The sequence below is a fragment of the Numenius arquata genome, chromosome 16 (assembly GCF_964106895.1).
Source record: "Numenius arquata chromosome 16, bNumArq3.hap1.1, whole genome shotgun sequence".
Classification (NCBI taxonomy): domain Eukaryota; kingdom Metazoa; phylum Chordata; class Aves; order Charadriiformes; family Scolopacidae; genus Numenius; species Numenius arquata.
This window is the reverse complement of record NC_133591.1, coordinates 12,283,473-12,425,811: the sequence shown is the minus strand read 5'-3', so window position 1 is coordinate 12,425,811 and position 142,339 is coordinate 12,283,473. Positions and strand designations below refer to the sequence as shown.

General features: G+C 41.2%; 3 protein-coding genes across 5 annotated transcripts; 2 read left to right on the top strand and 1 right to left on the bottom strand.

The window, feature by feature from the left end:
• Positions 1-13,241: 13,241 nt before the first annotated feature.
• Positions 13,242-30,143, top strand: TMEM233 (transmembrane protein 233). Its single transcript, XM_074159863.1, has 3 exons — positions 13,242-13,503; positions 21,203-21,337; positions 28,292-30,143. The coding sequence occupies exons 1-3, from the start codon at positions 13,315-13,317 to the stop codon at positions 28,301-28,303; spliced, it is 336 nt and encodes a 111-aa protein (XP_074015964.1). The 5' UTR covers positions 13,242-13,314; the 3' UTR covers positions 28,304-30,143.
• Positions 30,144-37,298: 7,155 nt separating this feature from the next.
• PRKAB1 (protein kinase AMP-activated non-catalytic subunit beta 1) lies at positions 37,299-45,861 on the top strand. Of its 2 annotated transcripts, XM_074159859.1 has the most exons (8): positions 37,299-37,326; positions 38,540-38,714; positions 39,473-39,639; positions 41,374-41,467; positions 42,131-42,245; positions 43,507-43,640; positions 44,124-44,192; positions 44,271-45,861. In XM_074159859.1, exons 2-8 carry the CDS (start codon positions 38,550-38,552, stop codon positions 44,346-44,348), a joined length of 822 nt encoding a protein of 273 aa, XP_074015960.1. In that variant the 5' UTR covers positions 37,299-37,326; positions 38,540-38,549; the 3' UTR covers positions 44,349-45,861. The 2 variants fall into 2 exon arrangements, with proteins under 2 accessions (XP_074015960.1, XP_074015958.1); XM_074159857.1 differs by lacking the exon at positions 37,299-37,326 and having other exon boundaries at positions 38,550-38,714; positions 42,131-42,251.
• Positions 45,862-51,022: 5,161 nt separating this feature from the next.
• On the bottom strand, positions 51,023-122,478 carry CIT (citron rho-interacting serine/threonine kinase). 2 transcript variants are annotated; one of them, XM_074159841.1, is made up of 47 exons: positions 122,386-122,478; positions 121,510-121,651; positions 120,042-120,217; positions 118,600-118,701; positions 118,243-118,385; positions 117,178-117,271; positions 115,598-115,801; positions 114,793-114,946; positions 107,274-107,454; positions 99,925-100,030; positions 98,911-99,054; positions 97,490-97,609; positions 93,855-94,025; positions 93,546-93,599; positions 93,073-93,126; positions 91,780-91,920; positions 91,283-91,408; positions 88,252-88,347; positions 86,406-86,522; positions 85,863-85,972; positions 82,778-82,952; positions 81,164-81,361; positions 78,933-78,986; positions 70,470-70,667; positions 69,796-69,989; positions 69,151-69,286; positions 68,621-68,725; positions 67,079-67,219; positions 66,797-66,904; positions 65,936-66,098; positions 65,525-65,689; positions 64,218-64,355; positions 63,761-63,941; positions 62,993-63,084; positions 62,760-62,864; positions 61,718-61,887; positions 60,655-60,735; positions 60,309-60,444; positions 58,980-59,119; positions 58,033-58,125; positions 55,650-55,758; positions 55,395-55,523; positions 54,450-54,530; positions 53,750-53,828; positions 53,452-53,634; positions 52,271-52,574; positions 51,023-51,504 (listed from the first exon to the last, which is right to left on the bottom strand). In XM_074159841.1, the coding sequence occupies exons 1-47, from the start codon at positions 122,476-122,478 to the stop codon at positions 51,481-51,483; spliced, it is 6,210 nt and encodes a 2,069-aa protein (XP_074015942.1). In that variant the 3' UTR covers positions 51,023-51,480. The 2 variants fall into 2 exon arrangements, with proteins under 2 accessions (XP_074015942.1, XP_074015943.1); XM_074159842.1 differs by lacking the exon at positions 91,283-91,408.
• Positions 122,479-142,339: the final 19,861 nt, after the last annotated feature.

The window sequence follows — 142,339 nt, the reverse complement described above, 5'->3', positions numbered from 1 at the left end:
CGGTATAACAAGCATCTACTCAGTACGGATATAGTGATTGCCATAAATAAGTAACATTGTCTCTGTTAGCTCTTCATTTTAGCGCTCCTTTATAAAAAATATCCCAAGCACAGGGTAGTTGTGACCTTTAAGACAATTGAGGTTTTTTGCCATTAATTCCTTTTTTTTAAATTTAGCTCTTTTATTTTTCCAATTATTTTATTCTGTAGCTATTCTGTGATTATGGATTAATTCTTGCCTTATTAAAACCAATATTAAAAAACCAAGCATCCTTAGATGCATTTCCCAGATTTTCACCTGAAGATACATTTTCCCCTGATTACCTTAGCATATGTTTGCCATCTCTCTGCTGGGTAAGACAGTAGAATGACACCCTTGAACTCGCAAACAGTGATAAATACATGAACTTTGTGAACCTGTCTGGGCTTAACTGTGTGTTTCATGGTGGGTCACAACTGCTGGGTGATGGAGTCAGTGACCCAGTGACCTTTTAAACTGATGATCTTAATGAGCTGCTTACCTGCCTTTCAAAGCTTCCAGAGAACCCACTGGGGTGAAATGCTGTTGATTCTTCAGCTGCAATAAGGGGAAACAGGGCCAACTTAGGGTCCAGGTGAGTACAGTGACCACTGATATGCAATATATTATTGATTAATGGCCTTATTTTGTCCCCTCTTCATTATCAAGAGAGAAATGTTTTTCAGGAAAAGAGCCAAGAACACAGATTTCTTTGACTTAGAGCCATCAGAGAAAAGTAAGCTGAGGTACATGAGCCATCCTGCCAAAATCAAAACTTTATACCAGCCGACTATGTGACCTAACGTGTCTGCCTGCATGTAAGATGAGATGATTGTGCCAAGTGTAATTAGCTAATGTCTGAACAGCTCTTTGAGGTCTCAAAGCAGGATGCCAATGCTGAACACTAGGGTCTCTGATGTTTTTGTGGGATTATGAAATATGTTATATATGACTCTGACAATGGCGCTCTCTCTGCTATTGCCACCAGGTAACAAAAGGGACTCCTCCTGTAGAGAGAAAATAGATTCTCTTTTCTCCTCCTCCAGCACCAGCCTAATGAAAACTGTTCTGCTTCTTTTACTCTGAGGTGGAGAAGAGCTGCTCTGGAGCAAAATTGCAGCTTCTCTTTTCCTGCTTCCTGACAAAGTTACAGCTTCCTCAGGCAAGATCCTCAGCCCTATTCGAGTCTTTGTCTGCCAATATAAAGGACAAACAATACAAAGAGGTTAGAAGGCCACACCCAGGTAAGAGTAGACTTGGGCTCTTTAAACTTTTGGGGTTTTTTTCCTGCAGACAACTTGGATTCTTCCAAATAAGTCCATGAACATCTCACAATCTTTGACTCACTGCTTCAGTAGACCCTTGTAAGGTAGGTTCAAAATAACCCATTTAACACATTGGAGATGGAGGTACCAAGAGTCCAAGCAATTTGCTAAAGGTCAACAGAGTGTGTGGTAGAGCTGCTGGATTAGTGTTCTGTCTGCTCATTCTTCCTCCCATTCTGTTCTGGTATTTTACAATTTCAGCTCATGGGCCAGTCATTCACAAATTCCATTAGCCAAAAAAAACCTTGCAAGCTTGGGTTGGTCACTTGCTTCGCACGCTGGAGGGATGTTTGGGGGATTCAGACACCAAACTCACGGACAGAGAATCTTAATCTTGTTTCCTGCTGCCTGATGTTTTCCCAGTGTCATCCAAACCCCACCCTCCTCAGATTACACCCCCGTGAAACTGAAATAAGAACATTTTCCTGGGTTTCACTAGTAGCAGGGCAGGAAGTTATTGTTGCATGAGAATTGCTTGGATATTAGGCTGACAAGTGTTACAGGAAAACTCATCAATTGAAGTAATAAGTAATGCCTCTTTGACCATTTAACCTTCCCTTCCACTTCATTATGGTTCTGAAATTGTCATTTCTACTCTCTTTTCATAGGAAAGATTTCATCATGGTAGAAAAGAAGCCAACTATCCTATTATATTAACAACAATACTCCTGCTGTGTTTTATATTGGACATAAAAAGCAGCATCTTATAAGTAGAGATTATAAAATAAACATCTCTTTCTTTCTTGGAGACAGGCTGTTTTATTCTAAATAAATGTCTCAATCTTTGTATGGGCATTCAGAAATCGGGGTACATCTTTCTAATTGGAATTTCATCTTTGTGTATCACCACTCTATTCTGCTGTCCTGTAAATTGATTGCACTATGTCAGCATGTTAAAGAGATGCAACTGTATTTGGCCTCGCACATTAATAACAGCAATTCACTTTGCTAAGTTTTAATAAATATCATTGTTGTAGCACTGCAGAAGATAAAAGCTCAGGCTAACAAACCTCAGGATATTTGGGACCAGCTCAGCTCCTATTAAGGTCAATGGAAAGGTTCTTATTGACCCTGTTGAGTAATGATTACTGTAAAATCAGAATAGGTAGTTGTGACAAGTGCAAAGGCTGATCTTGTAACTAGTAGCTCAGTCTGTTTTCAAGGCACTGACTGTTCCTAGCCATACTTTTTTGCAATGCAGCAAACCTACACAAAGCAAAATAAAATCGCACTTCCCAGTAGAAAAGCTGACCAACTACCAAAAGAAAGTGATCAAGGAGAAAAAAAGATGTGATGGAATGGAGTTGGGATGGATTCTCAGATAGTCCAAATTTAATTTCCTATCTCTGGTGAGATTTGTTCTCATATGCCTAAGAGCAGCTTCCAAAGAAGGACAAGTGCTGGACTTGTACCAAGGGCATGAGGTCATTGGTCTGGACAAATCCTTCAGTTGCTCAATGGAAGAGAGGTTTCTGCACAGACCCATTCTTCTTGCTGAAGTCCCCATCCTACTTCTCAATCTACAGACATTTCTCTTTCTGGATGCTAAAAGCTTAGAGGTGCCTTCAAGTGGCATTTTACTGGGAAGCATGTCCGTGTAAGGATTTAGTACTATTAAGGGCTGGTTTGACTCATCAGAGTAGAAATAATGACACCGAATGTAGATGTAGATAGGACTGTTCTTCATCCACTGGCTGGAGTAATGAGCGGAAGTAAAGCTTAATCTTTTCCACTTTGACTGGAACTGAATGGCACTTTTGAAAGTCATAGCAGGCTCTGTATCAGGGAAGGTTACCTTAACCAGCTCACCAGGCTCATCATCTAGACGACCTGAAAGAACAGGTTTTTGGAAGCAGATATTTTCCCTTCTCCATTTCTGTTATAACCCACACAAGGGTTGGCATGGCTTGTTCCATCCCTCAGTTCTTCTGGGAAGGAAATGTAATTTCTTCCTATTTTTAAATTTGCAGCCCTGTTTTGGGGTGTTTGTTTTTCTTTAACAAAACCTTGGCTTGCTAGATTTAACTGGCTACCGGCTGAAAGAAATCAATGTCTAACCTGCTCCTGAAAAGATAATAAACAGCTGATCATGAGAAGCTGGGAGGATATACCAGGGCCTGAAACACCCTGAAATTGCCCTGTTTCTTGTACTCTTCTTAATCATCTCTCATTGGCCAATGTCAAAGATGGGATGTAGGTGCATTTTGGTCTACCTGAGGCTTGTATTTTATGACAAAATTGGAGAGAGAGGGAAAAATTGAAACTGTTGGGTAATAGTCCAACAAACCAGTGTCACTGTAGCATGTTTGAAGTTGTGTTTCTCTATTCAAGGTAACAGGAAGCAGGAAGGATATTCATTCAGGAGCCCTTTCAACAGTGAGAAGCGAGAAATACTCTTTTGCTGCTATGCCAGAAGGGCAGGGAAACAGCAGCATTCATCCCATTGAACCAGCCGCTGTTTTGAGGATGCCACCACAGCTGTGACTCTCTTCCGCTTTGCAGTAAGTGGCCATTTCCATACTAAAGCAAGGTAAAGAAGTAAAAAGCACATCCTAGACTATTCTGCAGTTGAGAAGGGAAATAAAGGGTGCATTCCACTGGAAGGGAAAGAATTTGCTCTTGCACAAAGCAGAGCAACCTCAAAGCTGACTGTTTCCCATCAGAATACACCTTCCCAAAGAGCTGGCATGCTGTAGCCACACAAACCTCCTACAGGTTTTAGACTCTTTACTGTATCAGCCCTACACAATTCATTATTTTCAACGGTGTCAGTCCTGATTAACAATGTTGGTTTTCAAGATTCTGATTTTCTGTTGTTGAACTGGACTTTTGCAGTGCACTTCACAGGGGCAGGATCAGACCTTTAAAGTAGGGAAAGGCTGAAAAAGAAAGCCTTTTCTCTTTGTTGACAGGTCCTTCTTTTTTTTCTTTTTCTTTTTTTTTTTTCTGGCTAATGGTTGTTTCTTTTCTAAATGATTTATATAGCTTTTTATTAGGGTGACTATATTTTACTACATTACATTGTAAATTGCACCCAACTATATATAATAGATTTAGTCATTGTGTTATAAATTGTAGTGGATTTTTAAAAGAACCCATCATGGTTGACAACTGGGGCATCTAATTTATTTCTAGTGCCAGACTACTATAACAGTCATCAAAACATTGTCTTGCACAGATAGCTTATTGGAGCATTTCTCAGAATATTCTAACAAATATTTGAATTTCAGAGGCTGTTTCCTACCTATGGTTCTTCAAACCATGTTTACAAAGTAGGACAGGTTACAGCTATGGGAAATATGTGTGGTCTATAATGAAAACTTTGCACAAACAGTGTGGAGGGAAGATTATAATGTCCAACTGTTCCCATTTGTTGTAGGAAAAGAGGAAGAATTGTGACCCATATAATCTAAGTGGCTGAGATAAAAATGACAAAAAAGCAAGCTTTTGCTAAATAATAGACTTGGATTACATGTAAAAAGAATCCAGGACATGAGCAAGGACTGACTATCGTTCAACTTTGTTAAAAGCCTTCTCCAAATTCCACAAGAGAATTGCCAGATTTTCTCATGCACGAAGTGTAAAAAGAAAATACTGGAATTATTAAACAAAACAATCATTTAGTATGTGAGGGATTATCAATGGGCAGTCAGACTTTTCCATCATAGGCAAGGAACATTAGCTTGCTAGTCTTTCTCTACAGTCACAGCCCTCTCTAGCTAAAGGGGACAAGACACCATTCGCCCACACAGAAATCCAGAATCCAGAAGTACAGCCACGCAAGTTCGTGTATGTGCTCTGGATTTTAGTCATTTCTGAGCAGCAGTCTCTTGCTGTTAGCTGTAGAGGGGGCTAAAAGAAATCACCTGGCTAGAGGTCCATGGCTACCTCAGTTTTCCGAGTAGCCCTCCAAGGAGCATTTTTTCTGTGATAGTATTGCATCTGGATTTTTGACAGCAATGGAGCATAGCATGGCAATTCTGTCCCAAAATAGAATTTTTGCATATTTATCAGTCTGATGTACTGGTGTCTACCCAGTCAGGAGCTTTATCTTTCGTGCAACTTGACTTGACGTCACAGGAAAAAAGTGAACACTCAGTTTCTACGTTTGAAGAGGTTTTTTTGAATTGTGATAAATTTCATGTATAGATTAGGAAAAAGAATCATGTCCTGTTCTGTCTACATTCAGGTTATTTCCTGGTGGGTTTTGTATCCCAGAAATGGTGTCTCAGTTGCTTTTTTCCCATAAAATGATCTCCTGATTTAATAGTTAAATGAGTTCTGGGCCATGTTCACCAGTATGCTCTAGGCTACTGCAATTCCATTGAAATAAAGGTGGAGTGGCATTGATCAGTCAGATCCAAATTTGATAACTGTTCTAATTACTGTATTTGGGAATCCTTAATGAAAGAAGAGTACTTGTGTACACATGTGAGAGGAGGAGAGATGGTTCCTATGGGATGCTGCACAATGGAAAAGTGCTAAGTATATTAATTATTTATAGAACAATTAGTATTCAGCTTATCCCACAAGTTCAGATCTGAGTCCGGATCCAAACTGTCCCTAATGGGTGCGTTTAGCCTTTTGGCTCAAGCCCTACCCTACTTGTAAGTAACATCACTGACCTAGTCCAGCCACAGAATGATACCCATAGCCCTGCCCATGTTTTGTTCGTGTTTTTATTGTGTGAAGCTGGAGCTGATCCAGAGAAGAGCATCTAGGAAGAGATTCCAGACTGACTGTGGGGTGAGTGAGAACTAATTAAATTAATTGTCTGAATCAAATGCCTTAATAGAACATGAAGTAATATTAAATAATCCTGAAACACTTTCATAAACATTAGAATTTATGAAAATTATTCCAAAAAAGCAGTGTTCAGTTATTTGCTACTACAAATTAGATTGAAATTTCTCTGATAATCTCCAAATTGAACAGTGGCAAAATTGTTCACATTCTTAAACTAACAGATCTGTTATAAATGTTCTTTTTGCAAGGGCTCTCAGCCTCTGCAACTGCTTCTATTCAGCACAGCCTAAATTTTCTAGCTTTTCAGGTGTGGTACAGAAGGTAGCTGCTAAGAAGACTTCTTAGCATGGTAATGGACTCAAAATGTGCTTTAGAAGTGACTTATAAGCAAAATTTCTGTCTGGGATTCATCTCCCCTAATTTTTAATGCTAAGGCATGCAAGCTTACTTCAAGTGCGTTCTTCTCCACATGGGTTGTAAAGGAAATTTGACTTGGCTGAGCGGTGATGCTCTCTTTTCAGATGGTTAAAGTGAGGTAAAATAAATCCTGCCATTTCAGTGCTGCAAAAGAACTGCTACAACAGACTGTCTTGTCACTCATAAGGTGAAAAACTTCCAAGAACATGAACTCATTTGCAGGGAAATGGAACGCTGAGATAAAACAAGGGCTTCTCACAGCACAACACAAGTCACCCACAGCACGGAGCAGATGCCCATTGCTGGCTGAGCTGGCGTAACAGATCCTTTAATGTTGATATGTGCCTAAATCGGACAGGTCAGGAGACAGAATGGAAAAGGACACATTGTGAAAAACTTATAAAGATGTCTTCACGTGTGTTTAAGTGCTAGCAGGTTTGCACTTACTTATTGGCTTCAAATTATGATAGTACTTCAGAAGGTTATCAGTGAATGAAAAAGCTATCTGAGACTGAAGGAAATGTTCATTTTTATCTGAACATTTCCCTGTTTACATAGTTATTTACCATGAATAATTTACCAAAGTTAACAGCTCATCGTGGACCTTTGATGTTTGCAAAACCGCAGCCCACAGTTACAGTCCCAAAAAGAAAAATTAGAGTATAGAGCTGCAAGGGTAAAATTGCAAAGTTATGTTTAAACTAAGAAAGGCATTTCTCTCACAATTACAGCATCAGCATACACTAATCCCAGTGGCAGAATAATGCACCAGCCCCACAGACACTGCTGACTCAGTAACACCACAGAAATACAACAGCAAAAAGAGGCCTGATCCACCATTTTTAAGGAAGGGAACATGCATCCTTCCAGCCATTACGCTTTCTGCTATTTAATATGCCACATATTAAACTCTGTCCACTTCAAAAGCAGGAAAAAATGAGACATGCCCCTGTTGTGCCCGAACCGGTTATATACTAGAAGAAATAATGACAGTGATATGAACAGACTTAGGGAAAGATCTAAATTAATTCTTGAAGTGCAATATAATGCAAATATATGCAAGTTGGCAAACAAAAAAAAAGGCAACAGGAATTTAGCCTTTGATTGTTCTCATTTATTTACGGCAGAGAGTTAAAGGGCAGATAGACCTCTTGATTCAACATCTGTGCTATGCACAGATATTGACTCTTACCTGTTTTCAGACAAGTTGTCTCTGTTGTCTTTAGTAGTCCACCCACTACTGTGCCTTCCATCAGAAATCATCATCAAAATTATCCTTATAACTCCTTGATGACAGCATTCACTTAAATAATACAGCAGCTCCCTGTCGTAGGAAAAGTCTAATTGTGTATATTTCACATGTATGGCTTAGTCATTTGCTGTATCTGTTTTAGTCATTAACATAATCTCCATTTTATCCAAATTTTCTGTTGGTTAATAGTAGTATATTCACTAGGCCACTAAAGAAGTAGCCTCATACTTCTTTATTCCTTATTCTGAGTTACTTCATTCCTTGTTCTGAGTTCAGGACACAATGTTTACACTCACATAAACTTTCTGCGTTTGTAGTAAGAAGTTTCCTAGGAGCCAAGCAAATAAAATTAGAAAGGATTATCTGAAGATCAGTAACAACCAGGGCAGGTCTTCTCTTACATCTCACCCCATTCAGGATTCTCTGTAACTTTTGTTAAACTCTAAATGAATAGAATCAAAAATATGGCTTCTCTCTTAATGCTAAGAACCAGGCAGGGAGTTCTGGTGCAAAACTTACCTCCACAGTTTGGGGTTTTTATTTGGTTTCAAGGCCTAAAAAAGAAAAAAAAAGAATCTTTTCTGCAGCTGAAGTTCAGGCAGAAGAGAAGTTAAAAAGACAGCTCACCTCAGTTCACTATAAATAGCGGCTTCTAAGCAAAGACCTATCAGTACAAAGCAAATTTGGACGCTGAAATGTACAAGATGTACAGAAGAAAGGACTGATTTAGCAGTAAGCCTGCAAAGAGGAAAAGCTGGAGACCCTGGAGACACTGGTTTGTTTGGCGTTGCTGACTGGGAACAGACAGGGAGTCATTTCTCTCCAATAGCTGCTTGGGTGACAGATTTCTTTATAACTTACTAGCAAGAAAACCCAATAATGTGGTTCTGTCTTTGTTCCTTCAAAGCCACCGTCTCTGATTCTGTGAAGTGTTGCTAAATGGCCTGACAGTCATGCGAACAGCCAGCAAGCAGAGAAGGGATGTTCCCACATACTTGTCAAGACCAGAATGACCAGATACAGAATTGTCTTTAAAACAAAAGGGTGGATTAGTTTTGCCTGCATCCCTGAAGAAGAATACGTATGTACGAGCAGTTATTATAATAAGCTGAAATGTTACTTTTCAGAATATGGGAGACCTCCATCCAATGTCATGTGTCCCATCTCCAGGTGATCCCCCTTTTTGGGGAGGAGGAGAATCAGAGCATTGAGCTACATGACAGAAGTACCAGCCCTGCTGTGGGTACGTAGCTTGAATCCCTGTGGACTTCCTTGTTCTATTTGTAAAACAGACATGGTTTTTTACTATCATGAGATATTGTGATGAAGTATATAAAGAATTTTAAATTACTGTGCATGCATGATACAGTATGAGAACTTAGACATTGAATTACTTAATTTCCAGTTTATAGTTTTCCTTTGGGATTACAAAGTAGCCAGGTTTACTGTTCTCTCAGGAAGGATAAAGTACGGCTAAATGTTGGAAGATGCTTGGGAGGATGTTTTCTTCAGTTAAGTAGAACTCAGCTTGGAGCCTTACCTGGCCATTGACTGTTACTGTGACCTCCTTCCCTGAAAGTGGTGTTAAAGGCTGGGTGGAGAAAGGTTCCTGCAAACATCTTGTCTGCTGTATTTGGAAAGGCCTGAGTCCATGATCTACAGTTCTTTGGAAAATCATAAAAGTGTTGCTCACAGGTCTCCTTTATTTCTATAGTCCTTTTTTCTGCTTAATAACCCAGAAGGGTTGGAAGCAGAGGCAATGATAGGCAGCTGTGTGACCATACTGAGAAATAACAGTTTGTTTTAGAAAGACATTGTTTGCATGACTGTCAGGTTACTATTCCTCCGTTGGACACGTTGCACTCTTAAAAATTTTCAGTTACTCTCTTTTTTTCTAAAAGTAGTTGGGAAAGAGCAATGTGCTCATTTTGCCATATAAGAGCAGAGAGCGTAATCTGAAATTAGGTTTGTTGAACGTCACCAACTTTGCCCAGGGATTGAGTGTGCCAATCAAACAGTAAGGCCAGTTTGGTGACACATGCCACATAATTCCAGCAAGAACTGTGATCTGGGAAGCCTACCCCATCTGACCAGTCTCTCCGCCCAGTGCAAGGTCCTACCGGCTCCTTCTACACTTGAGAAGAGTTCACAGTGCTCAGGATTTGCAGAGACTCTTCTCTCTTAGTGCTGTGTAGTTCCTTGTACCATGTTGTCTGGATATGTGTTAGTCCCAAACAACCTCTGAGCCTTAAACTACCATTTTTCATCTTTATGTGGACTTTGACTTGTGTGTGCAGACACTGGAACTTTCCAGAACCACCACGAGCCATGAGCATGCCTTTGAGGAGAGTCCTACCAGCCAGTAATACAGCAAAGTGTGGTGGAGACCATATTCTGCCTTACAACAAATCCTGCTGTCAAGCTATAGCACCCTCTGAAATCAGGGTAAGACGACCTTTAAAAAAAAAATAAATCTTGAAACTGTCACGTCTGTAGCCCATCTGCTTTGCCCATCATGATAAGCAATTTATCCGGCATCTTCCCTTACTCATATCACTGGAAAAAATCTCTGCTCTGTGCAGTGATCAGATTCTTTTTCAAGACTCGGCTTGAAGTGTGAGGCTGTAAGCACAAATATTGGGTATTCTGACTCATTCTTTTGGAGGGCTAGTTTTATGATTGTTCTCCATGGAACTACATCTTAAAACTCTCAGTTAATGATCTTAAATAATTTTCGCAGCTTTCTGCTGAGCCATCTCAGCACAGTGGTTCTTCCCTCTGAGGTAAGAACTTTTCCCAGGTTCTCGGGCTTATAACTACCTTCCATCACTGCAGTCTGTGAAACCAAACTGTTGGCTGAATATCTCCTTTTTTTTTTTTTTTTTTTTACTTCAGTAAGTGGCTACAAGTCAGTGTCATTTAAAATTTAATCAGTCTTGTCCTAACAGGATATACTTCTTGGATTTTAACCCATCTTCTACATAAAACAAACCACTAAATTCAGCTACAATAACTGCCTCATGACAGAACCCTTGTCTCAAGAACCTCTTAATGAGCTCTCATTATCACAAATTGCCCATGAATATCTATAATATCTTTTGTAGCTCCACATATCTCACCACTTCCTGTCTCTTGCTCTCTTCACAATCCATTAGCATCCCTTAGCAGCCTTGTTTGAACAATTAACTTTACTGTTTCTAGAAACACACAAGGAACCCCAGGTTCTACTATTAGGTCTGTGTCTTTGAGAGACCTCGGAAGGTATTCACATGGTCCAACTTAACAGAGGATGTAGATTCTCACTGTCTAACATCAGACATTTAGTTTAAGTGCCTTTACGGGGACCTTCAATAGGGTGATTCAGAGACTGGTGGAGTTACCAGTCACATCAGGCCAACAACCTGCAGTAAAGCTTTCTCTGAGGACCATGAACTGTAGGAGGAATCTGATCAACACCTATGAACACTTAAAGGGTGGGTGTCAGGAGGAAGGGGCCAGTCTTTTTTCAGTGGTGCCCAGTGAGAGGACAAGAGGAAATGGGCACAAACTGGAACATGGGAAGTTCCATCTAAACATGAGGAGGAACTTCTTCACTTTGAAGGTGGCAGAGCCCTGGAACAGGCTGCCCAGGGAGGTGGTGGAGTCTCCTTCTCTGGAGACATTCAAAACCCGCCTGGACACATTCCTGTGCAACCTGCTCTAGTGGACCTGCTTTGGCAGGGGGGGTTGGATTAGGTGATCTCCAGAGGTCCCTTCCAACCCCATATCATTCTGTGAATCGTGTTCAATATTAATGGCTCAATCTGCCCAGTGTGAGCTGGATGTTCTTGTTCACATGCCTGATAGCAGGTTCCTATTTACCTGTGGGTGTTTCAACTACAAGCAGACAAATTCAAACTCATTAAGCCATTACAACGTTGCCCTGAGTGTTCTTATGGATTAAAGGCTTGAGTGGCGCTGGAAGATGTTGATCCCTTGCAGAGGGTACATCCATGGTCTCCATCCCTATTGAAATCAATCCTAAAAGTAATTGCGTGGTGTGATGTGAACTGGGATCTCTGAGCTTGTCTGGTGACTGCTTAAAGTCCCCAGAGAACAAACATATCAGAGATTTTACAGCTACAGAGAACTTGTGCCTGAGCGCTAATGAGTACGTTGGCAAGCAGATCTAACTTTGGCATTTCTTGCTGTTTCCTAAAGATGTAGAATCTTTTCTTTTGACATTTTGATAGATCAGCAGATTATCATTGCACGTTATATTCTAGGCATGCAACTGAGAGATGATTAACGTCTATGGAAGTGAAAATGCTGCACTTATATTTTTTATGTCTTTACTGTGTTGACTGCATTTTATCTTGTAGGATGGCATCCAGGAATGGGAAGCCATGGCTCCATTCAAGTCAATTGCAAAACTCCCAGTGACAAAAGTAGCTCATTCATAAAGCTCTAAACACACCTTACTGTTTTCTGTAACTTTAATTAATGAAACGCTCTCAGGAGGAGCCAGATAGAGCAAAATCTCAGCTCCAACCTTCATCTGATCAGAAGTGTCTCCTTTTTGCTGAAGCTCCATACAGGTATAAAGTGGTTTTTTTTCTTGTATCATGTGGCAGAAACAGAACCTATTCCTTTTGGGATGCAGGCTGTTATACTTTTCCCTACCAGCTCCAAAACTATGATGGAAGCATATCTTTATTTACTTGTTTTGCAGTTTGGTTGGGTTGTTGGGTTTGGGGTTTTTTTTCCCATACGGTAGGTTTTGGAAATAATAAAGATTCGTTTCCTTGCTTTCCCCCTCCTCCATCCCCCAAAGTGGATTTCAAGTTATGTTCAGTAAAGACTGAATCACTTGCTAAAAATTGGCCAAAATACTGTGGGTCTGAGCCACCCAAATGCTTTAAATTGGTTATTTTCTGCCAATCTTTCATGGTTTTGTTAAGTTTAGCAAGTCAGTGGGGTTAGGAGATGACAATTTCAGCACAGATCAGAGGAGATGCCTTGGTAGACTTTATGCCACTTGCTGATGGGACTCGCTGACGCTAGAAATGAGGATGTAAGAACACAGTGAAGTTCTCCCCGGGGTAACGCAAACTTAGTTATAAGTCGTTTAACTCCAGACAGTTTAAAAGTTTCGGAAAAGACTGGAACTGGAGCGGCTCGTGTGGCTGCGGACCCCTCGGTGCCGGCGGCGGGGGTGGCTCCTGGGGACGGGATGGGGTAGCCCGGGGAACCCCCGCCCGCCTGCGTCGCGGCGCAGCCGGTACTCGGGGCTGCAAAAACCCTCGACGGCTTCTGTTTCGTTTACTTTTTTTTTTTTTTTTTTTTTTTTTTTTGCATTTCAAAGATTTCTTGCCAGAGGAGCTGTCGGCGGGCACCTCCCCACCCCACCCTACCCCGCCCCGCAGCGCTGCCGGTGCCCGTCCCGGGGAGGCGCCGCTCCGCTCCGTGCCGTGCGGCGGCGGGCGGCTCCCTTGGCTGGGCGCCGCGGCGGGGTCACGCCTGCCCGGTGCGCGGCGCTGGGCTTTCCCAGCCGCCCGCCCGCCGCGTCGCAGCCCCATGTCCGCGCTCCCCGCCGGTGTCGACATCAAGAGGGCTCTGGAGAACAGCCCCGAGACCAACATCGAGGATGAGCTGCCCGACGGGCCGCCGCAGCCGCGGCCCAAGAACTACCTGCTCCTCAGCATCCTCGCCTGCTTCTGTCCCGCCTATCCCGTCAACATCGTCGCCTTCGTCTTCGCCGTCATGGTGAGTAGCACCCCACCGGCTGCCCAAGCCACCTACGGCTTGGGGATGGGTGTTCAGCGGGGCAATCTCCGGCTTTCTGCACTGGCCCAGCCGCGGCTCTCCCGGCCGGCCCGGCCGGGACCTGCAGAAGCAAAGCGGGGCTGGAGGAGCCGTCAGGGTAATGGGCATCGCGACGCCTTTGTAACCACTTGTCCCTGCTGCGTGTGGACAAAGTTAGGTGAGGCAGCAAGTCTGAGAGCATCAGTGGCTCAGTCAGCTGTCCTAGCAGCAGATAGAAAATGTGGAGTAAAAGGCAGTTCAAATCGAGTTTGCAGTATCAGGCTATATGAGGGAGGGAGTTTTATATCTCATTTAACGGGATTTGTTACATCAACTAACTTGCACACTGAATTGGACACAGTATCTGCATGTCAAAGTGGCGACTGGGGAACAGAAATCAGATTTGGAAAGGACCAGACATGATTTCTGCTTCAGCTAATCAAATATGATAGAAGCGCCCTTTTTTTTTCCAGTAAACGGGTTCTTTAGCCTGCTGCTAACTATTTGCTAGAATAAAACACACAAGAGTAGTGATTGTACATTGTTAGCGAAAACCCTTAAAATTGAGTATCGACTACACTGAAAGAACAGTCTTACTCTTATAAGCCATGATTGGTTTGCATAGTCCTTAATAATGCAGCAATCTTGTTAACTTCAAAGGGATTGTTAGAACAGAATCTTCTTTGAGTTAAAAGTTGCCGAGTCAGATCCAGACTTTTCTAATAGGATACATGAGCAGTGTAATCAGTAATACTGCAATGTATTTCTGTTGCTTAGGAGCTGAAGAGGGCTTAAAACATTGTGTATTTTCATCCTTTTCTCTGATAGCCCGGCTGAAAAGGTAAGTAAAAATAGTTATTTCTTTTTGCAATTAAGTATAAGAATAATTACTTATATCTAAAATATACTAAAGCACACTTTTTTAAAACTGGAAAGATTGATCAGAAATCACACCTAAAGATTGGGATGCACGCATAAGCTTGATATTTACTTAAAGGAGCTATTCTAAACCCATCTTCACAACCTTTTTTGTCCAGATAAGTATTAGCCATCACTTTATTTTTTTCTATGTGTCTGGTTTTTTTTTTGTCGTTAACTTAACTATACAATATGCTCTTTTCCTTGATTTGCGATTTGGTCCTGCTGGTACCGAGCATCCTTTCTGTCTGTGGACACTTTGGGTGCTATATAAAGTAATGAGAGTTGATGAGCTGGGGCTGTGAGCATCTGTTCACCCTGACAGTACTTTTACCAAAGCACTAGGGCTGCACAGAAGTTAACTGTCAAGGACAGAATTTGGCCTCTAAAGATTTTTGCACCCCATATGGAGAAATCTCCACCCACGTGCTAGTTGAAGTTCATGCAGGCTTTTGGAGTCAGGCTTAAGTAACTGTCACCAGGGGATATGCAGAAACCAGGGTGGGAAGAGAACTTCCTGAATGCTAAACGCTCTGTGCAGGTCTCAGCTGCCCACTCCCTTAAAGGGGAGGGGGGGGGGAAACAAAAACCAAACCAATAATCTCTACTGCATGTGAATGCCTTCTGTTTCAACATCATTCTTACCTAAAACCTCTTCTTTTCGATGAAAATAATGTGCCCATCTTCTTTGTCACAGCTTGTTCCCCTGCCTTTTAGAGCTGCAACCTGTAACTGCTCCATTAACCTCCACTCCAGGTTCTGCATTTTGACCTGTGCTGGTTTTATTTCCACTTCTGTTGGGATCTACATCCTCTCTCTCTTTCTCAGCTTGTTTCCTAGAGATGCCAAGGCTTAACATTGAGATACAAGAGTGGGTTATTTTCTTTTCTTACAGAAGATACCTTTATAGTCTGCAGAGCTTGCCTGAGATCTTGTGTCAGAAGAGATAAAAATTTGTAAAAGTGGAGGTCTTCGTAAATTTCTACTTCTTGGAATGGGCCTGGAAGGAAAAGTCCTGTTGGCTTCTAGAGGGGCATGGTTCAGCACCATCTTTGCCCGTGTCATGTCCTCCTTAAGTGCTCTCAATTCAGAAAGTGTTTTCACTCTAAAAGTAGAGTCTGGGCTCTAACACACCCCCAAATTAAATGACAGATTTGTCTTCAGTCTCTTCTGTCTCTTCTGCTGCCCCATTTACAACTCCAGCACTGGTTTCCTCACTTCTTTCTCACCTTTGGGGGTACAAACCTTACCATTTCAGATTTTACCTCCATGACTATATTTTTAGAATCAACCTGTCAGAAGTTCTCCTTGTTGCGATAATAAGCTTTTCTTGTTCCTTACCTCCTCTGTGAAAGCAGTCAACTTCTCATGACAGCGGTAAGAGGATAGCTAGTAGAATGGACACTTAATGGCATCAGTTGTTGATGTTGATAAATTAGCATTACAAGAGCAGCCCCTTCAAACCAGTTGCTGGTCACTTGGAGGTGTGAGGATTGCTTGGCAGTTTTAGCAAATGGGGATCTGTTTTCTCCATGGTCCTGGCCAAGACTCCTGGCTGTAGGATTACTGTTCTCCTCAGTACTCTCCCGCAGTTCCACTCAGGTGCCATCAGGTCTCCTGCTTCCTGTTGCTTCCAGCAGATGTATCGTGTTGCTGTCCGATTAGTTGACTCACTTTCCTTATTCTTTCTCACATAGGTGGGACTACAGGCATCAGGGCAGGAGTGTGGGGTACAGGTACCAAGTCAGGAGGCTCATGAGACAGAAGAGACTTCTCTGGTGAGAGGCTGAGGGTGGGCGGTGTGTCCCTGAGCTCGTGGGCTCCATATCTGCAGTTGTGTCTTTTCCCCCTATTGTGAACCCAAAGAGCACTCACTCAGTGTACTGAGTGTACTGGCAGTGAACTGGCAGCTGTATCTGAGAACTGGGTGGACTGGGTGCATCTGACTCATGGAATAAAAGCTAGAGGGAGGCTGTGGAACAACTCTGAAAAATGAATGAGTTAGGTATTTCTAATATGAGCACTGAGCCCACAAACTGGCCTTTCTCAGTACAGCACCTTCACTTGTCTTTATTCAAAGATCTGTATGTCCGACTAGTCATTGGATTCCATAAGGCCTTAGATCGGTAACAATTTCAAAACAGTCTCTCAAGCTATTTCTCCCTGATTGTTTACTCCTAACTGCCTCTTTATGTTGACACATTTCTGTTTAATCATTTGCATGTTTCAAATAACATATGTGGTCAAGCTGTGACAATCTTGGCTCATCTGCCTCTGATAGTAACAAGCTCTTTGACTGCATTTGTTATCCTTGGATTCAGACACCTTGTCTGTATATTAGTTTCCCTAAGCAGAAACAAGAGGCAAAAGGGGGTAGAAGTCATGGGACAGCAAAGATGGGACTTGCTTTCTGAGGGGGTTACCTCTTCTAATTGGGATCCTAATGAGCCATGTACAGTGTGTTGGCTTTGGTCAGGTCAGTGACTAGCAGTGACCAGTGTTCCTCTTCAGTTAGAAAGGGCGTCTAATATCATATGGGACAGCCTGTACCTACTTCAAGAGTATTAAACAAATCTCAGCAGCTGTTCTTAAGCATTTTTGCATGACCCTTATCTTCGCAAAATGGTAAGTTTTTCTTCTGCAACAACACTTTCAGCCTGTCCCCAGAGACACAGAAGTCCAGTATTTGTGTGCTGCTGTACAGGCTGCAGAGCAAACTCCCATTTCACTGTGTCCTGCTTCATTACCAAAAAAAACCAGATCAAGCCTGGTTCTGAATTGCTTACCGAGTCCCCCTCTTCTTTCTCCTTCCCTGTAGGTTGTTCAGAGTGAGGAGTCACAGTGAGCCAGCATGTCTCATTCTTCCTTTGGTCTTAACTAGAGAGTGTCTCGTTTCCAGGCACAGCCAAATAAGATTTGTTACAGCCTGGCTCACAGAAAGCATAGAAAATGTTGAGCAGAGAACTTGTGTCTGCCTGGATTTGTAAGAGATGTAGAGGAGGGTTTCTGAAGTAATTTGGTATTCTTTCTGCTTTTGCCATAAACGGTGTTCTGGGGATGTGGAACAGAAAATGCACATTAAAAGGGATTAATAGTTTGTAGCTAATTCAGTTAATTTCTGTTCATGTGAGGTTAAGTTGCTTCATTGTTGAACTGAGAATCTCTTTTATAAATAGATGTGTGTGAACCTGGTGAAGTCACTGAGATTGCTCAAGTAAATAAGCAGCTGAGGAACCGTGGCTTTAATTTAGTTTATGACTTCATAGTGAGCGAGGTAGCAGAAACCTGAGAAATCATACGGTATTAGGTTGAAAATGGCTGAAATTTGTTTTAGAAGTTGGACAGACCAAATGTCGCACACAGATGCTGTATTGTGTATATATTGCCTAGCCCTTGGAAATACACAGATGTAACATTTAAGGCTTTTATGGTTAATGTTGTCAGTGTCTAATGTTGAAAACTAGAAGCTTGATCCAAGGGCTCTTTGAAGCAGACAGAAGTAAATGAATTTCAAAGAGAAATTCATCAGACCCCAACCACTTCCCCAAACCTCTTATTTTTTTCTTGAATGCTAAATTATGCCTTTTAATTTAAACCTCTTAATAAAGAAACTTTTGTCTCCTTCCTGTCTCTCCCAAATCCTCCTCTTTATCATTAATGCTGTTTTCCTCCTCTTCATCGTAGATTTGTATTAAAATGACATTACTTATTAAAGTGCACAGGGTGAATTATTTATGCGGTACCTGCAGAAATCACATGGACATTTTCCAGACTTCCTAAGTACATTAGTAAGACTGCACAGAACTGCAAGCTGGTGCTGCCGTGTCTCGCTTACAACTCTGCCTCAGTCTTGAGACCACGTGAATGGGGAACTGAGTCTAGAGTGTTTGCAGGACCACTCTCTAGATGTCACACAAAGTGAATCCTTTGATGGTGCGGAGAACAAAGTCAGGGCTGAGGTATCAGTTATGCTTCTCCATGTTTCTCCCTGTAGACACAGTCACGTTCATAGCTGCTGACAGAGGCAGGAGAAGTCAGCCTCCTCAAGACCAAGCTAAGCCATGTTTCTTCTGATACTCCTTTCATTGACCTTCACAAATGTATTTTGAGGAAACCTAAGAAAAGTCTTCTCCTATAGACAGGATTCCTGAAAACAGTGGAGTAAGTCAGGTGAGAGGAGCTGTGCCAGCCGCTCTTTTTAACAGGAGGCCGCACTGGTGGAGAATCACAGGTGACATCATACTATTTGACTATGTGCTTGTGTCCGTCTCATTTCCGTCTTTTCTGTCTTTCCCCGCTATATCCTTTAAGTCCACTAGCCAACCTCAATGAAATTTGACAGCAGAGCAGAGGTATTAGCAATATTCTTTAGGGAAATAAAATAGAGAAATGTTTAGGCATGTAGGCTTCCAGGAAGAGATGTATCAGTGCCCTCTTTAAGGACAAGAGTGCATCAGCAGCTCAGCGTTTCTTAGACACCGGAGAATAAGTACCTGCACTTATCCTTGAGATGCAATTCTAGGAATATAGGCTTCATTGCTTTGGGACTGTCTTGGCACAAGTGATCTTACTGCAGTGCTAACACCAAGGATGCATCTAAGCCCATTAACTTCTGTGTGCTCACTAATCGACAGACATGCACAGATAATGCCCCTAATTATTTTTTGGCTTGGAGAAAAAAGGTTCTACAACAATGGTTGGTATCCTCTGAAGTTCATTCCTTTCCTGCTCACTGCAGTCTCAGATCTTTACTCTGTTGAATTGTTCTCTTTGCTACAGAAAGTGATTCATAACAAAATCACTTTTCGTAATAGGACTTTGTGATACCTCATGCAGTCATTTTCTAAAGACAATCTGAATTATTTATTCCACAGAGCAGTTCATTTGATCAGGTCCCCATATTCCTCCCCCCACACCTTCCATTTCTGGGATACTTCCTGGAACAGAATCATAGAATCACAGAATGGTTTAGATTGGAAGGGACCTTAAAGATCATCAAGTTCCACCCCCTGCCCTGAGCAGGGACACCTCCCACCAGACCAGGTTGCTCAAAGTCCCATCCAACCTGGCCTTGAACACCTCCAGGGATGGGGCAGCCACAGCTTCTCTGGGCAACCTGGGCCAGTGTCTCACCACCCTCACAGGAAAGAATTTCTTCCTAATATCTAATCTAAATCCCCCCTCTTTCAATTTAGAACTGTTCCCCCTCATCCTACTGCTACACTCTCCCTGATAAAGAGTCCCTCCCCAGTTTTCATGTAGGCTCCCTTTAGGTACTGGAAGGGGCTCTAAGGTGTCCCCGGAGCTTTCTCTTCTCCAGGCTGAACACCCCCAACTTTCTCAGCCTGTTCTCACAGCAGAGGGGCTCCAGCCCTTGGAGCATCTTCATGGCCTCTGCTGGACTCGCTCCAACAAGTCCATGTCCTTCTGATGCTGGGGGCCCCAAAGCTGGACGCAGTACTCCAGGTGGGGTCTCACCAGAGCAGAGTAGAGGGGTAGAATCCCCTCCCTCGACCTGCTGGCTACATTTCTTTTGATGCATCCCAGGATGAGGTTGGCTTTCTGGGCTGTGAGCGCATGTTGCTGGCTCATATTGAGCTTCTCATCAACCAACACCCCCAAATTCTTCTCCTCAGTGCTGCTCTCAATCCATTCTCCACCCAGCCTGTATTTGTGCTTGGGATTGCCCTGACGCACATGCAGGACCTTGCACTTAGCCTGGTTGAACTTCATGAGGTTCACAGGGGCCCACCTCTCAAGCCTGTCCAGGTCCCTCTGGATCGCATTCTTGTTCTTGCAAAAAAAGTTACTACGAACTGTGTTAGATTCATGTAGTAGAATACTTTAGTGTCCCTCACTGAATCTTTTCTTTTAAAAATATGGTCTGGCTAAAACAAAAATTAATTCAGAAAACCCTACAGTGTGTCTCAAAAAAGACTAGAAGATCAGTGGTCCTTTCATGCCTTGCAGTCTCTCTATGTAACGAATATAAAGCATCTGCTAAATTGTGGGTGGATAAACTCAAGTCTGTTGAGATAATATCCATATGTCTGATGCGTACCTCAGGATGTATATGATAATAACTATCAATGTGTTCTGAAAACGCATGGAAAACTGGACACTTTCTAGCCCATGAAGATCGCACTCCAATGTTTTGTTCGGATGATCTATATTTCTTTGTTTTGTGGGGTTTTTCCACAACTGGCAAACTACCTATTAATTCTTCAAACTTGGTTTTGAAAAGTAAAACATTGGAAAAATAGGACACTAGTAGACTTATTTTAAGAAGTTTTCCTGAGCCTTTCTGTATAAATGCAGCCTGTTTATGGTCCTTTTTATGCTTATGGTCTTGTAAAGCTTAAGAGTTTATTTTACTGCCAGTGAAGTGGCCAACTAACAGTTCACATATACTACAAAAATATATCCAGAGATAAAAGCTACCAGTTTATGCAAGTGGGTGGATTAGAGTTGATTTGGCAGCTTTTATGCTGGTGTGTACAAGAAAACTCATCATATGAATATAGCCTCACAGCTGAAAATAAGAGCTGTAATTGCAATGAAATATACTGAAAATGAGTGGAACAGAAAACTGGGCTTACCTTGGACTGTTGGTAGTGGATGTTTATTTTTACAAAGCAAATAATTTTATAAAGTCTTTTCTATAATTGGTTCAAAGTTGCATTGTTTTGTACAGATTTCTGTTTAAAAAAAAAAGTCACAAACTCTCTGTTTCTCTTTACAGGCTTTAAACAGTTATAATCAAGGAGATATAGAAGGGTCAAAAAGACTGGGTCGCAATGCACTCTGGGTTGCCGTTGCATCGATTATCATTGGCCTTGTCATCATTGGAATCTATTGCGTAGTTCATTTCACAACGGTAAGCAAAATGCTACTGGTTCCAATGCCAGCAGTTCCCTGCGCATGGTCCTCAGAACATGAAACTAAAGATTGTCAGCACCATCTGCTAATGTTAAAATTTAGGCATACATGTATGTTTTCCAAAAAAGCAATTTTTACTTATTTTGCAATTTAGAATATTCTCTTGTCTGTGGTTAAAGGCAAGCAACTGTGTCTTAGCAGCAGTGGATTTTTGTAGAAACTCTTGCAGCTCCCATAGGTTTTTCCAATTTAGACCAGTTGCTTTTTGGTTTTTCTGCCTGTTAGTTTCATCATCTGCAAGACTAAGTGTATAGAGATCCTTGGATTTCAGGTAATAGAGTCCCCAGGTGCTAATTTTCAGTCTCATAATCTGTCCAACATATCTTTTAACTTTGTAAGGAGAAGACGACAACGGTCAATTACTGTTTTATTGTTTGATATTAAAGTGACCATAACTATATCAAAAGTGACCACAAATGTAATTTTGACTTGGTTTGCTGTGAGAGAAGGTTGGTTCCTCTCAGTGCTGTGTGATTGACCTGCCTTCATGTACCTGGAATGATAGTGAAGAAGATTGACAAATGGATCTCTGTATACACGGTGTTTATCCAGATGGATTATAAGCTTATTTGGAAAAGAGGGCAAAAGTAATTAGGGTATTGATATCCTATCTTAAGGTTGTGCAACAATGTGTTCTTTTCTCCATAGTAATGTGCACTGCCCATTAAAATAACCAATTTGAATCAATTTATTATTGGCTGTTTTGGTTGGAGAGCCTTTCAGTGCACTGTACAAACTTGTGTGTGAACCATAAACAGAAATCACCTCACCGCTGAAATGCAAATATCTCTGGGGACTGGACTGGAGTAGCTGGTTAAATATGTACAACACTTTCAGACAAAAAACTTGAAGTACGCCAGGTTGAACAGCAGGGAAGTTAGCGGAGATGGGGTCCGTTTCTCTAGGATATTAGTGGATGGTCCTGCAAAACCAGAAGCTTAATGTATATTCAGTAATTCTCTATGCATTTTGCAAGCATGAATCTCTCTCAGGTTCAGCCTGTGTTCAGTTTGTTCAGCCCTCACAGATTTAAAACCAAGTCACTTCAGGCTGGGTGTGCCAAGTTTTCTAATTGACAGCAGCAGTAAATTCCTCTGTTCGCTTCTGCTACCTTACTCATCATTTCTCAGACGAGGATAGCAGCTCAGTTGGGTTTTTTTGAGTAGGAGGAGAGGAGTGGCAGACAACACTGACCTGAAGCAGTCACATTAACCAGGGCACACTACCTACACTTAGTTGTAGTCAGCAGTTCACTTCCACTACATTAAGGACCCTGCATGCTGAATGCGTGAACGCTTTCTTGTGCCCACTGCCAGATATTAGTGGTAGTTAGCGCTTTACATCTAGCTAGCATTTGTAAGCGCCTCTCTCTCTCTCCTACCTTCAAGGGAGTAAGCAGCAGTAAAGCAGGCTAATACAACTTCATGGTTTTTTTCTAATTTTTTGTCTTTTCAGGATTTTTTTAAATTGGTTTTGGGTTATTTTTTTAAGAGAAAAATCTCTTTGTTGGATGGGAGCATTGCCAAGTGCCTGGGAACTCTCATCACACTGTAGGATTTAAATTTCTGTATTGAGTGAATGGTTTCCATAGAGGTCACTTGGCCAAATGGTACCTTGAGTTTCGTGAGGACTCAAGGTTTACTGGATTGACCCTGCTCTCTGGCTTTCCAGTCTCTTTATTACTCCCTACCACCACCGCTTTGACCTGTCACCCTCCAAAGAGCCCTTGCTTTTAAGTGTTTGATGGGAACAACAAGCAACAATCTTCTTTATTCTTCCGATGTGAAAATGAGTGAACAGGAGCACCCAATTGGCCTTTCCACTCTCCATGCTTTCCTGAATCCCCTGTGCTGCCTTACTTTTGGACAGCTGTACTGCATCCAGCTCTGGAGTCCTCAGCACAGGAAGGACATGGACCTGTTGGAAAGGGTCCATTGGAGGGCCACGAAGATGATCAGAGGGATGGAGTACCTCCCCTGTGAAGACAGGCTGAGAGAGCTGGGGTTGTTCAGCCTGGAGAAGAGAAGGCTCCGGGGAGACCTCACAGCAGCCTTCCAATATCTGAAGGGAGCCTACAGGAGAGCCGGAGAAGGACTCTTTGTCAGGAAGTGTAGTGACAGTACAAGGGGTAGTGGTTTTAAATTGGAAGGGGGGAGATTTAGATTAGATATTAGGAAGAAATTCTTTACTGTGAGGGTGGTGAAGCACTGGAACAGATTGCCCAGGGAAGTTGTGGATGCCCCATTCCTGGAAGTGTTTAAAGCCAGGCTGGATGGGGCTTTGAGCAACCTGCTCTAGTGGGAGGTGTCCCTGGACCCTTCCAACTCTAACCATTCTATGATTTTATACTAAATTGTCTTCCACTGGTGTGGATGGCATTGCATGCTCCATGTAGTTATCTCACATCCATTTGTACCTTGGTCATGATTATTTACTAACAGCCACTTTGCACTCCACTAATGTGAAGTGAGTGTAAATTACTTCTATGCTAACTTTAATATATATGCTTTCTAGAAGACCAGTTCAATGAGGTCAGTACCTAACTTGCTGAATTTCAGTAGCCTCTGAGTATCAAAACCCACATTCCCTATGTAAAATTCCAACTGAAGTTATTCATTTGTTTCCTCATCTCCTCTTCTGGCTTTTCAGTGTCCAAAGCTACTATGTGTTCCATCTTGTGTTGGAAAGGGGTTAAGTCCTGTGCTTTAAGCAGAGCTGAGGAGGGCTCCCGTGGTACTCCACGTGCCTCAGCCAGGAGAAAAACATCTGGTCAAGGTATTGAGGGTAGAAATGGTAGAAGCTGCAGAGAGAGGAAGTGCAACAAAGTTCTGCTTTGAACAAACAGTGACATTATACCCCCCAAAATACTGGTAGACTTGGGAAGAGGAAGACCCTTTCGCTTTTCAGAAGCTGCAGGCTCTGAGCCCCGAGCTTCCTTGCATGTCTTCTGTGGTTTGTTCAGTGACAGAGCAATGGTAGCACAGGAATAGCAGCAGGGGAGACCTACGTCTGCATGGAAGAAACAGCCTTGACTTTGCATTTTGAAGATTTACTCGGTGCTAAGCCAACTCAGGGCTTCTACTGCTGCCTTGGAGAGCCTCACTTGTCTTTAACACTGGCATGTTATCTTTAGCAAGCATACATTAAGATACATAGTGATACATACACATATAGCCTGGAACAGGACCCACCCAGCACTTGAGAGCCATCTACCTTCTGCAGTCATGACCCTGAGTGTAGACATGGAGAAGCTGTCACTTGCATCGCTGCAGTTAACAGCCCTGCAGTAAAACTTGTCTGTCTTGATCAACGTAAACTGGTGTGTTTCTTGTTACACTGAGGAATCACTGAGTGTTAAGCTGTGGTGTGTGCTGAATGAGGGCTATCCCCCATTCCACACCAGGCCACATTTATTCTCACTCCAGCCTGTATCTTTTACCCTCTCCTGTCAGCTTCTCCTGCACTCCTGCCTTGCCAGTCCTGAATGCTGAATTACACTTCCACTGCTTGCTCAGATGTAACTTAAACCAGTATTTGTGTCACCACCGAGTCGAGCCCTGCATATGTGCCCATAGGCATGCTGTCCATCAAGAGCTGCAGTGAGAAAAGGGACATATTTGTCTTCCATAAGGAGATGTCACTACGAGCTGAAACAGCGCAGAGCTGCGTGCCATAGCCTGCGTGTGGCCTTAATCTGTTGTAAGGTGCCTGGTTAGAGAGCAGATTGCAAGATAGCTAATGACAGGCAACACTCAGCTGTGAACCACATCCTGAATCCTGCCTCTAGTTCTGATGTCCTTCTCTTAAGAAAGATGTGGTGTACACACACAACCCACAAAGAGAAGGGCTGCAAGGTATGAAAAAAACTTTATATGTGGAAAGACAAAATAGACACAATCTTTTTGGCTTGGGAAAGAAAGACTTAAGAATCAGTAGTTAAAGGCAGTGAAATAAAGAGTGGTTATTTGTTGTCTCTTATGAACGAGATGAAGGGGCATCAGAAGAAAGCAGCTTTAAACAAAGAACGAGGTACTTTTCCCAGTGACATACAATGCAGCTGTGAAATTTATTCCTTCTGGTTGCTGTGGATACAAAAAATACAAATGATTTGAAACAGCAACGAGTGAAGTTACAAAGAAAAGCTTAAATGCAAAGATGCAGATATAATCTTGGGCTCAGAAAGTTTCTAAGCTGCAGATGGCCAGAGCTGGAAGGCAATAAAGGGAGAAATATCACCCTGGACATAGCCTTTTCTTTATACAGTCCCTTTAGGCATTTGTAACATGTCACTGTCACCGATGGGATGCTGTGAAGATGGCTGTTTGCCACAACCCGGTACCACTATTCTTATGCTCCTTCATAAAGCCTGTTAGTCGCCTTCCCACTGACTTGAATGGATCTGGAGTCAGAATGCTTTTGGAGCAGATTCCAAATTCTGTTTTGTTTTGCTTTTTGATAACACAAGACATTTGGTGTCTTTAGATTTCATTTGAATGAAATGATTACGTTAGGGAAACATAATCCTGGGTTGGAACCTCCTTACTTAAGTGAAGGAGACACCAGATGTCCCAAACCCTTTTGTTAATCGAATCTCAACATGTCATATTTTACTGTGTGCTACCATGGGAATCATGTATTCTTAGTCCATTGCTGAGTTTGCAGCACAGCCTGTTAGAAGTCTGAAACAATATGCAGCTTCTTACAGCACATACTTTTAGAACGTCTTCCAGCGTCTGATGCTTGAGCATGCTGCTCGGACAACTAGAGCTCACGTGAGTTTTGCTTCCCAATTGAGCCAAGAAGCATGTCATACAAAGCCCATGTCTTCTGTGCACCTCTCTAGTGGTTCTCTGTAGTCTAGGCAAGTAGGAGCAAGTCAAGTAGAAATGTGGAGAACTAGTAAGAGATGTTAGAGCGAAGTAAAGACACAAGCTTTTCTGTAGAGCTCTGAGATAGCGACAGTTTTGGTATGAGGGAGGGTAGCCAAAGTACTGAAGGAAAGGAATGCAAGAAACTCCTTCCAATGGACCAGTGTCCAAGACTTTTAATTCACATCAGAATTCCATTGTGTTTGTTTATCTTGAACCCCAGGGCCACAGGCAGGGTAGAATTATCTTCTGGTAATAACTTATGTGAGAAGGGTAGTTGTGTGCGGTGACTTTGGAATTTCATGCAAACCATTATGATTATTTTGATGCTTTCGTAGAGGAGTGTGAACTTCTGACCCCTTCTTTAATCTCACTTGATCTAGAACTTCACCCCAAGGAAGTCACAGAAATACCACCTGTCAGCATGGCTTCGAAGGAAGACAGAGAGACAGCCAGGCTGGGCAGAAAGTACTGGCTTATACTATTTCATAATCAGTAGGTTCTTAAATCAAGCATATGTGCAGTAATGCAACATTGGTAATTAGTGGTAGAAGGAGAAGGAGTAAACATTTAGACTGTGCACCAGGGACAGATGTATACATACATTTTTCTTACTAACTTAGAAATAATTGGAAAAAGGGAAATAATTGGGAAAGGGAAAAGGCATGCAAGATTATTTTTAATCTCTGCTGTCCCCTTCCCGAGGCTCTCAAAAGCCTTTGCAGCCACTTCACTGGGTGACTGTCTCTCTTTCAGAGACAGAATAAACTGGGGTCGATAAGACGGCAGGAATTACACAGCCGGCCTCCAGATCTTTATATTGCAGTCCAGTCTCTGTACCGCACCATAGGGAAAAAAGAGTCAAGGAAGACTACTCACCTTTCGCTGCAGGGATTGACCTGCCAGTAACTGATAGAGCACAAAGGCTGAAGTCAAGGCATTCCTGTTGTCTTTTACTTACATTAATTCTCGGTGCCCACCTAGCCAGTGAGCTCATACTGCTGCTTTTCTATCAATAAGGGCATTAACTGATTCTCTTAGTATCTCAACTGATACCCTACCTTTTCTTAACTGAATTTGTAAAACATAAAAGCTTAAAGTCCTCTACCTATCACACATGTTCAGTCAGCTCGGAGGCTCTGTAGTGGGCAGACACGTGGATGCACAGAGGCAATGTGATTACATCAGCCTCATTTCCTTAGCAAAGCACATCAAAAATTCTGGTCCAGTTGTTTCATTTGTTCATGGAGGAAATAGATCCACATAACTTACTGTGGGAAGCAAATTCCACAATAGTTTCTGCCCATTAGAGTCCTGAGTAGGATCCAAGAGGCAATCAACAAAGGAGTTAGTGCTGTCTGCAGGACATATTTACTGTTTAGTGCCTCATGTCCTAGATCTCTCTTTAAGGAGCTGCTAAAAGGTAGCTGCTTGGTGGAGAAGGTATCTCGGGCACCAGCAGAGAGTCCAGCATCCAGGGACAAGCCAGTGAGATCAGTACATCCCTGGGTGATGTCCGAGACCTACCCCCAACACAAGAATTTGAGGGAACTTCTCAGATCGTTTTCTCTCCTAGGGCAGATGCACAAGCAGAAGTTACTCAGTCCTTTTAAAACGTCTGCCATATATTACTGTTATATTTCCTAAGTTGTCTACTGCTGAAAGAGCTGCTCTTGCCTGACTCTCTTATGTACCACAGGAAGCAGAGATGCTGTTGACCTCTTGAAACTTTGTCAAATAAGAGCCCATTTCCTGGCAATGAAAGATTCTAACTTGCGTTGATTCATGTAACCCAGTTTAAAAATTCAGTTCAGATTGACAGATGACCAGTGCTATTAGAAACTTAGCTCTTTGATTCAAAACTGTATTGAACCACTAATCTAGAGGGATGTTTGTTAAGAGAACAAGTGCCACTAATGTGGCATAATGTATCCATTAGATCTGTAGAATTAATAATTTAAACTCACAAGGCAAACTTTTTGTCTTTTCCTCTTTAAAAAATACATATTTCTGTGTCCTTGCAGTATGCTATCTGAAGACCAGGACTGCACTTGGAAGAAATCATCATGTAAATCTCGGGAGCGGAAAAAGAAGAAGAGAAGGAAACCCTTCATTCCAGACTGTTAGATTTGACACTGCAAGTCTGCAGAGGCATGTTACTGGCAGATGAACCGATAGTCCAGTTAGTTAATCAGCATGGCGTGACCAGGTTTTCAAAATTATTTATTTATAAGGAATCTTAGTATAAAGCAGCATTTTCTCTTCTACCCTGATGTATAATGAGATCTTGCTCTAACAACTCCCTTTTCTTTCTCATTTATGTGGAATGTATGCTGGATCCATGGTGTTCCCTGGCTGACCCTACCCAAACAAAGCCAATATATCTAGACTGTTTATAGTGCACGATGTAATATCTGATGCACAGCCCGCTGAAGCTAGTAGAAGAACTCCTGTTTCCTCCAGTGGGTTTTGGATCAGGCCATTAAGGATTTTTTTATTACTTTAAAATAGTCTCAACATAACACAATCATAACCATGGTTTGTGATTTTATCCTGCTATGTGATTTTATAATGCCGTGGGCGTACTCTGCAGCTGCAAAGCGGCTGCTTTCTTCTGTCATCCTCAGCTTTTAGGTCTTTACCTTGGATTTTTAACCACCTGGGACCGATTTGAATCACTTGATTACTAAGAGACACTCTTCTTCCATAGCATCCTTATTTTTCTTAATGATTTTTGTTTGTTTTGTTGTCTTTCATTGTTGAACTCCCTTGACTTAGCTCCAGTCCTGCATTAAAGTTGCACTGATCATATTTTCCTCTTTAAACTTCACGTATGTAAAAAGTTCATATTTTTTTATCTGACAAAAGATCTTTTTAAATAGATGTTCCTCTTCATCCCTTGTTATTGTTCCTCTAGGAAGTCACATAGTTTCATTGTGTTCTGCTTTGTTCATGTCTCTTTTGTTTAGTTCATCCTCTCATCTTGCTATGAATAGTCTATATATCAATGTGGTTAGAGATGGACAGACTTTTGTACGCGTACATAGCTACCTACACTCTTGCTGATCCTAAGATATTAGTGAACAGTTTTAGGTTACAGAATTGATAGTCTCTAAATTACTGCAGTTTCTTGATACCTTATGAAAATTTTGCATGGAACAGCTGTTTTTTATTAGCTGAAAACTGTCTGAAAGAATATATTTGTTTTGTCTCACCAATATACCATGTTAAAAGGACTGCGCTCTGGTGAGCGTTAAGACAGATGGCTGCATCTTCAGCAGTTGTTGCTCCATTTGCTTTAATTGTTACTACATCTTCAAGCAAGCTATGCCAGCTTACACTCTCCTTGTACTAACATCAATCTGGACCTACTACCCAGAAATGCATGGGAGTTCTGCAGGTGCAAGCGAGAAAAGAATCGTGCCTGGCAGGAGTACAGCTACCTATTGAAAAAAAAGTCAATCTCCCAGAAACCTTTACATGTTAAAGTATATGCCTGGAAGTAGCATGCATTTTCTGTGCCTTGATATTATACTTTTAATGTGCTTTTTCGCTTTTCTTTCTGCCAGATTCTGTTTTTCATTGAAGTCAGTGATGCATCACCTATCCTTAATTGCTCTAGTATAAAACTTCACAAACACTGGTGAAATCAGTTGATTTCTTCAGCAGTTACACTGATCAAGTGTGTACACAGGGGAATCTTGTCACTGATTTTGATGATCCCAAGAGTTGGCTGTTCTGTGAACTCCTCTTTGCTTTTTGAATACTATTTCAATGGTCTGGTATGTCTTGTGGGACTTTTAGTAGCTTGCCTTATTATCAGATATGATAGAACTGTCATTGAGAAGTGGAATAAAATTACTTTTAATTCATGTCCATTCTGGTATGTGGGAAGTGTCTTTCCTAAGTTTTGTTGCCTCTTCTATTTCAAAGAGTAACATCCCTTTTTCTAACCCCTTGGACAGTTTCAGAATCAAAGCAAAAGCAGGATTTCTGGCCTACATGATACTATACAACTACTCTGTACTGTAGCTAATACATTCAGAAGTTGCTAGAGATCAATTAATGCTCAAAATAATCAGCAAGGTAAGCTTTTTGCTTCATTTTCAAAATAATATCCAGAAAGAGTGTTGAGGCCTTTTCAAAATGGTCCCTTGGTGGTCTCTTCTCTTCGGGGCTTTCCTGCCAGGAGAGGAAAGTGGTCAAATGAGGTCATCAAAAGAGGTCTCTCAGCAGGCCACAGGGGTCAGATTTCCACCGCCTTGAACTGCTGGCATCAAAGTCAACAATATTGCATTGCTGTAGTAATAGTTTTCTACGTCAGTGTACTAAAATTCAAAGGGTGTACAAAAAGTTTCCTCCTTCTGTAAAATATTAAACTCCAGTTCTGTAAACTAAACCACATTGTGGTGTGAGAGGGGAGAAAGATTTCCAAAGGTATTTGGGCACTTGAGGATAGCAATAGGCAACTTGAAGTATTTTTTTGGAAAGTGCCTACCAAGGATTTAGATCAATAGGAGCTAAACACCTGACTTGTTCAGATGCTTTTGAAAACCATACTGGAAATCTAACTTGCATCTTGATGCTCATAAATATCTTTGAAGTCTCGCTCTTAACATAATTGAGAATTGAGCCATTGTATCTTCAGTGCTTCTGAAGATAAATGTTGCTACCTTACAGTGCTATTGATTGGTATAAAAATAAAGGCTTTATATTAAACCACTTAATGTGACAGAGAGGGGAAAATGCAGCAATTCCTTTAATGTGCTTTAGTGCTTCTATGTCATAGGTAATCTTATTTTTGCTTTACTAATGTACTGGTATCGGTTCTCTTCATTTATTTATGTTTACATAAATTTTCAACCATGTTTGAGAAATGCAGCTTGTGCTGGAAATGAATATGGTCCTTGTACAACCAAATCATTCTGTTGTAGGTGTGACAGATCCACACAAAGTTAGGTATAAAACACAGGGAAGCTAAATGACATTTTACTGCCCAAATCAGCAAGACCCCTGGTGACAGCAGTGGGTGCGGAAAGCAGAATGCAGTTGTCTGAGGAATTAGTGCCTGCTTTATATTTTGAGGGGCATATAAACAAATTCCATTATTTGTGACAAGGTCTTGAAATTACCTGTTCTTCATCATCATGCATCTAGATTTGGATTTAGCCTATTATTATTCTGCATTGCACTTACTGGGTTTTTTTAGGTGGGGAAAAAAAAAAAGACCTATCATATATGTGAACTGAATGATGTTATTTCATTAAATATGTGGGGAAAAAGTCATAAAACGCATTTCAATTCAACATCTGTGTCTTGGGCAGGTGAACAGAGTCTTCCTACCACAAAGCTACTCCAGGCTTCCAGTTTTTGGTGCAGTCTTCCTGCAGGCTGAAGGCACCAACTAATGCCTGAAGCCCAGTGCTCTTTTTCTTCCTGCGTGTGTTATGGGCAGAGACAGATGGAAACTTGAAATTGCTGGCCTCAGCTCCTGGATCATGTTAGTGTCTTTCACTTCTTACAGGGCAGCTGCATCTGCAAAAGAGCAGTGTGCACGTATCTTGATATGTAACCCTAGAAGAGGGCTTCTAAATATAAGAGGAGTTTCTTTGCTGCTGTATGAAGGGGGTCAGCCAGACCCCGTGAAACAACATGCGGTGTATGTTTCATTAGATTGCACAGCAAAAAAAAAAAAAAATCAAGGGGACGCTATGAAATTAAATTCTTAGGGTGCCTCCCTGCAGGAATACCTAGGATTTTACAGCTTATGGCTTGGAGGTTAGCAATGGCTCTTCAATTTATGTGGTTGCAACCACAATCCATGAGCAGTGTGGCTTGAAGCTCCAGTGCTTTTGTACCTGTATCTTTGGATATGTGCTCACAGTGTTATGCCTGCCACCCTAGAGATAGATTTGCTATCAGTGTCCCCCACTCTCAGAATCCGTCCAGATGCATCTGCTGGAACAGTTTGCAAGCATCTCTCTCTGGGCTCATTTCCTTACCTGGACCCGAACTTTGTCAACCAGTTACTTAAAATGGATTTTGTTACTGATTTGCATCAGTAGGGGAGAGAATGGATTGTCTTCCCAGTTAGTTTTTACTTTGTGTGTGTTGTGTGTGTACACATGCACAAGAGGATGCATTTCAAAGATGGGATTCCCCGGGACAAGTAAGATTTAAATCAGTCACTGGATTGATTTGGGGCAGTGCAGGTAAGCCATTACCTGAGAGCTGATCAGGAGTTAATAGAATGTGTTGTTTCGTGGAGGGAAGAATCCGTATCACCAAATCTTCACTCCTTATAGAGGGATGAACTAAGAGGAGGTTGAATAGATGTGGAACCTACCCTGACTTTGGAGGAGGTACCTCCAGGCAAAGTCAGAGATTCCAGAAGGCCTGTGCAGGGTAGTCTGTGTGGCTGCTGCCCAACCTGCAGCTCTTCTGAGCCTTAGCCCTCAGTCTTTCACGGGCATTACCTTCAGGCTGAAACACTATTTGAATGTTGGCTTCCTCTTACTATCCTCCAATCTCATTTTTAATTAGTAGGTCTCTGAAGGTGTGCAGTGTTATGCTGGAGTAGAGGAGAAGGGATGCAATGGTCTATGAGTGATTTTTATGCACACTCACAATTTTCCGTTTCCCAAGCACAACGGCATGTTCTGCATGCACAGCAACGGCATGTGTTCCTGAAATGTGAGTGAGCCTTCAAGGAGGCTGCCCGACTTCCTCTGCATTGCTCCCTGGCAGCCTAGAAAAATGGGCTAAATTCAGAAGTGACCTAAAGGGAGGAGGGGATTTGGAAACAGATCACTCGCCAATGTAAAGATGGAGGAACAAACTTGGGAGCCCAAGGTAGAAAGGAAGGTTATAGTAAGAAATTTAACCAGAAGGTTTCTGCAGTTAAATTTTTCCTGTCTTGAATTCTAGGGTAAGTTCTGGTGCTGCTACCACCTAACCCACTCTGCGCGGCACAGAAGTTACAAGAAGCACTTGCTCATGTGTCATTTATAATGTGATTTATGGCAAGTCTGAGTTTGATCTACCGGCTCATGACTGAAGATGGCTCTTCTGTTTTTGTCATATCTAGCTGTAGGGCTGAGTCAGCTTCCACTTCGCTTGCAATGACTTCTCTTTGGCTAAATAAGCTTACATCATGTCAAGGAAAAAGAATTTTGCCAGATATCAGTGGATTCATCAGGACTTTAAACTGTGCAGTCTGAGACTTAAGGCCACTGCATTTCTTTTTCAACTCATACTCTGGGGTAAGAGAAGGGGAAACTCCACTGAACTTAAGGGATGCCCCCCAGAGCAGGCTGTGTGCCATGGCAGCCTCCTGTACACACAGCTCAGCCAGTGTTCATGGCGGCTTAATTGCCTTTTGATATTAACCAGCTCCAGGAGATAATCCAAACAGTGAAAATGAGATTCTGGCCTAGAGCACAAGTGGTTGGTGAGTGCTATACCTTCCTTGGGGCTAGCACAAGACTTTTTGTCCCTGAAAGGTTTGTAAGGCCATTCTTCACCCCATTTAATTAAAGACATACATTTCCCTAACACAGTTCTCTCTTGAGCTGGGCTCTATCCTGCTTGGTCCTTACTTTCTTTAAAAATGAGTCAGCTGATGAAGACGATAAGTGATAATCTCCAAGAGGGTAGAATGACTCAGTAGTAAAGATGTCACTTCACTTGACCCCTCAGCCTGTACAGCCCTGAAAGTGCTCTGTCATGATTGTCAGAACTTGACAAAGTCTGCTGAGTCTCGTGATCTCATGAGCCAAGAACCAAAACGCCTTAAAATTAATTTCTGAATAAGATGCTCTGTGTGAGTTTTAGTAGTCAGGCCAGGTCTAGTTCGTGTTTATTAAAGAAGGCAGATGTGAGTAAGGGAAAAAGGAGCTGACCTTTGCTCATGTCTGGTGACATGGTAAATAACATGGAGACCATGTAGCTCTTCATATCCTGCAGGTGTTTTACAAGCATCTCGGTTTAGAACCTCACATTGCCCTATGAGGTGGTGTAGCACAGTCCTGACACCTGATAAGGCATTTAGTCAATTACTTTTATCTTGGTTTATGGGTTGTGGACAGGCTGAAAATGGACTGTTGGGTTTTTTTCAAGGGAATTTCTTATTCAAAATTACTCAGTTACATTTTCCCCTGATCCCTTTACCCTCCAGCTGCCATTTGCAATTCAAAGTGTTGTTGTGATTCAACATACAATTTCCATGATACCTCGTCTTTTTCCTGAGCAGACAACGATAAATCCTAGGACATTCACATTGTTGGTGTGATTGCTAATACCAAAATTTCCTATTTGTCTTCGTGATGTCTAAATTTAATGTCTACTTAAGGTGAATATTTGTTCCATGGAAATGTGGGTAGTGAAGACAAGCAGGGCTTGGAATACACCAGAACAAGATAATTCACAGTTCGGAATTTGTATGTAACAAATAGGTTTTTCAATATTCACTCAGCCTAGCATATAGATATTTGGCTGATGGAAAGATAATAGTTAAAGGCAAAAGTGATGAAGAGTCTTCTTGAAGGTCATGCTGGCAGTTAGTGTCAGAGGCAAGAAGGAGATTTTTACCTAATTCTTTCTCTCCTTCTCAGAGCAGATGTAAAGTTGCTATTCATGGACATCCCCCAAAATTGTAGCAACGTACCCAGCCTATGGAACAAATCATTCTGGTCCCAATGTCAGGAGTGCTTAGTGAGGGCTAAGCCTAAGTGGCCTCTTGCTGTGTGCCCTGTCTCATAGATACGAAGCTTTAGCAATGTAGAGAGAGTTGTGATAAATTATTTCAATGGCAAGTGACACCTCTGACATTCTCACTAGGGAAGTTAACCAGGAACCTCATTTGTGACGCATATGGAAGTCTTGGTGGAAGAATGTGAACCAGCTCCCCATCTGTTACACCCTCATCTGGCAGTAAGACAAAGAAGGTTAAGGAAGGTATGTAAAGGGGCAGGAGTAGAAAAGGTATTTTGTCATCTTCTTTTGGGATGTGGAGGCTGGTCCTGGATGGAGTTGGAGGAGGGGGAGGTTTTATGCCCTTCAGGTTGCAGGGCATGGAAGGAGGCAAAAAGTCACAGATGCTTTTAAAGGGAGGAGCAAACCCCCAGTGTTCCAGAAAATCAGTGGGTGGATAAGCTCTGCCAGGCCCTTGTGGCATGTCTTCAGCTAATCTCTCACTTCCCACATCCCCTGCATTAACAGCTGTAAGGGAATTGGGCTCCCACTCAAGCTGATGAGAGAAAACAATACGCCCGTGCCTGTGAGGACCACGCGTACAGGCATGGCCGTGAGGAGACAGGGTGATGATTTAGTGGGCAGCAGTGGTAAGGCCCCCACGTAAGGCTCGTTGTTCACGGTGTAATGTCATCCAGCCCTCATAATTCATGGGGACCAGGCACCTCACTGAAGGAGTTAGAGGCTGATTGCTCTAGGACTGTGCTACACCCGCCTGTCACGACTGACGGGGAGGGAAGACAAGAATCGGGGTTGAAGAGGAAGCAGTCATGGGGAAAAGAGGGAGGAGAAGGCAGCAGTGGTGAAGCCCAGCCATCAAGAGGTTGAGATGTCCACCCCCTCTGTCCAGTCCGCAGGCCGGTAGCTCCCAAAGGTTTTGTCATGTAGCACACCATGGATGGATGGTTCATCACCGTGTAGGGAGGAACCATCACATTTTGATACCAGAACTTTAAATGGGATAATGCTTGGACCTACCATAGACTAGTTACCACAGCCTCATGAGTTATTAGCAGTCCTTATCCTGTAGTTTATTACCCATCTGTGGTTCCTAGGAGTCACAAAAAACATTGCAAAGAAGTGAGGTTGGACCCCAAAGTGAAGGTACTGGTGCTTGCAGTGACTCTGGCTGGCTGTTGTACAGATGATCATGATGGTCCTACTGGGCGAGTGATGGACGAGACGTAGTAGCGTGTATCTCTATCCTGTGCTGCAGACAGATCTGCAGACATACCCAGCACACGCCAGAGGCATGTCCATTGGTGCTGGCCAAAAAAGAACTGGGGGAAACAAAACAACTGGGCTTGGAGACAGGGAATGTGGGAGTGCTAAGCTGTGTGGAATACCAAAATAACAACAGCTGTGTTTTATAGCAGGGTGACTGTTCCGCAGGGGCTGGGGAAGAGCTGCCCACACGCGTTCCCCTCACACCCCCTCTGGGCTGTCCCGTGCCAGGTATTCTCCCATGAGAGACAAACTGGGAGCAGCTGTTCCTCAAAACACACTGCAGGAGCCAGCCCTGCGCTCGCCGCTAGGCGTGGTGAATCCCTCTATCCCAGCAGAATTCTTCCCACAACGTATCAGCAGGCCACAAGGATACGCTGCGATTTGGTAGGAGCCCTTCTGTCTGTTTGCAGGTTGCTTCCGTTGGTTAAGAAAAAAACCCACCAATTTTGTTGCAAAGAGAACTGCCGCTGCAGGAACCTGCAATCCTCACAACTTCCTGCCTGTTGGAAAAGTAGAAAGACAGCGACAGCTGATGTAGAGCAGAGGGTGAAGCGAGATAGTGTAATTGGAAGTGCTTAGAGAAATCTGTTAGAGAAATACATGAGTGTAATTTAATTTGGGACACATTTATCAGTTAAGGACTTAAATTTCCATCTGGGCTTCCTCAGCGGAGAGCGAGCCGTGCGTGTGCTGGTGGTTTCACGCCCACCTTCGACCACCCAGCGTTCGGTGTCCATCCAGCTGCCTCTCGCTCCCGTTTCACGAGGAGGGGACGTGTGTGGCCCGGTTCCAGCGCCCCGGTGCTCACTCAGCTGCAGCTCGGAGCTTAGCCCAAACCTCCCGGGGGTGATGCGGAGGGACCCGCTCCCGCAGGCTTTGCACCTCGCACCTACGGCACCGGTCCAGCAGCCGCGTTAACCGGGGGTGGGACAGCCCCGGGGCCCCGCTGGCGGCTGCCCTGCCGCGGCCCGCTCGGTGCGGGGCCCGGGGCGGCCGGAACCCGCGGGCCGGGCTCGGGTTCTCCCCGGGCGGCGGCCGGGCGGAAGCGGAAGTGGAAGTGGCGGCGGCGGCGGGCTCGGAGGTGAGTTCCTATGGCCGGGCGCGGCGGTGGCTGCGGGGACGGTGCCGGGGGTGCAGCCCCTCCTGGGGGCTTGCTGGGGAGCCGTGCTGTGGGCCGGGGAGAGGGGGGCCGGGGCAGCGGCTGCCCACGAGGGGGCAGATAAAACACACGGGCGTGTTTGGGATGAGCGCTTCGGCGGCCGTTAGATTTCCTGCGGGCCTTCTCCGAACCCCCCCTCGCAGAGTCAAGTGCTTAAAGAAGATACGGAGCGCACAAAGCTGCTGTAGTTTCACATAGCTAGTTAGCATTTGCATGTACACTTATTTTTTATTGTGCCAGTTACGTTATTTATTTGTTTAGGTTTTTATTTAAGCTACGCACGCTGAGAGTGGTCGCAGGTTGTGACTGAGCTGGGATCTGTACGGTTAGAAGTTGGGCAGTGCCAGCAATTTGAGTTGATGGGAAACAGGGCAATATCCCGCACAGGTACTTGGATGTACCCTGCTGGGTGCTCTGCATAGCCTCGTGCCTGGTTCCACCTCACACCACCCCTGGCCACCTCTAAGTTGCAGCTCTTCACCTCTAAAGCAGTAGCCTCTGCATCCAGTCTCATCCCTTCTCCCTGCAGATGTGGCCACGCAGGCTGTGGAACGGGAAGAAGTGTTGTGTTTCTTGCACAGCAGGCCCCTGCCTCTCCCAGAGAAAAGCCTCCAGTGGAGCATCAGTGGGACTGTGCTGCTTGTGCTTTAGAGCCACAGCCAGCCGCTATAAGGATCTTCAGCAGGTTGCCACCTGGGACAACTTTATTTTCTAGTGAAGTCACATTTCTAGCAGGCTGGTTTTGAAGCATTCTGACAGAAAGTTCCACTGATGTGGTAGAACGTGATATGTGTGGGTATTCAGAAGACAGAAGAACAAGCACTTAGCTCAGGAAGACAGAACACTGGTGTGTTGCGGTGCCAGATACCTGCGTGGTCAACCTCTAGAGTGGCTGAGTCTTGCAGAGATGTTAGGATATTGAACTATTGCACATCTTCAAGAATAGCTAGAAGTTGTCATTTAGTGTCTTTGTTCTGAGTGTGATACAATTTTAAGATGCCAGCATTTTGTGTTGATAAAGTTTCTTACACTCTTCAACTGAGAAACAGAGCCCAGGTCTCCTGATGAGCCTGCTTTCCTGCCTACTGGTGTTCTGGCTTCAAAAGTGCTGATCTGGCTTTTCCTGCTCATTTAGGCCCTTAAAAATGGGGAACACAAGCAGCGAGCGAGCTGGACTGGAGCGTCATGGGCATAAAGCATCCCGAGGTGACAGCTCAGGAGGAGCCATCAGTACGAAAGAGGGTGATAGACCAAAAATCTTAATGGACAGTCCTGAAGATGCAGACTTGTTCCATTCAGACGAAATGAAGGTATTGCTGGTTTGTTCTTGCCTTCTGCGTTGATGTTCAAACAGATATGAGTGTAATGTCATGGTTTCCAGCAAGAATTAATTGTAGAAAAACTAAAATGTAAGTGGCTCAAAGCTCTTCCCCAGTTCTAGGTACAGTGCCCCAGCTTCCTTCGGATCCTTAATGCTCTTGCAGTTAGCGGTAGCATTTTACCTGACATTTTCTATATTGAAAGATCTTTTAACTGTTTTTTTCACTCAGTATTAGATGGATTGTTAGAAACGTCTTGCTGTGTGTCATCTTTCATAAGAATATCTAACAGAAAATGACACTTAGATTTTGACTGCTGGAACAGACCTGTCTCCTACAGACAACTGTTAATCTTTCTGCCAACTACAAATTTTGTGCCTATGATAAATGTATAATCTAAATGCTTCTTAAGCGTATTTCTTCTTAATGATATTTCTCCCTCTTCTTACATCTGTGTATTTTGAAAACTTTTGTGACCTCAAGTTATTTCTTTTTAAACTAATTTAGCTGGAGGGAGGGGGATTATTTTGCCGTCCACTCCTTCTGCAGATTTGGACGGCTTTAACATCTTTGAGGAATTTTTGCAGATGAACTTGTGAACAGCATCTAGAAATGCACAGTTTCTAATCTCTATCTGACGAAAGCTACTTGTAGACTTGTACTTGGGTGCAAGAATGCCTTCAGTAAAATACGGGTTGTCTAAGCCTGCTAGTGACAAATTCCTTTTGATTAAGACATTGTGCTCTTAGGCTCCGTTGGAGAAAGAAGAATTCCTGGCTTGGCAGCAGGATCTGGAAGTGAATGATAAAACTCCCACTCAAGCTCGACCGACAGTCTTTCGCTGGACTGGAGGAGGGAAAGAAGTTTATTTATCTGGGTCTTTCAACAACTGGAGTAAAATTCCCCTGACAAGGAGGTAATAAATTGCAGCTGCTGCTGTGTTGGTGATATTCCCATGGACTAGTAATGCTTAGTGCAGTGAGAAAGGTGGTCGGCTGATAGGTTGGTATTCTGCTTGGATTTACCACTTTCCTGCTTCTCTTCTCAAGCCCTTGATGAGAATCTGACTTTTTGATTCTGGCGTGGCACAGGAGGAAAGCTGAGCTGTGTGTCAATTTTGAAGGACTGATTTGTTCACGAGGCACCATGTGTCAATGACTTGAAACAATCCTTGTGTAGAATCTGCTACCTGGGGTAGAGTTAGGGTATGTAAGGTGAAGTTAGTTTTAAGCACGGTGTGTCTGATGGTCAATGCACTTTCTTGCCACATCATTGGCTTTTGCCCAGCTCAAAGGGTTGAAATTCTGCTTAGGAAACTCTGAGCCTGGGATACCTGCTGGTAAACTGATGAACGAGAGAATGAAACTGTTAAGGTACTGAGTGCTTTCTCCTGCCAGAGAGCTCTGAAGTTCTGCTTAATTCTGTACCCGAGTAAGTATTTAATTTAAACCAACGTTTTCTCAAAAGTTTAAAATGTAACGGATGGCAGAGAGTCTGAATTTAACTGTTGATCTGAGCCTTGTTGTCTGTCAACAGTGACATATTCATGAATGATTGGTCTCCTGCCAATTTCTGGTGTTTCTTATCTCAGTGAGTGGCTACCTGCATTGTCATCCTTGCAGAAGTGTCTTAATTTCTTAGGAAACTTGAGGGAGGAGCATGGTGACCTGAGGAAGTGGTATGGGCTGGGTGTTCCGTGTATGAACAATGTGAAATTAATTATCCAGACAGGAGCTGGAAAAAAGGACAGTGGAAGTGACCTTACTGTCATACCCTGAGTAGAAAGCCTGGGAGGTGGGAAATGGGGAAATGAATCTGGAAGAAGGACAAAAAAAAAAGGCAGGTTTGCTTCTTGTCAGATTCTGGGAAAGGAGGTATTTGGACCTCCTTAGAGGATGGATAAAATCATGTTACTGAATCAAATGTGCTCAAGTAGAGGAGTTCATTATACCAAACTGAAATTTCAAATCCAGCTCCGTGATGGTATGCTCATGCTCCTTACCTAAGAAGAAGTGAAGAGAGATTCTGGCATTACGTGGCCTGTTTGAGTTGTTCACATTGCAGCAGCTGTCTCTCAGCTTCTTTGAGGTGCTGGTAAAGACTTCTGAAGAATTGGAAGTTCACGGCACAGGAGTATCAAAATTACCAAGCAGCAGCTATTCAGACCCAAAGTAACTCAGGAGTATTGAGTTGCTGCTTTAATCTTCTAGTCATTGTTTATTTCATAGGGATTTGTGAAATGCAATTTATGATGCTAAATGCTTAAAGGCAGGGAAATGTGAGTAAGCTGATCTTGTTCCATCAACAGGAGTCTCCCAGATAAAATGAGGTCTCACGTACTAACAAGTAACATGAAGATGTGAGGATGACTTTACAAAGCTCAGTAGCAATTCCTTGATGTCAGGAATGTGGATGCTAATTTTGAATGTATTGGGACTTTTTGTCACAGAAGAAATGATCGTTAACATTAACACTAGTTTGATCCCTTACCTTTAGATTGCATCAGAGATTCTCTTAAATGTGGCACTGGCTTTTGCCAGTTTTTGCGCACTACAGAGGCCTGTATTCTGTGTGACAGTGTTTGTCACAGTTTATAGATTGATGTACATTTCAGAATATTTTGGAACTGATTGTTTGCCTTAAATTCCAGTCACAATAACTTTGTGGCAATCCTGGACCTGCCAGAAGGAGAGCACCAGTACAAGTTCTTTGTGGATGGGCAGTGGACGCATGATCCTTCAGAGGTAACGCCTTCTTCAATTTGCTGTATTTATTCATAGAGGCATCTGAGAGTGAGAAACTGGTGTTTATCGGTTAACAACAGAAACTGTTTGAGCTGGTGAGAGAGAGATTTCTCACCCCGTTTGGCCTAGGTGGTGCCACCAGACAAAGGACAGGAGATTTAATAACAAATGGGTGACGAGGTCTCTTGGGTATTGGTTTATAAGAGATGGTGAGCTTTTCTTGCCTGGTGCCAGACTGTCTTTTAAAGCACTGTAGTATTGCTGACAGCCCAAATGTCTCTGTGCCAGAGTGTTGCAGTAGCAACCACGCTCTGTCCTACATCAGGCCATGCAGGTCTTAGCCTGGCTCTGAAAGCCCTGGAGAAGCTACAAATAAAGCTTAGCTCCTTGTGTTGTCACTGTTAACTTTAGCCCAGACCTGACCCTAGCCTTATCTATAGCCCAAGAATTTATCAAGTGCTGTGGACCTACATCCCTCCCAGTTCTAAATCCTGTACTTGCCATAACCTAACACTAACTGAGCAATATCTCTTTCTATATCTGATACTAGCGTATTTTAAAAGTAATATGTCTTGTTCTTGTTAATGCTGGTTGTGGAGCGTTGAGAATCTAATAGCCCTGCAAGCTTTTTTATTCTGACTTTTGTATCTTGTTTCTTCCCAGCCAGTAGTAACCAGCCAGCTGGGTACGGTCAACAACGTCATACAGGTGAAGAAAACTGACTTTGAAGTATTTGATGCTTTGATGGTGGACTCCCAGAAATGTTCAGACATGTCGGGTATGAGCTTACTGGTAATTTTATATCACACTTTTAGAGCTGTTAAGAATTCCATCTTCCTTTTCATCTGGAGTTAAAGCTCCAGTATAGTTTAATCTCCACTTTGGTCAGGCCCTGTGGACGTGTGCGGTAATCGTAAATGCACAAAGGAGGAAGCCTCCTGTCAGAGCAACATGGGTCACTGTAGATCCGATCAGGAGGAAGTCATGGGTGCTTAACAGCTGTTTGTTTGCTTGTGCGGTGTGAAAGGGCTGGTTCTGGCGCACTCGATGGATCAGTCACTATAACATCAATCCAATGTTGACAGGCTGCGCTGCTCCTAATACCATCCTCCTGTGCTAGGGAGGGGGCCAAGGAGGTCAGAAGTTGCACATTAAGGGGCAGAAATTAGATGCATCTTAGTAGCGCTGATACAGGCTCAGGAATACGTCATATGCTCTCAGTTTAGTATAAATGATCTATATCTTAGAATAATAGAAACATGATATTTTTGCCTTAAGCTTCATATTCTAGTGTAACAGAGAGGGGAGATTTAGCTCGAGTCATCTCTGAGGTCAGCCTTGCCACCTGCTCTTTATAGACCTTTGTAGGGATGGAGGCCATGATTGAAATAGTGCCTTAAATCCTCCTGCAGAGGACCTGTCCTTCGAATCTGAGGCAGAAGGTGTGTTTGGTTGGGGTTTGCTATATGCCGCTTCCCCCTGGAGAAGGTCTTTTTGGAGAAGGGGTGTGATTTGTGAGACGTGGACAGGAGGAGATTCTAGTAGATGCTTCCCTGCCTTGTGCTGTAACAGCCTTCCCTTATATTGCTTTAGACTCTGAAGAGCTCTTCCTGTTACCCTGTCCCTGCACAGCAATAATACCTGCCTTTCACGTGTGCGTACCATGTTTTTAGTGCTTCCCTTGGAGGTAACACTGTGGAGCAATGTTTACTGTTAAGTGTTCGCTGGAGAAGTGCTGGGCAGAGATGACAGTGAAGTTCTGGGGGGCAGTGGGGCTCCCCAAACTCCGCCTCCCCCACACACACAGCTGGTCTCAACTCAGACAGATTTTGGGCATCTCAAATCGCTTCTTGGGCAGTGACCAATCCTCTGGCGCAGCATCAGCTGCTGCAGTTCTTGTACTGACATGCCATTGATTTCTTTTGGTGGCATGTTCTTGGATGTGAAAATCGACTTGGAGTACCAGTAAAGACTTACCTATAAAGAGCAGATATTCTTACAGACTATTTAAGAATAAATATTTAATATCTCTCTGGCAGAGTTGTCAAGTTCACCCCCAGGACCGTACCACCAGGAGCCCTACGTATGTAAGGCAGAGGAGCGCTTTAAATCACCTCCTATTCTTCCCCCCCACCTGCTGCAGGTCATCCTGAATAAGGACACAGGCATTTCTGTGAGTACATGACTTTGTTTTGCTGAATAATGGCCTTGAGAGTGTGAACAGATGGGGGAAAAAAATCTGAGTACAGACAGGGGACGGTTTATGAAAAACCTTAGAATAGTTGCCATGTTGGTAAATTCCGTATTATGTGTGTCCAGATGGATTCATCTGAAGTAAATTTACTTCTCTTCAAAATTGAAAAGAAAACTGTATTGGTATTTTACTCCCCAAAACCCTCATCTTCCCACTGCAACACTATTAGTAGAAATAATGGAGGTCTGTTTCACGATGGCAGTGAGGGTGCAGAGGGTTTCGCCCTGGAGAGATCTTGGGTTGTTCTGAAACTTTGGCTGTTTGTTGATGGACTGAGCGCCAGAAGCCGTGTGATGTGTTTGAGGGTATGGCTAGTTCCAGACGGTGTTTGTCACCCATCAGCTGTGACGAGTAAACTGAGTTCTGTTATTTTCACACTGTCTCACTTTTTCTTTTTTCCAGTGCGATCCTGCTCTCCTCCCTGAACCCAACCACGTCATGTTGAACCACCTCTATGCGCTTTCTATCAAGGTGAGAGGCCAGGGCATGTTCCTCACACTTGCAGCTTTCAGATAACTGTGTTTCTCACTTGTTTTCCGTCTCCTGTAGGATGGAGTGATGGTGCTTAGTGCTACGCATCGTTACAAGAAGAAATACGTGACTACTTTGCTGTACAAGCCAATATGAACATCATAGTAGTTTGTGACCAAGTGTTCTGGGCCCGTGCAGTCTCAGAAAAAAATTCTTCTCTTAACCAAATGTATTCCTGCTCTGTGCTGTAGCAAATGAACTCTGATTTCATATTGTTTCTGAGACTTCCAAGTTCCCCTATATTTGCCTTATTTTCCCAGTCCCACCTTGGAAGTTCTTGGAGATCACAGCTTTGTGGCAACTAGACAGATGGCAAAGGTGTCGGTGCCCATTGTCAGCTCAGTTAATAAACCACCAATTTAATTAGGCTGAAAAACGCGAGGGCGGCAGCAGATTGAAGCCCTTCAGCAGTGAGGCAGACTGTAAGGAATAAACAAGGCAGCCCAAAGTCTAGAAAGTTCAGGATTCTTGTGGAATCTTATTTGAGCTCAACCCTCAGCAAAAGCAAGCCCGTTACTGCTTTCATAACTCATCAAACACACAGTTATTTCGGTAGCAAGTTCCAAACTTGCACGGCTGAAATAAGTGTGAATATTGATGATCTTTTCGTAGCAGCCTTTCTAGGCTACAACCAGCAACACAATCACCTACAAGGTCAGTTTTATTTTACGGTAGACCGGGGTGCACTGTTTCTACTGTGAATAGCTCTGTAGTTTTTCTCTTCGTGAGAACTGAAATACAACTTTTCCCCTGTGGAATTTCTGGTAAAGACAATTGTTTTTAATGGCTGGGTTTTTCTGTAAATCATAAACGTGTCTTGCAGTAATCTGCTTTTTGAAACCAATTTCTCTTGCTGTCACTGATAAGGACTTCCTTAAACCCGGCTAGGTCACTGTAAGGAAATCAGTGTGTTCGGTTTAGGGGTTAGTTCTTCAGTAACAGCCTGAAGGTGACTGTAAGTCGCCTGTGTCGCAGTGGCCAAACTTGTCCCTGGGTGTCAGCGGTTGCAGGGTGCTGGGTACGGCAGCACCCGCCTTCTGTGCCCGGGGCTGGAGCTGGGCCCCCGCTCCAGGTTGCAGCGGTGACCACGGGTGTCCAATCCCTGGCGGCTCCGCAGCCAGGGCTGTGGGGATCTCTGCAACTTTTTACTCTGTTGATATTTGCTAAGTGATTACAGCAACGCCAGGCTGCCTGCACTTGGGACTCGCAGCCTGTTTTATCCCAAAACAAACGCAACGTTAATGCAAAACTGCCTGCCAGCACGCCTCGGGCCTGCCCTGGGGGAACCAGCTGGGGGGTGCCCTGCTGGGGCCTCCCTGCTGGTTGGCTTTTGGTGCCTGAGCGTGCCAGTGACTGTGCCAACGCCAGCCAGCCCCATGGCGAGTGGGGACAAGCGCCGGAGCAGCCTCAGGGGCAGGGTGGTGTCCCCTCCTCGGACCCGTTCCCGGGCCTTCCTGCAATATCTCAAGTAGCTCAGTAGGTCTGGGTCTAGTGCAATGATTTTCTCTGAAAACTCTTTCTTCATTCTGTGCTATGGATAGTATTTGATATTCTGAAATACGGAATCGCTTTTGTTTTAAGCCTCTTTAGAAACAAATAAAACATTTTCAACAAAAGTGGGTGACTCACTTTGTTACTGTCTGTCCCGTCTCCGGTACCCTCCGCTTCCCTGTTATTTGTTTATAACCTGGGATTGCCTGGTTGCGGTTTTATGGCTCGGTGGATTGTGCAAGCTTTTCATTCATAGATCACCTTGAAACACTGTTCACTTGCAGTTAATGAGTGAAGAAGATGAGGGAGGCGGTTGTGTTTGTGATGTAGACAAGGGATGGGCAGTGTGTGTTTGTGATACAAAGTTTGCAGGAAGAAGGAGAGTCCAATTGCTTAACGAGTTCCAGGGGTCGTCGGTTCCTTAGGGTTGAAAAGCCTGGTGTTGGCCTGAAGCAGCCTCTGTTCCAGCCCCTCTTCAAGCAGACCTTTGTTTGAGAGTTTTCTCCTTGACAGCGTGTGGTTGCGGGTTGGACACGCTTTGTGGTGTCACAGGCGGATGTGTGGCAGGGGGACAGCCTGCACACTCTGTATGTTACCCCCAGAGAATGCTGCCCCGTGAGGGGGGTCAGGGGGGCCTGGGGGATGTTTGTTTGATCAGGGTGAGTACCTGCAGAGCAGTGTGTGCTGCAGGGGGGCTGTGTGCTTTGCCGGGGGTTTGGGGGGTGAGCAGAGGCTCCTTTAGCTTGAGCTGGTTGTGTCAGAGCAATTAATGAAGCATCAGTTGCAGAGACAGGAGAGCGGGTTGCAACGGCTCCAGTGAACTGATGTAGGAGGTCACCTTTTGTTGAAATATAGAGAGTCAAAACACCTAGCGGTGTAAACGCAGAGGTGTACGGAGGTAGAGAAACGCGTGACCACAGCCAGTCTTTGTCTGTTCCCTGCCTGATGGTGCCATCGTTAAGCAACGGCCTTTCCTGCTGGTGGCTGATGTCTCGTAGCACAGGGAGCTACTGCAGAGGAACTGTGTGGTGAGGTCTGTTGTGATGCGGGGGGGTCCTGTAGTGATGTGTGGGGTGTCTCTAGAGCCACGCACCAGGGTCCTGCTCTGGTCCCTGAGCTGTCAGTGGCCTGGGTGAGGTGTTGGGGGTAGATCCCCAGTACCCAGCCCTGCCTGGGGCTTTTTCCCAGGTCAGGCGAGTGCGCCATGGGCTGGGCACACTTGGCAGCAGCTGTAACTGCTCCGGGGTCTCGCTGCAGGGCTGCGCCAGGCGCTGCAGGACGCCCAACACAGGTGACGTGTGACGGCACAGGAGGCGAAGGCGTTTGTGCAGCCCGGGGCCTGTTGGGCAGGACGAGCGGCAGCAGAGGAGAGGCAAGTGGTGGCACTGGTCAGCTGTGGTCAAAGAGAAGTGGCTGTGAGCGTGTACTGGCAGACAGACAGACAGACAGACAGACATCGTGCAGTGAGGCCCCTCAAATGCTTTTAGTGCCAGCAGGGAAATGATAGCACAAGTTTCTTATTCTAATGACCTAGAAGCAATTCTTTTGGCTGGAAGACGAGAGGAGCTTAGAGGTAGCTTAATAATTTTTTTCTTTTCAGTTGCAAACCAGATTTTTTTCACAAGTCAAAAGACTAAAGAAGCAGAAACTTTGACAAATGGAGAACAGAAAGGAAGGTGAAAGTGTGTGAACGGTGTTATATGGACTCAGTCTCGTTAGTGCTTGCTAAGCTTTGTGGATATATATTTTTTTGCCAATTACATATATGCATGACTCACTCCAGGCTTTTAATCAGTGGAACGGTGGAACCACAGGGCAGAACCAAATATTTTATAGAGAGGTTGGTTTTTTTCATTGTTTGGTTTGTTGTGGTTTTTTTTAAATTTGTCTGGGAGAGTGAAGCGCCCGCAGTACACGCTGTGCAGCCGGCACCGCACCGTGGGCTTCTGCAACCCCAAACCCCTTTGTTTGCCTCAGAAGCCAGGGTGAAGGGCACAAGCTCCTGTGCCCAGCGCGTGGCCCCGCGCGCCAGGGGCCTTCCACGAGCCGTCACGCTGGGATCCCTCCACCTTCTGCTGCGTGTTCGGGGTGGGCGAGCGCAGCTGCCCGAGGCAGCGCCGGGTGACAAGGTGCCCTCAACTCCCAGGAGCCACAGCCATCCCCCAGGTAAGCCACAGTCCCCCCAACCCCCCGTCTTCAGCAGGACCATCGGTGGCGGTGGATTGGTGTTGCTGTGGGGTGGGTTTGGGAGGGCAGAAATTGTGTTTTTTTTTTTTTGCCAGGTTGTTTTGTGCTTGGCAGGTGAATGAATGAGATTAATCACGCTGTGTTCCCTTGTTGTAATGGGATGAATCAAATCCCTCCAAAGGCAAAAAGCTGGATCAAGAGTTGGGTTTATTAGCTCACTTACATTCCCCACCCACAGCTCACAGGCTGTGCTGTTATGTTTATTCTGGGCTGTTGCTAGGAGAGCACTTTTTTTTTTTTTTTAAGGTAGATGCAGAGACTTTTGTTACAGTCGTTTTTGGGGACTCTTGAGTGAGCCGTTACGTCCTGTGGCTACAGCAGGAATAACCAGAGCTCCCTGCCCTCCCCGCCCCGCCCCCCCCCCCCCCCCCCCCAAATTTCAGCCCAGCGTGGGGTGGTCAAGCTGACAGGGAATTTGTGAGGGTTCTTGGTAATCAAAAGGCTCGATAAATTATTTTTTTTTTACTCCACCAGTTTCTGGATTATTTTAGTTTTGTTACAATTCTGATCATGCATCATAGGACTGCAACAATGAGCTTTAAATAAGTATTCTTTGTGCACAGTAAAATAGAAATAAAGGAACATTTAACAAGTTAGCATTTCATCAGATACATCAGATAGTAGGCACAATAGATAAATCAAGCAGCTTGGGTTTGATGTAGAGCATTTTCATGAAGAATGTCATGTAGACCAAAATGTAAAGAGGAGCTATTAGTAACCCGCCCCCACACCCTCCAACAAGGCCTTTATTGGGGGTAAGGGGGCGGGTATGTGCACAAAACCAAAAACACTGAACAGTAGGAGGACAAATTAAGTTACTGTAGGCAGCAGTGTGAATATTAAAAACCTCTTCCTGTGAAAGAATACTTCAGACCCTGTAAAAACTGGTTCAGTTAAAAATAGATGTATTTACATTTAAGTCTGATCTAGCAAGTTTTCCCAGCAGGTGTAAGTTAAGATGTACAGTAACTCTGCAGGTTGTACTCAATCTGACTCGCTTTGTGAATTTTTTTTTTTAAAAGTTGCAGCTATTTAGCCTTAAAGCACCAGCATATTACAGCAGTGGGATGAGCGACTATCTCCGTCCGCTTTGCTACCAGTACACTGCTGGGAGAAATCCCAAACCTGTCATTAGATCACACTATCCTTAATTAGATGGTGGTGGGTTTTTTTTCCAGCTGAAGATGTGGGGGTCATCTACCAGGACGAGATTGTTTTCCCAGCTCCTCACACGGGTCTCACCTCTACCCAGAGCACTGGGTACCTCTGGGAGGCCAGGGTTTAGCTGGAGGTGTTGGCAGCTGCCTGCTGCTATAGTAAAATATTTGGACAAATCCACCTGTTTTAGTTCATATGAACATGCTTGGGTTTTGTGAAGCCGCTTACGCTACTTGTTCAGGGAATAACAACTATTCGAATGCTAAATATTGTCCAGGTGAGCTCTTTGGTAAGCTTTGACGCCTATAGATTACACAGCTGGGTGCAATGGCAGGATGGCTCCGGGATGCTCTATAGAGAAGGAAGCGTTCATTTCACCATGCCAGTCAAGATAGTTATTTGTTTTATTTGGTTATTGTTCAACAACAAAGTTCAATACTTTCCAGGTGGAGCTTTGAACTGTCCCTCTGGTTCCCTCCCTTGTCAATAATAAAAAGGTAATGAAGAAAAAATCCTGTACTTTTAGAGACCTAAAACCTCATTTATGCTAACAAGCTTCAGTTGCAATTTAATGTTACAATATTTCTTCATGGGAGCGGGAGGACTAAGCTGAGGCCCCTCCAGTGTCTGAAGATGGCTGTCCACAACCACCAGTAAAACAAAAAGCTAGTGTTGAAAAACGCACAGTTTACAATAAAAAAGTAGAAACCAATTCAATTCCCTTTTGTTACGAATATAAAGTTTCTTGTAAATATGTACAGTCCTTTGAGCTATTTCTATAGCAGGAAGCATTTCACGAACAAGACACAAGAGATACACTTTCAGGACTCAACAAGCCCGTTTCTGAGGTCTTGAAGATCTTCCATGAGATGCAAAGATTTAAAGACTGATCTCAGTGACCTTTCAAAAATATTCAGACCAGGAGACAAAAACTTTCAGCAAGTTTCCTGCCAAATCAGCTGATCGAAAACAACCCAACAGACAAGAGAACGGAATACAATATTCATGAAACTCGCCAAAGGACACTGACAAGGCATTTGAATTTTGATGGGTTTCTAGAACAGGTTAGCACAGGCTTGCAAAGGGACTAGCAGAAGTTTAAGAGTGTGGCCAAGGGAAGATTGGATGCAGTTTTTGCTCTTTCCAGTTGTAAAGAACATGGTTGTTCACTTAGAATGTTGCTATCGCAGATTGAATGGTCGGAACCTGCTTTGAAAATCATTTGCTCTCTGCGTCATGTTCACAGCAAAAGAGAATAGAAAGCAATAAATGGCTCGAGGTTAGATACGCGAAGCGAAGGCGAAGGTGTGTTCCGTAACCACTACAGCTGTTCATTGTGAGTATCCTCTTGTGCCGTGACATTTGGTTCTTATTGTACGACAAGTTACAGATCACGGGAGGAGCCAGCCCTGGGGGGACTGTCAGGACTGCGGTGTCACTGCTAAAGGGACCGTGTTCGGTGCTGAGAGGAGAACACAAGCGTGACTGTAATTCTTGTCATAGAATAAGGCTTGTTAACTCTTCGTTGCCAAATTTCCAGAGTAATTAACGGTTATTTTGCAGCGTAATCTAAAGGTTTCAGTTAATTTACAAGTGAGGTACAATACACTACTCAGCAAAGCAACCTAAAAGGAGAGAGCAGCCAGTGATGGTGCAGCAGCATGCAGTGAACTGTCATGCAGAAGACCTGGATAAAGTCTTACACCCCAGTAGCTTATAGGTAATGCACTTTGTCTCGGGGCCGGGCAGGTGGGATCGTTTAAAGCAAGGGTTCTTCCCTCCCCATCAGAGCTGCTCTAGAGCAATTTCAGTGAGAACAAAATAACTTTCAGAAGTGGCAGGTGAACAGACTAATCGGAACTAATTTTTTTCTTGTGTTCTGTAGAGAATATCCAATCACAGCTTCTACCGAAAGACTCACTCACCTTGGCCCTTCTGTTTCCAGGCCACCAGGAATTCCCAGCACGTCTCAGAACTACGGTCAATTATCTGGTAAGGGGTGCTAACCACATTAAAGACCTGGGGTGGGACTCTAGTCCCCTTTAATTTCCTTGATGAACTACTAGGGACTAAAGTGAATACAAAAAGTTCATGAACTGCTTGAAAGAGAAACAGTAGTACAAAGTGCAAAAACAGGAGTGCAGGAAAGTGCAGAGAAATTAACTGAGATGCGAACAATCTTCAAAAGCGTCACGTCTCCCGATGCGGAGCGAGCTTTGGCCCAGGAATGCTGTTTTGGTAACTGGGCAGCAGACGTATGGAGTGCATATACTCAGTATATTTCCTTTTTTTTTCCTGCAGGTCAAGGTGAGTAACTTTGTTGAGCTGAGACTTACACTGAAGACTGGTCCCAGACCTGGCAGGGAAATAACACGACAGTTACAAGTTGCACGTATTTTTCTCGCACACACGCAGGTCCCAGCAGCAGCACGTCACCCAACCGAGGGGGCAGGACACCAGTCCCTAAAGGGAGTACAGGAGAGAATGGGGACAGACTCTTGATCGGGGAGGGGAGCCATGGGATGAGGGGGAATGGTTTTAAACTGGAAGAGGGGAGATGGAGATGAGATCTCAGGAAGAAATTCTTTGCTGTGAGGGTGGTGAGACCCTGGCCCAGGTTGCCCAGAGAAGCTGTGGCTGCCCCATCCCTGGAGGGGTTCAAGGCCAGGTTGGAGGGGGCTTTGAGCAACCTGGTCTGGTGGGAGGTGTCCCTGGCCAGGGCAGGGGGGTTGGAACTCGATGGTCTTTAAGGTCCCTTCCAACCCGAACCATTCTATGATTCTATGACTATCAGCATCACGCTGAACACAGCGGGCTCCCACATTCCTTTCTCCAGACATTGTCCCCCTTCAAGTCCTCAGTAACTTGATTTCTGTTGCTAAATGCACCTTTGCTTTCAGATCTGGAGGACTTTAGCCTGTTGCACAGTCAAGCTGCTGTTGCAGTTACAGAACGAGCACAAGGGAAGGTGTTCCCAGGGCCGGTGAGTTACACCGTGGGTGCTCTCACTTAATAGAAGTTGAGGGGGGTGAGATTTGATTTGCTCTTGTACTTGACAGTACCATCAGCCCTTCCATGCGTTTTTCCCGTGAACTGAAAAGTTCTCCGGGCTCCTGACTTACCTTATTGACTTGAGCAAGAGGAGTTCTGGCACCACTCACAGGAATTCGCCCTCGGCTGCTCTCTTCAAACAGTCTTCCAGGGGACCTTTCTCTGCGGGTGCTCAGAAGCCGGCCTGGAGATTTCTCCCTCTCCAGTGGTCGCCCGGGTGACTTGTCCCTCCGCAGCTCTGTCCTCCCCTCGCGGTACCGATGTGGTGTGCTTGGTTCTCGAGGGTGGCTTGGACCTTCCGGTGGTCCCGGGCTTGATGCTACCCGCTTGGTTATGTGCTCGTTGTATGTGGGCGGACCTCTCTTGTTAGGGCTGCTGTCATTCAAAAATAATGGACGCGAACAGCTGAGCGACAAAAACCTCACGTTACATTTTCTTTTAGCAAAAATGTAACTTTCCCCAAACACCCAACTGTGTTCGGGTGAAAAAGCATCAGACCTCCCTGAGCTGAGATGAAAAGTGCAGAGATATTTTGATAAGCGGAGTATCCATTGCGTTAGCAACGCTAGCAAAGTGTCTCAAGGAATCGCTAATCCAAGTCACACCTATGTATCCAGCCACAAAAAGACACATTTTCATATACTTAAGCATTATATTTTCCAGATAAAAGTACACTAAAATTTGATATATGCCTTTTCACACACAAAATCTTTAGTAACTCCAGGATGTTCAGCCCAGGTCAGGATGAGCTACAAAGCCTCAATTTCTCAGTTCCCAATGCCCAGTGGCACTATCACCCCCAGTATTTATTCCCCTGCCTGAAGGATCAGTTCTGCTGAGCAGAACGAGAGCAGGTCGCAGCTTCCCAGCGCGGTCTCCCTAAGGCTTACTCGGTATTTAAGAGGAAGGGGCTCTTGCTTTAGAGATCGTTGCAGTCAATTGATGTTTACTGTCACATCAATAGCATCTGAGGTCACCAAGCTTTGACATCACAGCTAGATCACAACACAAAAGGCCACCAGCTGAAGATCGCAAAGCATTTGTGACAGAGAAGACCCAAATATTCCTACAAAGTTGATGGTTTTTTGCCTTCTAGGTTTTAAAACATCAGTGGCTCTACAGTAACTGGCTCACACCAGCCTCTCTCTCTAAGAATAGAACAAGGGCAGCCAACATTTGGGGGGAAAAAGCCATGTGGAGCCAAGTTTTCTTACAAGGTGTACGAGGACCATAACACACAGAGTTCACTGACCTGCGCGTAGCAGAAGACCCTCTGTGGTGCTGCTCATTGTTGGTCTCCTTCACTAGATTGCCCTTACAGCAAATCACCCTTAATTTGTCTTGGTAGGAGGAGGCCAGGTAGATAGCTCCAGATGAAATTGCAGGTCCCAGATACCGCGGATTTGGTATCTCCAAGTGGGCTCGTGCGGGAGTTCTGGGGAAAATTGCAGGAAAAAGTCTTTAAAGTGCCAAGAGTGTACCTTTCCCGGGGAAGCACACACGTTCTCGCAGCACACGCTGTTCCAAGTAACGAAAAGAGAACAGCTTACCCTAGAGAAGCTCGTGCCTGGATCTCAATCACTTCAAGGGAATTGAAGTGGGTCACGAACAGATATGGCTCCCTGTAGGCTGAAGGAGCATCACAGAGGGAGGAAAAACAAAGTAAAATTCTCTATTAAAAACTTCTAAAAAGCATCAGTGAGCACAACAGAGCCTCACAGCCCCCTGGGAAAAGTAAGGGAATGTATTTTCTGTAATAAGACATAGACTCTATTACTAAATAGGGAGATACAGGCTTAAAGAACTGTTGCTTTGAAAATATCTTTATCTCAAGAATTTTCCTAACCAACGTATCACGAAAAAGGCATTACTGACTGACTATTAACTGGACAGAATCCCACTCGGGAGTGGAAAAGGCCCGAGGGAACCACACCGACATTATATATTCTTGACTATTTCAGAAACTTCCAAGCCTCACTAAAAACTCCACTGGCCAGTTCAATCACCATCAGGCTGGGAACATTAGGGAAATAGACCTTTGGGTTAGTTTTCCTCAAATTGTTTACGCTTCAGAAGGTTTGCTGTTCGGATTTTAAATGATCTTAAATCATGGGAAATCTCCATAGTTTCTGGGTGAATTGGGCGAGGGAAGAGGAAAGGGAAGCGCTGAGTGAGGAATACCTGTCCCACAAGGATGCTTACTGGTTTCAATAACTTCCATAATCCAAGTGAACATCCCTCAACACCTACCGAAAGCCAAGGGCAAGCGATTCCACTTCAGGTCATCTGTCCTACTGCGTCTTCCATAGGAATCCACAAAGACACCAAACTCTGCCAAGAAAAGTAATGTCACATCATAAGCACGTGCCTCAATTTTATTCATTTATTTCTGAAGGGACAAAAGGCAATTGTCCCTGGGCTTTTTAGGAGGGACAGGGTGCTTACGATCTTGTAGAGCCCAGAGTGGCGTGAATTACTGTAATTGGCATTGAACTGGCTTGATGTAGGAGACCTTTCAGTACTAAAAGGTACTGCAATTCCAGGTCTCTCTACACCAATTAAGGTAAGGTTATTATTTAATCTACAGTTAGGAAGACTAAGAGACTCCTACCCTAACTCACCCCAAATTACTGCTAATGGGCTTTTGAAGACTTCCTGTGCGTTTCCATGACACTATCCCAGGGGGCCAACAAAAGCAGCTATATGAAAAAATAAACACCCTCTTTTATTTTATCACAAGAAGATTAAAAGGTCTCACCTGTCTGTACAGAAACCAGACGAGAATGCCAGCATTTGAAAACCCCTTAACATTTTATCAAGATAATCAGACACCTCTTTGAATTGAACTTTGGCTACAATCCCTCCCCTTTAGGCACAGAATCCAACTTGTGGTAATCAATCCCCGGGCACGGAGAACTTTTAAGCCAGAACTGAGCTGCTCAAAGCACCTCAGCAGTCTGCATCAGTAAGTGCTATTTCGGTGCCAAAGCCCTCTGCATCTTACTGTAAACCACCAGCCACAGCTCTTCCAGGGCTTTTAGATTCACAGTCTTCATTAAAGCTTCACTACCAGGTAGTAGGAAGCCAGCTCTGTTCAGCTTTGCTCTACGCCACTGCTTAGGTGCCTTCTGACAGCTCACGTACCCAAGAGAGCAGTTGTAGAGCACCAGCTGCCCGACCACAGCACCCACTCACCATGGAAACACAGCAGATACTCCTCCCTCTGCCCTGTCGGGTTCACTTGGATGATACTGACTGGAAAACTGTTGGTGGAAGCAGCAAACACAGCAGAGGCCAAAGTGTGGTCATTTTTATCCAGAAACTCTGCAAAGAGAATGGAGAAAAACAGCTTGATCAGTGTCAACTTTTTTTTCCCAAACTGCTTTAGAAAAGCCCCACCAAAAGAATCCGCGGAGCCACTTGGTGTGTTCCTCAGGAAACGTCTCCTACCCTCCAGCGTGTACTGCTTCATCTCGATTTCATAGAACTTGTTGGTTCCGATGATGATGCTGTAAGTGGTCAAATGGATGCAGCTGCAAGGCTCAGATGTCTCGATCTCCTGGAAAAGAGGGAAGTACAGATCGATATTAGTTCCCTATAACAGTTTAGATTTTGCTTATTCTGGAAGATTATATATTGCACGTTTATTGTTATAAAAGGGAGAGATGGCAATCTCAAACTGACCAACAGTCTCTCAAAAAGCACATGGAAAAGCACTCCGGCTAGAAGAAAAAACTTCGTTTTGTTGGAAGTGATACTTGCTTGAATAAAGACCTGCCCATCAACTCAACTCCAGGTGCTGACCCTGGTAAGAACCTCTTCCTTTTGGAAGAACACACTGTTCTGGAAGATGCTCTTCTGCTCTGTAGCTCAGTTTCCTGGAGCAGTAGGGAGAGGCTCCCTCCTTACAGTAGGTGGCAGCCAAGCCAATGACCTGCACATGTCTGGAGAGGATCTAAGACCAGGACCAAGCAGTTAGGGCTAAATGACAGCCTTGTCACTAGGAATTCTGTCAACCAAAACTGTCCCAGCTCCTGAATAGCTGTGCTACAACAATCACTTCCTGACCTGGAAGGCACCAGGAATCAGGGCAGCCGCTAGAGAGGCAGACAGAAGATTCTAAGGCAACTGCAGCAGGATTGACCCCAGTCAAGTCCCAAACTCTTTACAACCCACAGAGTAAAACTCTTGTTGGCACGTCCACCACTGTGACTGCCACAGCAAGGATCAGCTCCCTAAAGCATCTCTGCTGGTAACACTTCAGAAATTTGCTTGATGGGTCCTTAAGCAAGGTCCTTCTTTCTTTCTACCACCTAATACAGACACAATGTCCACCAAGATCTGCACTGGGACTGAAGAGCTGGGAGAACCTTGCAGGTTCGCCTGACACAACCCACACATCCCTGCATCTTCCGAGGAGAAGATTCCTTGCATAATTCCTAGTTTATCTGGAAATTTAGTTGGCAGAACAGAAGAGCACATTCTGGGCTTGCTGCCATCTCGTTAGGATCTCAATTCTGTTGTCTGGATTAGTGAAGATGAGGAAAACCTGCCTTCTGAAACACACTTTTGCATGTGTTGCAGGTAAGCCCTAGTCAAGGCACGTGGCTCTCTGGAGGCGGGTGGCAGCACGAGCAGGGGACGGTGATTCTGCATCTCCAGTGTTTCCTGCTGGCTGCTGCTCCAGCATGAGCAAGAGTTGATACCAGCTACAACGCTCGTAGATGTTCCAGGTTTGCTGCCATCCACATTGTGCCAAGATCTTCTCCATCAAACATGTCTTTGCTTCCAAGGAGGCCAGCAGCTGAATTACCGTGCCGACTCTGCTCCCTTCCAGCAGCCCAAGTGAAACGCTCGGGGGATAAAAGCCTCAGTCAAGCTGAAAAGTGAACCGGTGCCTTCAAAGTAACCTGCAGGAGCTCCCTGGGGTATGTAGTTTGACCTGAACACCCCTTAACTTGTGAACTGGAGAGGACATGAGTTTCTGGGTACCAGCCCATTTTAAGGCGGGCAGTGTTTAACCTCCCTGTTCTGAGGAGAGATCCCTAATATGCTGGTTTTCCCTGGATGCGTAAGAGCATATAAAATTTATTCATGACAGTTCATTAGACTTATCTTCAAGAGAAACCGTGGGTTAGATGCTCGGAGTATTATCTGCTGGCAACTGGCTGCCTGAAGAAGACTTGTCGTGGTTCTGCTTTTCATACCCCTGCACAGCAGAAAGAAGCGACCCTTGTACCAGCACCGCATGGTACTGGTGTTGCAGGGGGATGGGGTGACGTACAGAGGAGGGGTGTACATGGTCATGGGAGATCTACGTCTCGCTGCCAGGAGAAGGTACACGTGTATCAGGGTAAGTACGGGAAAGGGCTGCCCATCCATCCTGTGACGGAATGATACCAAATGATACCAATCCCCTTCGGTTTTCACGGGGACGGTAAACAGACTGAGAGACCTGTTCCTTCCTTAACTGCGAGGAAGAGAGAAGTCATTTGTTACGGATTTCTCCAAAGACAACAGGTGAGGGAAGGCTGCTGGGTAATTAAGAAGAAAGCCTTTTTTGGGTAAATAAGTGAGGTTATGATTACAGCTGAGTCCAGCATCTCAAAAAAATCACAGTTCTGTCCCGCACCTCTCTAAATATGTCACGTCTTATTAAAGGAAATTGCTGCCTACTCCAATTTTAGTCTGTGCACCTTTCAATTTGTTGTGATTTTAGCTGACAAAAAATATTCTTATGTGTGCAAAGGTTGTTTGAGATATTGCACGAAGACTTTGCTTTGGAGCAAACATTTGAATTACTTCAACTATTTAAGGAAATCACTAAACTTACCTTTCTGATACAGAACTTGCTCAGGCTCTCGTTGTATCGCAGAACCACCACTTTATTGGGCATGGCTGCACAGATACAAAGACTGTTCTCAACCTGTAAGGAAGACGACAAGCGTAGTTCAGGACGGGAATACGGAGGTAAATTCTAATGCTGAGTGTGTGAAACGGATCTGAGAACCCCTTACAACAAAAAGAACTTTGCAGAGATAAGCAAGTACATTTTTAACAGGGTAGTTATTGTGAATTAGTGAAATAATGAAAAGCCTCTTCACATTCTCAAAAAAGAACGTGAATTTGAACTGCTTCTATGATTCCTTTTATACTTGAAAGAACTCAATAAAAAATTAGAAAGATGTTCGACAGAAAAATGTTTCATTGAAAGGGATAAGAAGGTTAGGTCTAAGTTTTAACCCCTGATACTGTTATCTCATCCATCACTTTGAAAGGAATGCTGTTCAGTTTGTTATCTGAGTAGTCTGTAGAAGTAATTGTTAATGAGAATTTTTGCTGTGGATAAATGTTCCACACTAAGACTGGGAATTAATGTAAATATCAAGAGTTATCAAGTGACGCAAACACCTAAGTAAATTTGCTATCCTGGAAATTGTTACATGACATTGAAGAACAAACAGTGGATGGAATTCACTAATTATAAATCTCAAAATTGAAGTCAGCTGCGAGGAGGCAGTTATCCTGTGCCAGGCTGCAGTTCAGGCTTTACCATCATGTCATCCTGACTGCATTTATTCATATTAGCAGTAGATCCTTCATACTGTCTCCAGCTCAGCCTCTCTTCAGCCCCTATACTCTTCTCATTTGAAGAAAAGGTATAAACCAAGAATATAGACCTTGGATTTGTTGCCAGTGAAATAAAGATGCTGATTTCATTAATATTAAACTCAGTGCAGTCTAAAGGGTGCTTTGGGGCACGAGGGAGCTGTATCCCACCTTGCCAGCAGCAAAGAGGTGACATCCTTTGACAGCCTCAAAGACATTTGGTGAGACGTCGGGCTGGGCTGGGAGGTGAGACTGGGCTAGAGATTGCTTCACTTTCTTTACATCAACAAGACACAGGGCCCTTTCTTCTCCTGGAAACAAAAATGGTTACATTTCATCAGGGGAAAACTCCCTATTCTCTACCAAAGTCTGTTCTGTTACCTAAGCAGCAGCTTATCATTACAGGCTGTTACTGTGGTAACAGTCACAGGGTACCACGTCAAATTTATTCCATATTATTCCTATTAAAAAAGAAACAAAAAACTTACAAAAACCCAACCACACAATGGGCAGTAAAACCACCGGGAGAACAACCATTCTCTCCGTGGATTATTAGTGTTGCCAAGGTCTAGTAGATCATAATAACAGTAGCCTCATTAAGACACTATTCAAAATTAGCCAGGAAGTTTTCTTTTACCCTTCAGAACTTCTTAAAGTACAAAGTGCTTTAGAGACTCCGTGCCAACAGAACCAGCAATGGATTTCCAAGAAGTGCCCAAATAAATGGCATTAGAGACCAAGCCCGACTCTTCTCAGAAGTCTGGCGACACAGTAACACAGCCTTCTCCTAATTTTGTGTGAGATTTTCTTTTTCCAATTGTTTTTTTCTCTACCACCACAAAGAAAGCATGGACAGCTTAAATCTTTACAAAGGCAAAAACATAGAACAAACAGAACAAGAGAATTTGTTTTTCATTCCCTACAAATGTCATATAGAGACTTGATAATTTGGGCTTTCAGATGAAGATACGCCCTAACGTTCAACATGCCTACATCAGTGTAGGAAGGATTATCTCTGGAAAACCACAGATGGAGAGATTAAAGCTGGTGTTAGATTCGTAAGGGAATCTTAAACAAACCATAAAAGTCGTCCCAATTTTGTTCCACGGATTAGCGTTTAGAGCAAGAGAGGTTAAGAGTTGTTTGCCTTAGGCCACAGTGATCACACCGTGGTCCTCAAATGGTTAATGATGTTAAAAAGAAAGGTTATGTAGTGGTTAGGGAGGAGATACTTTTAGGGAGAAGATGCTCAATACTTTTTATACTGAAAACGACGAGTAACCTCTAAACTGGAAACCCTCTGGTTTCCTCCCTCCCTCAGCTTTGGAAACTGAGAAATCACTTTCTCCTGAAGGTTTAACTGAACCTTCATTCACAGATTCATTTACAGGAAAACCTCAGACAATGCTGTGTTAACCACAGTGACTGACTCCTGACAATATACTGATAAAAAACCACCATGTATTTCCTGCAGGACAAACAGTAACACATAGCCCCTACCTGCTATCATGAGGAGCTTCTCCAGGTCCTTGATGAGGTGAATTTGGAAGACAGCACCCATTCCTGGGATGTGCGTTAAGGAATTCTTCAGTACGTTCAGGGCATAGAGACCTTCTTCTGCACCCACCAGTACAACCTAAGGTGACAACAGGAAAAAAAGAGCGACAGCACTACATGAGGAGAACAAGGAATGCTCCAAGAGCAAATTTGGACGGTACCGTCTACCAGCAAAGAGGAAAAACAAACCAACAAACAAGTCTATAGTTACACATATTGCTGTTAAGATACCATTTCCGTGAATGAAATATTCGATACTCAGATAGGCCCAACGGAACATTGTCATTACCTGGTCACTGAAGGGCATCGTGCAATTTATATCCAAACGGTCTTCACCCTCCAGCTTCAGTAGGGAGTTGCCGAGCAATTTCTGCAAATGACAAAAAGATATTTTTTTTTTTTTGAGTTAATCTTTATCTCTTTTTCTATTCATATTTTAACAACTTAAGGTCATCATTTCAGACAGGCAAAAAGCTTGGCACAGATTTCTCTTACTAAGAAAGCTAGAAGTTGCAGGGATACCTCCTACAGAAGAATTAGTAAACTTTTATCTACCTGAAACACAGTCAGGCAAACTAATCAGAATTAACCCAGCCTCAGTCAGAATCTACAGCTGTCCCCATCCTTTCCCTTTACCTCTATCTCCCACAATGGAGCAGTGAAATTTTCCTAGGGGAAGGATTAAAAAAAAAGTCCAAATGTTGGTGGGAGTGTGTATTTTCCTCAAAGACAACAGGAATGCGAGCACGGGAACAGAGATGATTTCCTAACAGTCAGATGTCCCCTAGCTCCAAAGCTAACATCGAACATGCATGCCATAGAATCAAATCTCCTTTTATCAGAAAATAGAGCAGCAATGATGAAAAAGACTATCCAAAACCCAAACAACTCCACTTAACCTCTTATCAGGAATAAAACTTAAACCAAAACCCACACACAACCCTCCCCCCAAGAAACTGAAAAACCCCGACTCCGTAAGAATAGGAGAGGAGGGAGCTTTTTGCTTGCTTCTTTCTTTCTTTTAAGGTTTGTTCATTCCATGTGGTGCGTTATGAGATTGGATTTAAACCGTGTCCTAACTGCTCTTTCTTTCTCTTCTGTTTGCTGGAATTACAGAGATATAATTTTGGGGTCCTTTTACTATACTTCCCGAATCTAAGGAAGGATATTGTAATATAAAGCATCGGTCTCAGGATGAACTTGCTTCCCGGTGCTCATACTGTGCAGCAGAAGGCAGAGGTAATAACTTACCTTCAAATTAAACCTCAGTATGTCAAATACTGAAAAACTATTTTTCAAAACTCTGCTCCCTCCCAGAATATTTTATTATTAAATGAAACTTTTATACTCACAGCATCAGCCTCAGCTTTTTCTCTGGAAACTCTCCCACCTGCCACTACTGATTCCAGTGCTGTGACCCAGCGCTGTTTGTCAGGGAAGCTGGGTGCTAACAGGTAGAGTGTTCTACCAGGCCAGCAAGTGGTGTGTGGATGAGACTCCAATTTTAGGATATATGGCACATCTGAGATGTTATATAGATAGAATAAGACTTAGATTAGTTTTCGGAATATGTCAGTGGATTTAAAATCAACACCTTTCAGCCTCATTGGAGAGAAGTTGTACTTATGATGCGTTACCATGGCAATTTATACATAGGTTTCTCCTTTACAGGTTCTGCACAGGCTACCTCCTTACAGCTACGTATTGGCTGGGTGTATGCAAGCCATACAAACAATGCTGTCTCTACTAAATAAATATAATTTCTTGCCTTTTATTCAATAGAGAAAGAAAACACCATTGTGAAAAAAAAGTACAAAACCAGCCACTTGACTAAGGTTTTCCCTGTACTGTTCAAGAAAAATCTGTAAAAATTGGTTATGGAAACCTTTGTTTTTAACAAGCTGAATCCTTTAATGTTAAAGTCAAGACATACATCATCTTTTCATCAGTTCTATGCAATACATACAAATCAAAACATAACATTTTTTCATAAGAGACTGTACACAGCCCACAGCACTTCTAAGTTAATGACTTTCTGGTTAGAGCACAATGGTGGCATGAATTATGACACTTCACACTTGATAGAGAGCATTGAGAGAAGAAATCTCAATAAACCGAGTGCTTCTAAGTATGTTACAAGACTCTTAAAATTTACTTCCATTTGGCTTGATGATTATATTATTCACAGTTCAACTACCACGACAGAAGCAACCGCCCACACGTAGCTAAACCTGGATGACTGACCTATTCACCTCGTTCAACCGGAGGTAACCTCTAAATTACACGGTTACAGAATGAAAGTTAAAGGCAGAAAATTTGGCTCAGCTAAACAGAATGCCAAGTGATGGTGAGGCAGATGAAATCCATCTGACCTCATCTACATAAGATTCTCACCTGTCTTTGCTGTATTGGTAAGTTCAGAAGCTCCTACAGCTCCGTGAACAGTGACATCGCCGTCAGGAAGGCAGAGCTCAAATTCCTCCAGAGGCCTCTGTCCGGCTGCAGGGGGAGCGGGGGGATAGATGAAGAAAGAATAAACAAGTAAGTAGCAAGAAAATAATTGTGAGAGCAAAGTGAAGATCTGAAGATGAAAAAAAAAAATGTTCTTCCTAGAAATGCTAAGTTACCTTCTCTTGCTTCTGCATCATAAATGAGCACTTTCGTTCCTTCCAGGACAATATACTTCCTGTCCCAGCCCTGTTGCCCACGTTTATTATTCCTGAAGAAAAAAAAGCACAAAGCCATGTTGGATTCTGAATAAAAATTATTCTGACTAAAACAAGCACACGATTCTTAGAATGACAAATTTCAGTGCTAATAAGTAATTGTAATGGGCACGTATCATAGAATGGTTTGGGTTGGAAGGCACCTTAAAGACCATCCAGTTCCAACGCCCTGCCCTGGGCAGGGACACCTCCCACCAGATCAGGTTGCTCAAAGCCCCGTCCAGCCTGGCCTTGAACCCCTCCAGGGATGGGGCAGCCACAGCTTCTCTGGGCAACCTGAGCCAGAGCCTCACCACCTTCAGGGTAAAGAATTTCTTCCTAGTATCTCATCTAAATCTCCCCTCTTTCAGTTTAAAACTTGTCCTGTGGCTCCCCTCCCTGATAAAGAGTCCCTCCCCAGCTTTCCTGCAGGTCCCCTTTAGGGACTGGAAGGGGCTCTGAGGCCTCCCTGGAGCTTTCTCTTCTCCAGGCTGAACCCCCCCAACTCTCTCAGCCTGTCCTCACATCAGAGGGGCTCCAGCCCTCGCAGCATCTTCGTGGCCTCCGCTTGACCCACTCCAACAGGTCCCTGTCCGTGTCCCAATTATCACATTGCAAGAGCCAGGATAATACATGGAACTGGTCCAAATGTTTCAGCACCTGATATGGCACCGAGATCTGTGTTTATACCTTGGCACTTTCATCCACCCTTCAAGACGCAGACTGCTGCTTGGCTCCTTCAGCTGCAGACCAGGAGAATTCATTTTATCCCGGCAGAACGCTTCAGAGAAGTGCGTGGCATATTCTGTTGGCAGTCCACAAGTAGCTGGCAAGCAAGTTGAGCATTTTGGGTGACACATCACCTGGCATTCTGACAAGAGGACAGAGAAAAACTTCTGTTACATGACAAAAACCCCCATGACACAGCTGCCTCAACTTCTAAGCTCAGAGCCCAGCTTTTCCAAGAATCTCCTTCTACTCTAAACTGTCAGATGTTTTCTAATGTAGAATGTTTGCACCAACTAGTTTCAAAGTCTTCATACTTCCTCCTTTCTTCAGCTTTCACTGAAAATCTGTTCTGGATGGCTGACGCTTTTTCATTCTACCGTCCAGTTACACTTTGTTTACGCACACACTCTGCTCTTACCAAGGCATTTTGATGCTTGTCGTCCGAAGTGCACAGTATCCAGACACACCGCACATTTTGTTGCTCTCATATTTAGCCCCACATTAAAACGATGTGGGATATTATGATGCATTCGCTCTTTCAGGCGTCGGCTGTACTCTGGAAGTGACAGAATTTATTATCAGGATGAAAACTGTGATAGGGATGAAAATTATAGTAGGTTTTGGCATTTAAGACCAAGGTAATAAAAAGTGCCTACATATCTCTAACAAAGCCCTGCCGAACATAGACACTATTTTCCTTCACAATCTGCAAATCTTATGATGCTTTACCACCTCGGAAATTACCTTATACAGATGCACAGAATGTGCCACTTGAGAACAAGACTGTAGAACTGAAATGGCCAATGTTTAGTGTCGCAAGATTATGTCAATCAAACATCTAAATTTCAAGCCTGCACTCAGCTCCAATTCTTACAACGTGCGAAACTAATCTCTCCATTTTACTTATAGTTAACAAACCCTTCAACACCTACAGTGTTGTCAGCAATACACCGCAGGCCTGCCTCGTACAGCCTTCACGCTCCCCATCACTGCCAGCGTAGCTTAAAGCACACCTAAAATCCCTGCTGGTGGATTCATACTGAACAGTTTATCCTTCAAGGCATGGTCTTCTCCGAGGACACCTTCCCATGCCAATGTCACCCATCCTTACCGCACCCTCTGCCTCCCCAGTAGCTACATGCGATGGCTGGACCAGTTTGTGGGCTCTGGCTTTTTCCAGCTAAAAGGCTGGAGGTTTTAGTTCAGAGTCTCTGGGTTCAACACTCGCTCTGCAATACTGGGTAATTAAGAATAAACGAGCAGAGCCCTCAATCCTTTAATTTTTTCTGATGTTTCTCTCCCCTCCATTCTCAAGGATATGGAAGGGTATCCCCTTTTTCTTGTTAACAGCATATTAATGTCGTCTTTGACCTGGTATCTTCTTTTTATGCCTAACCGAAGTTTTTTCCCTTTACCAAAAGTCTTGATAGAATCTTTCTGCTCAGCAGAACAAATCAGAAGCAGCCATAAATCCTTTTGATCAATGCAGAGCATCGTAGAGAAAAAAATACTCCCTTGAAAAAAGCACGCTTTTAAAACAATTCATGCTCATAATTACTTTATTGCTTAAACTTTCAGAAATAATCCAAATAGAGACTTTTAAACCAAAACTTACCATCTGATATTCCTATAATGAAAAAAAATTAGTTTTGAAATAAAAAAAAAGAGACAGCATTGAAATAGCAGATCGAAAAACAGGAACAGAAAAGTTCACCAAGAACCTACCCTCTGGCGTGGAAGATTCCTTCCTGCGACTGGAGGGAGGCGCGAGCAAACTGATGGGAGTGGGCTGATGCTCTGGGGAGCGGACTATGGCAGACATGATGATCTGCTGCCTGGCTGTGGCCGGAGTAGATGGATGAGGGTGGTCTGATATTTTCCGATGAGCAGCTACAGATGAGATAAATGCCACTCATTAACATAACCAATACCAAACATTAGTTCAGAGCAGTGGTTCTGCGTAACCATTCAGTGGTGATAACCCACAGAAAAAAGTGTAGCCTTACTGCATCTTCACAGCAGTAGATAAGAATTAAACAACGTATGTTATTGCTATAGTGGCACACAACTAAAGGCCCGTTTTCAGACTGAAAACGTGCGTCTCCTTCCAGATTCACCTTTTCTGTTAACCCCTACCTTCTTCACGAGCAGATCTGAGTTCAATGCGTGTTTTCTGTAGAGCTTCCTCCAGCTCAGCAGAACGAGCCTTCTCCTTCTCCAGTGCCACTTTCAGCTCATTGTATTGCAGGGGAACCTGTGTGGGTAAAGAAGGGTCCTCTTTCCGCCGACTAAACAGGCCCTAGCAACAGAAACACACAGACAACTCCTAACTCCTAGTAAGAGATGGCTTAAACTAGGCAAAGTGAAACTAGCTAGTGGCAGCCCGGCCAGAGGGCCTGATGGCAGCTCTGATATGCATAAGGATGGATTTTTAGTGCACGTCGGCACTGGAGAGAAAATGTTGAGATATGGATTAATTTAAAGAGGGACGTACATTACCTGTTAGTACTCACACCTTGAGTTTCCGAGAGCATCTAAACAGAGGATCTCAAAATATGTGGTTAAAATTAAATTACTTAATTCAAAATGACAGAACGGCTTATGACAAAGATGTGACACAAGTCACATCGCCTGACTAATCAATCCTATGCTGTAGCTACAAGACAACCGCTCTAGATACACAGTAGATTCATACACACAAATCATACTTACCATTAAAAAAAAAAGCATGGTTAAAATTCTGTATTCCTACAGCCTCCCTAAGGTGTAGCTACTGGGTTGTAACCTAAGTATCGCAAGAATAGCAAAATACTGGAAAAGCCACTAAGAACACATTCTGCCTGTTAAAGTCTGCGTTCAGCGGCTCAGATTGCTCTTAAATGAGGACACATTTGTGTTACACAAAGGAAGATAAAACAGAGTATTATGAATACACAGCACGTAATTAATCACAAAACCATCACCGAATTCCATGCCTCTCGAACCTCATTCACCCACCTTTTTCTTTTTCGCTGGTTGGTCCATCTTTGCCTGCAGGAAATCAATGAGTTTGGTTTGCTGAGAAATAGTGCCCTCCATTTTCACTTTTTCGTGGGAATAGAGAACCTGCGAACGACACACACATTTAAGAAATTTCATCTTAACAGACTAAACGAAGAGATAACTCAATACCAGCACAGAGCTAAAAAACAGTATAAGGGAAGTGACTCACAAAAACGGTAGATCACATCCCAAAGGATGGGGAGCACAGACTCCTGCTCGCCGTTTCCTCACCCTCACCTGAATGTTTTCCAGCTGATATTCCAGGTCACTTCTTTCCGTCTTCAGAAGATCTGCTCGATCCAGAGCCTCTTGCAGACCTTGAGTTAGGCGGAAGATGTGATTCTTTTGCAGATCCATTTGCTGCTGCAGCTTTGCCTGCTGTTAAGAGGAAAACAAAGGCCTATGTTTCGCTTTTGTTGTTTGCTTGTTTTTAAATAAAAGCTATTAAATGTTATCATTCCTTGTAAAATAAGCATAATTGCAGAACTTCAAAGTAAAAAGACAATTCCTTAATAGCTGGAAAATTACAATACTCTAAAAGTTTTCCTTCCCTTCAGAACACATAATGACTAAACCAGCATTTCTATGCAGTGTCTTTATATTCATTTGTAGCATTTCTTACAACTCCATGTTCAAGTTATTTGTTTTTTTAAGCATTTAAAAATCTTGTAATTGTTAATAAGACCGCATATACATGAAGAATTTCCTGATGCCATTTTCTCAAGCTCTCTATACAATCACCAGAAGCCATCTCAGTACTTTGTAATAATAATAATAATTATTATTTTTTTTCCTATAAACCAGTATAAACTTTTTCCTCTATAGTCATATAAGATAAGGAAAATTATGTCCAACTGTTTACATTTTTGTCTCCAACTAACAACAGAAAAGGGCACATGATAAACTGTGCCTAATTCTTTCAGGTTTTATACTTTCTTGATGAGAAAGTCCCTGAGTATGAAAACCATCAATGCTCATATGTTATGAAACAAGAGCCAGGAATCTTTCACTATGATGCAAGCTATAGAGTTCTCAACTCGCGGTAACTTGTCAGTACTCTACGTACCCCAAAAAGGCTCTAATTGCCCTGTCTAATTACCTATAACCACCCTTCCTTTGAAATCCTCCTCTGCAACCCCTTCCCCCACTGCCCAGCTCCGGCTGCCTGCATTCAGTGTCCCACTCATCTGGTGCAGGTGTGCAGCCTTGGATCAGACTTCTGTGAACCAAGCTCAATTATGAAAAAAGAGCTGTGAGAAGCCTCACCTGTGGCCTCCAGCCATGCACCCGTGGCACAGTGGCTCCAGAGCTCGTTTTAAGCTACAGTCCTTGCACCTGGTCTGGTCAGAGCTACGTTGTAAGAACACTGTGCCTGGGCCCAGGCCTCATCTTGCAGACCTGACCCAGGATGTGCCTCATCACTCTGGGTTTCTGTAATGGTCTCTGGGCCGCTGGGTGAACCTGCTCACCTTCACCAAACCTGACCAAGAAGAGCAGAGCAGGACTGTGCCCACTGGCTGCAAGGTCCCTGTCCTTGCCTGACTTGCTGTCGCCCTTGGCTCCCAGGTCACCTTCCCTTGAGGAGCAGTTCACTTTTACTGCTCCCTGCCATGGCCACACACTTTGCAAAGTTTCAAGTAAAAGCAAACTCTCCAACTTTATTAGTGTCCTCAGTTATATAGAAAAAGGACGGGCGTGTAACACTGCTAATCACATGACTTCCTCCCTTCAAGATATGGAGCCTTCTTCAGAAGCTATAACATGAATTTCCAAAGTTACCTCCTCCAGAAGCCTCTGCTTGAGCTCCCTTTCTGTCTCGAGCTTCTGTTGTAAACTGCGTGCATTCATCTCCAACATGGCATGCTTCTTCTCCAGGTCATTGAGCTGGGCAGGTGTGATAGATGGTCAGAATTAACATAGAACACTAATAAATGCAGCATTTCATAATCTTAAAATCCAACTTCACCAAACACACACTAAAGAAAAATGACACAATTATCCTTTACTTACTATAAGGGGGAAAACCAACCAAGCAACATTTTGGTATGCCATTGCTCAAGTGCAGATACCAAGTTAGTGAAGGACTTTATTGTACGCTCCAGGCATCATAGGCTGCTTTCTCCTTTAGTCTTTTTCAAAAGGAAATCCAAGGTCTTTAGCTTGAAGATAAAATTCTCTTCTATGACCTCCAGTCTTTTCAATTTGCTCTAACATCTTGAAAAAGCTGCTCAAGACCACATTTCTACAAGCAATATCTCTAGAAAGGCATCTCGTCTAATTATGAAAGTCCAGGGTTGAAAGTTACTTACCTTATCAGAAAGGCTCTCAGCTTTGAGTTTTTGTTCCTTTAGTGCTTGCTGGAGGGCTAGAATCTCTGCCTTGTGTTCTTTGACAGCCAGTTCTACCACCTGCCGAGACTCAGTAATACGCTGATCTGCTCTCACTCTGTATTAAAATGGAAAATAATGTTACCTAACTCCTTTCTGGGCTTGACCTCCTCCTAGCACGCAATGGCATCAATAACTCTTTCAGGGGGTTGCCTCGAATTCAAGATGTTACTTTATAAAGCCAGACTGTTTGCTGCAACACTTTTATATTATATAACCCTGTTCCTGCCCCTGCTAGAACTGCAGCCTGGAAACTTCAAGACCCCAAAGGAACAGTTGGGAGTAAAGACTATTTTTCCATAGAATAAAAAAGAAGATAATAAATCGAGACGTTTTATAAATTACAATGATAAATACCACTCCCCGTGAATCGCTCACTTGCAAAGAAACAAAAGGAACAATACCACTGGTGAATGACTATTAACTAATAAACCATTTTTAGAACTACCTCACAAGAATTTATATTTAGTTCCAACTCCCATATCCTCTTCTAAATATAATTTTTGTACTAGCTTCTATAGAGAATTTTCATAAAAGTTAATAAAAGGAGGAGAAGGGGGGAGAGACCTGCTCTGTTTCTCAGTATCCAGCATCCTCTGCAGCTCTCTAACTCGACATTCAAACTGGGACTTCTCATCCCCTAGAACACTTCTCCATGCTTCCCACTGACGCTCCTTCTCCAAGAGTTCATCATTCAGGGCCTCCAAGTCCATTACTTGCTCTTCCAGCATTGTACATGTTGTCTTCAAGGCCTCCATAGTCTAAAAATAAATCCTTCTATCAATTCTCACATCCCACATCGAGCGTGCACTTTAAGCTTCAGCCTTTCCATTTAAATTACAGCACATGCGAATTGGCAGCAAACATAAGCTGGTAAATCACAACCCATTTATTGCCAGGCTTCCATACATTCACTCGTGACTGCCGTTAATGGCAGTTTGATCTCATTACGAAAATTTTGAAATTTCCAGGGTCACAAAATTAAAATGAGTAATTCTAAGTTACAGTATCTTCGGAGTGCAAAATTTCTAAATCGAATTGCATAAAATACAATGGGAAATACGAAAAATTTCCATTCAACTGCTCTGAGAAAGAAGGCTTAAATGATAAATGGTTTAAACCATTGCCCCTGGAAGCATATTCATTCCGTATAGGTTTCCAGATTTAAAAGAATGTTTTGCCTTTCAGATAATTAGCCAGCTATCACGAAGAGACTGTGATCCAGACTTGAAAGGCCTTACTTGCTTCTGACTGGTAAGCTGCATTTCTCTCTCTGTGATCTCCCGACGGAGATGGTCAACCTCACTTCGCAACTGGACAACCTCATCGTTGGCCCCCGAGGCCTCATCAAGTTGTTTGGACAGGAAGAAATTCTGATTGTTCAGTTCGGCGTTGTCTTCAGTGAGCTGGTTCAGCTGCTCTTCCAAATCCGTAATCACCTAGAAAGAAAAATGAATTAAATTACATGTCAGTGAGTAGAATTTTTTGAAAAAGTGTTCTCCTCTCAGAACCATTTATTGCCAAGCAATACGTGGCTTCTTTTTTTTTCTTTTTCAAATTTAAACAAAAGCAATATTGTAAGGGTAGATTTTATGCAAAGGAGAGCACTTCGATTAGGAATAGAGTTTTGTTTCTTACAGAAACTAGCTTGATTTTTTTATTATTTGGTTTGGAGTATAAATATGCTGCAATGCAATTTATTATTTGAGAGAGAACTGTCACATCTAAAGCACTGGATTGGGAGTCAGGAGTTCTAGTTGCATTCTCAGATCTACTGATGACTTACAGGGTGCCTTTACCAAAGCACTTTACCTTTTTTTGCCTCAATTTTCCCGTAAGTGAAATGAGCTGATACCTCTCAGAGAGGCTTTCAAAGCGAGATGTTGAAAACTGAACAAGAGATGCAATGCAGGCAGTACAATGTGGTGGATCTGCCTAGCAATTGTTTATATTACTATACGTAACACTGTATGTAACCAGGGAAAGCAGAATAATTTTAAGAAATATATTCTATCAAAGTAACAGCATTATGGATGGCAGCACACGATACATGAAGAAAGAAAAAAGTACACCATAGACTAACAGAAAATCAAGGAAAAGCAAAAACTCCACAAGGACAATAGCCTGGCCTTTAATGAAGTCGAAGTGCCCATTTGTTTAATCAGAATAGCATTATATTCTATGCTTTAAACCACATTCCCCTTCAATCTAAAGAAATATACGAACAATGGTGGGCCATTTTCACAGTCCCATTTGTTTTTTATGAATGAAAGGCCATGAACACTGGATGGATGAAAACCTGTACCTCCTCCTAACTCCAAAACAATGTCATCACAAGAGAAGAGAAAGAAACCTCAGTATAACCTTGAAATCAGCTTAATAAAAAGAATTTCAGAAACTGGAAAGTTCTATACGATTCATATTCAACTCTCACAAACACATTCTAGAGGCATTTTTGCCTAGATGTCAAAGAAAAATGAATGAGGTATTTCATTAAATGGGAAAAATTAAAATCCCAGAGCACAGTTGGCCACATCCAAATTTAAACGTTCCAATTTCCTACATAAGCCAAGGACTTAAATATCTAAAGCAGGAGAGTAGAGAGCATACATCTCTTCTCAGCTCTCTGGAAAGATGACAACCATTTCTTTCTGAAGAATCTGTAACGCATATATTGGCAGCCTTTTACCGTGCCTCTCCTAGATCTAAATTAACAGTATTCGATTTTTAAACTGTCAGCAGAAAAAGTCCAACCGACATCACTCCCTGCTGGGTGAAGGGGAGTTCCTGCTGCCCATATGTTTAGGGTCAAATCAAAATGACTCATACTCTAAACCACACTTCTAATGAAAATCTGATTGCGCGATTGTTTCTTGAGCACTCTCACTGCCCTATTCAAAATGCATTTTATTCTGTACTGTATGTGTCAAGTTTTGAAAGAGCACAGACTATATCCTATGGATGTGTTAGTGTCTCTATTGCTGTAGGGATAAGAACTTAGAAACGTATTTATCCAAACGAAAAGGAACAAAAGAACATTTGTTTTTACAGTGTTGTACCTACCATTCTTACGAGTAACATCTGAGATTTCTACTAACTGCCAGATAAAATAATCTCTCTTTATCCTCTACTTGGTTTTATTTCTATGTTTAACCACACCACATACCTAGGCAGTTTTAAAATATCTTTTATACATCCATGGTTCCTTCCACATATATTTTATATATTAATACAAGTACTTTCTATAAAAATTATTAAACTAGGTTTGAAATACAAGAAAGCAGAGATGGGGAAAACACAAAATTGACAGGGTGACACGCACAGTTAATACGTCAAACTACTTAATTCATTTTTAAAACTGGCTGTATTTCAAGTTGACTTTATCCCCTAAGGACTGGAAGTTAAGCTCCCGTTCGCCTTAGTATTCCGTGTTCTGAGATTTTGACTTCCTTCCCTGAATATAACTAAAATTAAACCAGACCATTTTAAATTTCACTGTTACACTTTATCTAATAGGATGTTTCTGGAAAGCATAAGACAAAGCAGTTAGGAAAGATGGGTTCCAGAAGAAGTGACATGATCTCCTTCCTTGAATATTTTCCAAACGATATATTTATTGACAATTCCAAAAGGGCTTGTCTTAAATCCCACATATATTATAACCTATATAATGTAATCTATATAGATTGATAGATTTTATTTTTTTCAAAGAGAGAAAATTTGTTCTCAGTACAATTTTCCTTTTTTCATGAGGAAAGTGAAATTTGTTGATGACTCTAATTTTTAAAATTTTTCTGCAGCTATGTATAACCCAACAGGGTTATAGAGTTTATAAGTATTATAAAACCTAAACAGTAATGGGTAATATTGACACAGGAAAATGGGACATGGTGCGAGATGCCTGTCCTGGGAACCAAGAAGAAAGAAAACACAGTTCAAAAAAAGACATTTGATAGGAAATGTTGTCTTAGGCACATATACATACATACATCCTACACCAGAATCCTGTACCTGAAAAGAGTTAATAGCTTTAGGTATTTTTCTTTTCAGTTAAGGAAATCCCCAGGCAAAAAAACCCCAACCAAATAAACTAACCAATCAACCTTGTGCTATTCTGGAGTTAAATATGTAAGTATATTAAAGGAAAGTCTGTAAGACAACACTATTATATGCTTTAGAAATCCAGCATATAATTGCAAACATTTATAAAAAGTTTATAAAACAACGAAACACTTGAAAGCTTGGAAAAGCAATCCTAGGCAACCTAGGCAGCCTTATCTGTGCCACTGTATGATCACTCACTGAGCAACTGAGGTTTTCTCTTCAATCTATGCACATCTTCATCACAACTAATCCACAAAACAGATATAAAATCTAACTACACCATGCTAATCTTGGCAGATTGATCACTACACGCCACATCTAAGTGCACAACTTATCTTTATCCTGATACAGAAGACTGTATCTCATTTTTTTTTTAAATATTACAGAGCAACCCAAGCATAACAGTTCTTCAGCAAAAGTGACCATGTTCTGTACAATTCCCTCCCCACTGCAGAGTTTCAGAAAACCAAAGTGTTTCCCTGTTGTGCGATTGCACAGATTCACAGCTATTATACCTGGCCCTGCAGACTTCTCCAGGCATGGAGCACAAATTAAATATCATGGCAACAAGCAGTTCAGAGCCACTGAACTGCTTTGAGACACATTTGCGCATGAGACACAACGTACAAAATTTAATCCATATGCTCCACCTATCAAAACCACAGGCAAAATGAGGGAAAGAAGAAAGGAAGCCGTTTCAGAATACTCTTAACTGCAGTTCGCAAACTTCTCCGTAACTTTATTCCTTCATGAAGACATCCCAGTTCTCAGATGCCACCAACAAACATGCAGGAAAATGCAAGGACACAGGAAGGTTAACAGTTTCAGGATGCTATCAGCAGCATGTTATTTGGAGTTTAATGCAATTTCTTGTACAGCCTTCATTCAGAACTTCCAGTTTTACTCTACCCATTTCCACTCCTCCCCACCCCCACCGATCTTTACTAGAAAGCTATCTGTCAGCAGGAAAGAGGAAAAAAGGAAAAGCTATCACTCAGCCCCAAATTATTGTGAGGAGGAAACAAGAGAAGGCATCAGTCACTTCATCTTAACCTATTCAAATTTGGATCTGAGAGCCAAAGCTGTTCTAGCTTCCTACCAACCATTGCAATGGAGCAGAACACCAAGCCTCTTAAAGGACACAGCTGCAGATAGCTACCAGTCTTGTAGCTCTACCTGTTTGGATTCATATATAACAATGAACTCCTCACATTCCTCCCCTTTCCACACTCAGACAACATCTGTGATTTGAAACATACCTGACATGGAGATCTCGGTCTCCAAAAACTCATCATGGCTGAGCTCAAGGGACACTGCTCTTGTTAGTAGCTGCAGAGCAGCAGGACACTGCACACTCTGCATTCCTTTTCTCCCACAGCACCCCTGTTCTCCTCCATCCTAGTTCCCAGAAGACGAGCTCCCTCTACCAACCATGAGCATCATCCGGAGATGACGATGAGGTCGTTGTCCACGGTGAAGGTCCCATTAGTCTCTTTGACAGCAGCACCTCAGCGACACCCTAGAAGCCTCTGACTTTTTGTCAGGCTACAAAAACCACAAAGCTCCACTTTTGCCTTTAACTGCCATCTGCCACCACATTTTCCGTGAAATGAGTATCAGGGATAACCCCTCCCACCCAACTGATTTCCCCCACCCCAGATTTAACAAAGCCACATCAAAGTTTTTGCCTGGGTATTCGCCTTGTTACAGTGGGCAAGATCCCTTTACACTGAAACACAATTTAGCATCAAAGTACATAACATCTTTAGACATAATTTTGGAAGTTCTCACGAACACAGATTATTCTTGTGTGCCAACTCGTCGAGCCAATGTGGAGCAGGATCTTAGACCAAAGTCAGCAGGACTTTATGCATGACTACAATTACACATGCGCTTAACGGGCTTGCAGTTTTAATGCCTCAATATCCAGCCTCACAGACAAGTGCAGAATCAAGGTGGTTAATGCTTAAGACAGGACCACAAGGTGATGACAAAAGAGCCTCAAGGAGGGGAGATCAACCTTGTTTCACTCTAGAAACCTTGAATAAATGGAAATGCAATATCCAATTAGTATTAAGAAATGCCACTCTCTTTGCTAGAGAAAAAGCAACAGCCTGTACCTGAAAAAAAACATGGAAGATTCAGATGGTCGTTCCCTGGAAATAACAATGGTATTTTTCTAAACTGAGTGTAAATACTTTATAGAATTGCTTTTCTTCTAAATATTTATAGACTTTACTGCCCGCTTACTGAATGTCTTATTTTTGAAACAATTCTAATACTATTTAGATAACTTAGTTGCATTTTTAACTCCAAATGTGTTGATGATCCAACAACAAGCCATAATTAAGAGGCAGATGGAAAACAACTGACAAATACATAAATTTTCCTATTTTAGAAAATGTCTTTTATTTCTAGAACTTTTTCTGATTGCCTAGAAAACACTTCTAACACTCAAATGGATCATATTTTTGACAGAATAATTCCTTAAATGTCAGGAACTAGTCCTCCCCCCTCAACAGATTTGCTGGATGAGCTATCACTGTGAGAAGATTATGAGAAAATATTGCTCTTCACGTGTGCCCCTGTGCATCTGTGTGTGTGTGTGTACAGCAGGTAGTATAATTTAAAAATATCATTGTAATTATGTATTCTATTATTTCTTGCACAATTGAGAGACAGAGAAAGCAAAAGCTAGCATTGTCGTTCTGACTCCCTATGGTAAAAAACAAGAGATGTCACAAGGTGAAACAATGCAGAGCTATCAGAGCAATTGAATATAAATTCACAAACAAGGCAGAAATTACAATCAACAATATCATAGAATCATAGAATGGTTTGGGTTGGAAGGGACCTTCAAGATCATCCACTTTCACTCCCCTGCCCTGGGCAGGGACACCTCCCATCACACCAGGTTGCTCAAAGTCCCCTCCAACCTGGCCTTGAACCCCTCCAGGGATGGGGCAGCCACAGCTTCTCTGGGCAACCTGCGCCAGGGTCTCACCACCCTCACAGCAAAGAATTTCTTTCTAGTATCTAATCTAAATCTCCCCTCTTTCAATTTAAAACCATTACCCCTTGTCCTATCACTACATTCCCTGATAAAGAGTCCCTCCCTGTCTCTCCTGTAGACCCCTTTAGGTACTAGAAGGCTGTTATAAGGTCTCCCTGGAGCTTTCTCTTCTCCAGGCTGAACAACCCCAGCTCTCTCAGCCTGTCTTCATAGGAGAGGTGCTCCAGCCCTCTGATCATTTTCGTGGCCCTCCGCTGGACCCATTCCAACAGGTCCATGTCCTTCCTAGCAAGGGTCTCTGTATATGCACCCCAAAACTCAGCAAATTTAAAATGAACAAGTAGGAGAACCTAAAAAATGTCTACTTGGCTCAGCAAAAGAAAGACCAAGAGTGCGCTGAGGATGCAAGAAGAGCAGACACGACTTAGGTGTAACATAAGCCTTCTCTATAAGCACAAACTGCTACCTTTGAGAAGCTAGAGAAACAGAAGAAATAGAAAAGAAAGTAGACTAAGTATTTTTATTTATCTTTTGAACACTACAAAAGTACTGAAGTAATTCAATCTTTCCATTTTTTTCCCCTGTCTAATCTTATTTTCATAATTCTTATGGTGTTTCGGGCTTCTCAGTAAGATTAAATAAAAAATAATTCCATACCAAATTTTGCTGCATAGTTTAAGGAGTTTGTTTCAGCTTAAAAAGGATATCTTTGAAAACTTGCTAAAAGAATAAACCCACTCCTTATCATGCTGCATAAGTAGCAACATATTACTACTATTTCCTTAAGTGTTATCTTATTTTTAAAAGAGTATAAACTCTAATCACCTTCAAGTAGAATAACATGGTCACCAAAACCCAAAGCCTGCATCATAGTGGGCATAATCAGATAAAATTGAGGTTGAAACGTCGTGTGAAGGCACCATAATTAACATTCCCTGATCCCTCACTCTCAATAGTAAGATCGTCCTATATTTTCTCTCCGTGCTCCGCAGTAAACAGGATGGACAGCTAGAACTACTCATAACGCAGAACATGATAGTTTCTATCCATGGTCAATTAAATTATACATGCATTCTCCTGGGCTGGAAAGAGAATGTATGATGAGCATGTATTATTCATTTAGGAACTATTTAATTAATTTCTTATTGATGAGGATGTCTGATCCTACTTATCCCAGTGAAGGACCTTACAATCCACAACACTTCTAGAAATCCTTTTATGTAGAACCTTTGAAGCTCTCAGCATTCTTGAAATGTTATGGGTCAATCTTCACTGCTGGAGATTGCTCACCACACTTACAGAGCCCAAGTGCTACTACCAAGAGTTACGACCTATGAAGGGCAACCTACCATGCAAGGAAAAGAAGCCACAGATTTTCCACAACTGGTTTTTGCCTGCATGGGGATCACACAAGCATATTCATAGAAAGCTGTGGTTCTGCACAAATGGCAAGAGAGAACAAGAGAAGATAGCTATGGATGTGAGATACATGAGAGCACATATGGAGCGAGAGGATCAGTCTAAGAAAAGAAGAAGGGAACAAAAAGTAAAGTTTCCCGTGCAGGATTTCATTTCAACAGAGGTTACCGCACTTTGGTAAGCTCTACTTCCTCATTTCCTCATCTCAGTATATTCGATGAACAAAATAGAAGAATCACTTTGCTTAGTGCTAAAGAGGAACTGAGGAAAACAGAGTAACTCACATCCTGAAAGGATAATTTTGAAAGATGAAAACTTGTACATTAGATACTTAGTCCTACAGCATTAAAAATGGAGTTTAAGGAAATCATTGGAAGTATGACAAGACAAAGATAAGATAAAGATACCAGCAATTAAGCCCTGCTTACAGGGTGGGGTAAGGAGAAAAAGCTTAGAAAAAAGCTGGATCACAGTGCTGATCCAGAGGACTGTGGTCCTTTTGTAATTCATGCCACTGGAAGGCAGGTGCTCTCCATCAAGCATCGTAAGTCTGAAGATAGTGTTAATCTGAAAGAATCTCTGTTGATAGATCCTTGGACGTCTGTCCTGGTCTGACAAAATGAAGCTAAAACCATGTCAAAAGATCTCAAGCAATAGAAGGTGCAAATGAAGATCCTAGAGTCCCCTCTGCTCTTTGAGCAGATGACTATATGTCAATGTGTTATTTGGAACCTCTTCAAACAGTGTTGAAGTCCCCCTTAAAACCCAAAGTAGCATGAAGACTCTTCCGCTCTGGCCTAGATCTACAATACAGCTCAGGATTTGGACAGGTAGACCTTTTCTTCTTGTAAGCAGAAAAGATCTCCATCTACAGTCATTTTTTGCAGCTGCTACACCATTCTTATTAGCTGCACTGCAATGAGATATTTTAATTTCCTTTCTTCTCCAAAAAGAAGAATAGTGTCAATTTCATGATCAGACTAAAACCTCAAAATTGAGGTTTACCTGAAGCCTAAAAGAATCAAATCCAATCCATCTAGCTCCTACTAACACCTCGAAGCCAGAAGTCCACATTAGGAACTAGTGTCATCAAGGATTAAATAAGTAAATTGTTTGCTTCCTTATGCTTAATTTCAAAATAATTCAATGATCTGTATTTAATACTCACTGTGCAGCTATTACGAAGGGCTTCAAATTTACGCTGGATTTCATCTCTATGTGCCTAAAGGAGGTAAGAAGTTAATCATCAATTTTTCATACATTAGAATTCGAATCCAACAGCTGTTGCTAAACAAACTGCAGAACAGTCTACCAGCAAGCAAAGTGTGGAAGGCAGATGCTGCAGGCTATGAAAGCACCCTGTAGTGGCAAAGAACTGATTAGCAAACGTCACATTCTACTGAATCAAAATACGCGATCAATTCTGAACTACTTTAGAAAAATGTACAAACTTGAGAACTGAATTATGTAAAGGGTTCCATCTGAAATGGCCACCAGAAGACATGTCAATTCCATGTTAAGTTTGTACATTCTTGACATTTAAATTTGAGTTGGTTTTACTTCCATATCCAGATTGGTATAATATAAATACTGCATACAATTTAACGCTTGCAAAGAAAAACTATAATGAAGTATTATGCAAGCTATCCCAAAGAGCTCTGCCAATCTACCTGCATCCAGCCAGAAAGTGCCATTTAATCCTGAGCCTCTCTGAAAAGCAGTGATGAAACAACATAATCAATTCTTTGGAAGACAGCATCCAAAGTATGGCAAAGTGCAAACACGTGTTTTAAAGAACGCAGTATTGCATGCACCATTTTACCTCCTAATTTACAAGCAAAGCATGACAAAGCAAAAGTTCTTGTTTCAGCCTCATGGCCTCTCAAAATTCATCAAACTGATTTAAGAAGGGTCTAATGTCATATGCTCTCTGAAAACTGAACAAATGACAGGGTAGTGCACTAGCACATCCAGCCACCTTTCTTCATTCAGAACGTTTTCCTTAGAGCCAAGAGACTAAACAGGAAAAAACTGTCCAGCGGAAGTCAAAGATGAGAGCTAAAAAGCTATCTTACCACAACAGGCAATGTGAAAAATTTAAAAAGTATATTAAAAAATCCATAACAGAAATAGTCCCAAGCCCACCAAACTGGACTATCTTACAACAGCTGGCCCAAAAGCACTACCATTTTGCTGAATTAACTGAAGCGATAACTGAGTGAACACAGGTCATAAAGATTCCTCTGTGTCAGTGGTGGTGCAGGGGACAGATGCCCAGCACATCGCCAGCCCGTTGGCATAAGTCGTTATGCAAAGCTTTCAGCTGGGAGGGGACCACCTCAGTTTTGAGCAAAAAAGGAAACTGATGCCATGTTCTATTCAGTTATTCTTAAGCCTTGATGTTGCTGTAGTTTCCCAGCACGTACCAGCTTTATACCAACTCTGAGTGAACGGTTCTCCCATTCATCCACACAAAGCACCAACAGAATACAAAGGCCCTGCCTCGGCTGAGCCCCCCATCCCTTCTGAAAACTCGCGATGGTAGAAACATTCACAACAGTCCTTTGATCAAATGCCACTGGAGCGAGAGAATGCACATTTTCAACACTTCAAAAATCACTGGATTTGAAGGTCATTAAAGACTGTTGCTCGTGGGGGTTTGCTGGCATCCAAAGTAGCAGGTCCACTCACTCCCCCCAAGAGCCAGGGGAATCTTTTATGAAGGAAATCTTTCTTAGAATCAAACAGTTTGAAAGCACCTTTTGGGACTCAAGAGACAGCAACCAGCAGCATATAATTTAGAATTCCTTTTACTGGGAGTAGGGGATAAAAAAGGGGCAGGGGTTGAACTTTTTTTCCTTTATATCGTTCACACACCTCACCAGAGACTGTAAGACACGCGTGACAATTTTTAATGAAATAAGCATTGGAATAAAATTAGGGTGCTAAAACCACTATTTTGCTAGGAATTTCGGGGTTTTTTCCCCCCAAAAGCAGGATAACTGATAGAAAAAATCATCAAAACATTTATGATCATGAAGTACTTTCAAATGCATGAGATACTATTTAAATAAGTAAACCACAGAGTACAACCCCTAACAATAACAATTTCATATGCAACTTTCACCTGAGCACAAAAGTAATAATGCTCTTACAAACAATCAGTTTTGGCAGCAACGAACCACTACTAGGAAGCATTTATACAGTTAAAGATAATAAGACAGAGAAAATTTGACATTTTAGCCATTCCTTCCCCTATGAACACAAGGCACAATTCATATGCTGTTCTGAAAATTAAAAATTAAGTAGTATAAATTCATTTTAACCTCATTACGAAACGTGCACCTCCATAATTCTAATCTGTATATACAGTTCATAGAGCTATATTTTAGGGCTCACCGTGAGAGCTTGAATCTCCTCCTCTGCCTCAGCTGTAGTCTCCTCCAGTTCAGTTTTGGCTTCGCGGAGCTGGTTCTCCAGGGCTGTCCGTGCTGCCTGTAGCCCAGTAATCTGAGATTCCCGCTCCTGCAGTGTCAGCTGCAATTCTGTCAACTGCCTTTTGAGTTCCAGCTTTTGCTCTTCATGCTCTAGACTAACCTGAAGAAAGAAAAAGTAGCATCCAGATGTAAGTTACTCACAAAGAAAATATAGGCAATCTAATCTCATTTCGGACCTCACTTTAGGATGCCATTGCCATGTCAATTCCCAAAAATTACACCTTGACAGATTGTGCTTAAGTCACCAACAAATCAAGGACGCAGCTTTGTCAGGTACCTAAAAGCTACCGGTTTGCTTTGAAAAAGGTGAAAAGCAACCTGGCATTTTGAAACAACAAGGGCACAAGAATAGTTCCAGCTGTGACTCCAATATCACATATCAAATGTTGATATCAAAAGCATAAAAGTTGAAGTAGTATGTGATGAACTTTCTTCACTGAAATTGAGAATCTTTAAGAATCTTTATTTGGGAACCTTTAGGCACAAACATCAATACTAATCTTTACATGTATGTAAACATTGCATATATTTTGCAGTTGACTTTGATATTTCATTTTCCCTTCAGATTCTTTTTAAAGAAATCAACCAGATCATCTGGCTCTGGGTTTATTTGAATGGCTTCTGTTGAAAGTTTTCTTGAGGCATACTCAGGGATAAACATGTCATTTCCAGAAACAGATAAGAAATGAACAAGCAGCACAACAGATCTCAGGGCTCAAAATCAATTCCAAAGCTCAGCACCTTCTTCAGGCTCTCTGCTGCCCCAAGCGAATGTCTCTGTTGTGCTGCAAATGCGCAACAAGCCTGCCCTAAATCTTACACTGAGCCCAAGCAACTTCCAGTCAAACAAGGACATGTGTTGATCACCCAACCCTCTTAGCTCAAGATTTCAGTCTTAGTTGAAAATTAGTGGAGTGAGACTGGAGAAGGTAAAAGAAGATTTGAAGTGGATCTAAACTAGTTGATACACAAGTAAAAATGAAGCTCAACTCACAAATCTTTAAAAACGTGTATTTTTATATTTCTGTTAGGTTTCCTTTCCAGAAGACTTCTGAAAAAATGTGCTTGAAGCAACAGATCTCCTGCTTGCTTACAGCAATTCTGTTGTGTCCTTTGCTTTCTAATCTGTAGGCTGTAGGGCTGTGGTTAAGCTGGTCATTGCACGTAGCTTAAGCGTTTATTCTCTACCCACAACCACTCTAGCTGGACAACATTATAAGGATACTGTACAAAACCCCATCAATATGATTCTGAGAAAGCAAGATGATCTAAAAGCTCACATTCAGTTAGGTCTAAGAATGACAAATCCTCAATAGTTACTTTTACCTCCTTCTAATGAGCAATTTTTAATTATTTTTTTTTTTTCTCCTAGGGAAAAAAGCACTGCTAGACCAAACTAAATTAATACACCTTAAGATACCATTTTTTATGGCACACAGAACTAAAACAACTTAATCCTAGTTCTCACTGTAATACTCAAAGTGGGCTACATTCGAGATTAAACCCAAGTTTTCACCTCTCGCAGCCTAGTCTCTAACTCCAGCAGGCGGTTCTTGTCAGTGTGATCTTGGTGACTCATCTTTTCCAATTGTTCTTCTAATTTTCGATTCTGGGCCTCTAACTTTCCAGCTTGCGTTTCCAAATAGAACTTCTGTTGTCTCAGCTCTGAAATCATCTCCTCTTGCGCTTTCCTGGTAGGAGAAAAGCACAAGTGACAAACCCAAAATGTCCTTAATATATGTCCTTTCACTGGGGTGAAGTAAGGAAGAGTATACTACAAGTTTCCTGTTAAGGAGAACAGTTAAATTCATAGCTTAAATTCTACATCCCCCCCCCCAAAAAAAAAAAAATTCAACTCTTTATTCCTGTTTGCAAAAGATCCATGTACTGGTGTATTCATCAATATATGCCCAGAGCACTAAAATTTCATGTTTGACAGTTGCACAGAAAAATTCATCTTGTACACAGTAATCTACAACAATACTCGAGCTACAGTTCATTCTTCTCGTTTCACCAATTCCTTGTTACACGTTTTTCTACGCAGGAAAAATAAATGCTAAGAATAGTTGCTTTCACACAATGTATTTCCATGAGATAAGAGAAACCCTATGGTTTGGGGGGGGGGGGGGATGATAGTGTGTTGTGGGGATTTTTTAAGTTGTAATGAACCTAGAACTTGACCTATATTGAAGCGAAGCTTTGTTGTCTCTGATCAAAGTCTTAATCTACAAAGTGAACAAAAATAATTACTTGTACTAATAAGAATTTTGAGAGCTGGCAATGATTAATTATTACCATAAGAATTTGAAATGGATACCCTCATAAAAAAACAAAAACAAAACAAAAAAAAAAAAAAAGAAGGAAAAAAGGTCTTTCTACAGTATTTACAGTTCCTGGAATCATTTTATCAGGCATTGGAAAATTCTGCCTCATGGTGTGCTTTCTACTTAGAAGTCTCACAAAGCTCTACATATATTAATGAATTAATATTTTAAGAAGTTCACTGTGAGATAAGCTGTTATTAATCCTATCCCAGAGAAATTATGTGGGTTGCCCAAGATCAAATAGGAAGACTTAACAAAACTAAAAATAGAACTTAAGTCTTCTGACTCACATTTCTGTGCATTGCACACAAAATTTCTCTTGTTTTAGTTTACCTCTACAGACTATTGCCAGCCAGAACTGTCAAATGGTGTTATTCCACTTCCTGCTGCGTCCTGGGCTATCGTCTCAGGAGCCTGATAATCATTAGTTTCCTCAGATACTGATGAAACAAAAGCTAGCAGAGTTCCCCTCTCCTCTGAAGGGTTTAATCACTAGTTCTCCTCTTCAAACACGCTCAGATTAGCTGTATCTTTTCTGGATTCAAAATACAGTCCGACAAGAGATTTATGCATTTGCACCATTACAATTCAAAAAATAAGCACAAATTCATTAGCTATCTGCATGCATAATAAAGCAATTTTCTCTTAAAAGGTTAATTCTGTACTATCTTCTACCAATCCTTCAAAATTATGTTACCTGACAATATGTCGCACAATAATCTATTCCAAGTGGTATGTTCAAATATTACTATATTTTTTTCCTGTTTTCTATGGATCTCCAGTGAAATGTCCTGCTCTCAGAGGATCCATCTACCTCAGCCAAGTTCTTACACTCAGTTCGGCACCAACAACTGCGACACTGGATCTTGCATATGCTTCCCAGGTACACGCTGAGACAATAGTTCTGCTTTATTTCAGACTGAAGGTAAATTATGGCGTTTGCTGCCTCAACAAACTTCCTGGGTAATTAACTGGAGGTCATCTGGAGCAAATACAACTGGAGCATAAAGCAACGCAATTAAATTTCTCAGTTATTTCTGTGAATATTTTTGGCTGCTCAGGCTAAAATAACTTGCCAGATATTTGAAATATAACAAAAATTGGAGCCATTACATATCTGGAGGCATAATCACCACTGAAAAGGAAAAAAACCAAAGCAACTCTTTGCCAAAATTCATCCTTGCTTGATTCTATTCAGTATTAAAGGTGAATCTCTCCAAAAGACACTACCTAACATTGCATCCAGTGTTGACAGACACTGAAAGCCTTTCTACCAGGAGCCAAAGCTCGGGAATCTCTTAATATAATAAGAGCATATACTACTTCAGCCCTTCCTTGCAGAACATATCAAACAATCCATGCTTTTCCCTATACTTGAAGTAGAATTCCTTTACATCTCTTATGAAGGAAAATCATCATTATAAGGACAAGGAATCTCAGCTAAAAACCAAAGCAAAATAAAGTTCAAGCAGACAGAAGGGTGTGACACAGAAGATTTTCTATCACACAATGATTCAAGATGTCATTAGATGTTGACCAGTAGAACACCCCAAAACCACTGAACTGATTATTACACCAGTCATTACAGGAACTAAAGAGAGGCTGAACCCAAAAAGGCAACAGAGATACATGCAAGTGCTATCTGGGTTAGGAAATAAAAAATCTGAATTGAAGCAGCATTCTGAAGCTGAAGGTGGGGTAACTCCTACTTCATGTTACTTCTGCCCATTTCAGTAACAAAATATCTCACTCTTGCAATCAGCAATTCAAAAACATGCAGAAAACCTCTTGGCTTAAAAATCTAGTTTTCTTGCTTGCCTTCTCACCCATCAGGGCAGAATGGAATGTTTGTGAAAGAAAGGTATTTAATCTTTTCAATTTCAACATCATGTAACTGTCACAGGAACCAAGGAAAATATAAAACTCTTAGCAATATGTACCTACAAAAAAGAAATATATGTTTCTCCAGAGGTATTTTAGACATTAAAAGTATTAGTATTTATTTAACTTGTTTGGTAAACCTGCACGAAGCACCAGCCTTAGGAAAGGCTCCAAAGTAAACACTGTAATACAAACCAATTTTCCTAGTCATGTTTGAGGAAACACAAAATACGCAGTGAACCACAACTGTTTGAAGAACAAGGATATTTTTGCATCACTGAAAAACAAGCAGAGAGCAGAGCAGGCTGCGAAAAAGATCCACTTTTCCATGAAGAGAAGAGATCTTATTGAGAAATGTTCGGAACTGACCAGTACGATAGCAGTTGCTGTACTTACATGTTCCTCTGTGTAAAAAGGCTGCTGTTTGCTGCCAGTTTATTGGCCTCAGACAATTCCACTATTCTCTGCTCCAGTGACCTAATCTTCGAATCCATTGCATTGATCATCTGAAACAAAGTAAATGTGCCTTTGAGACTGCACAATAGCAACTGATTATAAAAACAACGTTAAAAAAAAAAGGACAAACTTTTTCCAGAAGCCAAAAGAAGTAAAAGAAAACCAATCAAATGGCTAAAAGAGCATCACAAATGCAATTACTGGAGCTATTTACAACTGCTTTCTACTGCTTTAATATGAGGTGAAAGCAACCATTATATTATCAATGAACAAAATGAACACAGCAAGCTACGTGGATACTTTTAAGGAAATAATATTAAAGATACCTTGAATTAAAAAACGTGACTTTTAAAATTAGTATTAACCAGAAGATTTCCTTCAAAAGAGCCCAGCAGCCCTACAGAACCTCAAACAAGATTGCTTGAAATCAGTCTCAGAAAGCTACTCTAAAAATGCTTTGATTTTCAATGCAACCATACATACCGCCTTCTGTTCAGCAAGGACTTTGCATTTCTCACGCGCTTCTTCCTCATGTCTTCTGAGCATATTCTCAAGTGCTTCCTTATCTGCAAGATCTTTCTTCATCTGATTTTCCAACACCTAAATGAAGACATTTCTTTTGTCTAAATTATAGCTGTTTCACTGGGCAAAGGGCAAGCAGAAAGAAAATCATCAAGAAAGACAGAATTTTCTTTAAGCAATTGATCTTATCTCAAGCAAAATTAAACCCAAGATTCAACTGCATTAAATCCATGGAAGAGCAAACTCCAAAAAAGAGCACTCCCTCAGTTATCTCTGAAGAGTGAATTTAATGATGGAATTTTATGAAGACATGGAGATACTGTAGATGGTTTTTTATTATTATTTTAAGTCCTATAAATCGTGTTCAAGAAATATTCCAGACTAACACAACAGAAAACAGAAAAACTCTATATCCCAATACGTATAGCAGAGGAGGTATGGAAGCGCACATCCTTTGGCTGCCCTAACAATAAGGCTCCAAAGTCATTTGGAAGTTCTGTTGCCATGAGTTCTTCAAGTTGGAGACACCAAATGAAAGAGCTAAGTAAAAGTCTTCTTTTTGTGGCACAAATCCCTGTCATTAGGAACAGGACTAAAGTAACTAATTGTTAGATTGTTTGAAAATGCACGCTATGAATGTATGTCCAGAGCTTTAAATCTGTTGTTAAACCAAAGGTCATCTCCTTCAAAGACAAGTTTTCAAACGCACAAAGTCTGGACACAACAGGGTATTTTTTTACTGTTCCAGTTACTCCCATGTCCTCTTCCATCCTTTGAACCTCTTTCACTCAGCCTTCTGCTTCCTCCTACTAAATCCTGTGTCACATGCCCCTGTAATACACTGGTTCTCTTTTTCTTTTTGTTCTTTTTCCAATCCCCATCCTCTTTTCCAGTTTTCATGTCACTATTTCTCCTTTCCCAACATCTACCCCTGATCGTCCTGCTTTCTATCACTCTCCATCTCATTACTGATTCCCACATGCTCTGGTCTGCCAGGAAACCTTCTTTCTTCTCTTTTTTTCCTTCCTATTTCTCCCATAGAAATTCCTTCTCTCCTCTTAAATACTATATCCTCTCACATTTAAGCTGAAATGTAGAATTAAAGTCCTAGGTAAACATACTAAATAAGGATTGCTGAAAACAGATTATGCTTATTAGAAGCAAAGATTCTTACAAAATGCATTTACTGGCTGATGTACTGCAGGTTCTTTAGAAAAATCCATAGCCAGTGCACATACTCCTATTTCCCAATTTGTTTTTCCTAATTTTAGATGGTGTCTATGGTTCTATTTCTGACTGTTTGTTAAAGTCTTATGCTACCCTGGAAAAGACAAAAACAAAGTGGGCGGTTTCTGTGGCTTCTTGGCAGATGTTACAGCTCCAAGAAGAGGGAATTTCAGAAATGCTCTCGTATTTGCTGAATTTAAACCTTGCAGGTAGGCTGTGGGAATACTCTTAGAAAATCATTAGTAGGAACTGAAAACTTTTTCAGGATGTGAGATCCAACAGCATCATGAATGTCATGATATCATGTCAGTCAGCAATAATCAAATTACAATCAACCACTGCATTCCTATAGTTCTGACTTCAGATGCTCCCTGTTTTAATGCAGAGCTAAAGACAGGTGAGGTACAAGGGCATGGACGAGAAGAAAAAATCAGATTTCACTAAACTCTCTGAACATTTCAGTAGTGGGAAGCAAGAAGGCAACTCGTAAGACAAAGCAATCAGAGCCTAAAGGCAACTGTTTTTCCCTGAACCCATTCTACCCACAAAAGCTTGTAGGAAGATAAGAAGATATTTTTACTTTGAGTTTTTCCTCATAGAATTGTTCCTTCTGTTTCAGCTGCAACTCCAGGTGTTGTGCTGCAATCTGAGCCTCACGATGTTTTTCTTCCAGCTCCTAAAAGCAGCAGAGATTCAAGTTCAGCCACAAGAAATAGTAGGTGCTGTGTGTATGTGTAACACAGGTATCAAACATTCATTCATTCTTTTTAAAGGCTTCACACTATAAAATCCCAAGATCAGGGCTCTTGTAGTAAAAAAACAACATTGAGAACTGCACGTTATCAGTTATAAGCTCTGCATATTGCTGCTGACCCATCTACTGCTAAAGACAAAGATTTCTACTTCCACGGTAAGAATCTCCATTTCCCAGTAAAATATTCCCAAAGATGGGCCAAGGATGTTTTGTGAAAACAAGCAGTTATAAAAACTTTATAGCTGCAGTGGCATTACAACAAGTTCAGATCTATTTTTAACAAGGTCTCTCACGTGTTTTCTCACAGAAGACCTCAATAATGGGGCACCGCTCTCTATGCTTTTCATTTTACATTCATAGAGTGGGAATAGTACTTACTTTGCTATATTCCTCTGACAAACATTGTCAGAATAACTATTTATAAATTGATTCGAAAACGAAAAGAGCAGGATGCAATATATATGGTAGAACATACCAGGATATTTTTAACCTCTTTACTTCACATCCGTTAGTTTGAGCCATGCACAGTAAGGACTTAAATAATTTTGCATCTCAGAAGTTTGCTGTTTCTGTTGTCTGACTGTATTATTCAGGATATATCTATAATCACCTTTCAACAGGACACCTCGCAAGAGTTGAGCTCAGATGCTCATTCATTGTCATATTTGCCATTCCAACCATTTCCTGAGCAGAAGAGGCAGATCCAGGTCTGTCATTCATTACCACCGTATCGCCTCTTGCATGGACAACTTCAGGTTTGGGGATGCACCCACGTCCCTGCCTGCCTTCATTACTGCATAGCACAGGAAAAAATCCTGATATTTCTACTTCAGCTCTTTTCATGTTCTCTTTTCTGGTCTTTCTCATCCTGAAAACATACAAAGATTTTTTTCTCCAGTAATTGCAATAGACCTCTTTTTCCAGAAGTGAGAATCAAAGAGGAGGTTCACCAAAAGTAGGTCATCTACAGTGCCTGGTACCCAACACTTCTGCAAGGAATGGAGATTGCTGCTTTTTGCAATTGAAATATGTCTCCCAGCAACAAGAAGGACAACTCACCTCCCCCAGAAGCCCACATGTTTCAGGTCCTGGCAGGGAATCAGACAACCAGATCAGCAGCAGCTTCAAAGCTACCAGTATCAGACTGCTCATATTGTAGCAGAAGCTTCACCAGTTTCTGCAGTGGCACTTAACAGCCAGTGTGGGCTTAAGAAGGTAATCTCTTACCATTCCAGTTCTCACTTACTATTCTCTATGTAGCATTAACTTTGTTATTAGCATCGTAGCAATGATTCAAACTTTCAAGCAGCAATAAGTAGCTTCTCTAACTTGTTTCTTGCTTCTTATTTATCTCTCTACAGGCAGATCAGCGGGTACTTCTCAGGTACCGCTAGATGAGTGTACAGGAAACCAAAGCCTTTATTCAACGATTTCCACCTTATTCTATGCAATTCTGTATCTTCAGCTCCCTTCCCACCTTTCTATACCAGGAAAAGTCAAAAGTGTTGAAAATACCAACTTGAGGGCACAAACGGAGAAGTGGAGCAAAAAAGGAAACTGTTGCCCTGTGCTCCCAGGTCAGAGCTACACGGGACTAGAAAAGACTCTGTAGGAGTATTTCTTCAATGTCTGTTTGACTTTCTTATAAGCTACTTTTCTATAGCTCCAACATTCTATCGGAACTCCATGGAAACTATCTATAAGGAGAGCTAAACATATCCCATGGTGTAGAAGAAATAGTCAATATTTCTGCATTCCCTACCAGTTTTTCCTGTCGTTTTCCTACATTACGGAGAATGTAATCAAAACCAAGGAACAATCCCCAGATAAACACAAGAGGCCAATGAAACAATTCAAAGTTTTCCACTATTTCTAAACATAAAGTTGGCTCTGTGCCCAGCAAAACCATAGTCTCCCACTTACCGTGCACTCATGTTATTAAAACAATTTGCAAGAAACAGCACTACTAAACAACTGATTCTACCTTGTCTTGAGAGCACTCGGCCTTTCTGATGCTAAAGTCTATATACGCAGCTACTCCTCAGAACAAGTCTGGGTCACCTCTTGCCTCCAAATTCAGTTATTTATACAATTCCATTTGGTCTTCCTCAGGGGTGTCTATGCTCAGGGATTGCTACCAATAAAAAGTAACCTTTTTTCTTTGTCATATTGACAACACAGAAAGAGAACTCATGAGAAACACAAAATAAATTTCATTATTTCACTATAAAATTATGCTTCCTGTCCCCAGGAAGTGAAAGCATTAGAAACACCCTCAGCTTGGTTCACTTCAACTGACGTACCCACTCACGATAGAGATTTAATAGGTTTAACAAGGAGAGAAACAAGAAATTGTTAACAGAGAAGGTATGTGGGTGAAAATGGATTCCTGACAAATATTATCTTTGGAGATGAACAGTTTAGATGACTAATTTCTCTCTGCTTCAAAATGTAAGCATTTCAAGTAGATCTGACCTCTAAATTCCTTTGCAATTTAGTTTAAAAGCTAGATATCAATGTTTTTATTGTTGCAGTATGCTGTACTGAGAATGTTTTACTTCTGAAACCGCCATTAGGTAACTAATTTAAATATTACAAGCTGACTTAAAAGTGCTCCCACTGAGACGACTAGAATTTTGAAGTAGTATTAAAACTAAAGGCACAGGAGTGAGTTTGTAACTAAAGATGCAAATAGAATTTGAGCACTTAAGCCTTCTCCAGTATGACTGGTACAAGAAACAAATCCCTTTATCCAACAATTTCCACCTTATTCAATGCAATTCTATGTCTTCCGTTCCTTTCCTACCCCTTTCTTACAAACTCTTACCCTTTATCTTTCATTTTCACCTCTGCTCACCAGAATTTTTTCTGCCATCTGTTGAATCTGTTGAGATTTAGTTTGAATATCTTCCTTTAGACGGTTTTCTCTTCGCTCTACAGTCTCTAATCTCTTCACCTGATTCTCCAGAGAATGGCGCCGTTCCTGTAGAGCAATGATTAACTGCCATTTAGGATAACCAACTCCGCAGTATCACAAAGCAATGAGTATCTTCTAGAAAAAGTCAGCTGAAGCAGTCAATATATGCTTGTCTTCTATATTTGAAAACCTCATCATGCCTCAAATCCCTTATGCTAACCACATGTCCTTCTTGACTCCGTACTGAAAATAAAAAGCCTCTCAGTTTTCTTCAAAGAAATACATGCTTTTTAATTAAAAATGGATTAATGTCTAACATCACTTTCCTATGAATAGTTACTACAGGGCTATGAGCTGTTCAGTCATCCAGATGAGGGTTCCTAAACTGGCACACATTCGAATAACTAATTTACTCTAGATAGAGGTCCTCTGCTCACCTCCGCTTCAAGCAATTTCTTCTTCATGCTTTCATTAGAGTCTTCCCGATTCTGCAGTTTCTCTAACTCCTTCTCAGCTCTTTCCTTTGCTTGACGGATATTCTGAAGAAGTTCAGTAGCCTCTGAGCTAGCTTTCACAGCCTAAAGGTCCAAAGGGGGGAAAAAAGAAAGGTATTATAAGAAAAACACATGCGCAACAATTCAGCATGTGAAAAGTTCATAACCTCAAGATGGTCAACATTCTGAATAAAACTGCTACAGAACTTTGGCCTAGCAATCTAAAATTCTGACCACCTACAAACATGTGCAGGAACATACAAATTCTAACTTCTGTTCCACAAATCTTTTCTGTTTCACAAAAAAATGAAAATCCAGGAGATCTAGAAGTTTGTCTTGCTATGCTGCAAGTTTCTTAATGTCTCTGTGTACTCAAAGTAAAGTCTACCCCCAAATTTCAAGCTCTTGGAAAGAGCTCACAAAATACTCTTACTACAATAACCTGTTGGCCTACAGATAATTCCTTAGAATTAATGAAAGGAGAAAAGGGGGGGGGAGATTAAAACATGACTGTTTTTAAATATTAGAAGTACTATTTCGACACAGTTTTGGCCTCTTATTCATATTCTTGATCACTAACCCTTGAAAAGCCCTCTCTCAGAAGGTGCCACGTTTGAAAAGCTCTCTCAGTGGATTATTATGACCACCCCTTACTTTTCTGATGGAAGATGCCAGTAAGAGACATTCCCCCTACTGTTCTTACAGTCCTCTTAAGTGACAAACTGTAACATTAGTTATTAAATACTTCCTTCAGCAAACATTGCAATGGTATTTTAATTTTGTTTGAACCCTTATCATTCCACATTTTTACTGTGAATAACTGAACTGGAAAGTGATTTTGCAATTAAAACAGAGTATACTGAGAGACTAAATTAAGTCCAACGTGTATTTTACTAGTGATCTGAAAACATCTGAACCCTGTCTTTGGAAGCAAGGGACCAGCATATTGCGTACGGCATACCCAAACTGGCCTTTTAAACTAGAATTTCTCTACGCTACTCCAGTTCTGACTCAGCTTCATTTGTAAAAATAAACACTGTTGACATGTCTCAAGAGCCAAAAGCATATTGAGAACACTAATGATTTCAGATACCAGTTCCCACCCCCTTTTCCTTATCATCGCCCATGCTATGACTAATACTATTTTTGAGGATCAAACAAAGTGCATCCCTCCTCTGCATTAAGGTTTCACTGGAAAATCTCGTGGAAAATTCACTTTCACCACCCAGACATTACCTTTGTCAGCTTTTCCTGCAGCTCCTGAATTTTGGCCTGCTGCTCTGTATTGATCTGCGGTTAAATAAAAGAATGGGGGGAAAGAGTGTCATAAAAGCAAAAAGGAAAAAATGCTCTCTCCTTATGATACCATATTTATTTTAATTTACTTCCCAAAAAACCTTTGTTTCTCCCTGTAAGTTCCAACACACCAAAACACTTCTTGGCAAATCTACTCCCATCTTACTAACTTCTGGTTGGTTTCATATTTTGGTCACCAAGTAGATTGTTCAGCGTGAGAGTACTCAGAATTCTTTTTTTCTTTCATTTGCTATTTTTTATTTATAAAGAAAACCATTATGTATCACTAACCTAACTCCAAACTCAGATTACACATAATCTGTGCCTGTCCTTGCCTAGCTTCTGAACACAATCCATTAAGAACAGGATATCCAGACCCAGGAAGCAAACTCCAGGACATGGAAGTAGCATACCTTCTCCAATTTGCAATACAACTCTCCCGATTCATTTTTTCCTTGATCTTTAACCTGTAACTTAAATACAAAATATATAAAAGTCTCAGGAAAAGTTATAGGACACTGGTCTTCTATCCAGTCATCACCTCATGCAATTAAAACACAAGCAGTTACACAAAATATAAATTACATTATTTGCGTGTACAAGTGAAAGACATTTTGTATTGGTTGAACAAATGACGTTAATCTTTAGAGGACACACACAACTTGTGTGTGTGAAACAGCACCAGAAATTCAAGCCCCCCTCTCCCACGAAGCCTAAACTACCTTTTGCAATTTGTTGTGACATTCAGTAGCTTTACGTTTGAATTCTTCAGCTGCCAGTCGGGATTCTCTCAACTCCGATTCATAAAGATCACTACGCCTGCGAGCTGAAATAAGATCCTCTTCTAATTGATTCATCATCAACCTCATTTCTTCTACTTGAGCTTGATACTCCTGTAGTTGTGGTGGAAGGAATAGGTATTACACTTTAGAGGCAACAGGGGAAATAATTGGAACAGCAGATCCCAGAATACTGATTGCAGGCAAGAAGAGCATTTAAGAACATGTGGAAGAAAACTAAAGTACAAAATAAAACAATAAAATAACATATCTATGGCATTCTAGTTTGAGTCTTGCCATTTTCAAGTCAATACCTCATAAAAGTCAAAACATTGACTTTTTGAGTGGCTTCACTGCAGAAACACATAAGTACATCTCCATACAAATGATAAAAATTACTTACATTTCTAATTTCTGAAACAGAAATGTGCCTTTGAGTTGATGTCTCTACTAAATGCCCAGATGCTCCCTCAAGACATATTTTCTCAGGCTGATAACATGACAATTACCACAGATCTGCACAGCTTGGGTAAAAGGAAAGGAGAAGCAGAGGGGTAGCATACTGTGGCTTCTAGCCCTCAGTTACTTTCTCTTGACAGAAAATATGAACTTACAAAAAATTGTCTAAAAATCACATTGCCCATAGAAGATATTGATCTATAAGGGCAGAAATAAGGATTCCCCATGCAGGACACTGCCACATAGGGCATTTGGATGGGGAAGGTGGGAGAAGAACAGAACATTTGAATTGACTCTCTCAGTGGGACTGGGTACTCAAGCTGAGACTAGCTCATGAGGTTGCTGCTTGTATCTTCACTGGAAAAAAGGAATTTAATTATGTTTATGTAGCATTCACTAAGTCCTGTAAGTATACATTTTATAAAATTACTCAAAAAAAGAAAAGTATTTTTATGAAGCTGAGAACAAGTAGAAAACATGCACATCAAGAGCTAGGAAAAAAGATTATGAAGGACTGTCAGTGGGGGAGTCTATCTTTCTTTCCATTTTAATATCATACAATATGCCTGACTACCCCCATATTCAGAAGAGTAACTGTCTCATGACAAAATCAGGTTTGTCATCGTTCCTTCCAGCTGTCTTTAGTTATACAAGTGATCGCATGAACACTGACCCTCGTGTCAGCCTGTTATTCTCCAGCAACATGGAGAGCTTACGCTGATATTTAAAGAAAAGGCCTTTAACAGCTTGCGTTACTGTCAGTTACAGGGAGCATGGCAGAACGGCTCCTTGGTTTGTAATCCCCAAACTGGTTTTCCAGTTCGTAAGGCAGACAGGGGACCTACTCTCTCTTCCCAGTTAGTCCCTCTATGGATGACCTTATTTTCTTGCTGGAAAGAATTAGAGCCTTTTCATAATACATGAGCATACCTTAAGCCAAATATTTGTTTCATACAAATATGCTTGTGAATAAAAAAAGGCAGGACAGTTTGAAGGAGTGCATGTTCTGCTCAGAGATCATAATTTGTTAAGACTTCCTAAAATACTCGGACTTTTTATCAGCAAACACTCGACCGAAGAGTTACAGGTATGACAACAGTTGCCACTGTGAAAATTAGTATTTGAGAAGGGAGGAGAATGGGAAAGGAGAAAAGAAGGAAGAAGAGGAGATAATTAGTAATACTTCAGTTTTTTCTTGTATCTTGACATTTGCAAGACCATCTTTGAATAAATCTCATGGTCAGGTCAGAGGAACAGGCTGCATCACTCAAGGTGACACAGAACAATACCTCTTGCATATGCATTGCTCACAGTTTAAAAAATATCAAGACGTACTTAAGCGCATATTAATGGACAGGCAAAGCTCAGGGCATATCCCTGAAGCAAATCACATCAGGGTAGCTGCATACAAACGAGCAGGCCTTTCAAAAAATATAGATTCTGATTTGTTGCAAGTTCATCCATTCATACAGGCCTTCACCAAGAATGACCAGAACACAGATTTAGTTAAAAATAAAACAAAAAAACACAAAACAAGAACCAAAACCAAACAAAAAAAAACACAAACCCACCACGCTCTTCTATCCAAGTACCTGAGGTTAAGTTGAACCTACAGTCTTGCCCTGGAAATACCAAAAGCCTAATTATTGGTTTTTGAAGATTCTGATTTGCTGCTAATTTTACCGGGTCTCTCTCAAGCATCAAGTTTGCAACAGCAAAACTCTAAGGGACTCTTCGATCTCACCTCCCAGTTCCGTCTGACTTAAAAATAATGATCCCAAGTCTTTAATGGCCAAGGTCCACTTGCTGGAATGAGTCAGCAAAACCATCTCTGCATATTTTGTTGTGCTCTTCTTGCACATGGGTTTCAGATAGCTCAGAAGACCCCCCCCAGACCTGAAAGTCTGCAGAATATTACAGATCCATTTGTTGACCTAAGCAGCATTTTTACGTCATCGAGAATCTTCACAGGCCAAATTAAATGACCCTGGGACAAAATATTTGATTAGAAATTACTTGCATTATTTTTCCTCTGTTACATGCAGTACTGCCTAACAATCTATTGATATTTATCATCGCCAAAAAATGTTCCACATTTTGGTATCTAAAGCAACTTTGCTAATGAAACACCAAAACAGAGAATACTGAGCTTTAGATCCCTTGTATTACATAAAAGAACAATCCAGAAAAATGCTGTAGAGAAGTCTATGGAGGCCTGCTACATCCAGGGGGTTGTTTTTGCATTTCATTACTTTTTACATAAGAGCTGCTCATGTCTGGAGAATTATTACCAAGGTTTCTGGGCTTCCTTGTCTCAAACACTACAAAATTAGTCAGTTAGTGTTTGTTAAGTGCTCTGAAGATGAAAAACAACAGATAATTGCAAAGAATTGTTTGAATGCCATAGCAAATTTCAATTTCTTTTTCTCAACACAATATGTTGCTATTAATTCACAAAACTGAATGGGTTCTGTCTTGTAGACCATTCCAAGTCCTAAAAATGTCCACATTTGTCACCGTATTTTCTTTTAATTTTGACATTTTTTTTCCTTATGAACAATTGTACAGATTAATGAATTTTCAACATTCTGGTGGAAAAAAAGTATGAACATCTATTTGCAAACAGATTAAATTAGGAAAAGAACAGTTAGGCAACACAGATTCCATTTTGAAAGACTATTAAGTATTTTAAATGGCCAGATATAAAAGAAGGAAAAAAAAAAAAACCCACAAAAAATTAAGGCTCAGTTCTCTCCCAGGTGAAGATTCATGAACTTGTTGTGGGATTTGTGTAGCTTGACCATTTATAATGGATAGTTCATTTCTAATGCAGCTTACTACCAAAGCATTGCAACATTCTGCTAAGCTGGTTTTATAGAAAAACTATCTTCAGGACCAGGAAAAGAAAAACTTAAGTTTGGAGTTTGTGCTTACTTGCAATATACACAAAAGTGTAATTTTGTTGCTTCCTGTTTTGTTTAAGAAACCATACGAAAACACACAGATTGGGAGTCATCACGGCCTACCAACATAAAACCTAATCCTGGCAACAGAGCGAGAATATGCCAAGAGTGCCTCTTTGTAGATAGCCCCTCTGCTCCCCGAAGCAGCAGGTGTACCTGTTCTTTGATCTCTTGCAGTTTTCGGCTTTGCTCTCTGATATCATGAAGTAGCTGTAGTGCCTTATCATCTTCCTGAGACACCTCCATCCGTGCCTGCTCCAGGCTTCGCTTTAAGCTCTGCAGAAAGCAAAATGTTCAAGACACAGTCCTTGGTTTTTCAGATGGCTGCATACTAAAGGTCTTTAGCTATACCCATGCCTCCTTGACTGCAGTGAGGCATCACAAAAACCAAGGCACCAATGATGGAACCCTACAGAAATTTATGGCCAGCGCTGCTTCTGTCTGGACAGAAACAGCCCATCTCACAAGGACTGTTTACTCCACTGAAAACTTAGTTCAAATCTCTCTAGTTCGAAACTAGAGACAAAAACCCAACAGAGATCACAAAAGGCATCCATTATTGACAGCACTTATCTATATTTTATCTAGCACTATTAATTTAACCTAGATACAATCCTTCAACTTCATGTTACTAACGGGCTTACTCATTTTTCTTGTTACTGTTAAGTGAGTTAAATCCTTTAATCATTGCTAAACTTCTACAAAGAACAGAAGAGCTGCTTCTGTATCTCACCACACACCTTACCTGCAAATTTTGGCAGACCAGTGGTCCTCCTATCAACTGTATATTTTTCTTCAACAGAAAGACACAAACTTAATTTTATTTATTTACGCCAGTAGCATCTGGTATAAGGAAAATCACTCAGCCTCATTTTAAGTTCTGCTTCCCAACAAACCAACCCCATCAGAAATGCTTTTCAATTCTCTGAAACAGAGTATTGTCTGGATTTTTAGTTCTCGCTACAAGAGAGGAACCGGAATATTATATCCAACTGAAAATACAAAGAGTATTAACTAGAATGAAAATATCCTCACTGGAATCTTGCCAGGACAACTGGGCAGACATTCCAGCTCCCATGAAAAATGCCAAATGATCTTTGAAGGCACATTTTTAAGGCCTCATTTTTATCTTCTATCTGAAAAATAGCACCATCCCTGACACTTTGCTGGGGAACTGGATCAGTCTGAACTGAGAATCCCACAGATGGAGGCAACACCATGGTTTCCTAATCCTCTTCTCCCTGAAGACTTCTGTCTAGGTACTGATTAGGCCCCATCCTTCTCTGGCTAAGAAACCTGCGAGAAGTCAAACACAAGCATGTTCTAGCACAGCCAGTAAGACAAACATCACAAACAGTTTCAGCAAGACCAGGAGAGTAGTTATTCCTGTATGTTCTAAGCACATGACCACGAAACAAAGTTTGAATCAAGCAAGCAGGACTCCGTATACCACAGATATCCTCTCACATATTATTTTCTCTCCATCAAGTACCCCACTAAAACCATGATGGAAGAGAAAGGCAAAGACCACCAGATTTCAGGCCTTCAGAGCTGAAAGGACTGGTGTAAGGGCTCACACTGCATTCTGTGATATAGGTGGCCAGGTCCTGCTCCAGGAGGGATCGCTGGGTCTCAGAGGCTTTCAGTTCCACCTCCTTTTGGCTAAGTACAGCCTCCACCTCTGACACTCTCCGGTGCAACCGCGTCATTTCCTGCTCCATCTGCAATAAATATCAAGAGGTTATAAAGGGGGCTTCAAAAGCTTTGTTAACTGCTACTTTCAGAGCTCTGTTTGTAAGGAATATGTCTCCAAGAGACTTCTAGCTATATATCTCCAAATGGTGTTTAAATTCCGATACCATTGTCTCTGCTCCAGGAATGCACAGTTCTTCTTAAGGACAAGTAGTAAGTCTAAGTCACCCCATTCATTCAAGCTGCTTGTTCATATTCAGTCATTCTTCGAACCCCAGTGAGCAAAGAAGACACAATCATTTTTCACCTGACTTGCAGAGATGGATCACTTTAACCTTATCCCAAATCCATGCTGGACCAGAAGATGGTTTCCCCCCATCTCCTTGTCAGGAAGCAAATGGTCAAATCCAGAACAGAGCAGGGAGAAAAGTAATCGAACTCTCATAAAAGTCTCAAACAAGCAGTAAGTTTTAAAAGACTCCACCGGGTTCCCTTTATTGGAGCACAGCAACTGTTACAAGATGTTCACCATAAGCAGTGACGTGACAACAGTTATGCAAGTAGAAGCTGATGAGTTAGGAAGAGAACCTCAGAACAGTACTGCTGTAATTGTGCGTATGATGAAGAGGCACGGCCTGCAGGAAGCAGCAGTCGTCTATCACGCTGAGAAAAGGACTGTTTAAAATCCAGAGCCGCTTCTTGTTAAGATAAAAGTATCTAGAGCAACAGCATGGCCTAAATTCATCTCCTTTTGTACTGGAGAGGAAGCCACCTCACTGAAGGAAAAGCACTTTGCCCACCACGAGTCTGGATGATCAGCAGCATCTGACAGATCCCTGGACATACAGTGGTTGCAGATTCCTGGAGCAATGAAGATGGCCAATCGCATAAATAAATACCTTGTGACACTTGTCCTGGGCGTCTTGGAGTTCTTTGCTCTTGAGAAGAAGTTTCTTTTCCATGGAGCTGACCTTGGCTGGAGAATCCACACTTGAAAAAACAGATCTAAAAGAGCAAAGCCAAACAGCACATGAATATAGGCAAAAGGTACAGAAATCTGCACTTATGCAGCCTTGCTAAAGTCATTGGGTACTTACTTATATTGGAATAAAAGAAAGGTGCAGCAACCACAGTCTAACAGCCATTGTTTCAGATCAAACATACCATAAAACCTCATGACAGTATATCATTATTAAATAATCCATGTGTACTTCTAGTTACAATATTAATATTTTCCATCAGTGACTTTTCTGTCAGAATGCAAAACAATAAATCACAGCAACATTTTTGCATAACTTGTAGGGATTTATAACAAAAACAAAGCATAAAGTCAACGTAAGCACTTGGAAAGGAAACAAATTTTCAGAGAACTATTTTTCATTTTGTCCTTTCTTTTTGAACAGATTTTTAAATTACCATCAAAGTACAAAAGCCCTGAAAACTTTAACATGTCATAATCTGCACCACAGGAAGAAGCATTTAATATCCTTAGTTACCTTCTGTGAATCAAAATCGAACTGCAACTTTCCTAACCCAATTCGTATAATCCCTACGAACTCAAATCAATATCAATATGATTAGTCACAATGCAGAACTTCAGAGTTCCACTTATAAGTGATTTCTTTCGCGAGACACAACTTAACCGTACTATTCAAAACAATTTGACTCCAGAAAGCTGGGGAAAATATTTACATGTTCTTAAGCTTTCTGTCTAATTGGGACTCAACATTTAAGAAGTTTACAATTTCTGTTCGTCTAAATTCATTATAGAAAAGGATAGGAAGCCGCTCAATGTTTTGGGGCATATTTTTAGTCTTTGCAGTCTTAAATATGTAATTTGCAACCAAAAAATTAAGTACACACATCAAAACATAATTTTAAAAATCACATTCTCCCTCGCATAAAATGATTCAAACTAGATATTTAAGCAGTTAATGATGGAACCAGTGTTAACTGATAGATGAAAACGCCGAAGTACAATGAAGGTGCTAATAAAAGATCATAGAGTCTGCCCACACATTGCTTTCTGCTTCTCCTGGCCACAGTTTGGTATGCAGCCAGTTATCCCCATGGAGAGAAACGAGCTCCGAGCAGCTCTCTGCATATAGCCATACACCCACACACAGCAGCACAGTCTCTTCTTAACACCAAGGAAAGTTTGATTCCATCACCACCATTTTCTGAGAAAAATCTACTCCTTAATCCAAATAGACATGCAGGATAATCACACACACACACAAAAAAAAAAAAAAAGACATGGATTTTTATTAAAATGCTGCAGCAACATATATGTATCAAAATAGATCTTCAGTACCACTGCCTTAAGCAGTCTTAAGGAAAGAAACTGTTTTGATATTAGCAAACAAATAGAGCAAAATCTATCAATTCTGCCTTGAAAGGTCAAATGTTAATATTTCTTCAGAAACCGGATGTGGAAAAAACTTGGAAAAAAGAATCCTGCAAGTCAACAAACCAGATATGATCAGGACTTAATAAAAAACAAATGTTAAAAGTGAATGCTTCTGTAAAGCATTCCTTCAGTCCTGGTCCAATCAATCTGATCCATCAGATTATCATATTTAAAATTCAATTTATAAAGCATGTCTATATTCCTACAGAGGAAAGGCAACCATCTGAGAAAGATGCATACTAAATCCCCTAACAGCTGGGTGTACAAACAAGGCTAAAAATGAATAGTTGAGAAAAGCAGTCTAAAAATACAAATTAAAGCTCACATTAACTAAAACAGACACTAAGGAATCTGCTTTAAAATGTTAATCAAATATATGTAAATAGCTGCAAATGTGTACTGAGAGAAGTCTGAAAATCTTTTTATAATAAAAATTTAGCTTTACAGGTCTGAACTGTACTGGCTAATGCAATTATTTTCTTTTTTTTAAATTATAGTTGCAGCATTACCCATCACCTTTTTACTTTTATTCTTTTCAAATCTGAGGCATTACCTAAGAAAACTCTAGCCAGTTCCCACAGACCTGCTTTTACTTGCTGCTTCTATTTCACCTTCCCAACAGGGCTCATTTTATTTGTTATTTTTGCTTATTTATTTCTTTGCTATTAAAAGCATCAGAGCCTAATATCACAGGCACCATTTTGCATTTCACAAATGTCTTCTAACAAGCCAGCCCAGAGCATCCCTGTGCACTGCAGCCCTGGAAGGAAGAGGACGACTCCAGGCGAGGATCCTGAGCTCTGCAAAGCCCCGTAGTTGAGGCAGGAGGGCTGGGACGGGACAGGGCACAGGAGATTCCCACTGCCCGAAGTTTGAATTTCATGAGGTGACTGTAGAGGGAGCTGCTTCTCAGGGTTGGTGTCGGTTTTGTAAGGAAAAAGAAGGCTACAAACTAGAACTACAAACGGGAGGAAGAAATTCCTTAAAAATATATGTGCTGGTCACACGATGATTTTCCTGCCATGGAAACAGTAAATCTTATTCCCAAGGGAAGCTGATTTCAGTCAGCCCTGGACACACAGTTTTTAAAAGACATCCTTTCCCAGTAATGCTTTCCTGTGTACAAATTATATTAGAACAACTTCATGAACATCCATACAACCTTCAAAGTATCAGAAAGGGGGCAGGTGGAGGAAATCAAAAGAAATGGAATAGCGACTAATCTAATAAGCCTTGTCATGGTGATATAAGCTCTCAACACAGCATGACAAGGTGGAAAATACCCACACTGCTGGGGCACTTACATTCTTCCCCAGTCAGCATCATCTCAGAAATTAAACACATTAAATCCACCATCAAAAGCCATGATGCAAAGCTATCATTCAGGTTGGTACCATCTCCGAGTATTTCATTTAGTTAACTGCTACATCTGGATCAATTCTCTTAGCACAACAGAGCCGTTTCTGCTGTTTCCTCTGAAGCGTGAAAAAAAGATTAACAAAAGGTAACCAGCATACATCAACAAGAAAATTCCAATAATAAATTAAAAATACCCCAAAGTCAAGTCTATAGTACCAGGAGCTGATAGCACTAGCTGTGCCAATTGACTTTCAAAAGCAGCACTGCCTGCATGACTAAAAATCAAGTTAACTTAGAGCTGACTAGCCAGTGATTTCACAGCTAGATCAGCAACAGCCTCAACCAGCACAATTATCAGAAATGCTGCTACTTGTGTAAAAGCTCCTCCGGTCTTAACGTGGCTGAGACAAAGAAGAAAAAAGTATTAGCAGAGGAAAAGCTATAAGATGATTCCAAGGTATCAAATTCGTATCTAACCTCTCTCGTGCATCATACCTCATACCTTCCTTTGTCCTTTTATGCCACTCATAAACCCCCAACTCACCTGTGCTTCTTCCTTCTCGCGACGATTAATGCCATCTGTCCTAATCCTGGCCCCCACACAACATGCCTATAATCTCATCCCCCGTCCCTCATGCTCTATTCTTTTTAGCTTTATACTCATCTGTACCTTCCGCCCCCTCGTAAATGCTTGCTCAGGCCTAAAAAAAAACCAACCAAAAACAAACAGTGATACCATCAATCTGTGAATAGAGCTAGCTGAAGCGAAGCGTATTTTTGGTATGCTCATCCTCTGCTTCCTCTTTAATCTATCTTTGGTGAAAGAGTTTACCAGAACCCGACAAACTGTTGGAAGAAAGCCGTAGTCCTTCTTTTCGGAAGAATGGCCCATTTTAAATCTCAGTAATGATAATCACAAATCCATATCAAATCTTGAAATTAAAAATTAAATAAATCTTGAAAAATACCACTTCTTAGGAACTTACGGAAACAATTTAGACCATCTACCAAAGCCTCACAGACCACAATTCAAGAAGTACTAGGATTACATTTATTATATTCTGACAGATAACTGAGATTAGGTACTAGTTCCACTGTCAACCTTACCTGGGAATCTCTCTCTAGGTTCTGGTTTAGCAAGTAGTTTGTATTAACCTAAGTTTTGTATCAGAAGTAGTCAGGCCCCTTTAGCTCCTTACTCCAGCCTAAGAGAGGACAGAGGCAGGCAAAAAATTACATTATAAACATTTTTTTTTAATTAGGTATTTATTTTTATTAGGTATTTGGGTATATTTTATTAGGTATTTATTTTTATTAGATATTTTGGTATATTTGGTTAGCCCTGGATTTATAATGTATTTATCTTATGCCCTAGGGCTTCTGCTAGTCACCTGCAAAGGACAAGAAGAATTTTCTTTCACCACTTGATGCATATTTCTGGCATCTAAGGGTTTTTCTCATTTGTTCTAAGCACTGGAGATCAGCCACGGTTAGGGACAGGAAGTAAGGTGGGGCTGGCTTTTAGTGGAATTAAACTCTCAGTCGCCTGTTATCTTGTCACAGTCACACACTGGCAGCCAAACCAGCAGCCAGATTTGCAGTCAGACAGGCTCTGACTATCTCCCCCAAATCAAGGATTCAGAGGCCATGATGGAAGAAGGAGTTGGCTGGTCCTTCTCTGCAGCCTGATCCCGGTTCTTGGAATCATACAGCAGACGTATTTAACAAACACTTTGGTAGTACAGGAACCTATGACATAAGCAATGCCCTTGATTTCTCCAAATCGCTCCCTACAACACATCATTCTCATGCCTTTCACTCTTTTGTTACAGGGTCACAAATTCTTCCCAAAACTCATAATATGGGACAACATACAGAACATTTTCATGCAGTGGATCCTTCTAAACTACACACTGACTATACAATTTCTGGCAACGGGTCCAAGTGACTTAGGTGGCGCCTTCTAACCCTAAGTGGTTGGGAGAAAGAGGAGAATGGAAAAAAGAACTTCGTTTATCCTTCTTCTGTGCAATTTTTTTGAACTGCTCTTTCTCTGAAGAATTTGAAATTCCTAGCTCAGACATGGCTTCTTACCGTCCAGTGAACAAGGGCAAGAGCATAACCCTAAACTTCAGAGCTCGGCAGCCCTCAAATGAAAAGCAGTGAAAGTTTCAAGGACTATGTTAATGGCACTCTGCAGTTGCCTGGCCTAACTGTGAGCAGCACTAGAGGCATCGGAGCTCTCATGCTGCAGGCACAGGAAAACAGATCTGCATCACTTAGCAACCATAAGGTTAGACTTTCGGAGGAAAGATTTTTAAGAAGAAAAATTCTGGACTGATAAACTTAATTACCTAGGACATTCCAGAGGAGACATCCCAAGATTCACAACAGATAAGCCTATCCCCCATTTACTGTTCTCTTCCCCATCTAGAATTTGATATTCACAAGCTAGTGTGGACCAAAACAGTACTTTATTTCCTCAAGTAAAACATACAGCACACAATATTTTATAAGTAAGAAGTTATCTTTATGACCCAGTGTTGCATTGATAATTGAGAATAAACTAGTCACTGCATTATTTAAATACAGATATTTTCAAGTCTCCAAACTCTTTGCCATATTTAAATCGCCTTCTTCGAACAAAATGCAAGTATTTACTGCTGAAAATATCAAAGTGCCTTTTTTAAGTTCTCATTCAAAAAAAGAAACCACTAAGATCTACTTAATTTTCCCCCAAATAATTTTAATATAAGTACATGATGCCTTTCTGTTCCAGCTCAGGAAAAAACAGGCCACACCAAGCAGAAATTTTACTTCAGTCAAAATTTCTCCAGAGCACATAAATCTCTATTTAGCTTTGCCATCTCCCTTCTCACCTATTACAAAAATTCAAATAGAACTTCAATGCTTCCGTACTCGCCCCACTAAGAAAGCGTATCAATCTATCTGCTGTAACAATATTACTTTTCAGCCCTCAGCCTCCTGCACAGTTACACCACTGCTCCTGAGACTTTACCTCACGCTCCTTTTCAGTTCTAGTCCTGGGCCCCGATTACATATATATTTTTACCACACATCTGTGGTCACTGTTGAACCTCTTCTGACTGTTACATGAATGGTCATGTAGCCTTGACAGATAGATTGCAGTTCCCCAGGCAGAAAAGATAACACCATAAGTTATTTCACTTCTAAATCAAGATAGAAAAATGGAACGTTTTATCTGTAGATACCTGGGGTTAAAATCTATTTCTGCTGACAATATTAGATCATTTCACCAAAAGAATACTTTTTAGTTGTTATGTCCTCTCCCTTCCTTCCTCTTTTGTCATAAAAGCAACTCAGCTGAGGAGGGACAATCAAAGATTCCCTTTTTATTACTGGCATAACCATCATATAACCTTGATTCACGGTGTGGGCAAGATCAAAGATGTCAAGAGTATCACCAGATTTGATTATACACTTACCGCAGAGTAATTATCACAACCAATATGACAAAAAAAAAAAAAGAAAACAATTAGACAGATTGACAACCAAGTCCCTTAAGGGAACTCACTAGCAGCAATGAACGATGGTTGACACGAAAACACAGCGCCTTAGTGCATTGAGTCAGTAATCCAGCTAAAGCCATCGCATTCCTGAGAGGCCTCATGATACTGAGGTAAGGACTTCTCAACTTAACGTACTGCACTAACACTTTTTCAATAGCTCTGTCATCAGAAACTAACCACCCACTACACCAAATGGTTTATACCATACTATTTATATGCTGCTTTTTTCACCGACTCCATTCTCTCGGAAAGCTTGTTTTCTTCCAATTGAAAACCATTTTTTCTAGATCTTTACCTCCCTCCACAAACACATACCCTGCATACTTCATCTGAACCTCCAGTCTCTTAACACACAACACAGCAACCTCCAGTCTTCGTATTTAACTTGACCCAACGGCACAGAGTCAGCTGCTGGGAAGCTCCTTCTCTTGTTCACTGACCCATCACTGCACATTCCCAGACCGGTGGAGCTCCATTTCTGTGGATCACTGATTCAGCTTTACACAGCCCCAGCACTTGGTGCCCACTCTCTGACCCAATAAAATAACATCCCCCCCCCTTTTCCATCTCCGAACTCCTTAGTATTCTCCTTCATTCAGGGATCTGCAATACCAGCAATGCAATCACCTACTGCTCCCTGCTTAACAGGAACAACTAATTCAAAGTATTTGAACAACAATTTTAACAATAACTGTTTCAGAATCGGTCTTTCCATTCCCTTCCCTCCCCCTCATCCCAGAAATAATCACAGAACGGTAGGAGATGCACAAGCCACAGCAGCAACAGATAAAACCAGAATCTGGCAGCTTCCCTAAAGCAAAGTACAGGCCAGTTAAAACAGCTTTTCCCCCCACACAGCATCCTCACTGTAACAAACCTTCGCATTTTTCCAATGCTCCTATCCACCTAAGCAATAATTCCTACTTACTCTGATCTGAGGATCCCTAATGCCTTGATGAATGAAAACCCCACAAACGGTAAATCTTCACCGGAGAAGCCTGCTGGGTTCAACTGGCACGTAGAAGATAAAACCCGCGAATTCTTCTCTGGTTCATCAAAATTTGAGGTGTCATCATCAGACTTGAGAGTAGGAACGAAGGGGGGAGGAGCTGGTCAAAAAAAAAAAGCAAGAAGAAAAGACAAAATTCAGCTACAGTTCACTCTGCAACAGTCTCACTCATTCAGTGCTTGCAATGGCACTGCAGCTCCTGCTTTTAATCTTGCTAACACAAGCAGACTGAGCTGCTGCTCTCAAATCGTATTACAGCAACAAGAGATTAACCCTTAAGCTACCAACATGGCTACCACTCTGCAGGCAGAACGTCTCCCACACTGATTAAACTGGCTTTTTGGTTAGGGATTTGGGATTGTTGGGGTTTTGGGTGGGTTTTTTTTCAGGTTAGGGGTTTTTTTTTAAACACAGACATTGAATCAAATCAAAGCACCAGGCTAAGAAAATTATTACTGTAATATAGCTAAAAGTAATACAATTTGGATTCATCTAGAAAATGTCTCCAACCTCTTCAATTAGTGACACTACATGAGAATGTAGCCTGACCCTTTGCTAGTCAGCTAAGGGATATATCTACCCTTTAATGCTACCAAGAATCTTCCCAGCATGGGCTTCTAATCAACAGCAAACTGGTCTTTCTCCTGGAAGATTCTACAAACTATAGCTACTAGAAGCTTATTTGGTCTTTAGGAAGGGAAGAAATATCAGTAAGATTTTATTTCTCTAAAAGAGCTTGCTAAAGATCTGGAACTCTTGTTGGGACACCACTGCAGTCTGGCTCTGATACAATCAGCTCTGAAGAGAAGTATAAATAGCAGGAATTACAAAGTATTTCTTACTATAATTTCTAAATCGGTACCACTTAACTTGTTAAGCAGTTGTTTAATTTCAGCTGATTCTCTCGCATTTGCTTCAGTTTAATTAACCAACAGAACAAAAGAACAAGTTCTTCTCAATGATGTGCAGCACCCAAGCTACCTGCTGGCTTGGCTACGTGTGTGAAAGGAATGAATGCAAAAGCCTGCTGTGCCATTCCTACCTCATTAAATCCCGGGTTTTAGGAGGTTTATTTATTTATTTATTTCATTACTCAGGTGCTCACTCACTGCAAAACTACTAATCTCTTTTTTTGCTCTATAGAGGAGACAGCTCTTCAGTCAGCGACTAGAACACAGCCCATTGTCACAAGCTGATGAAAGTGTAGTGTGCTAAAACCGTTACCATGGATCCAGTATAGATCTCCTGTAGCTGAAGGGCTGATGAGAATTGAAGAACCGGGAACAAACATCCCAACCCCTGCAGTGCAGGCTCCCTGCTCCTCGCTCCCTGCATGCTCGGGAGTTTAACCCTACCTGCCTGCAGTCGTGACAGATGCTGATGCTTATCTGACTGACACAGGCAGAATGAGTCACGGCTGGAGCTTGCTAGCTCCCTCTAGGTTGCCAAAGCCTTTCACAGCCCGCTTTTTAACTCTTAATTCTCTAGGCAAACGTACACTTAAACTACCCACCGGAGCAGCATTAATAGCCAAAAAAAAATAAAAATCAAAAAATCAGTCTGTATAAAGCGGCAAAACCCAGCTCCACAGGCAGGCTTTGTTAGCAGCTCCCCCAGGAGTCGTTCTGACGCCGCTCCCCAGCAGGGAAGTGAGGAGAAATTCCATGAAGCGGCGAGGATGCTGCTCACGTACAGGAGTTCCAAGTACATTAGAATGAGATAAATGGGGAAAATACACAAATTAAAAAGGTTCTGTAGTAAGCAGTTTTACTTACTGGCTCCAGAACATTTAAGTTTTCTGTCAATATCATGAATTTATTAATTTCTGCTAGTTTATTGGTTATAATATAAATTTAGATACAATATAATGCTGACATTTATGTACTGTAAACATAATTTTGGAATACAGATTGTTGATTCGGAGATGTATTTTTTTAAAAATTCACTTAATGTTAGGACAACGTCCAGCTACTTTTTCATATGCTCTCAATGATTAAAACCATAGAAGCAACAAAAAACAGTTTGTAAATATATCATCTGTAACGCAAATAAAAGCCTGAAGTTACAGATAATTCATAGCAGAGGAGGATAAGTTCAGGAATTAGTATTTTTTCATTTAGGACCTCTGCTGTAAGAACTTTGCCCGTCCTCTTACAGGAAGGGGTTGCTGTGGGGTTTTTAACATTGTCTTTGAAGGCAGATACAGTCTATGTGGTAAAGTAAGAGAGAAAACAGCAAAGTATTCACTCCGTCTGGGGAAGTCTAGAATCTTTCTTAAAGAGATAGCAAAACCCAACATAACTGCCTTTTTGTAATGGACTAACCACCCTGTTACATACTCTTCAGAGTCTGACAGGTAACTTCAGCTTCAAAAGAGATCTAATGCCTTACTCCTCACCAGAAATTAGCTAAGAAGATCTTAAGAGTCATCTTCAAGCTCTTGCAATTAAAAAGAAAGTCTTTCCTCTTAGCAACAATAAGAATTCCTAGTCAAACCTCGTGCTTAAAAGAAAAGAGAATTTAAATATACCTAAGATCAGCATGCACGTAGAAAGATGAAAAGCGCTCTATAGGGGCACAATGGATGCAAACAGATAAAACAATGTGAGACAGAGAAAACTTTTGGGGCTGGTGGGGAACTAGTCTAAAGAGCCCAGTGTTTGATGCTACAGTTTCCTCTACCGTTTAATAAAAGGTATGTGTGTGAAATGAGAAATTGTGAACACTAGATTAAAAAATAATGAAAAAATCATTTGCCCTCTATTTTGCATTCACCAAAAATCGATGACTAACAGTCCAAAAACTCTGCAACTTCGCAGTATAACCTTGTTCCAACATTTGTATCAATTAATAGTAGCAACTAAAAAGAAAACTTTGAACAGTCATTCAACAGAAACACCTCTAGATGTTAAGTAGTTCTGAACTGTCAGCCGTGACAGAAAATGAGAAGCAGAACTTCTTCAGAAGTTTCAGGACACTGGAGGAAAACTCACTTTTAGGAGTAAGAGGGAATACCTTTGAGAAAAAAAAAAGCTGGATCCACTCTTTCTGATTTAATTATTTGGTAGCTTCTTCATAGTCCTTTACTCCTAAAACAAATGAGTCCTTTGTCTGATGTCCAAAATATCTACAGAATGAACATAGTCATCTTGTAAAAACAAGCTAAACCACATGAGCAATTTTATTTTCAAATGTGGATCACATGGTGACATAATCTCTAGTTAAATTATTATTTCTTGCTTAAAATCAGAGGCCTGTCACACAACTATAATATTTTCAGAACAAGATGGAGACTGGTGAATGCAAATACATTGATGTGCTTATCAGTTGCTTCTTTAAAGGGAAGAATCCTTTAGCAGAGGTCGAGCTTAGCCCCTGAGAAGTCAATGTTAAAACCACGCCATCACACCTGACAAGGTGAAAAATCTGCACTTTTTTCAGGCTCACCCAAAAGGGAGGCAAAACTATTACTCAAAAAGACAGTAAACCCGGTGCTTCTACCCATACAAACTGGTTGGGTATAAAGACCTCTTTTTGCCACCAATATGTTACAAACGAACGTACATGTTCTGTTTACCATTTAAAGTATCTTGTAGAGAACGGCATGTTTTAAAAAAGCCAATTGCTTGCCTAGATACCTCCCCACTTGTGGAAGGATGTAACCCTCTTCCATCTGTTCCAAAGAATGACTTTCAGAGGAAAAGGGGGTGTTGTAGGTTGCTAAGTTTAAAAAAAAAAAAGAAAAAAAGAAAAAAACCCAAAAATCAAAACTACCACACATATACTGCAGTACTTTAATCAGTTTATCATTAGGATCAGATAAAATGTCTCTTATGGAAAGAAGCTTATTTTTTTTTTTAAATTCTGCACTAGTGTGCGTATTTATGATTAGTTCAAGGAACATTGCCTTAATCGGGTCTTTTCATCCTTTCAAAATATTTTCATGCACATTCAGAAAAGAGATACTGCATTTCCCCTGGGACAGTGAAAGGCTTAGCTGAAATAGGAAATTTAAAGGAAATATAGAACATTTCTTAAGAATAAAAATATGTCTTTTCATCATCTACAAGGTGATCTATATATACTTTCTGAGGAAAAGCCTCCGCGCAGCCTTTTTAAGTAGGTTAGGCATTACCCTTCCTCGGGCTTTGTGAGCCCTATTTGAATAAAACGCTATGAAAGAAAAATAGAAAACAGAAAGTCCAAATTATGTAATTTAAGGATGTTTTATCTAAGACCTCTTTAAAAAAAGGCATTATACTACTTGCAATCAATCTATACAATATTATCGTAACATCTTTTCTGCTCTGTCAAGGCAATGATCCAACACATACATTTCTGTTAATAAAAGTGATCTTCAAGCTGACGTGAAAGTGAACTTCAGTCAGAGAAAGGAGTCAACACACTTTTCTGAAGGGAAGCATTTAAATGAAATACCACAGTGTTTAAACTGTTAACCTATTGAAGACAACTTTGGGTTCATAAGGATAAAGAAGAGGCTTAGACTTATGAAGAATGGGATTTGGGTTCCTGCCTGTTCATAGCAGAAGACAGCCTAAAAAAATCAGTCTTCAACGCTTCCTTAAGTTCTTTTGTTTGCACAAGACATTAGTTCTTTTCTTCTCATATATATAGTTTCCTCATGCAAGTCCAATATGGCATTCTGTTTTCAAGACCTCTTAGGCTGCAGTTACAAAACAATTCTTAAAATGAGAGATTCTTTATGTTATACAGATATATCACCTAGATGACAACAAAAGTCTTCTGACCATCTCTCAGCTAACCTTCAGCAGGCAGATTTTTGGTTCCAAAGTAAACAGCCAATGTAATTATGTAATTTATGGATTTCAAATAACAAAAAGTGATTAACAAAATCCTCAAATTATATAGAATGCAACCTTACAGCCAATAACTCAAGTATGTCATCCTCCATTCTCTACCTCTGACTTTAGACACTTATCAAGTACTCAAATAATTCTGTTACTGACTTTCCAGTTAAAATCCTGATCATTTAGTTGAAACACAGATAGAAATATGTTTATTCCAGGTAAACAAATTCCAAAATATTTTCAGAAAACTCTATCAACACAATCTTTCCAAAGTTTCCTTTTTTTTTTCTTTTGTTTGGGGGAGTGTGGTAGTGTCTGTTTTGAGGTTGTGGTTTTTTTAGAAGCTTTAGAAGTCATTAAATACAGAGAGCAAAATCTACAACTATGTTTCAGTACATTAGTCCGAGGAATGGGAAAATTACCAGTTGAGACCTGACCTCAGGTTTACTCGTTGGATTTTGTTTCTGTAACTTAAGAGCTGCTTCTACAGACACACGCTACTTGAACCCAAGGAAGTCGGGAGCCTTTCTAGAGGCAACTATCTTTTGGGAAGGGGTTTACTGAAAAGTCAAGTGTTTCATAGGTTACCATAACAACCAAATGTAACACTGAAAAAAACTCTAATGACATATTCTTATCCAAAATCAGTGCATTAAGAATGGTTATCCTGGAGTTCACAGCATGATAATTTAAATACCTGCAAGGCAAAGGTACCAATTTTTTCCCTACCATTCTCAGTCTGAAATAGAAATAACATCACTGCTTTTATAGACTAGAGGAAAGTCTGACTGCGCTGACACAGAATTTCACAATCAAAGCATCATAGAATCATTTGGGTTGGAAAAGACCTTTCAGATTGAGTCCACCATTCCATATCCCCAAAATCTTTAACCAGATTAACTTGAGGGAGTGAGATTCTTTAGTCTAAATCCTGTGACCTCTTCCAGCACTTGCTAGTTCCCTAATTTTCTCAGCCTGCCATTGCTCCAGTTAAACACCACTATCAGGGGAGGTCAAGTTAAGAAAGAAACCTTTAGCTTTTAGATAGCCCAGGCCAAACCCTGGGTTTGAATAGAATGACAGCGACGCTACCCTGAATAAACCAGCAAATGGAGAACCACCGCAGAGAGCAAAGCAATAGGTGATGCATTGAATCTGCTACCAAAAGCAAGAAGACTGCTGTGTTTTGTGCTAGTTACAGTGGGGTTTTATGAAGTATGAGAAATAACAACCAAGTCAGGGGTCAAAGCTGCATGAATCCTCACAGTAGGTAAGTCCGGATATTACAAGGAATGATGCAATCCATTGGCCAGCTGCAGACAGAAATGGGATTTTTAAAATCCCAAATGATTATTTCAACATTATAACGACATCAGGGCTGCCGACCAGCTTGTCCATCAGTATCACCGTCGTCACATGAAATGGCAAAACACTCAATTAACTTGTGCAGTTGTGTGAATACTGGACAGACGATTGCCAAGGAAACACCAGAACATATGCTCACATGCCTTTTTTTTTTTTTCTCAGATCTGAGATAATAAGATACAAATGCAATACAAAAATTTTAGAAACAGAAACTGGTGGCTTTGGCAGGGTTCTAGGGAAAGAAGGCAAAGTGAGCTGAAGTCTGGCAAACAAATGCTAAAACAATGAAAAAGACTCAAGGCTCAATGGCTCTCAAAGGGCAGAAACAATGGATTTTAATAGAACAGCAGCTCCACAAGTTCAAAATTAATGAATCAACAGAATTGTGAGTAAACATTCTGTGGAGCTGACAGCTGAAGTGCTGAGATAGTCATCAAAAGTAGCAGCACTGGCTTAGCAATTTATCATGGAAAATGGAGCACAATCATTGCTCTTACAGCATATTTGATAAAGAATATAAGGCAGACGTGTTCCTTGCCCAGATAATCTTACAGTCCAAATAATTTAAAATACTATCCAACACAAGTCAGGCACTCATACATAGATCACTGATGATCTGTGAAATATGTGCTTTTGCCATGGATCTGGTGCCTCAGTACTTCCAAATACTAAATTCCACTGCTTCCATAGTATTATAAACAATTATCTGCATCGGAAATTATCTGTTTCACTGATTTTATTCCATTCATTATGGAATGAATGGATTTTTGACCAAAAAAAAATAATCATATATTAGTCACATTAACTTTGAGGAAAAACTCCAATGCCCCTATGACTGCTGACATTTCGTCACCTACAGGAGATAAAAAAATCCAAACAAACTTAAATGAAGCTGTATCACAAGCAAGAACATACTGATGCATTTTAATCTGAGGAAAGACATGGAAAGGACCATTTTGATTTTCCAGTCTAGTGCCTGCAGTAATATGGCAATTGCATCAGAAATTCATATAGAATTGTATTAAACTTCATCTTACCCTACAATTTTCACCTATGAGATGTTAACGTATCCTATCCAAAAGCAAAATGAATTGTTTTGTTAAAAACACCTGCTTCATGACACAATCCTGTTTCATTATGAATAATTATTCACATCAAACACAATTAAATACTAACGTTGTACAAATTTTCATGTTACCCAAAGAAATAGGAATTGTTTATAAATGCAGTATTATTCTACTTACAGTTACGGATATTATTCCAGTCAATTCTAGAAAAAAATGGATGGCAGCAGAGCCCCTCATAACCCAGCCTTTCCTTCTGCCCACAAAGCAGGCTCTGGATCAGATCAAGAAATTCACTACTAACTTTCACCTCCTCTGGGAACTTCAGAAATCTCTGCAGTAGAAAGAAAAGGATTTCTGCTCAGTAGGGAAACAGTCCCAGAACAGTAAAATTCAGTTTCATTATTCTGAGATATGTCAGGCACAAAGGATAAATATTTATACCATACAAATAATAGTATTGTGTATTTTTTCCAAATAGGCTTTTATATGCATTTACTGCAGTAAAGAAAAGAACACAGGAACAACCGTACTCAATCAGACAAATGCTAGGCACAGATCACCATCTTATGCAGAATGGTGGTCAACGGCATACACAAAAGGAAGAGTAAAACAAGTCAATTCCCCAGAAAATTCTCCCAAACAGAAGCATTTAGTAAGATTCAGAAACTTTATCAATCCACAATTTATCCTTTCAATTTCTTTTCTAGATTATTTTGGAAATGCTGCAATTATAGTTGCCTAAGATGGATAGCTAAATCTTTTTTAAGTCATGCACTGCAGATGATTATTTTTAGACACCTGTTACAAAAAATAACTTGATATCTACAATACAGAGACATATAAAACCAATATAAAACATATATTCTAAATATTTTACAAACATGACAAAATAAGAGACACCCATAAACTTCTTTTTTCAACTGTAAAAACAGTCTTTAGTGACAGCCTTTTTACTCAGGAACACGGAAGGGGTTCTCTCTACCTGGAAGTTCATGATGTTATTGAAAGTTTTTGCTGAAGTTCCTTCAGCAAATGGAGATCTTCCATAAATCATTTCATACGCAATGACTCCCAGGGACCACCAGTCACATTCTGGACCATAAGAAGCTTTGCCATCCCCATTCAACCCGGTGAGCATTTCTGGTGCCATGTAGTCAGGTGTGCCAACAGGTAGCTTGGCGTTTACCTAGAAGCAAAGATATATCAAGTGAAATTACAGCACTTTCTGTTCATTGTGATCTTGGTAATAAACCAATTCCCTTTTCTTTTTTTTTCTTCTTTTTCATTTTTGTTTTTTCAAATGAGACACAATTTTCAGCCCTCCAAGCGAATTTTAAGGAAGTAATTTTAAGCAAGGCTGTTAAGCAAAAATGTGCAAGGTTAAGAAACTGCTGATAAACAAACAGAAAGCAAGCTGTTTGGTATAAGAAGAGTCAAATTATCAGAGCTAACTGTAGCTAGAAAGTCCAAACAGCTAAAGTAGAAGAGCAGCATTCTAAAAAGCACAGGGTTACTAAACACTGATGTTTTAAGCAGTACACATTCCCTAGCACTACTGCTTCTACTAGTATTAACAGGGACTTCAGAGCTGAAATTTCAAAAATAGTCAAATTTAGGCATAAATATTCCCTGCCCTTGATTCATTCTGTGTCATCCCTATGTTTTTACCTTGCATTCTTGATCAGCAAAGTACTAGTATTTGAATTTCTGGAGTGCTTAGAAAAAGCCAAAATTGCAATCATTTTTGCACTGAGTGGCATAAAGAATGAAACAAAACAGCAGGCAGACTAACTCAAAAACCTGAAGATGCTGAAAAGATAACGTGAAGAAAAAAATTAAAAGAAAAATACAATGCAGAGAAGCACTGAAAAGGGAAGAACAGGGAAGAACAGGGAAAACAAAATATTAAGAGTCACAACACTAAGAAAATGCTACCAAAAAAAAAAAAAAATTCTAAAACAAGACAGGATTCTGGTATAGAACTTCATATTCTTGCTTAGATATATTTTAATTTCAAATTATCACTTGAAATTATATGCAGTCAACCAAATTTACAAGCAACTTATAAAAAAAACTCGATCAGTTCACAGCTTTGAATATAGTGCTTTCTGGCGAGTAAAGCCCGGAACATTTGAATGTGACTCATTTCAATCATGAGCTCCCCAGTCTTCAAAACTTTAGTTAAAACAAACACAATTTTCAGTCCAGTTATAAACAATTATAAATCCACATTCTTCACACACAGCACTGAGCACTGTAAGAATCTCTAGAAGTATGATTTTGTATTACAATGCAGCACCATGAGAACCTAGACTTGTCTTTACCTTACTTGCGCATTAAAATTTTAATAAGCAAATATATATCTACTGAGAGCTGCAAAAGATACTCGAGCTCAGGTTTGAAATGTTCACTAATGGAAAAATATCATTGTGAATAGATTCCATGTTGGACAAATAAGGCAGAAGAACAAGGTGTAATATGGAACAGATATAAAGTTAGTTTTCCCTTTTTGACTGGACCATCCAAACAAGCCATAGGCAAAGCTTAAATCCACATTATTACCGTTTTGTTTACTGTCATTTTGGCAGCTGACCCAAAGTCCACCAGTTTAATGTGTCCTGTTCTGTCAATAAGAACATTCTCTGGTTTGACATCTCTGTAAGCAAGAAGGAAGCAATCAGTACCTTTCCATACTGTCCCCACTGCCACATCTAGGTAACCGGATACCCCTAATTCAGCTACACTCAACTGTGCTCAGCTGCATAAAGCCTTAACAAGTGGGAGTCTTATTTCCAGCTGTTGTTCTGTGTCCAAGCAAATACGGAAGTAGTAAGGTTCCCTTTATTTCACGGAAAGTTAGTAATTATTGGCAGAAGATGGAAAGAGAAGGTGGTTTCACACTTTGACTACATTGTAACTGACTTACAGAGAAGTATTAGGTAGCTTTCTTCCCAAATTTCCTTGCAGCTTATTATTCCATACATCTTTCAAATCCAGGCAGGTACCCTGCATTAGAAAGCCATGGCCTGTGTATGCACTAAGGGCAGCCACTGCAGCTCCTTGGAACATAAAATACATTTCCAAAGTCTCCGAATGCAATAAATTTCTTAAATACCAATCTGATTTGCATACGCATACAGAAACAGCCTTCAAGCCTTGATATGATCTTTAGAAAACTTCGTGATGTTTAACTGCCCCAACATCCTTCCTATACTGCCCTGTTCACCAATCAGCACACGACGAGTTTTAACAATGACACTAATTTCCCATACTACTTGGTGCTAAAAGCAACGATCTCTGGAAAAAAATTCATTTTTTACAGTGCAACATTAAGGCTCCTTTTTACTAAACCTCCAGAAAATATACATAACAATCCTTTCTTGATATTAGTTTGAACTTTACATCAAAGTTAATGCCTTTAGCTACAATTATTCTTGGAGTCTGATTAATTTTCTAATTTTCTCTTCTGCTAGAGCGTGTGAAATACTGTCCTGAAAGAGGAGAGAATTTAAAAAAAAAAAAAAAAACCAAAACCAAAAACAGGAAGGCATCTTTCCAGAACACCAACACCTTTCTGGAATGACACCGATTAAACATTATGTGTGATGCAAAGCAGTGTTTACCTACCGGTGTACGTAACCCATCTGATGGACACTGTGAATGGCTAAAATCAACTCTGCAAGATAAAACTGCACCATGCTCTCATCTAGTTGGTCCTCGTATCGGTTTAAGAGTGACAGTAAGTCCCCTCCAGGCTGATACTCCATAACCTACATAAAATTTTAAAGGGAAAGATATAGTTCATACACACAAAAGATATTGCATTCAACTCCTCCATATTACACTGGACACGTATGAAACAGTGGTGTGTAATGCAGGAAAACTAACACGTGATGAGCACATTTCAACCACCACGTTGTTCTTCAACATAACAATGCCAAAAGTGTTCATTAGAGGAGAAAAGAAACAAAGACTTGGCATTACCAAGTAGAGATTCTTCTTGTCTTGAAATGCATATTGTAGCTGTGGAATCCATGGACTGGTGCTCTGAGATAATATACTGCGTTCTTCCTCAAAAAATGACACCTACAAAAAAAGGAAGCGTTCAGTTATATCATGATGAAAATGAGCCAGAATACATTAGAAAACCCTAGTTTCAGAAAGATTCGAGTCTGTACCAAAGGCACACATCACAAAAAAAATTACATAGAAAATATTACATGCTATTTCCTTGTGATGTGCACCTTTAAAAAGGTATTTTTACTCCTTTGTGCTTTCCATCTCCCTCCCACCTTCTGTTGTCTAGCTTGCTTTCAACTGAATAGTCCCTGCTGCAAAGGCCAGCTTCCCTTTCAAACTGGTGAAGCAGCTACCAGTCTGGAGTGCAACCTTGGTTGACCTCATCTGGACTGACCCTAATGAAATAAAAAGTAACCTCAAAAGAATCAGACAAGCAGAAAAGAAGCTAGAGCAAACATGGGGTAGCATTTTAACAGCTAATTCAGTAATAAATTCATTGCACGGTATTAAAATAAAGACTTTCTTGAAATCATCCTCTAGCAACTATTTAATTATTCAGATGTGCAGCCAGACAACAAGAAATTAATTTTATCACAGAGATACTGCGAGTTCATTTAGATCAACATTCCCTACTTTCACTGACCCCCACTCAACAAGGCTGAGCAAGCGTCATATTGAGGGTAGCAGGAAAGCACTTTGCTTCCTTGTCAACCTATGCCATAGCAAGAGTAATTTTAGTTTATCTTCATTTCTGATAGCCACAAACAATGCTGAGGGATCTGAGAAGGAATCTAACTGAACCATATATTGGGAACAACTGATGCCGGTATTGCTGTATAAATTCACAAGGTCTTTCATGGAGTATCTGAGTCCTACTTGTCATCCCATGTCAGTGAAAGACTAACTCCTGTTTCTCACCAAACCATATAACAACCTCCATTATCCCTTCTTTTAATTTTTCAAGTAACACATTTCTCAAGCTAGTGAGAGGCTCTCCATAAAAATCCAGTTACCACAGTTTGCCTTCACACCCACTCTTGACATTCTACGTCGCTCTTTAAAATAAAAAAAAAACCTTAATGAATAGATTGCCTGAAAATTCAAGCCATCACCAAGCTGATCAATACTGATCCAGCATTTTCTTCATCTGTTTTTTCTTGTTTTACAATTAAATGGTAAGCTCTTTAACACTGGGGACATTTTTTTGTTTTGGATGGCACCTCACCCAATAGATTCATAGCCTACGACAATGTCTTTTAAACACAGCAAAACTACACACAAATATATTATAGGATGATCCTTCTCAAGATACACTTTTAACTTAATTCTAATAGTAGTGACAAAAAGGAAACGTTCAACAAATTGTAATTTATCATTCCACTGTCATAACAGAAAAATATACATACGTGCTCCTGTGCCAACAAGGACTCCTTGCTCATCACCTTCATAGCATATACATCACCAGTAACTTTCTCTCTTACTACTTTTACATCTGCAAAGTGACCACAGCCAACCACACTCTTTACTTCAAAATCCTTCAGACTGGGTTGCAGTTCCCTTAATTCAGCTATGGTCTCTGCATCTATAAAAATAAAATAACTTATTTTTACATTAGCCAACCGGCATTTCACAACAAACACAACATCAAAAATGAGGAATAAATAAAACAACAAAAAAAACCCCAACACATTTAGTTCCAGACTCTCAAGAAATGTTAAATCATTCCAGAATATACTTCTTAAAAAAAAGTGTGCATAAGTACTAGAAAAAGACTGTATTGATGCATAGTTAAGACTAAAATATGGTACATACAAAAGAATCAGGAAATGTTAAGACAGTTCCTATAGCAACCATAATTCTGTCCCATTCATAACATCATAGGCTGATAGCCTCTTTTGTTTCTAATTTCTTTCCAACCGTCCTTTACCAATACAAAGCGTATTCTCTAAATATGAGGGCTTTACCCAGCCGAGTGCTACTAGTCAAGTGGCAGGGTTTTCTCCTCTGCCTGTGGGAGGCACTAGTCTATTGTCTAACAAATAACTGTAGACATTTATTTCAGATATTCAGTTTTCCATTGACTAGTTTCAACCGGCATGCACTGTGAAAATCAATTGCTCACTGTAGATTGTTCTAAAAATTCTTCAGATTAGCAGAAAATTAGTCTCCACTAATAATATCCAGAAATCGTTGGATGGAACTATTATAGAGGGCATGATAAGTTACTTTTAACCAAAGGGCTTCCTAGTATATTTTAATAGAAAAATTGATGAACCTTTTTTTTTCCTTTTCCCCAAAAAGAATCCAAGCACGCTATCAGTGTATAATATCAGACTATATTTACCCCATTAGAAATCCAAATTCTGAAGCACAGAACTACTATTTACAAGTTACACGTGCAAAATTCAGGTAACCCATGGAATCCAAAAGACTACTTCAAGCTGAAAGAGCTAAGGATTACCCAGCTCCTTTCTAGATTTTTTTTTCTTCATACCTCTAATCATTGTCCTGCTCTCAACTTCTGACATCCTTCTGTTGTGCACACTTGGAGCTTTGCTGCATGCAGTACTCAGCCACTTTTAAAGAAAGTGCCTCCTCAACTATAAATATAGTACGGACTAAAAAGGATGTGCGTTCGAGTCACAGCATTTCAAAAGCCACCTGTATTTGACATTTTTGGACCCGAACAAAGCCTTTATATGATCGCCAAGACCCCCTTTGCAATGTCAAGTCTGCCTACAAAAGGTCAGATGCTCAAAGTCCTGGGTTACAATTATTAATAAATCAAAGCCAACTAAAGCATTAATTAAACATTCAGATTCTTAAGAACTGTCTTTTATAACGACATCTGAAAATAAGTCTAAATGAACTTACACTTCCTGACAAAGTTGCCAACATGTTTAATTTTCATTAAAGCGGGGTTTCTGCATTCTTCAAAAAGAACGAATAAAGAATCAAGGATGCCTTCCCGGGAGAGAGGAGACATCTGCTGTTGAGTCACAAAGAGTGGCTTCCCCTGGAAAAAAAAAGAAGCAACAGCAGATGGAGTCTCAGACAACAATGAAAAGCCTCAAATCAATAACATATGTATAGAGCAGATTATATATTATCCATTTAAAAATCACTACTTCAGAAATTAGACAAATGATACAGAAGTGTAAGGTAAATATACCAACTCACTATGTCTAACTGTAATAACTGTTACAGGTATGTCACTTCAGACAAAGCAATCCTGTAAAGATGGTTAAAGTTCAAATCATAGGTTTCGTGAAACTATCTACATCCTATTGATGATTCTGATCTGACTGGCTTTTTTCTTGACATTGTACCATATGGGTTTTTTCATGGTACAAATAGTTTAGGCAATCTAGAAGGAGGAGCTGCTGAACGTCAGATAATCAAACAGCAGCTGGTTAGGTAAATCCACCTCACGACAAACCCTCAGCTACATCGCCCATGAAAAAACTGCCGATTACAGGATGTAGAATGCAATATTCCATCTTTATGTGGGAAAATCCACTGACATTGACAGACAAACATAAGACCAGAATTCCTATGCACTGAACTTTGTGCAAACTAGATACACACTTTGAACTTCAAGAAGTTATCCTCCTTTTACCCCTTCCTCCAGAGGGCCACACAGGCATGCTTTGAGCGTCCACATGAACAAGCAAAAGTGTATTTTGATACTCTGGGGCGTACACACAGACAACACCGAGATCAGCTAATCCCAAGACAGAGGCTCTTTACCTGAAAGAGCAGATTTAGCCGAGAAATTCGGCTGGTGATGGGCTCCATCGGTCCTGCCTCTACCGGATTTCGGGCGCATTTAAACTTCAACATCTTTAGAGATTATCATGTGTAAAAGATCACCTGAAAAACAGAAGTGGGACTTTCAAGCAGGGGCACTTGAATAGGTGACTTTAAATAAAAAAAAAAAAAAGGAAGATGGGGAGGGGTATAATTCAAGCGATATTTGTATTTCCTTGGAGACAAAATTTATTAAAACGTGAAAACTTGAAGGCTCTCACCTCAAAACACACACCACCACACCCCGCCGCTCTCCTCACCTTTACCGCCATCCGGGTTTGAACGGAGCAGGGGGCGTGTCCCGCCCGCCATCACTTCCGATGACGCGCTCCCCTTCTCAGCCAATCCCGAAGCCGGTCTGGCGGAAGCGCCGTCGTCACGTCCCTAGAGGGAGGGCTCCCCCACCCACCTCCCTGAGGGGGTTGAGGGGGGGCGGGGGTGAGCGCGCGGAAGGGCCGTTAACGGTTTTAACCGTTAAAGCGGTGGGGTGGCCGCCATGTTTGCCGCTGGCGGGGGGGGGGCACCGCCGCGGGCCTGGCAACCGCTCGCTCCCTCAGGGCCCGGTGGGGCGTGGAGCCCGCGAGGGACCGGTCGGTCCCTCGCGGGCTCCCCGCCCCACCGGGCCCTGAGGGAGCGAGCAACGGGGGTTTATTCCCTACACCGCTTTTTCCCCTTTGCCAAAAAAAAAAAAAAAAAAAAAAAACCACCACGAAAAAAACACTATAAAATGACTCATTCGGAATAATTCTGACCGGAGCTGGTGCAACCGTAGGTTAGACGTCACAGTTGGCAACAGCTAACCGCCAGGTAGGACAGCCAGAGGGGAAATAAAACTGGGTTGTTTTTTTTTTCAGAAGCTTTAAATTTTGCGCTGTGAAGGGCTTATTTAACCTTTTATGTCCCACTTTTTTTTTTTTATTATTCTGGTGATCTATATGGCCGTTTTATTCATATATAGGGTAATTAGCTTTCAAGCAAGGCGTTGGCGAAGGCGTTCCAGCTCAGCATCACCCTCCGAAGTGGCTACGTGCCATCCATCAAAATGCTAAGTGGAATGCGGCACGACCTTGTTTGAACGACGGATGGGGTGCTGTGATGTCGGCGGAGAACATCAGCATCACCCTTATGCAAAAAACACAGGACGCTATTTCGAAGTACGGTTCTTTGTTTACACAGTGCCTGGGCAGGCTTTGAGCTGGTAACAGACATATAGGTGATGGGGTTCCTTAAAAAAAAAAAGACCCTATTGCTGTGTAGTGACATGAAATGAGATGTTTTGCTATCCAGCAATCAGTTTAATTATGCTAATACGGGCTTGGCATCTAGCTGATAACGTAATGCACTGATGGATTTATTGTGTTACGACTTTATACAAATCATTTTACAGATTTGTGCTTCCTTCCACCTCTTCCAGTCCACCACTGGAACACTGACTTATTTTTGGTGTATTTCTTGTCTCAAACTTACATATCTGGGTTCGTTTCAAGTTATTAAACCTAAAAGAGTTTTTAAAATCTAATTTATTGTCCAGCACCTGCACTGCCAATTTGCTTTTTGGATTCCACTCAGGACACTGTCATTGTCTACGTCTCATCCTCCACTGCATTGCACAGGAGAGAGCAGCTCTACAAAAGAAGTGCCATAAAGAGCTCCCTTTTCATAAACTGGTTGATTTTCATGCTAGTGTATTTTAGTAAAGTACCACATCCTGCCTTGGTATTTGGAACCCGCTCATGTCTAAGGGTGTTCTGTCCCAAATTTTGGACAAGCCTCATTGTCTGCCATCCAAACTAAGAGGAGAACTTCAGGCTCCTCTGCCTTTCCCCTTCTCCTGCAGAAATGCCGTTAGTCCCCTCTCTTTTAACTGCCAAAATTACTGGTAAATATCCACGTTGTGTCTAATGCCACTTGGGAAATTACCATATCTGTATATATTTAGATGTAGAAAATGAGGGAAGCGGAAGAGCTGGGTTCTCTTTCACAGAATCATGGAATCACAGAATTGTCAGAGTTGGAAGGGACCTCTAGAGATCATCTAGTCCAACTCCCCTGCTAAAGCAGGATTGCCCAGAGCACATCACTCAGGACTGCATACAGGAGGGTCTTGAAGATCTCCAGAGAAGGGGACTCCACACCCTCCCTGGGCAGCCTGTTCCAGGGCTCTGGCACCCTCACCATAAAGAAGTTTTTCCTCATATTTGAATGGAACTTCCCGTGTTCCAGCTTGTGCCCGTTGCCCCTCGTCCTGTCACTGGCAACCACTGAAAAGAGTCTGGCTCCAACCTCTTTCAACCCACCCTTTAGATAGTTATAAGCATTAATAAGGTCTCCCCTCAGCCTTCTCTCCTCCAGGCTAAAGAGTCCCAGCTCTCTCAGCCTTTCCTTTCTGACACCTCATTTCCGTGTTGTGTTCAAATAACAAGGTGTGGCTGATTCCATCTTTGCAGGAAAGCTTAGAACAGCTGATCCACAAACTGGATGAGGAGATGGGTCACTGAAGGTTTCATCTCGCCCACATTGGGCTATGCTTTCACTTCTACAACATGAAGGCTAGCTGTGGGTCTCCCACACAGTACCCCAGGTTTGAGCAGCTGGGTGAGGCTGGCTGTTAAAGCATTGTTTGGGACAGATACAGTTTTCCTTGTAATTTAAGTGAGGGCTCAAGTTAGATTAGTTCCCATTAAGCAGGCCCTTAAATAGCTAATTTTTCTAGAAGCAGCCACGTGGTAGAAGATCACTTACTGTTTTTTCTTCTTTGTTGCTGTGTAAAAGACTCACGTAAACAAGAATGTCTACCAGCAAAATGAAATAATAACAGAAATACAGCTGCGCCAGAACTGTTATCAAGCACTAAGGAAAGAAATGGCAGATGGAAGGAGCAGAGAAAGAAAAGCTGTGCAGCTTCAGTGATAAAACCTCAGTACCCGTTTCTGATGTCTCAGGTAAAAAAAAAAATAAATAAATACCTTTTCAGAAGAACACGTATTTTGTTTTTCTTTAAATTGGTGATCTGAAGTCTTCAGAGTGAAAGTGATGATTCCTTCATATTTTTGATATTTTTATCAAGAGCAATCATAGTAGACGAGTTCTTCGTCTTTATAATGGGCAAATTATATATCACTTCTTGATCTTGGCGGCTACCCCTGTGGATAACCTCACTTCACGCGAAGGATCATTGCAAACCTGCAATTGTACAAAACAAGGGCTTATTCCATACTATTAAATTAATAGCTCATTCAAAAGCCTAACAGAATAAACAGCTCTATGATTTCCCCTGAACAGGTCCTGATGTGGTGCTCAACATGTTTTGACATCTCACCATGCATTGAATTGGTTACCATCTGTTTGGCATTTTTTTTATTATAAAAGTAGGGGTTTCCCTTTATTTCCTTGGCCAAAGTTCTCCTCCCTCATGCTGTTGTAGAGTGTGCGCAAGTGACCCTGTTCCAAAGATCACTAACACCCTCCAGGCTCACTCGGGGTCTAAGACAATAAGTAAATTTAAAAGTAAAAGCTCAGCTATGCTAACCTTTTGCCAAGAACCTGGCACTCAGATTCTTATCCAAACTAACATCATTGCCATATTTTAATGGGCAGAGAGATGCCAAATGCCCCCTAACAGCATCCGGCTGTGAACTTAAGTATTTACAGCAGCATCGCTCTTAAATATCTTCACCTATGGAGCAGCGGGACACTGGTGACTGCTCCCAGGATGCTCACTTCCTGAGATTTACATATGGCTAGAAGGTAAATAAAAAAGGTTTGTGCAATCACAATTCTAAGAGCTAAGCATGACCAAAAAAATGACCAAAAAAATTTTGTTCTACCTTGGAAATCACTTACAGCTCTGTTGTTTCCAGATTTTAATGCTAATCCATTCCTGCAGACTGGTGGAAGTTTGCAGCCCGGGCTTCCAGAGTATGTGGACCCCAGAAATAAATTGTGTTCTTCTTTTGTTGAATGGCCTTTACCATAGCTAACCTATATGCATATGAAAACAAAAAATGAATTATCCCTTATCAGCTCTATTCCTTTCTCTAACTCACCAGTATTTAAAAGATTCTGTAATAAACTATCCTCTTTCTTGTTTTTTTTCTAGCCCAAACCCAGATCATAGCTGAGTTACTACTTTCTGCATCAAGATAAAGGGCTAAAGCTGGCTGACTTGAATGCTATCCTAAACCCTTGCTAATAGTTGCTCTCTCACCATTGCTTAATAGGACCTAAATAATCCTTAGATTTTAGGCATGTTTTTTTCCACTTTCTTTTCCCAAACTATGACAAAATATCCAACTTAGATGTAATAGTCATGCACACCACAGGGAACAGAAATATTTGCACAATACATCTTTAGGAGTAACAGTTATGGAAGAGGTAAGTAAATTCTTTTCAGAGAAAGATATGAAGGCAAAGAGAAGTAATCGCCAGGAAAACAATTATATTGTCTTTCCTTCTACAGCATTTTTCATTTCCTCAGAATTTTTGGAAAAAGACCACTCTGCAATCATTCTCCCAGGATAGGCAGAAAGGAAATGAAACTTTAAAAGACCTAAGTGGCTGTTAGGTGTTTCTTCCACAGAATTCCACTAGAAGTTAGGTACAAAGCTACATCTGATAATATTCTTCAAGGTTATTTTGACTGAAATGTTAAAGGCCTTTTCTGTTTATATTAGCAATATGCTAATAATAGCAGTATATAAGTGCTAATGTTCACTGGGTGGGCTTTTTTTTATATGTTGTTTTTATTTTCTTTGTATTTACAGAAGTAAAATCCATTAGTGTTTTAAATACACATGGTAGCCTTCCTATTAGATACATAACCATCATCTATCTTTTTACTTTTTTATAAAAATGCAGACAGACACACATGGTGCTCGTCAGACCTAATCCCAGTTCTGAGGGTTCCTCATTCCAGCACACACTGTTCAGCGACTACCCATGTTTTCTTACCGAACTCTCCAAACTTTACAGGTCAGTGTTGAATTTCTCCATAAGCCAAAACATAAACCTGCTACATTTTTAGTTTGACCAAAATGAAATGGTAACCAAATTGGGTCACTAACAACCCTTTTTATATGCAAACTGAGCATATAACCACATGAAAGTGATGCACTTTTTAAATCCTAATTGTCTTCCACGTAATTTTTTTTTTATATTTATCCTAAAACAAATACCTCACTACTTAGAGGTATTGGAGAAATAATTTATTAATTTTTACCTGCAGTAAAAAGCAAATGATCTTTTACATATCTCAGCTTGAGGCTTACTTTGTGCCACCATAGGAACACCCCTGATTCCACAAAAATTGTTTTATAGAAGCAATTTATTAATCCTCACGATCTGTCAAGACACATGAATATTGATGTCTTCACATTAACATCTCCTGGAGCTGCTGAAAACTAAATTTGTCATGACTTAACAGGAATTATATGTTGCAGAGCAACAAGTGACAGGGGCTTAATTAAAGCAAAAGTGACGAAGTATCTGAGCAACTACAATAAACATTTTGTTTTAAACATAGCTAAAGAACTACTTGCATGTTTTCACTGATGGAAAGGAAGGCAATGCTGAACTTTGTTTTAGAAGATAAAACCTAGAATGGAACAGGTGCAGTTTATCATCTGGAAATTACATATAACAAAATAATTACTCTGGAATTTAGATTTGGTAATCATGTAAAAGATAGTCACATCAAATTATATTTTACCTAGATTCCAAAAGAAGATATGAACTGAGATACCTTTATAGTGAAGATACCAAATTCTTTTGAGAGCACAATTAAAACTTATTAGTAGAATTTAATCTTACATTGGTCCTAGGATGCATTAATTCTAGATGTTCACAGGAGGACTTTTTCCTCACCTTACATCAACAAATCCACAGGAAAGACACCCTTTAGTTTACTACAACACTAATTTTCTTGCTTGTGGGATGGTCACCTGCACTTCATTGCTATGTGTTGGAATTCTATTTAGAAACCTGGCATTCCCCCCGCTCCTGTGGGCTGCAGAACATTGTGTCTCCTGATTTGTGGTGAAAGAATTTCTGACTCAATCCAATCCACGTGCTATATTTGGAAACTGGAAATCTGACCGTCATCAAGGGAAAGTGCCCAAAAAGATTCATTCTGTCTTAATGTAAGTCGTAGGCTCTTAGCTGATCTCTGTCCCTGAGCTCAGCCAGAAGCTGAGATGTGCCAGACAGACATCTCCCCGTCCAATATTGATGAGCAGCAGAGCCGTGCCTACCCATAAATCTCTTTGGCTGACTTCCAGAAAGGTGGAAGAATGTGAATTAATTGAGGAGTTAGCTAGATGGTGTTGAAAGATACTCATATGTCACTATACCATTGTGATTTTGGGGAGAACAGGTCTAGCTATTGTTTGGAGTTTTCTGCAATAAATCAGGTTAGATTGATGTTGAAACTAGACTATGTACCAAAATGGCAGGCAGCAATCCGGGGAGAGAAGCATCACTAAATCAGTTTTCCACTGGAGTGGAAACCATCCTCCTTTTTGAAACAGGGATGTTTGTTAGTTTGTTGTTTCTTTTTTTTTTTTTTTTAAAGAGGTCAGTTCAATGCCATTTGCAAACTACAATTCTGTTGGGAAGAGCCTGCTCATATCAAATCCACACACTGAGGCAATAGCTCCAGTTGTCTCTGCTGGAGAAGTCACTGGGAGTAGAAGGTCCTTTCCTGCAGCCCAGTGTTGGCTGTCACATGTAGCTACAACGTACTACAGAGTTCCAAGATCTGTTATCTAAAAGCGAAATAAAAGCACTCGTTCTTACCTACAAGTTTAGTAAAACAAATACTGTCAGACTAAAGCATCAAAATTAAGTATTAAAATAGATTAAACAAAATATGCCTGTTAAAACTATGTAAGCTCTTTTTGAAAAAACAAACAAACAAAACTTTTTACCAAGTCGGGTGAATTAAGACGCACAGGTAGACTTGGCTTCTTCATATAACTGAACTTGAAAGAAATTCCATCTTGTTCCTTTTGAAGATTTATTCCGAAAAAATCCAGTAAACAATAATCTGTGCACGGTGGCAGGAGTGAATAGGGTAGCAAAGAACAATAGCAGCACTTTGTTCAGAGTATAAATAAAAGCATCAGATGAAGCAATGACAGCTTTAATGTAGAAGGACTCTTCCAGGTAAGACTAAAAGAAATTTAGATATGATTGCCTGTCTATTTTTTAATTTGGAATCACGATTTTGGTGCTTTACAGACTTAAGATGTTCTTGCTCTGAGTGGGTGTGTTCATTCCTGTCTTGAAGAGCTCAGCAATGACAGCCTACATGTTACTTTATTTAATTCTTCTAGAATTAGTTCTATACTGTTTTCTTGGAGGACAAGAAATATTTTACAGTGACTATTGTGGGATTCTGATTTTTAAACAGCTTTTCCATGTTAAGAATTGTGATGAATAAGTCATTAAGACATAAGACTGACAAACAGTGAAGTAACTTAATGTTCAGATAGGGATTGAATGACAATTTCTGGCTGCTCCGGAGGTTCCTGCATGGTCAAATTGCTGTTTTGGAGTGCTGTTCGCTGTTCCTGATGGGCTATTGGCCTGGCTCCCATTGTTTTCTTATACTTTTAAATTTGCCTTGCTACCTCGAAGGAAAAGGCTACCGAACCAGTATATTCTTCCTCAAACAGAAAAAAAGCACGGTGGGAGGTTGTTGCAATTCTGAAATGTTCATGATCTGCCAAGGAATTGCATTAGCCATTTTGAGCCAAAGGCTGGATACTAAAATACAAGTCTTGAAAGAGGAACAGAAACTCCATGCAAAAGAGCTTCTATGGAATAAATGTTTCCTGAAAAAAAAAAAAGGCTTAAGGCTACTTTTCTTTTTTCCTGTGTTTTTAAAGTACTACAGATGAACTTAATGTTTTAAAACTTACTTTTTAATAAAAGGTGGATTTACACTACTGTTTCAAATTTCTCTATAAATGAATAAATTACATAAGTACTAAGGTAGAATATTTTCTATTTTCTGCTCTTCCCATCACTCAGCTATCCCGTTTTCCTAAGGATATTGAGTCTTGTGCATTGATTCTCTGAAATTTTGAAATGTATCAGATGCAGCATTATGAATTGTGCTGGTGGATGAAAACAGCTAATAGCAACTACTTTCTTGGAAACAAAGGGAGGGGTGCAGACTTGTTGGGGAATAGTACATATTACAATTCTTAAATCTTTTCAACATGAAGCAGAAAGTAGTCAGCTTTTCATATAAAACAATTATCAGAAAAAGCCTAATAGCCAACCTCAAAGTGACAAAACCCCCAAAAAATATCTATGCTAAGTAATTGTTATTTGCTAACAACCTTTCTAAAGCAGAACACCAGCTACCACTTAAAATTCTCCAGAAGACAGCAGTAAAAGCAGTGGAGGATGTTGGGTTAAGCATCAACTCAATCCACCATGAACAGATATTAAGAAATAAAGATGCTATATTTTAGAATACATTTTAGGATGCTGGAACAAAAGAGTATTTGCAGACAGACTGCGAAATTTGTTGCACCTCTCTCTGTCCTCTCTGTATTCTCTTGGGTTTCATTCTGATGCCTTTCAGTAACCCAACATCAAAAGATGATCTATCATCTCTTTCCTATGCTATGCTACAGCTATTTCTCTCTTGAAAGGGGCTCTTTAAATCCTGTTTTTCTGTTTTGCCAGGCTGGGATTCTTCGGCATCAGAGCCAGAGGCACAGACAGGTGATGCTGGCAGTGGGGTCCAACAGCTGTGTAGAGACTGCTAAAGGATGGCTGGTCTACAGCCAGTCTTTTCACCTTGTATGTAGCCTCTTGGGGCAAAAATGCCATCTAGACATTCAAAAAGATCCAATAAACAGGCTGATAGAAGGCGTTTATAAATGATGAAGGTGCAGGAACAAGCTTGTCTCACAACCCTGTCATCAACTGCCCAGCTGTGGTAGGAGCAGGAGGACACACAACTCCCACAGCGTGGATCGGGAGTACCAACACATCAGAAAATGGCAACTGCTAAATAACATTTTTCTTTTCATTCCTATCAAGTCTTTTGTAAGGGGCTATTTCTGCCCAAGCTGCATATAAATTTTATGTTGTTAGTAGATTGATGCTGTCTCACTTCATCTGCACAGCGCTTCATGCCAAAACCACGAAACTGCAGGACTTGAGTCGTAAAGAAAAAAATAATCAATAAGCCTGGGCAGCTTGTGACGCTTAGTGACAGATTCTCACTGCCTGTATGGCTATATTTTAAATTAGACAAAAATAGTTAACACCGCACTTGCATGCAAAAAGAAGTCATCTGCTTCTTATCTAATGTGTAATTCAATAATTCCTATAATTGATCTTCATTGACAGTTTATGCAAGCTCACTCACCCACACTGCACATATTGTGCTTCCTGACATAATTCCCAACATAGACTATGATATTTCAACAGAGGAAGCTTGTTAAATCAGGTCAAACAAAATAAAGAATCAGAATCTGCTGCAAGTCCTTGCAGCTGTCTGTCTTTTTACCCTCTCCTTCCCCTCTCTCCTCTCCAAAAAAAAAAAGGCTCCCAACTATTGGTATTTTTGTAATGGGCTAAAAATACAAAAACCAGTTTTGTTAGATGTTGATAGGCTTCAGAAACAAAATACATCATAATTTTTTCCCTAGATGCTGGACTATTACTGTTGATCAGACATAACTGCCAGTCTTTATTGTTTCCACGTGGTTTGATTTTCCCTGGAAGTGCCATATATATTCTAATGATCTGCTGAATTAAGAGAGTTCTAAATCGGTTCCCAATTGATGAGACGCTATTTCTGAGATAGGCCAATAAAGGACATTTTCTCTCATAGACAAAGTAACAGAAAAATTATGGAGGTGATAATGGCTCTTCAGGTGTCTGAAAGAGTGATATGTAATTTCAGAGAAACATAAACAATAGATGCTTTTTCCATTTACAATAATTGTAAATAAAGAGGAACATAACATTTCTGTTTTATAAACACAATCACTTGCCTAGCCAGCATTCTCCAGCTATTTCGAATTACTCTTATTCTCCAAAGAAATGAGATATAGGAAGACTTTAACAGACTAACGACTAATCGATACAATTAATGGTACCAGACAAAAGTTAAATAGAAGCATGCTAAAATACTAGACACAAAAGGCTGGAAGATCATTTCCAGAGCATATGCTAGCGCAGGGGAACCCCTGGTTTAATTTTCTATAAATACAAAGAAAATTCCAGCTTTTTAAATAAAGCATTATTTGAAGCTCAGAGTGATGTAGATTCCTTTATTACAGATTCTCTTTCCAACTGTAAGGCCTGATTCTATAACAGTTGAGCAAATGATTCCTATAAAGAATGTCCTTCACCCACAAGCCTTTTTACCCCATCAGCTGGGGGTAGGCTTTTAGACTAACTACCGACTGTGCTGCAGAATGATTTTCCAATTTCTGATGGCTATAGCACTTCAGGTTAGTTATGCTACAATTTATTGAGCTAGCAAGTCATCAGGAGAAAAGGGGAAGCAACCAAGGGTGACACACGTGCAGATGTAATAAAAATCACAGTAGTCTGCTCTTACTGTTCATGCCATCAGCACGTTCCTAGAGAGGCTTCTGCACAGGAGAGGGATGTTGCTGTGCTCCGAAGAGTGAGACAATATTTCATGAGCTCTGCAGATGTATCACTTTATGTGGAAGCATCTTCTTTTTCCCACAGAGTAACTTCTGGAACACTAAAGAAACAAAAACACTCGAAGGGCAAACCCATAAATATTTCCGTTATTTGTATATAGGTTACTCTTTTGGGGGTAAAAAATGGAGTAAAACTGACACGACATGTATTGTACCTGTCCCTGACACCAGATAGCACAAAACTGACCCAGGGAGTAGCAAGGATTACTAGCTCTGGGCCAGACTGTGTGGCATGTGCAAGCCATGTAGCCTCTTTTGGGAGGATATTCAATAATGCTTTGGAAGGTCCTTTTGGCCTTTGCTGAAGTTTCTTCCCTTAAATGTAAATTTTGGGAAGCAATATTCATCTATCTATGAAATGTCTTTGAATCAAAACAGTGAGGGAAAATATAAAAATTAATTCAATTCTTCACATAAGGCTACGTGTGATGCTAACCTAAGCAAATGATTAAAATAGGCAAAAATTTTATTCATCTAATCTAAGATGTTCTTTTAATAGCAAACTGTTTCCGAAAGAAACCAGATACCCAGATATGTGGGAGATAATGCAAACTAGCCCACAGCACTGAAATAATGCACATAAGAAGACTTTTGATGACTCTTCCTCTTCCTGCCCAACAAGGCTGATTTCATGGGGCTCAAAAGATCTTGTCAGGCAAAGGTCTGGAAGCTTTATAAAACAACCTGGTCTCCAAGAGAGAGGAGAATCACAATCCAGAGCACCACGGGTATGGAAGGGCAATCAGCCAAACCAAGCCTGGATTGCTGTGGAGTTTTATCATAGACTCAGCATCTAAGATGAAAAGCCATCAAGTAAGCAAAATACACACACAATCTCTATATCCTTTTACAACAGCATGTCAAAGTATTCATCAATCCCAATGAATAATATTTGGCTTCACGTTTGTCACATCTCTCATTTGTCACGTCACAGGTCATGCTGCTTTCATACACCCCATGGGAGAAGTTGACTGTGAACCCAGGCCGAGGCTGCACTAAATGTTCATAAATGTCATTTCCGATGAGACGGAGCTTGCCCAGCCTCTGCAGGCATGGAATGCTATAGAGTAAAACTTAAAATGGAAAACAAGAATAGAAGATACTTTATTAAGGTAATGTTCATATCTGAATTGCACCCCCATATAGATCACATGTGGGTGAATATTAGATTTAAGCAGTTAACTGAATGCTGAATATGTTAGTGACAAATATGGTCTATGCACTTCCTAAAATGCCTAGAAGTCTGCAAAGCAATAGTACGGGAAAGGCAAGAAAGATAAAGGAAACTTCTAATCTTAAGGTTTATTTTTGGGTCCTATATTGAATGAAGGTTTGGCTTTTCCATAGAACACCCACACCCAGGCAGCAGAGCAAAGATTCTGAGTATCCCAGAGTATCACAACTTTCTCCATGGTTGTTTTTTTCATTTAACGTAGTTAGTTAATTAGATGTCCTCTGATCAATCATTGAGTTACCGCTTCAAAAGGCATTATGATATGATGAGTGCCTTGCAGCAGTTAAACACTTTGATTTTTCTGTCCTAACACATTTACAGCTTGTGTGAACTAGGTCCTCCCAATAGGAATAAAGAAATACTTTTTCCTTTTTAAATTACAAGCACAATTTATCTCACAATTTAGAAACTGACCAGTAAAATTACTGAAATATGGATTCATTCTCTCCCCTTCTTTCTGGTGTTTAAGACTAATCCCTTTCATGTTTTCCATGTTTCTTATGTTTTGATCTCAAGCTCGTTGGAGCTGTGACCTCTCTTATTCATGTTCTATTCATCTTCTTTAATACCATCACCGTTACACATCTGTGACTTCAGCTGTGTTATAGCATCTCCTTCCTTGATCCTTGGGAGTCTGTCTCAAAAACCAAAGAAGTGTAGTCATTACAGGAAGATGCTACCAGGATCTCTCTTGTTTTCCTCTTGCAACTTGGCTCTTGAAGAGAAATTGTGATCTAGGGGTTAAGACTGTAAGTCACAGCTTCAACATGAGGTTTGTGTCTGACCTGGCATTGGGGACTGTTGGCCAGTTACTGCCTTGGCTTCGCTTCATCCCTCTGTGAAAGGGGAACAGTAATTACAGGACAGTGTTACCCCAAGATTTGCCTCATTAGAGTTTCTATGAAGAGCTTTGGACTCCTTGGAAAGAAGACAGTATGGGAAGACATGGTATATAGTTCCTGGAAAAGTCTGCTTTTTCTGCCTCCCCAAAAGCAGATGACATTGCACATGTAATATTCAGGGTTCTTCACGTAGTGCTGTACAGAAGAGTTCCTGTGCTAGCAGTAAAGCAAACAAATAAAAAAGCTTTCAAGGTTGTGCTTCTGTTAGTGATACAAGTCCCCAAACAAGGAGAAAAGATGCATTATTTTTTTGAGCAGCATAAATGATGGAAAAGAATTTACTTTTTAGTCCTAAAGAAGGACATTTGCCAGATGAAAGAGAGCTGAACTGTAGTAAAGGAAGTTTTGCAGTTGTGTTTCCAGCAGGATAGTGCAATCTGCAGGTAATTAAACAACAGAAACCAATACCCATAATTCAACAGTATGTCTTGGCTATTATTTGGCAATTTTTTTTCTCTTGAAAACTCTTATACATAAATATGAGCTTAAAATGGAAATTACTCATGATAAGTTTTATTTCATTGTGGATTGTTCTCATACAGCAATATGCAACCACATTTGTAAAAATAACAAATCTCTTTTACTGCCAGCTGAAGCTGACCTGCACTCTTACAAAGTCTGCTATTTTGAATTTAAATGTGCTACCTGTTACGTGGGCAGCAGGCCCCAGAGAGATGATACACCAGTCTGGCAGCTCTCCATTCTGTGAAGCGGAAGGTGCTAACAAACCAAAGGGGATTTAGAAATCAGCAACTAGAATGAGAAGATACACAAGTTTAATTTTTCTGGAGATATTAAGACCTGGGTATTTTTATAGCAAGGCTGATTACAGCTCTCAAGTTAAACCCCACTACTTAGGGAAACAAATGAACATCTGGAAGCTCTTTTCCTAGTACTTGCAGTGTTCCCCATGGCCAGGCCAGCAGAGGAAAGACAGATTTCCAGGTGCCCTCCAGAGCCAAGAGGAGGAGAGGTTCCTGTTCTGTACCACTCTGCAAAGCCACTTTCCCTGGGGCCCAGGGAGGCTGATGTCCTTGTGTGGCCCTTGTCCTGCAGTATTCACACACACTACTTCACTTTCTGAAAGCTACTTCAGGAGGAATGGGCATTTTGAATAGAAGGCACTTGGACTTCTCAGACTTAAATATTAAGAAGTTTTGCTGCTTCCTTCATTCCTTTTTTTAGTGTTGGTTTCTTTGTGAACACCTGTTTCAACCCAGAGTACTCTGTTTCTCATGAGCTAGTGTTTAGTAAGTACCACAAAGCAATTTAATTTAGTCAATGTTAAGAAGCAATACCTGGCTTTTCCAGCTTGATCCAAGTACGATCCTGTTACCAGAACACACACTGATAGACATCTCACCCTGCCTGCCCCCTGCCTTGCCTCTGCATCTGGATGCCAAAAGGATCAGGTAGTTAACTTCAGGCTTAAGATGAACATGTAAAAGGTAACAATGCTCTTTTTAGTAACCGAACTGTTTAAAAGAAACAGAAGTAAAGAAACCACAGTTTGAAAGCACAAAAAAGGAGAAGGATGCTGCGGAACAGCACTGACTAACTTATGCTAATGCAGGGTCCCTCAACCATGCAGAATGAGCTTCAGCTAACCAGGAGCAACTTAATTACCTCTGTTCAATGGTTTTCCACCTACGTGTTTATCATAGTTCATGCTCTTGAAAAGTGCTGAAGAAACAGCTCTGGGGATGAAAGGCTTCTCCTCTCATAGGTAATGGATGCTGCAAAAACTCTTTCTGAAAGCTTCTGTGCTGCACTTATCCAGGATGCCTCCATCCAGGCAGGATTGTCTGGCTCCTAATGATGTGAGAATTCAGGGTCTGTGATTTTTTTTTCCAGTGCTTGAGATTAGTAAATAAGGGGATCCCTTTGCACGAGTTGAAAGGGTAGGTTTTGTTTGGACAAAATACCCCAAACCAAAAACCCCTCAAGGCTGCCCATTCATTTATCTTAAGGCAAGAAATTAGGAGTAGATGGGAAGGAAACTGTTACACACACAGCCTCTCTGAAATGTTTAAATGATTGAACAGGAGCAAGAGGTTCTTGTATCAGATTATCAATCTCTTGCAGTGTCCAGTCCCCCATAAATCTCGGTCTCAAAGACAAAAGGACACATCCTTCCTGCCACAGCCACATGCAGCATTGACCACAGCACAGCCAAGGCAAGGTTTTTGGAGTCCTGCAGATGGAACACAGAAATATTCTCCAAATCCAGCAAGGTTAGCACAGGCGTCACCTAAACATGGGTAGAAACAAGCTCATCTTCAGTTGTACCTATCCACTGGTCACACATTCTCTAATGAGGGACAACAATTGACAAGGTCCTCCATGGATGCAAATGTGCTGGCATTTGCACCAGATAGTTAATAGGCCCTAAGGATTAGTAATTACACAAATAAGTATATAGCTAATTAAAAGACACTTATCCTTTACTTTTTACTTTCAAACTTCTTGTTCCCAAGAAGTGAATCAGGCCTCTCTTCAGATAATTTATAGAATACCAGTTTCCATAACAACATAATTGCTCAATGAAGCAACAATACCTGGCAGAGTTGCCATTATCATGAAATAATTGACCACAACAGTGAGTGAAGGAGGTTGCATTAATACCAAGATTGCTTCATGTCAACATGTACAATTACAATGCAATAATGCTAGATCAAAGACCATCATTCCTAACATAAGTCATTATGAATCACAGCATATCCATAAGAAGCAGAGCAAGATGATAGTGAACAAGTGTTTTTGCCCACAGCAAAGCACGAAGTCATGTCTAATCATTTAATGATCGCCAAACTCCAAGGCCAACGCTTTGACAGGTAATTTTAGGACCTAATGGTTTGCTATGAAGAAATACAAGCAAGAACATCTCACTCAGTTTGTGTCTTCATATGAGGAAAGGCACAGGCTACTGTTTCTTTTTTAATAGGAGTGTTTGTTCCACAAAGACTTGTCAAACATTGTCATGTTGTAAGATTCAAGAGGGAGTAACTCACACCCACTGCTGAAAACACCTACTTCATTAAAAAACCCCAGCTTTAGTCCAGATGTAGATCTACATCTACCCATGGAGCCATTACATCTTTACTCCTTCTGTGGACTGCAGAAGCAGCAAGCCCAGGGCCAGGTTTGTGTGGAACTGCTCAGTCCTAACACCTCTCAAGTGGGTGTGCAGTGCCCCATCCCAGGTCTGCTCTGGACCCTGGTGGGTCCTGGGGACCCTGGGGACACCATGTCCCCAGAACATTTTTTGTTTCTTTGGAGCTTCTCCAGCTGAGAAAGCTTGAAGCAATGAGAAGTGGGCCTGCAGCTGCTCTGAGCAGCGTATGTCTTTAATATGATTCTGAAGGCGCACAATGGCAATCCCTGCAGCTGGTGCAAGAGTGAGGATGGGGGCCCTCCTGGGATAAGTGCTGGAAGATTGTCCCAGTAAGAGGGAGCCAGCTTGGACCCTGTCTGTGCCTGGAGTCTACCTGGAGCATGGTAAGTTGAGAAGGAGCCCTAGTTGCAAAGTAGCGTGTATAATGTACCATGGCTGGTAAGGGCCAGGTGTGAAAAAAAGTCAAATTGTCAGTGTGGTACCCCAAGTAAATCAAGCTGGCCTGAAATATTGGCCATGCATTTCCACTAGCTCCAGGGTAGTTCTGCTTGTTCCCAGCACTGTCAACTTTGTTCTGGAAAGACCGTTATTGCATGCTCCCAAACTTCACACCTCAAATTAACTAAAAGCTGTAGTACAAAGTATTTACGTTTCTAACTCATAGATTTCTCAGCACGATACTCATATGTGCCATATGACAAGTCAAAACTATTGCCCTATTCTTTTCCCTTTGCTCCTGGCGGGCAGGCAGTAGGGTGAGCATAGTATGGTGTTGGCTCTGTCCTTAGGCAGTCCTGAGTCACCCAGGACATGCTTTATGCCCTTAGCAGTTAAGGGATTTTTCCCCTGACTTCGCTGTTATGAGTCACCTTGGTGGACGAGTGCTTTTTCTGCTCTGACGTAATATTGATAACTCTGGGAAACAACAAACTTACCGGGAACTCTGTGGGGATTGTAAGCCTTGGGAAGAATCAGGATGGTCTTTTCTTTTATTACATGTTGCTTGGCTAACACTTTTAAGAGCTTTCTTTTCCCTTCTGTTTAACCAGAAAATTCTGTTCTCTTCTCCCTTGCCAACCTCTGCAAATACACTTTCCCATCTTGTATTTCCTCTGCTCAGCACCAGGGAAAACCTGGGCACACACATACCGGAGAACTTTGGACATTACAGCAGCAAAGAGAAAAAAAGGTCAGACATGAGTCTTATCTCTGGCTTTGCAGTTCTGGCCTGCTTCAAAAGCAAGGCACGTATTTTCTTTAATTATTCATTTGGGTAACTGAGAACTGAGCAAACTCTCTTAGGCTGCCTGCACCTCTTGCTGCCCATCTTGCAGTGGCTGTGGTGCACTGAAACACCTCAGCACGGAGTTACACAAACAACCAGAATAACTACAACATTTGTCAGAAATAAAGTGCAGTAAAGCAAAGAAAAAAATAAAGCAATTAATCATTCAAAAAGATAAGAGAGAGAGAGCGAGCATGGCAAAAGCAACCTGATAGCTTGTGCCACCTCCCCTGGAAGACTGTCAGCCCGCTGACAGGAAGATTAAGGATGCTGATGGGGATTCCTCTCTCACCACAGTCAGCTTTAAAAGCACAGGACAATAATCTACTTTAACAGGTCTGGCTGTGGCTTTCCCGCAACGCGTCTTTTTCTCCCCTTACTCTAAATAAAAAAGGATGCCCCTTGCAGTGCTTGTTTTCTGAGTGCTGCCCTCACAGCTGAGGTGAAATTATTGATTGAAGCACTTGGACATTTATTGGATTTGTGGCTTTTCTGATGTGTGAAAAATGTTTTGTCCTGCTTAACTCATACAGTCCTACACACTCTAATATTTCTTGCTGTAACCACCAAAGGTCCAGACCCTCTGCCACACTTCCTTTGTGAAGAGACCAACTGGTGAAATCCCTGGAAGGCAGAATACAATTTTCAAAGCATCAGTTTTAATGATATACTTGACAGTGGGCTTGAAGAGCCTGCAAAGCTTAGAGTTCACCTCTCCTTGACCTTCTGGGGAGGACAATACACATTGTCATATCCATAGCTTAAGCTGGATTGCCTGTTTCAGTACCTTGCTCCTTTAGGAACCTGTTTAGCAGAGTGAATTGCACTGGCAGATTGCCCTGAATGGCTCCTTGAGCAAAGATCTCAAACCATCTCCATGGCTTATTTACTGAATTGGGTAATTGTGGGATGAGGAAAAGCAAGAAGGGGAAATTACTTAGCAACAAAGTTGATGCTGTCCTTTTTCCTCACACAGAACTTTTTGCTACTTGCTTTTCTTGTACAGCCCTGTAAGCTTCTCACCTGAGGAAGAAAATAAATGATTGCTTCTCTTACAGGCAATCTTAGACCACTCTCTAGTACCAATGCCTAGTTTCCTAATACCACAGAGAAGGCCTTCATATGTCCTGGATAAAGTGACGTTTTTGTGTTATGTGATGACATCACTTTCATCAGTCACTTGCTCTCAGTTCTCTGTGTGCTTGAATCAGTCTGGCCTTTTTGCATTTTCAGAAAGGGTCATCCCTGTGGGGATTTCCATGCTGAAAGATAATTTGCACTGTACACACAGGAACCTTCTGCGCTGCAAGAGCATCAGCTCCTGAAATGCTTGATCTAAATCTCCACAAGAACTACACACTATTTGCAGTTCCTAGTACCCGAGTAGTGAAGTCTCTCATCAGGCTTGAGCAGTGCATTTAAAAAAAAAACAACAGCTTGTCATTTCCCTTACTCATTCTTCTTTTTTCTAGGCTGAGGTTCTGCAAAGGCCATAACCAAGCCTCACTAGTGGGAGAAGAGCAGAAATGGGAGTTGAGTGTCCACCTATAGACAGCAAAACTTCCAGCTCTCAGATGAAATACATTTTAGGCTCCTAACGGATAACGCCACCATATAACTCTAAAGAAGCTGTACTGTTGTATTCTTAACAGTTTTCATGGATATTTGATTGGGATGACACATACAAGATAAAATACTAGTAAAGTAACACACAAAGGAGTTCTAAAAAACAGCGACCTAATATATTTCTAAAAAGTCAAATCAATAATTAAATTCACAGGACAATGGATTTGTTTTTTGAAGTGGAAGTTAATAACAGGTCATGCTGTGAACAAAGCTTTAATCCAAGGTTACTCTGGATAACACTGTTATGTTTTGCAGTCAATAGGCCCCAAATGAGCATTAAGCTTGTGTAGATGCCTGATTGAGTTGGTGCCATATCTACAATACATAGTACTGATTTATATGTGCTTTTTCTCTCCATCCAGGCAACAGCTTTTTTTCCCTCCCTGTCCTAACAGCTGCAGCTATGGGTTTTGTTTCAGGCTTTGTTTGGGGGATTAAAGCCATCTCGGTATAATCTCTTTTTGTTTTATACACTGAAAGAAGCATTAGAGATGAAAATTAATGCCACAATGGATTTCATTAATCACACCAGAAGGCTTGGTTTGCTGTAGTAGGCACTTCCAGCAGAAGGTGCTCAAAATCAGTTGAAATATTAAACGCCCTCCTCTGTTTAAACATGCTGATCAAATCTGTGAAAGCATGGTTCCTGCGTTGAGGAAGGGGGATTCTTTTAAAAGGGCCAATACTGTTCAAATCATCTCGCCTTATGGCGAGTCCCACTTTCCAGCAATGTAAGCATCAGTTGATTGTAAGGACAAAAGGCCTAGCAAAACCAGTGCCCAGGGGAATTGCTATGAGATAAAGAAGGCATCACCTCGGGGTCACCACCACAAAAATAATCACAGTCATAACAGCCAACAGTTATGGTTGTGGGATGGGTGCTGGCAGGCAGCATGGCAAGAGTCTCTGCCGGGTCTTTGGAGAGCAGGTGCTCACATTACAAAAAACACCACCAGCGTTAACTGATGCCACCAGGAAAAGGGCCAAGTATCGACCAGTCCTGCTAGCTGGGCTGTTGGGGTGTATGCC

Excerpts from the sequence above, each read along its gene's own strand:
- PRKAB1 (XM_074159857.1), top strand. The coding sequence starts at position 38,550 with ATGGGGAACACAAGCAGCGAGCGAGCTGGACTGGAGCGTCATGGGCAT. Across the intron at positions 42,252-43,506 it reads TTCAGACATGTCGGGTATGA|AGTTGTCAAGTTCACCCCCA; the intron begins GCTTACTGGTAA and ends TCTCTCTGGCAG. Across the intron at positions 44,193-44,270 it reads TCTATGCGCTTTCTATCAAG|GATGGAGTGATGGTGCTTAG; the intron begins GTGAGAGGCCAG and ends CGTCTCCTGTAG.
- TMEM233 (XM_074159863.1), top strand. The coding sequence starts at position 13,315 with ATGTCCGCGCTCCCCGCCGGTGTCGACATCAAGAGGGCTCTGGAGAAC. Across the intron at positions 13,504-21,202 it reads CCTTCGTCTTCGCCGTCATG|GCTTTAAACAGTTATAATCA; the intron begins GTGAGTAGCACC and ends TTCTCTTTACAG.
- CIT (XM_074159841.1), bottom strand. The coding sequence starts at position 122,478 with ATGTTGAAGTTTAAATGCGCCCGAAATCCGGTAGAGGCAGGACCGATG. Across the intron at positions 115,802-117,177 it reads AAATGACAGTAAACAAAACG|GTAAACGCCAAGCTACCTGT; the intron begins GTAATAATGTGG and ends CTTTGCTTCTAG. Across the intron at positions 78,987-81,163 it reads AGGAGATTCAAGCTCTCACG|GCACATAGAGATGAAATCCA; the intron begins GTGAGCCCTAAA and ends TACCTCCTTTAG.